The sequence below is a fragment of the Corvus hawaiiensis genome, chromosome 3 (genome assembly GCF_020740725.1).
Source record: "Corvus hawaiiensis isolate bCorHaw1 chromosome 3, bCorHaw1.pri.cur, whole genome shotgun sequence".
Classification (NCBI taxonomy): Eukaryota; Metazoa; Chordata; class Aves; order Passeriformes; family Corvidae; genus Corvus; species Corvus hawaiiensis.
Window position 1 is genome coordinate 41,073,454 of NC_063215.1, and position 127,375 is coordinate 41,200,828.

At 38.8% G+C, this 127,375-nt stretch overlaps 2 protein-coding genes and 1 long non-coding RNA gene across 4 annotated transcripts; 2 read left to right on the top strand and 1 right to left on the bottom strand.

Annotated features, from left to right (window-relative positions):
• Positions 1-20,485: 20,485 nt before the first annotated feature.
• LOC125323690 lies at positions 20,486-24,515 on the bottom strand. The gene is made up of 2 exons (XR_007202611.1): positions 24,206-24,515; positions 20,486-20,904 (listed from the first exon to the last, which is right to left on the bottom strand). It is a non-coding gene; the product is annotated as an uncharacterized LOC125323690 (long non-coding RNA).
• Positions 24,516-30,677: 6,162 nt separating this feature from the next.
• On the top strand, positions 30,678-51,991 carry UFL1 (UFM1 specific ligase 1). The gene is made up of 19 exons (XM_048296829.1): positions 30,678-30,794; positions 31,483-31,628; positions 32,505-32,533; positions 33,286-33,383; positions 34,208-34,322; positions 34,566-34,696; positions 35,338-35,396; positions 38,687-38,833; positions 39,922-40,097; positions 40,438-40,617; positions 40,970-41,090; positions 43,298-43,420; positions 45,133-45,253; positions 46,106-46,269; positions 47,379-47,509; positions 47,650-47,730; positions 48,482-48,567; positions 48,989-49,169; positions 49,869-51,991. Exons 1-19 carry the CDS (start codon positions 30,718-30,720, stop codon positions 50,079-50,081), a joined length of 2,379 nt encoding a protein of 792 aa, XP_048152786.1. The 5' UTR covers positions 30,678-30,717; the 3' UTR covers positions 50,082-51,991.
• On the top strand, positions 50,372-80,292 carry FHL5 (four and a half LIM domains 5). Of its 2 annotated transcripts, XM_048296831.1 has the most exons (8): positions 50,372-50,456; positions 53,526-55,372; positions 68,118-68,184; positions 68,260-68,441; positions 70,603-70,777; positions 72,988-73,157; positions 76,357-76,543; positions 77,751-80,292. In XM_048296831.1, exons 4-8 carry the CDS (start codon positions 68,283-68,285, stop codon positions 77,900-77,902), a joined length of 843 nt encoding a protein of 280 aa, XP_048152788.1. In that variant the 5' UTR covers positions 50,372-50,456; positions 53,526-55,372; positions 68,118-68,184; positions 68,260-68,282; the 3' UTR covers positions 77,903-80,292. The 2 variants fall into 2 exon arrangements, with proteins under 2 accessions (XP_048152788.1, XP_048152787.1); XM_048296830.1 differs by lacking the exon at positions 68,118-68,184.
• The last annotated feature ends 47,083 nt before the right edge of the window (positions 80,293-127,375 follow it).

The following is a 127,375-nucleotide window of genomic DNA, read 5'->3' on the forward strand; positions in this document are numbered from 1 at the left end:
TCAGAGTGTCTTCCTAAGCATGAACATCAGACAACTGAATATTGCTACTGTTTTTCTTGCATCATCTGTTAAGTAATATATAAGAAGATTCTTTTTTTTCTGATGGCCCATTGCCTCTTTATTAAGACTTAGATATAGTCTACAACAGTAGCCAGCATTCTAGGCACATGTCGTCTTCTCAGTCCCCTCTCCAACAGCTTGCTTGGTTTCTTTCTCTAATGCCTTTCCAGAATTTGTAATTATTGCAAAGCTTACTAGAGGGTAAACAAGCAAGCAGCAGCATTGCCAATGTTAAGTAGCTTTAGTTCTCCTTATGGACCAATAATTTAGTAATTCCCTTTACATTATCAGTACATGACTGTTTTTCTGTAGTATCAGCTGAATAGCAGCTAATAGGGAAAAAAAATCATTGAAACTTTCTGGAAATGTCAAAAAGTCATTTGGAAGTGGGAATCTCCAAAAAAAAATTATATTTATGATGCAAGGGTCTACTACAAATCAATTTCTCAGTGTCATTTAGTGGATCTATACTTTCTCTTGCTATTTCTTTACTTGGGACACAGATAACATGGGCTGATTTATAAAATAACTCTAAATTGCAAAAATACTAGAAATACAATGAAAGAACACAATGATTTATAATTACACCATACACTAGTGAGGTTTTATATGTAAGGTAAATAATTGTTTGAAACTCATATGGCTGTTTGAAACCATCAGTACTTTGAACCTTTACTATTCATAGCATTAACTAACAAGTGGAAAGTACTGCAGGGCACTACAAATAAGTGTAAAGCTTCTTTAGTACTTTCTCAGTCCCTGTCTCAAGCTGACAAAACAAAGTGTATCTCAGATACCTGAAGAAAATAAATGGCAATCACAAATGATTAATGGTATAAAACCACAGTAGTACCAGAGGGAAGAGAAAGAAGGTAAAATATGAAGAATTGACCAGGAACAGTGTTGTTTTTTTCAAAGGTAGGATCTAATTTGAGTTCATTAAATGGTACTCACAGTTAGGAGGAACATGGAATTCCCATTGGCAAATGATGTTTCATTGAATGCAACAAGCAATCACATGTGCAAATTGCAGCTTCATCACATCAATACCCTTTCTCAGGTTGATGCTGTTCATTTGGGTGTACAGCTGTGAGATAGCAATACACGTCTCTAAGCTGCTTATTGAACTTTGAAAAGAGTAATCCAGCACATCAGCTCCTCAGCTGGGATAAGACACTGATGGTCCTTCTCTGCAGTTGTTTTCAAACTAGTGGCTGGAAGCCCTGACACGCTTCCATGTCCATAAGTTAAAAATACTAGGCATCTTTTCCATACCTGAGCTTTACACACTTCCCTGACTGAAGATGGGGAGAGCAGAGGGAAGGCAAAAAATACCCTCTTTGCTTTCTATCTGTTCTCTTTAGGTTTGCTCAATGATATTTTTTGTTCTGTAAGTGAAACCACAACAGTGACCTTTCTTCAACAAGGACCAGCAAATTATTAGCACTGGTGACAGAAATAGAGCCTGAAATTTAGGTTTTGGAATAAAATCAAGATTTATTGTTTGTTCTGTTTCCCTTTACTCCATTTTTTATAATAAAATTGTCACATCATGTGTCTTTCCTTGAAAATATTGCGTTTTGCCTCCAGCAACCCACAAATCACAAACACAGATTGCTGAGGATATTTCCATCTTTCTTTCTTTCTTTCCCTCAGAAGTAAACTTTTTGTCTGATATTCTCTCCCCAAGAGAAATGATCATCTAACAAGTGTGGCATGCATTTATTCTGAGTTAATATGATGCTATCATGCACTCTGCCCATGACTGACTTCCTACTTTGTTGACTTTGGGTTTTATGCCTCTTTAGCTGAAAGCTGATGGAAAGCACTAGAACATTTTCATTAGCACAGATTCTAGTGGTGGAAATTACATTGAAATTCTCCTGCCGTTCCTCAGAGATGAGTGGCTAATAGGAAGCACTTTACAAAGAAGTGGAATTCAGGTTGTCAGAACCCGCATCTCTATGCTTGCAAACCTGAAGTCACAAGGAGTATCTTCTTTCTGTGTGAATTGAAAGGGCTTTGTACTTAAACACAGGAGGTAGCACCCTTCAGAGTTGGCTTTACATGTGCTAGTAACCTTCACCAAAGTCTATGCCTTTTCAAGCTCATCAGGGCAGATTAGCAAGGAGCCATAGGCAGTTGGCTCTCTTCTGTACTGTCATACACTACTGGATAGCAGAAACAGGACTCCAGCCAGCTGGTCCTTCATTTTGGCCACTATGTGTGTCCTTATTGTGAGGTACCTCTATACTTGGGCATCCTTTCAGCTTTTTAAAGCTTTCAGCACATGAATAATGATAAAGCTATTCTAGTTACTGACTACTGTAATGTTCTGGGCAGGATTTGCTAAGGAAGAGAAACAACAGGCAAATCTTAATAGAAAAGTGCTACTTCTATCAGCTGTACACAGTGGATGACTGGTTCTATTTTTGATAGAAAGCCAGTGACCTGTTATCAGTATGTTTTACTTTTCATTCTTGTTTGCTGAAATGGAAGAAAGTAACCAAAAGAGTTTAAATTAATGCAAGGACACAGGATAAATTAATAGTTGTGATAATATTAGTGAAATTAATAGGATCTGCAAGACTTGTCACACATTCTGGAAATTCCTTATTTCTTGTCACACCCAACCATTTTCATAGCCCATCACTGGACTCTCCAGCCTGACCGTGTCTCTCTTCTAGGGGGAAGCTCAGAACTGGACACAGTACTATAGATGTAGCCTCACCAGTGCTCAGCAAAGGGAAGGATCACCACCCTTGACCTGCTGGTAATGATCAGCCTACTGCAGCACAGGATGCCATCAGCCTTCTTTCATGCCCATATTGGAAAATGTAAGAAGGAAATAAAATGCTTGTATTTAAAAAAGAATACAAAGTGCTAGGTACTTAAATCTTCTTATAAAAAAATGAAGCATTAAGGAAAAACAGCTCATCAGTGGTCATTACAAGTGAATTAATCTTCTTTATAGCATCCATAAATATTACTAATGCATTAGTGTTTCACACATTGAACTCAGACATGAGAAAACATAAATCAGTAATACATCCACTATTTTCCAGTCACCTTGTAACAAAAAAAAAAGCCTGATGTACCTTGCAAAAACTGTGAGACTCGCCACATCCTAGAGAGTTGAGAGACATATGTAAGGTTATTTGCAGCAGGCAGCAGGTGGTAGGAGGAATTGTTAGTAAATTCAGTTCTCAAAGGACAGATTCTTCAGTGTTTGTAAGCCACCTGCCATCAAAAGCAGACCAGTTTGCTCCTCTGTACATGGTATGAACTGAAGAAGTATTCTCAGGTGTGGCACCACATAGGTGAGAAGGGTACACCTGTACTCTGCTTGAGAGGGACTCATCTTGATCCCCCAGCAATGTCATGCAGCTATCCATTTTTTACTTCATCTGAGGTCTCACACTGTTTCTGCCTGTTACATGCCCTTGATTATTTTCATATTCCCTTCCATATTTCCATAACATGTCCTAATTGAGAATTCCTCTCTCCCTTTTCAGTAGTTTTTTTTGTTGTCTTTGTGCAACTGATGAAGGAGACACATACTGCAATCAAAGATCTGTCTCTTCACTTTGGCTATAAGCACATAGCAAAGGTCTGGAATTTAAAAGAAATGAAACTTAACTAGAAATTCCTGCATGCATTTCATATATACCCATAGTAACAGAGATCACAGCAGACTTTTTCACTTGGTCAGCCACCCTGATGGTGGTTGCTATGGATGTTTTGATGGTTTCTTTGCAATTAAAAGGTTTTGTAGAAACTGATGCTTCTGACAGTACATTGTTTCTCTGAGATGAATTTCACATTTGACTACCTGCTATTCCTGCATTCTACACATACACACATACATAGGCACAAATCAAACAGCAGAAGATGCTTATGTCATTCAGGATGTTCCCAGTGCACAGTTAATGAAAACACTCCATAGGCAGATAATAACAAAAAGTGAATATGGGTAGTCTAGTTCAATGTAATTGCAACCCATCAGCACAATCACTGTCTGCGTGACAACAAGGCATCACACAGCCTTGCAGCAGGTCAGAACATAAACCCTGCCTTTGAAGAGGAGAAGGAAACAAAACAAAACAAAGCAAGGAAATTTTTAATAGCATCTGATATTTTCACATTATTGTGTAGCACAATGGGACATTTTGTGGCTTTTGATTCCAGTGCAGGAATTAAACTGGAGAATGCTAGGTCCAAGTGATATGTTTCAGATTTGAAGCACTTACAGATGAAAGCCAGCTTATATGGCTTTTGGATAAAATTAATAACTCCAAAGGTGCAGAATACAGTCATTAAAAGGTTGGTACACTAACAGATTAAATAAAATTTGACTTTACAGGACAGACAGCTTTTATTACTTCAAATCTCAGTTGATTTTATTCACCTCTTTCTATGTAGCCATTTAAAATTACATAAGCAATTAATATTAATCAGATAAAAAAATTAATTATTCAATCAAACAAATCTTCCACATTTTTCTTCCCCCTAATAAGTTGCTTATATTGTACATGTTTCAGCTGAAGAGCATAAGAATCATTTGGAATTCAAGCTTTGTCTCACTTAAATGTCAGGAAAAAATTAGTTTTTAATAATAAATAAAAACTATTACCATTTACAAATATGCAAAAATCGACAATCAGGCATGCAAGTTATTATGCAAATCAGAATATTTCCTCCCCATTTATATTTTAATCCTACATGAATAACTAGAAACATATTATGGATATTCCGGACACAAAAGACATTTTTAGTACCAGCAATTTCATCATGACTTGTGGTCTTAGACTAAAAATTAAGAAAGAATACGGGGAAAAAAATTGCTTTGAGGTATCATTCAAATTGGGTAGCAAAAATGGTTATTATGTGGGTTAACAAGTGCTAAACAGGAGTGCAAGGTAATGGCCTACTGATTGGCTTTGGACTCCAGTTAGTGCTGGTTCCGGTCAGCTCTTCAGGGTTGACTGAGTAGCTAGAGAGAACAGGACAGTCACTTGGAAACAGTCCTGTTGAATGGAGCTGTAAAAAGCAATGAGTTAGATGATATGACACAAAGAGATCTGGAAAGATTAGAAATCTGTGCCAAAACCAAAAGGAGAAAAATGAGTTTCTTCTTCTGGGGGGGAAAAAAAAAAAATGGGGAAATCCAATTAAAAACAGATACAGAAACACTCAGGCTGGTGGAGAGGTGTAGGTAAGATTAATGATAAAGAAGTCCCAAAGGTGAAATCTAAAAGTGAATGAGACAGGAGTTGGCAATGTGATATGGCTGCAAAACCAACTGTACTGAGGCTACAGAGCTTCCGAAGGGCCTTGAGGGGAAGCCATATGAGGAGCAGCTGAGGTCTGTTCAGCCTGGAGGAGACTGACGGGAGACCTCATTGCACTCTACAACTTTCTCATGAGGGGAAAAAGAGGGGCAGACACTGATCTCTTCCCCGTGGTGACCCAAGTGAATGGCCTGAAGTTCTGTCAGGGGAGGTTTAGGTTGGATGTCAGGAAAAGTTTTTCACCCAGAGGGTGATTGGGCAGTGGAAAAGGCTCCCCAGGAAATGGTCACAGCACCAGCCTGACAGAGTTCAAGAAGTGTTTGGACAATGATCTCACGTACATGGTGTGACTTTTGGGGAGGGTTCTGCGCAAGGCCAGGAGCTGGACTTTGATGATTCTAATGGGTCCTTTCCAGCTCAGAATATTTTGTGATTCTGTGATCTATTTTCTGAAACTTTTTAAGAATTGGAGTGATCATATATGTGACCGGTAATTCTACAAATATGATCTAATTAATATTTCAGACCATGAGAAATGAATAGCACAGTATATATCGCTATATGAACATAATCAGTGCAATGATAGTTTCCCATATTCTTATAGAGATTAAGAATTTACATCAATTTTGATAACTAATAATTTTGTATAACCAGAAGAGACAGAATATAGGTAATTTAAATATATGAAGTTGTATTGATCTTTGGGAAAAGTTGAGGATCAAAATCAAATGTAGAGAAGGCTAAATCCTCTTTTGTCAGTTCACTTAAAATTATAATAGTGATGTGTGTAAAAAGCATTTCATTAATATTCTCCAACAAGCTTAAAGAAGCAAGCTTTCCTGAGTGAAACACCCACTAATCAAAAGCAACCTATATTTTCATCTCTAGACACTGCATGAAATTCACTGTATAAATCTTTGATATCAAGTGAATGAATGTACCATGATGATATGGAACTTTCGTTACAATGTTGAAACATTTTACAACAGGAAACAATATGCAGTTGTAATTTGCTTCCCTGAACAATGACTCAATACACAGCAAGTTTTCTCTGATTTATAGCTATTTTCTGATGAAATCACAACTAATATTGAAAGTATCACAGCAAATATTCTCTTGATGAAAGCTTCAGATTGTCTGTTTCTCAAGTGCTCAATCCATCTTATAAATAATCCTTTAGACAGTAAGGGGCACAGATACATGTGTCTTCTGTTAGATTTTATTTTCAGTGGAGAATCCTTAGCTGAGATGATTTCAAGATGTAACATAAAGAAAAGATACATGGCATTCCCAGTTTCCAATTACAAAAGTGCAGGCTTCTCTTGTATTCCTTCAGTTATCTTTCTCCAGCTAATTGTTAAAATATTTTTCCATATTTTCCTGCACCTGCCCATAAAGAAAAATGAACTCTGTCTCATCATAGCTGAGAAATTGAACAGTGTATAGTACTTGAAAGAACCTACATAATTCAGAAAAAAACACCTGCTTGCTCAAAATAATCACCTCTGCCAGGAAGTTTATACCACCTGGGGGGAATAACCGGCATGAAAATATGCAGGCATCTGAACAAGTTATGCAAGCATAGGCATGGGTGAAATGACAACTGATTAATAAGTCACCTCACAATTGCTGAAATGCTGGCTTCCTTACGACTATGGCAGCAGACTACTGCACTTTCAGACAGGAAGATTCTATTTTGAAGTAATCTGAAGAGATAGGGAAGAGATGAGGAAGAGTGGCAGGAAAAAGTGAAATAGTCTTTATTTTAATTACCAATATTCTTGTAAGAGTTTTGAATAAAAGAAGATAAAACATAAATGAAACAATACCCTCCCTTCAGTAGTCTTAACAGAATTTTATTCCTGCCACTGACTTTATCAAATGGTTAAAAGGAAAATTTCTTCAAATATGCCATCTATCACTGCCAACAGCCATAGTCCAACCCACACTTCTCTTACCAGCTTGAAAGTAGTCAAGCCATTTAAATAAAATATTCTATTCTAGTTCATTATGTAGAAAAAAAAAAATCAAGTACTATCAATAAGGGCCTAACCAGAGAAGACTGAGTTATATGCCATTATTTCTATGCAGTTCAGAAGAGAAAAAAATATTTATGTGGTTATTTACTCCATCAAAAACTCATCCCCTCAAGTCAAATTGAAAATATCATAGATTCAAAGTATAGATACTTAATTTGGTTCTGTAGTGGCAGCCCTACAAGACTGGGCTTTCCTACAGACATGCACATAACTCGATGAGAACTAAATGATAAGTGCTATTAATAGCAACAAAAAACTACTCATAAACAGATGACAAAACTAGCAGGAAGAACTGGGTTTTTATTGTAAGAAAAGTTGTTTTTTATACTTCTGTATCCATATATCAAAGCAGCAAGTAGTGTTAATATTATTCAAAAAGCAGTAGCACTTAACTCAAAGATGGTCCTTATAACCAAGTGCTGCAACACGATGGCCTCAAAACTGACTGATTTAAGCACCTGGCTGGAGCTGTTGAGGGCTCCCAAAACTCTCACGTGAATGACTGTTTTTCTTAGAGGGTACAGCCCATCATGGAATTCAAAGACAGTTTTGCCTGAAGGGCAAACATGCCAAACCTAAACAGAAACCTATGTTTCTCCCTCAAATGTTCCTTTATCAGTTAGTTTTATTAACAACATACAATACTGCCATAGTGCAACAGAAGTAACATTTAAAATGGAAGCAACAGCTTCAAAGAAAGAAATACCAAAAGATGATACAGTAGGATGATCTGTGACAAGGCTGGAGAAAGAAATTATGAATACATATAAAATCCACACTTAGAGACACTGCACACTGGGACAAAGTACAGACACTAGGCTACCTGGGAGGGTAGATTAACAAGTTGGTACACGCTAAAAAAATACAGAACATACAGAGTTTCAGGTTCAAGGGGCTGAAAAAAAAAAGTGATCTGCAAAAAGACCTCTGTACTAAGAAAATTTTCTCTGGACAAGGGTTCTATTTCCTTGCCTATAAACTCCCTCTGTTCTTAGGGTTAAGGTCAGAGCAAAGACAAAAAGAAAAGTCAAAGTTTCATTGACAAGAAAAAGATCCTACATTTCAAAGTAAGAGCTGAGACTGGATGGATGGAACAGTCCTCAAATATTAGCACCCATGAGGTGAGACAGTCTCTCTGTACATAAGAATAAGGAAAGAGAGGAAGGGAAACCCCAGAGATACAGCCTTGGGGCTCTGGAAAAGCTCCAGCAAACCAAGAATGGGCTGATGCACAATTCTCATATGGAAATAGTCGAGTCTGGCAGTGGAAACAGTGGCACAAGGGTCAGAATGTGGTAAGATTTTAACCTGTGAGAAAGCTGACAGCACCACCTGCAATGGGTAGGAGTTAGGTCTAAGAAACAGAGAAAGCATAAAGTTCTGTTTGCAATAGGGCTGCAAAGGCAAAGCTAAAACAAAGGTGATGGAGGGCAGGGAAGGGGTGGTGGAAGAATTAGTAAATTCCCTGAAAATTTTCTCAGCTTGGTCTTGTCTGGGAATGTGGATGTGCCTAGGATTTGGATTATGATTCCCTTGGATTTAGGGGAAAGAGAAAACCTAGACCTCCCATCGGACTGTGGCTGCAAACAGGCTGAAAAAGTGAGGGCAAAGTTGTAAAAATAATTGTCCCCTGAGAACTTGTTCATCTGGGCCAGGACACTGGGTCTCAAACAAAGGGTCAGCTATGGCCAGGACCAGTATTAAGGGTTAGGGTATTGGTTGGGAAAGGGACAAAATCTACAGAAGTGCTTAGACGGAGGCTGCAAAGGGGCTGAAAATAAAACAAGACTGTCAAAAGAATTGTTCCCTCCAGACATGCTCATCCCTGCTGTGGCACTGGGTGTTGAGCTGGGGTTCAGCCAAGGAGAAAGCTCAGCTAAGGAAGAGAGTTAGGGTCAGGAAGAGAGACCTAAAGCTGGAAGTGGGGTGGCATTGCAAAGGGGCTGCCCAGAAAGGTGTAGGTTTCTTTCTGCAGCCTATATCTGTCTTGTGGCAGCCTGTTTGAAGCTCTCCAACTGGATTTCTGTGGTTATTTTTCTTGACTCCTAAGAATCCCAATTGATAAGGTGACTGTTCCAGCCTCAGTTCCTGCTTCTATCAGAGGCTCCAGATTCTTTAGAGGAAAATTCAAGTCTCAGCTGCTCCTTCTCTTGGAAGATTTTTCAGTGTCCTAAACACAGCTATCCAATAGTTTATTGCAATTTTATTCCTAAATATAATCCCAAACATAAAATAAATCTAGGCAGTTTCTTTCTTCATTTTACCCAGAAAAGAATTTACTCCAAGGGGAAATCAAGCCTACAGGGTTTTTTTTTTTTTATCAGACAGCCCTTCTTCTGCACCACTCAAGCTGTAGCTCTAGGCTTTTCCTCTCAATCATTAGGGCTGTAAAAGGAAGTGAGTGGTGCAAAAATAATTGTTTCCTTAGGAATTTTTCATCTTCACTGCATTTTTTTTATGAGGCTCATTTCAGGGTTTGGGTTAGGGTTATTTTTGACTGAAAGTCCACAGCTAAGTTTGGTCCCATCTGGACAGCAGCTGACAAAGAAACCCATGGGCAGACTCTCCTTGGAAGAACACTGAATCTTTGCATGGAACACTGTTTTTGGTTTATGCATCAGTCAAGCATTTATGTTAGTGCCAGAGGAGGTTTAGAGACAAAGTGAAATCTGAAATGAAGTTATAGTGAGGCTGCAATGTATCCTCCATTGTTCAGTAAGAGCTGATACTACAACTGGAGAATTGCATCATATTTATCTAATTGTTTATCGGAATGGAGAGAGTTTCCTCTCCTATGCTCAGGCTAGGCTTAGGGAACTCTGTTAATGTTAGGTTTGTTGAGGAGAAGAATTAGCCCAGAACTTCAGGGAGACTAAGTCAGAAAAGGGCTGACAGAGGGAATTGTGAGTTCCAAAAAAAGTATTCTTTTGGCCAGTTTTCAGTATAGACAAAGTCCATCTGGTCTTTTGTGCCACTCACATGACATGTAGGATTTGGTGTTAGGGCTTTGGTTACTATTGTGAGAAAGAGAAATAATCAAATGACACTGTGAAGATATCTTTTACAGTTAAGTAAAGACTTACACGTAAATTTTTTTTTAGGAATATTGATTCTTTTTGGTTGGAGTATTAGCCCTGTCAAACTACAGTTATTGCCTAAGGCTAGAGCTGCAAGAAAGAAATTTCAGAACTGGCACTGGCAGGGGGGCTGGTAATGGATAGCCAAAAAACCTGAAATTCTCCCATGAGGAAATTTTTGTCATGACTGGGCTGGCATGCTTTTTTTCTGAGGTTCCCCTTGCAGTAGAATTTTGTTGAAAGAGACAGAGGAATTTGTTTGAACATGTAAGACATTTCCATTTTAACTCTCCTTAAATAACCAACAGAGTAATGGTGGATTCATGTCCTTTACAGGGTACCACGAGTAAGGATTCCTTGTGCTAACCACAGACTTGCAGAGTAGGCATATATTCACTTAGGCTAAATGCAAAAATTGTGGTGAGAAAGTTACAAAGTCCTTTGTAAAGGGATGGCCTTTTTTTCCCCCATTTTCCAACATAAAGCAACAAACACCTTAATTTTGTTAGCATTATTTTGACAGTGAAAAACCTACATGTTCCTGTTTTGTATGATACTGTTTTCTTGAGTATGTCGCATTACATGCATGTTCACACACAAGTCTGCTCCAGAGTCCTCTGTCGAGGTCTGTAACAGTTTAAAGGCCTTAGAATCATGAGTAGTGGTTAGAAGGGACTGAATTTGTTTTCAGTGACTTTTGAGGAAATAAAAAAATTATATAGAATTATTCTACATAATTATTTAATTGTATTATTTCACTTACACTCAGCATCACAGTATCTACGTGTTTATGTTTGCTATATGTTAAAGCAAAGCATCAAACCAACAGCTTTATGTAAATCCAATATAAATCTAGCACACATGACATAGCTTATATTTGAGAGAACATAAATATAACTTTTCTGTTGCTTCTGGCTGCATGGATAATTTTCCATAAACAAATTGTGGATGACTGAACAATGCTAGCCTGAACATGCCTGTTTAGGAGATTTTTGTAACAAACCCCTTCTTTTTCAGGAAGATGCTTATGCCTTAGGCTCTCTGCAGTAAGAACCAGAATTTAATTTTCATAACTTGAGGGAGCTCAGATTCTGTTTTTCAGTTTAGTTCACGAAGAGGAAGAGAGACCAGCATCTAAATACGACCATAAATATTGTTGCATCCATATCGGGACCTGATTGAGACCTACCTCACCTTCTTGTCTAGGTATGAGCAAATCAGTGTAAGTGAAACAAGGAGTCTCTCTGAAAAGCTCTGACATAAATAAGAATGGTTATGGCAGCAATGGTTATGGGAATAATCCGAACAGTATTGCAGTGACAGCTCATATTTGGTTTGCTTCTTTAGACTGCTTTCCATGAAGCTGACCCAGTTTATATCTATGTTGTTTTTGCTTTATGAGCAGAGCATTCATTAATCAAGTCAGAATTCAGACCACTGTTTTGCCTTCTGCATCAGGCATTACTCAAAATTCTCTTTCACATTCTGCAGTACAATCTTTAGAATTTCAGGGCCATATTTTGAGTAAAGTATAGGAGCTTGTATACAAAATGAGTGCTGTTTTGTGTGATATTTTCTTGAGTCTCCCCATTTAACCTATTTTCATTACTATTTAAATATATGAATATACAAAAATCTTAACATCCTTATATTCAGTCCTGCATATATCCAAAGGAAAGCATAATATATATGCACTGCACTCCATGTATAAAATAAGTCCCATAGAACTGCACAGTATCACTGGTCATATCACTAATTATTACAATGAAATTATTACAGAATAAGAAAAGAAGACAAAGCAGCACTCAGCTAGATGATACTGAAAAGTTCTTCAGATTGTTTTCTTGTTGTCTAGAGCATAAGACTGAGGCAAATGTAGATATATGGTGATGCCTTAAAGATCTAGGAATAAAACAACACACTTTTGAGACAACATTAGTATAGGAGGTAATGTAAAAGCTGCTCTTTAATGGAGATGCTCTTTAATTCCTCCAGGGGAAGGTATGGAAGAATGTCCACCCCACACAGGGTGAGTAAAGTTTTATAAGTTTAGCAAATTAGTATAATTGACAATAATTCACAATTAGAAGCACAGGTCATGAGGGAATTCCTCCTTCTGCTTAAACCCTTTTATGGAACCCTCCCCTTGGTACTAGCTGTACTTTGTTTATGAGAAAGTGTCTGGGGAGAGTAGGCCATCCTTGCTTCCCAGAGAATTTAGTCTTGGACCCCCAGGGCTTGGAGCCTCTGGAGAATGTATTTTGTCTTTCTGCCTATCAGGGGAGGAAAAGTACAGGAGTTAGCTAGGAACTACACAACAATACAACAATAGTCTACAGAGCTACAAATACATATAAAGAAAATATAAAAGCAAAAATCATTTCAGCATCAGTGGTACCTTCTGTTGTTCTGACTGCACAGGAATTCTGAGGATTCTAGTCTGTAAATGTATGCATACCCAGCCAAGTGCTAATCACAGAAGCAAGAATATCACAATGGAAAGTCTAAACACATGTTAACAGCTGGAAAAAAAGTATCTGCACCATTTTTTTCACGTTCTTGTCTGTTTGCTGTTAATGAGAAGTACAGATACCTTCTGAGACAAATGACATTTTTAAGGATAAATAGGAATTTCAACAGCTGCTATATTTCATCTTTTGTAGGTTATAGAGAGTAACTTTCTATTTACATAGATGTGGATACAGGTGAGGAGGAGTGTTAGCTGAGAGCAAGCAAAGGTTAATTGATTTTGCTTACATATCAAGCTCACCCCCTTCTCAGTGCCCATTCTGGAACACATAGCAAGTTAATTTAATCCTCTGTTTTAATTATGTGTCTGTATGTGTGTTTACACACATAGGTAAGGGCTTGGACAGGTGACCTAGCTACTCATCTTTGGTTCTTTTTTTCCCTGAGTAACAGTAGTGCTGTGCTGTACTGTAACATCAGATCGTTACAAAATAAAACTATTTTGGGACTGTGCTCATTGCACTCAGGGATCCAATTGTTCAGGCCTAAGGCGGTATCTGTACAAATGCTCTAAAGAAATGATTTAATCACTATGAAGTGTCACGGGAAACAGCTGAAAAGAGATTTGCCCAGGTAGTGAGAGTGGTCAAGCTCATACTATATCAGGGCACAGGCTTGTCTATGTACTTGCCCTATGGCAGTGGGGCTATAATTAGAGCTGTAGCTGCTGGATTAAAAGAGATGCTGTTATATTTAAACTCCTGTTACAAGCAAAAGGGAACATAACATATAAATGAAGCTAAGAATGTATTTTTATTCCATTTAAAGTTTTACTAGTCTAACAGTCGGAGTTAGATAATTAATTGTCATGGTCCTCAGCACATCAATAAATTTTAATTGCTTTGACCTCCATTGATGCCCATTGGTCCAGGAGATGCAGTTAAGCTCCTTGCCTGAATTATGCTGTAGTATGTTAGTGCTCAGCTAACTTGGTTTTGCTGGTTGCTTTGTGTATCTCAGATCATCCTTAGACTGCAGTAATATTCACCATCCCTATGCTTCTGTTGGAATGAATGCTGTCCCTCTGCACATTGTTGTTTCCAGCTTGAGTATTATTTTTTGTGGTGAAAAATACTCCAGTAGCTATGCTCCCAGCCTGGGCTTTTATAACCCTGATAAGGAATCATCTGTTACAGCATAAGCAGCTGATGAAGAGCCAAGACACAGAGGCACACCTTACCTTCTATGGCAGCAGCAAAAATGCACATTTTCTACCCAAACATTGTCCTTTGTGTTTCAAACTGTAATGGCTCAGCACCCCATGCTGCTCTCCATCTGTGCTTCAAGCTACAGTAAAGAACTGAACTATCATGGAAGCTCTGATAACATGCTGGTATGAATTCTTTCAACACCTGTACCTTAAGTACATTACTAAGTAATGTAATAAAGAGCAGGAAGAAAAAAAAATAAGTGCTTTAAGGAAGACTATTCTACAATGGTTATCAACTGATATGTTTGATATCAGCAGTTTAGCAAAAACATCTAATATTCACTCACAGATGCTGCCACCTAGAGTCTAGCATTATGACACTGAACACAAGGATTACAGAGTAGCTTTCAGGCAGGAATATTCAATTTGTGTGGAGGTGGAGGTGTTGGTTTCTGGGAGAGTATGTAGCAGGAAAAGGTGAAAGAATGGTCAAGCAAGCAGAAGGCAATCTTGAATTTTGAAAGTAGCTTCCTTCTGAAATCGTCAAAATCAGATCTTACACTGAAAGGTGGAACGATGGAACTTAGCATGGGAAAACAAATTGGAGCTGCTATTCTGTCCATTTATCAGAATACTTAAAAACTAGGTTTATTTCCAGTTCAATTTCCAGGTCTGAAAAATAATGGTCAGCAGAATAAGAGATGTTCTAGTTGAGCAACCTTGCCTTCAATTTTGATGAAAAAGCCTGCCAGTTCTCAAAAAGTCATAAAGAAAGTATATCTAAGCTTCTCTCTCTCTCCATCAGTAAAATATTGCAGAAGACAAAATATCCCCATGAGGCAGCCTAACTGGAAATCCAAGGCAGCCTGGAAAATGAGCTATCCTGCTATGCTTTAGAAATTGCAAATAGCAGCAACCCAGTTTCTCAGCTAACCTGAAGGACCTGGCAGCATTTGCTACAAGATGCCTAATTCCATGCCTGGACTCTCACACTGTGTGTAATTTGTTTATAAATGAGCTACAAACCTGGATCTCAATTTGCTCAACAGGATATGGTTTGATTAAATGTGTCTGGATGCATTTGTAATGGGATTATAGATTTCAATTAGGAGTAAGCAACAATCATTACAAAGCAATACTTTGTCATGCATACTTTAGCAAGCAGAACTGGGACAAGAAATAGGACTATGATGGAAAAGTCTCTTGTGTCTTTCTCCCCTCCACAACATTGTTACTGCTCCTTCACACTCTAATACCGTTTTTTCTCAAGTTCATGTTATGTTTCTTTCCTTTCTTTTTGCTGGCCTGTTATCAAATTGATGGTTTCTAGTTCCACTGAGCTCTGAACATGGTCATATTCCCAGTAACAGGCTGATCTGCAATTCTTCTGCCTGCTAGTGAATGACAGTGAATAGATCTTTACTATATTTGATTGCTGATCCAGAAGGCTTAAGCCAAAGTCTCCATGCTGTTGGTAAGGGTACAGCTTGACTGAACTAAATCAGCACTGCCTTACCTTGTGTCTGTGCTGCATGGTGGTGAGCAGGCTTGAGAAGACAGTGTCTGTTCAGTGAGCCCCACGATCCTCCCAGCTGGAGGCAGCTGAAAGAGAGCCAACACCCAACACCTCCTGCTCAATAGTTGAGTGAGCCTCACTTACACCTGCTTTGTCAGGCTGCATCTGAAAGAGTCCTACTGCAGAGCCATGCACACAAGGATTCTCTCTTCTCCAGGAAGCACTAGAGCTAAGACTGGTTTGGCCCCTTTGTGTAAAATTAAGGGTTTACAACATGGTTTGTGGTCAGTTCTCTTCTAATGAGTGGATTCGTACCTCTGCTGCCTACAGTAGAGACTACTGTCATAGAGACATGTAACTAAGTACAACTTACAACCATGCACCTACATTTTCCTTCCACCAAACATGAAGTGGAAGTGCTGTCTACTCTCCAGACTATGCCCTGGAAGACTAAGTCCTAAAGTCCTGTCCAGGAAAAACTATTACCTGATATGGGCTAAAATCATGCTAGAAAGAGAGTTAACAGTGCTGGACTTCACTTGGATCTGGGCCCTGGACTTGAATAGTCTTGTGTCCTCAAAAAGCAGGAACTCAAGACTGTTTGTTAACTATGGTTTAAGTGCCCATATCCTCCTGTGAAAAAATAAGAACGCTGAATGGCAAAAGTGAAAACAAGACAGAGTAGCTTATTCTCCCTGGCTCTCTCTAAGGGCATTGTTACTGAAATAAAAAATATCACTTACAATAGGCAAGAGAGTAAGGTTCTAATGTGTTTTACAAGCATGCCATCAGGAAATCCATTCAGTCCCATACAATATCATAGAATCACAGAATCATGGACTGGTTTGGGGTGAAAGGGGACCTTGAAGATCATCTAGTTACAACCTCCCTGCCATGGGCAGGGACACCTTCAACTAGACCAGGTTGCTCAGAACCCCATTCAACCCGGCCTTGAACACCTCTGGGGATGGGGCATCCACAACTTCCCTAGGCAACCTGTTCCAGTGCTTCATCACCCTCTCAGTAAAGAATTTTTCCCAATATCTAATCTAAACCTACTCTCTTTCAATTTGAAGCTATTCTGCCTTGTCCTGCCACTACATGCCCTTGTAAATCTTGCCCCATCTTTCCTTTCTGTGTAGAGCTACCTTTTCTCCTTATCTATCATTGTGGTGGTTTGTGATGTCTGCTATTACATAGACATCTAGCCTGTTAATGTTATGATCTGACAATGGATTGCACATGCTCAGATTTTATTCCAACCTACAGAACCAGTCTGCATCAGTTTGCACTGTACTGGAAACCCCGTTTGCATACATTGCTGGTGCACTGGCACAAACAGTGTGGAAATGACTCACAGGCAATGCAATACTTATAATTTTGCCAAATGGGGCAATGTATTGGCAATTTTGTTGCATCTGCCTTACTATTCAGGCCAACTTTCTCTTCTGCGAGGGAAAGCAAACAGTCTTCCAGACCAGATGAATTTAAAAGGAAATATGACAAATTCTGCCCATTCATTCCATTCACACATTTCTATTCACTAGATACTGTTTTATTTATATCCTTTAGCATAGTGAAGATCTGGTGCCTCTTAGTATTAGTGTTCTGGAGAGCTATAACCAACCCATGGAACTGAGGACACTGCTAAAGTCAAACCCCATTTATACAAGAACGGCACAAAAATATGCAGTTGCTTAGCCTGGACTGATCACCTAGTTTCTTGTTAATCCTTTATTTGATGGAATTTAATTCTTTGAAATGTACAGAAAAAAATAAGTAGAATACAAGTTGGAGTTTAGAGTATAGATAGAGAAAGGGAAAACCAACTGAGGAAAGAAGAACGAGATAAAGTGAGAAACACAGGTGGCAATTCCACAGCCTCACAGCAGACTCACATGAGGAACTATCATTAAGTGTGGCAGAAAGGAGCTGACAATATCCTACAGACATATCTGATTACTTCAGCTAATGAGAGAATGGGAAGACAAATTCTGGATGAGTGGCAGTGACCTGAGATTAACTTATCCTGAAAATCAGTCCATAGGGGAAACAAATTTTAAAGTTATAGGTATAAACTGAAAAAAAGCACCCACCTTGATGCCATTTTCCAGGATCACAAAGCACATGATGTTAGAGGTACATTAGACACAACTGTCAAAGGTCATAAGCAAAACAAGTCTTAGTTAAATATAGGGTTATTAGACCAGACAATATCACTGAAGATACTTCCTTCAGAAGGTATTTCCCTTATGTCTGAAATGAAACCTGACCTGCAGATCCTCCATTCTGCCCAACTTCCTAACCCCTGTCTGCTTCCTGCTGGTCACCTATGGAAACCCTCCAGGAGAAGGATGTCAAGAGCTCACAGATCAGGAGCCACACTGAGTATCTAATATGTAGTGTGGCCAATTACTTCAGGGCAAATCAGACAACCAGCAGATTGAAAAAGAATGCCTTAAGTGGTCTGTGTGATTCTTCCATTCAATTTCAGCTAAGCTATCTGACTTAGCACTGCTATACCATCCGGGAAAAATGAGAGGCAGCGGAGCCCATATTCACTTTTCATTCTCTCATGAGCCCCACAAACCCATATTTCCTAAGGTTTTAATTTATATTGGAATACTGCTTATAACAGTCCTTTTCTCCAGAGTTAAAACTAATAAACAGGGAAGTACAAATATGATGGGATTCAGACAGGTATAGGATCAATATGTAAAATCCAAAAGGTAGCTTGCCTGGGAGAATTAAATGCCAGCACTCATGAGCAGTGATAAATTCTTTTCTCAACACAGACAAGAATTAATGCTTTAAATTAGAATACATTTAAGTTTTAGGTGAGGGGTTTAGGAGGACTTTAGGGGCTTAGGTTTTTTGTTTGCTTGTTTAGAGAAAATGGAAAGTATTTCCAAGACTGTATATTGGAAGAAATATTAATTTCCCTTCATCTTACAGGATCAGAGAAAAGAGTTTCAGGTCTGTGTTCTCAGTAACCCTTGTCTGCTTCCACTGAGCAATGCCAGAGCTGCTGTATTCCATGTGGCAGTATAATGAAGTTCATTGGAACCTCAGATGGCTCATATTTATTTCAGCACATAATTTTTAGTGCTGTTCTAGATAACAGTTTCGATCTGTAATTCCCTAGGTGGTTAAAAGCCACCAGTGTTCTCTCTCATATTTTTTACCAGCAGCTGAAATCTACTAAACCAACAGCCACTGTGGGGTGTTTGCTGGATGCACGGCTGGGGTTGTTCAGCAGTCACCCTTTGCAACCTACCCGTGATTCAATGAAGCTAAAAGACATCTGACTTTCAGCTAATAGAGTGAGGCAGAGAGCATTTTTCAAGGGATTGGAAGGCAATCTCAGCAGGACTGCAGGCACACAAATGAAAACATTACTGTGTTTTCTTTGGAAAGACAATGAATACGTTACATAGTGAGGACATTTCATGGGCATACACTCCTCCACCCTACCCACAAAGGAAGGGCTCCACTGCCCAAATGGCTAGAAAAGCAGAGGCAAATACTATTCTGGGCTTCCTGAGCCATAATTATCCCTTCCTTATTAGCCCTCAGTAAGCTGACACCTGTAAGACTGTGCTTAATGTGGACACACCTGTTCACACGTAAACAACATAAAGGACTGTTTTCTTAGCATGTCCTTATTAAAGCATTTTAATTGCTCTTTACCTAACATATCAGCTACTTGCAAACACCATGAGATTTTAGCACATTTATTCTTTCTTTATATTCATATCTGTTTCGATTTTTTATTCAACTGAGAGCTGAAGAACAGGAGAACAATGTTAGTGCCTTCTGGGCTTGCCATAAGGAGAACTGAGATGATCAGTAAAAAATTCCCAGTAAGCACTCTGTCAAGAATTCAAGTATATAAAAAAGGATGACCAACTTTCTGCTGTAGGTCAGCTGAGACTCTTCAACACTCACAGCTTTACTACTGCTGACTGCAGTCCAAACAGGGAACAAAAAGCCCTTGCATGCAAGCATCTCTTGGCTAACGGTAGATTGCATGATCCATAACAATTCAGTCCTGCTGGGAAGTGTTTAGTGTTAAGCTCAGCTACTCAAACTCATCGGCATTTATTTTACAGATTTCTTCTGTGCGAAATCCAAGAATAAAATAGTGGAACTTATTTGTAAATCATCCAAGATGTTATCAGCTCAATGGTTATAAACATTACTTTGATTTCTATGCACTCTGCTTTCCAGTCTTTTAACAGTTACTGCCCCAGCTACCTGCAAGCTGCATTTTTGTCATGAAACCTACACACTCACAGCCCACTGCAGAAAAAACAGAGGTTTATAAAAGCATATTTAATCCATTGGCACACATATTTTCTTTCATTAGGTATTTCACACTTCATACCACAAGTTTTTTTACTATATGGAACTAGAATGACTTAAGAAAGGTCTAGATCCCTGCTTTCATTAGATAAAATTTGTTGCAAGGAGAAGATGAAAGGTTTAAAAAAGTCACAGCTGATTTCGGAGATTGGAAAGCTGCAGCAAATAGATTTGAGTTCATTATATGGCACTTGGATTAAAATATCAGATTCTGACTACACAAATAAGATTCTGTAAATCCATTTCACTTTTTTCTCCATTTTTTAAAACTCCATTCCCACAAGATGATTTTTGCCTCCATATTATGGTGGATTGACCCTGGCTGGATACTGGGTGCCCATTGAGCAACTCTGTCACCCTGCTCTGCAGGTGGACAGGGTAATTTAACAAAAAGTTCATAGGTCAAGATAAGGACAGGGAGAGATCACTCAGAAATTACCATCATGGGCAAAACAGTGTTGACTTGGGGAAATTAGTTTAATTTATTACCAAATAAATCAGAGTAGGATAATGAGAAATAAAGAGAAATAGTAAAACACCTTCCACCTACACACCCCTTTTTCCTGGTCTTTAATCCCAAGTCCTCTTTCTCCTCTCCCCCAGTGGCTAGGTAGGACAGGAAATAGGGGCTGTGGTCAGTCCATCACAGGTTGTCTCTGCTGCTCCTTCCTCCTCCAGGGAGAATTCCTCACACTCTTTCCCTGCTCCAGCATGGGGTCCCTCCCATGAGAGACAGTCCTTTATGAACTGCCATGAAAACTAGCATATTACTCAGACTTTAATTCCATGAGTTTAATTTTTATTCTTGACGAATATCAACCTCCATAGCTTCAACCTTCATAGCTCCTGAGAACATATAAGGAGTGAACCAAAAAAGCTGTAAAACAAGAAGGCAAATAGAGAACTCAAAAAATATTCCTTTAACAAAAAATAAATTTTAAAATTTAGACAGAAAAGTAAAACTCATCATTTCGGAGTTAAGATCAGGTTCTGCTGAGCATTAGGGACAGCCATTGCTCACCCAGTTACCAAGGTAGTTAAGTGCCAAGTCTCTGTGGCTCCAGCTTGCAGCACTCCAGGTTACTGCTCTCCTGAAATGCCAGTTAAAAAGCAAACAGGAGCCAGGCGCAGGCATCTCCCACTCTTGTGCAAGACCTTCCCCCAGCAGGTTCCTTCTTGAAAAACTAAACATGCCCCCCACGAACCTCATGGCCACAGCTCACATAGCTGTGTGTAACACCATTACTGCCACACGCTCGACCTGCCCATGCCAACCTCACAGTAAACTAAAGTAATATCATAAGTAGATATTGGATAGCAATTAAATAGATATTTCTAAATTTTACCTGGGGTGACAGTCTCAGTGAGTGCTGAATAACTAAATGCATCACATATTTTCTTTGTCTAAAATGTAGTTAAGCTGTTCTAAGCAGCTTTGTTATGGATTCTCATGGCTGAGTAATGGGCAAACTTGAACAATTTCCTGTGATACTGTTTTGGAGGCAACACCAAAAGACCACTAGAAACATCTACCATCTGTAAGCTAAATCTGAGTGTTCAGTGTCAGTGCAGTTTTGATGAAAACTCGAGACCTTGTTAGCACATTCACAGCAGTCCACATTCCAATTACAAAAGGGAAGATTAGTATCATCAACTTCAGTCAACTCAAAGTTGACTACTTCAAAATGAGTAACCTTAAGCCCTATATGTACGAAGAGAATGAATGAGGCACCTCCAGAAGGTAATTCATCTCACCCTAAATCTGGTGTTTTAGAAAAGATGAATCACTCCCTGCAGACAATTCATTTCACTGACTCCAAACTCAGTGTTTAAACTTAAACAGCTTCCAAGATTGTAAGTCAGATAGGATAAAGGTTGCATAAAACATCTATTATTTGAACTCTATTATCAGATATCTACATAGGCATTTTCTTTGGGAATATATGTCCAGAAACATCTAGAAAAGCAGGCTTCATAACGACAGGCAGATTCTGAGTGCAAATCTTTCAGAACTTAAAACACAGTCATTACATAGCCTGCAGTTACTAATATCTAAAGACATGATATAGTGTAGCACTATATATGAGCCTTCAGTAAAAAAATCCATGACTTTTCAGAATTCTGCTAATAACTTTTCAAATATCCTGTCTGAAATGAACAAACTGAAATTTCCAAGGAGAGGAGCTGTTGACAAGGCTACAGTAGTTAGCAAAACTAAACAAAGCAGAAACTTAATTCAAAGAGCCCAAATTATTTGTGGATTTATTATTTAAAATGTATCATCGTGCTTGGAATTCTGCATACACAATATTAGACATGGTAATTCTCCCGTTTTCTTATGCAGCAAATGCCAGAAGTATTTATACCGTAAGTATGCGTCATAAGAGAGGGAATAAGCAAAACAAAAAAGCACAGAGGTGTTACAGAAGTAGTGAGGGAGTTGGCTCATGAATACCTCAGACTAAAGTTGTTAACTTCTCATGGTCAATTAACTGGTGTTAGCCTTTCTGCTAAAAGGTTGATCACCCCCAGTCTTTTTTCCTCTGCAGGAACTGGAAATTTCACCTCTGATCACAGCACTTTGGGGCTATCTTAGGAAATGTTTTTCTTCTCTTTCTAAAATGAAGATAATGGCTGGGATTCCACATGAGGTTAAGAAAGCTGGAAAGTAAGTGCAGACATCCAGTGCATATAAAATGCTTTCAGCTATTCAAAACACCTGCATAGGGCTGGTAAACATGACACAATGCTTGAGGAAGACACATGTTTCTACAGGGGTTGTGAGAGAGCAGAAGAAATGTCCTACAAAACATAAATGACACTAGAGATCTACATACATGAGGCTGAATCCTTCCCAAAGGTAGGTGCGCCTACAATCATGCTGCTTCCTTAGGATCTCATTACAACTAATCAAGATCTAACCAGCATAATCCAAGGAGACTAAAAAGCACCATCTTACTGAGTAGATATTGACAGCTTGATTTCATTGCCCATCAGTAGACACCTAGAATTATTTCTGATGTCATCAGGTGTTCAAGACTCATGGCTCCCAAACATGACAGAGGACTTGGGGAAGACCAGTGTCCTTCTGGAGTGGTGGCTAAAGATCGGCAGAGTAGCTCTTTAATATCTCAAACAGCACTCAATATCTGCACAACCACCTCTCGTAGTTGGTCACCTGAAGCTTCCTCTGGGCTCCACTGACTATATTGACTAGATGTTCATTTTAGTTGACTAAGCATATGAACCTAATACCATTTGAGGTGTTTAAAGTCTTCCATACGACTTTCAGAAATGCGAAGGACTCTTTCAGGCCTTTTGTTATACTTATCAGATCCACACAGGTGACAAGCATTAATCTCAGACTGAATCCCAAGCAAGATTTCTTATCTATACTTAAAGTTAACTAGAAGGTTGTTAGAAGAGATTAAAAAAAGAAAAGCAAAAACCAAAAAGCATAAAATGCTCGGGAACTTTCAGTTGAGGGCATTAATCAAGAAGACTATTCTATTACTAGTAAGACCAAAATTATGGGAGCCAGTGTTACGCACAGAGTTTCAAACGCACATCAATGTAACTGCTGGCTCCTCCTTAGACAACAGTCTAAAAACCAAAATCTCTAAAACCCATCCTAAAAACTGAGGAACATTGGTTTGCTACCAATTGGTACAGCTTTGTACCATCACAGCTGTTTAGGTACTCTTCCCAAACTGAGCCTCCATTTTTTTATGTGATATATATGTAACCAACAAAAGGGCAAACTTCTGCCCTAGGAACCTGCAATCTAATAACAAGACAAGACATAGCAGATGGAGACCTGTTGCAATAGAGGAAGCACAGTGAAATCATGACACGTCTTTACGTGTGAAGCGCTCTCTACATACCAGCAATCTGTTAAATTCTGTAAGAAAACAAAACCTCTATGAAAACTTCCTATGTGCCAAACTGATACAAAAGCTTTTTCACTATTTGAAAGTAAATTTTAAAATCCCATCTAAGAAACAGAGTTAAACAGATTATTTTTTTAAATTGTAGATTGTATCTCAATTGTACAAGAAAATCCACTAATCTTGACATCACTTCCCAATCTGTAGTAAAGGGATAAGTAAGATGAATTCATGAACTCTATGATTTTTCTCCCCTTATACTTTTTGGCTTTTAATTCTCCTACTACTCACCAGCAGCCATTTCTCTGTGTCCTTTCATTAGACTGACATTAAAAGATGGTGACCTCTGTATGGAAAAAATGTTGAGACAATGTGCCATGTGGAGACAACAGAAGAGGAAAATGTCTACAAACTAATTTTCTGAGATTTAAAGTTTACATCAGTCTTGAAAAAAAGAAATGCAATAATAAATACATTGTGCAGAATGCCAAAAACTAAGGTATATTTTTTTCCCCTAAATATTTGACTCCTTAGTTTCAGTGGTTATCATCGGAGCACTTAGGAAGACTTTTTTACTCAAACTTAATTTCTGAAGGTGCACAGGAAGATCTTTTTCCCCCCCTCAAACCTAATACTTGCAGATGCACATTTAGCAGAGATTTTAATTTTTTTTCCCTGTGTTGTTTCCAGTAGAAGGATGAATTTGCTTCCCAGCATGCATTGGTATTTCATAAAGATCCATCTAAAAGATACTGGATTTTTTTTATCCTAGCACATCTGTGCTATTTACAGTGTGTGCAACACAAAGGCACCCTCAAACAAAACAACACAGAACTGAATTAATTAATATGTTGAGCTAAAATAGAGTTGTTCTGCTTGAGCATGGCTATTATTTCAGAGGTTTGGTGCTGCTCTAAGTTGAAACAAACAGGAAAAGAAATAAAAAATTCACTCTTTGAAGGTTTTCTCTGAAAATATTTCTACTTCTTCGAGTCTTTTTAATTAGTTTTCTAGAAAGATGTTAAAATTAACTTTTTCAAATAATTTTATTTTTCAGTTCACAAAAGAAGAGCTGAAGTGTAGGATTGTTTATTTCACTTACAAATGTAAATGAATTTTGGTAAGAGCAGTCAGGAAATGGATTAGCAAACAGTATGCAAGAACACAATCAGAAGCATTTGGGCTACTGCAACTTGGCAGGTTAGTGATCCACACCCTGGGTATTTTAGGCAACTGAGTCTCATCTCCCTTGGAAAACTCCAGTTAAAAAACAGTTCAGTTGTTTGCCTTGTAACTCAAATCTTGAAGTAGTTACAGAACTTCATTGTCCTGGGTTTTTAAGAGAAATTTGTCTCTTACTTAATTATAGCTTTTCCCTATATGTCAGTTTTTTACCTTCTGATTAAAAGCTCAATCATATTTCAGACTTCTTAAATGCAAAGATAGATCCTTCTTGTAAAATAGACCCTCCACTCCCTTGTCCTCATAAACTGTACCTACAGATCTTAAAGGGTTTTCTTTCCTTTTAACTTGGACAGTTAGAATTGTACATGATTCTGATAAGCATTGTCGTTCAACATGGCATTAACACTCCCATCTTATCTTACCAGAGATATCTGACCTCAAGCATCCTTGCATCATATTAATCCTTCTCACAAATATTATACATTTTTAGGCCACACTGATTCTGTGGACTAATTCAACTAAAGTGCTATAGTGACACAAACACTAATGCTCATTAAGTCAATCTGGAAATTGGATTAAATCATCTAGACAGACTGATTCCAAAACAGTTTTCCAGATGGAAGAGAGCATGAGGGAAGAACACAGTTACTACTCGTACTTTGAAATGAGGAACACGTGGTCTCCTGTGAAGTGACATGAGTGAAGGCAAAACAGTGATCTGAAGTTTCTATTCTCATTCAGGGCTGAAAGCAGCCCAAGGAAGATGGGAGAGCCAGAGAAACTGCAGTCAAAAGCCTTCTCTCCTGTAAAGTGATGGAAAACACATGGTTCAAAGGGGCAATTTCAGAGGTCACGAGATGACAGACAGGGAGGCTTGAAACCTGGTTCCTTCCTTTCCACTAAAATTCCCCCTCCTGTGTGAAATACTGAATGCTACACTTTTATGAAGTTCTCTCCCATTTTACGGCAATGGAATTCCAGCACCTTTAGTACCTGAACCTACGCTGTGCTCTGAGCTGGCACCTCTGCTGATGTTTCAGAGCCTGTCAAGAATATGCAAAATCTCAGTTCCATGGTTTAGGATGAGATCAGCTCAGCTACAACATAATCCTCATACAAAGAAAGCAGCTTATAAAGGTATTTGAAAATATATCACTGGGGGAAAAAGCACTCTGGGAATAAAAAATGTCTGGTTTTCTTCTTATTTGCATATTTGTCCACATTGCATTTTTAAATTATATTAACAATAAATCTGTACTTCCCTTCTATCTTTAAGGGCTTTTATTTTCATTCTCTGGTCTTAAGTGCTACTTAAGTGTTTGTTTGCCATTGGATTTTGAGAGCTTCTGTTGACAAACCCCTTAAAAGTTTCTCTGTTGCCTTTGGTAGTATAAATGCGTGTTTATTTATGCAGCAACATATATTTTGTATTGTTTGCAATATATCACAAGGGCTTCTAGCACAATGTGAATAAAAATTTTATATACTACTTCAGTGCTCTGTTCCATGATAGTTCAGTATATTAGAGGAAGATATATTTAATGTTTGCAATGTCTCACTATGACATGCTATGCTATTACTGAAAAATTGATCCTCTAGTTAGCATTAATCAAAATATTCAGCTGAATGACAAAACATGGGCATTTACAGTGGCTTTTGTTCTTTTCAATTTTTTCTACAAACATTTAATTTTTAACTGGGCATATGGCTGAAAACTGCAGGAATACATCTCTTCCCTCGAATTATGTTCACAGATCAGGTCAAACAAATGGTTACTCTAAATTTTGCATATTATGTTTAACCATTCCTCAGAAAAGATCAAAGGCAGTTTTGTCAAACACAATGTGGGAATTTGCTCATTTGAACACTTCAGTACATTTAGTCTTCTAATCCAAACAGAGAAAACTACCTTTCCAAACAAGGATATAAATTGAACTCAGTACTTCAAAGCTTAGAAAACTTTGTTAGCACTATACATATATTAGCATAAAGAGCTACTTAAAATAGTAAAAAAAAGGGTACTTATGTGAATATAATTTTATGAGTAGATGTCTGAACCACATTAACAAAGTGTATGAATGAGGCAGCTGCTGATGCATTTAGTACTCATGAGATTTTCCACATACATACATGTGCTGTTTAATACCCTGCATGTCAAGATTCATTTTGCTCAGGGAAGACTTTATTATTGACATGAATATTCACTGCAAAGAAAGACCAAATGAGTACCATATTTCCCCTACCTCCTGTTAGGTAGGTAATCACACTAATTAATTGAAAGTGTGTTGTTTCCTAACCGAACCAATTATGCAGAAAAGGCTGCCTGAGGTTAAGCTAAGTACCCTCCCATTAGCACAGCCACAGTGCAAATGACAGGAAAAGAGTACAGTGAAAAGCAAAACATTATGCTATTTATAACTGTGCACTAAAAAGGGACTGTGACTATGAAAAAAGTCAAAGCTACCCATGGCACAAACAGCCAGAGTGAAAACCCTTCTTCTAATGTAAATCCAACAGCCAGTTACCATTTAAAAAAAGCTTGTGCTTTATCCTGCCAGCTCTCTCTGATAAAGGAAGGGGTCATTAGGCACCTGCTCCTTCATCAGAGTAATCCCGATGAGTCACCACATCAAAATTGTTACTAATATTTTGTATACCAGCACAGTAAAAAACAAATGAGATGAGAGGTAACCTTTTTGACTGCTAAAATCAAAGTAAACACATTAATGAGCAAAACCTGACAGCTAAAGCATTCAAATTTACAAGCTTACCTGTTTAGTAGGAATAGATATCCAGCAAGTTATGAAGAGAATATCATGACATATGCAGAATGAAAGAAACATTTAAAATTTTCTAATTTATACTCCATCTCATTCAGTTTGCAAATTGTTTTCAGACATCCTATTATACAATTATTTATTCATTTCCACCTGCATAATTTCTAATTTTTCATCCAAAAAGTGGTTACACTGCTATTTCCTGTCTTTATCTTAATAAATTCCTTAGATCAAAAACATATAGTCTGCACACAATCCAACCGCCCTGTAAATATCAGGTAAGATTCCATCCCTAGATGAACAAGGTGTGGCACTGCTCTTTCTGAGGGAAAGGAAAATATACTGTGCATATCAGAATTCCCCCAATTCATTTTTTATACCAAGCCAAAAGTTCTGTGATGAACCACACCTCTTAGAAACTTTGTTCTTCTCTGTTTTGCATTATTCATTCTTTCTATGAATTTTCTATATACTCCTAAAAATACTTTATGTAGTCAAAATACTACATTACTATTATATCGTTACATGAATACTAGAATACAAACTTTCACAATGTACTTTATGTCATACAGACAGCATTGATTCATTTTGACAGGATTAATAACCTCATCATTTGCTTTCGTTGTCCCCAATTAAGACAGGGTAATTGATATTCCCAGAGTGAATCAATGCAATACTGTGCATGGCTTTCATAAGAAATTATTTCCTTTGCTTTGTGTCAATGGAGTATAGCCATCAATCCATATTATAATAATTATGTAAAAGTTTATTTAAACTTTTACTATCATTAAAGCTACAAAAACCTTCGCACTTATTTTATACACCTGCAACAATGAAACAAAAACATTTCTGCTACTGTGATAGCTCTGGAATCAGTGAACTCAGAAGAACTGTAGTAAAATAAATGGTATCAACTTCATTTTTCAGCATCACACCTCTTGCATAAAATAGATGCTAATAACATTAGAGGTCAGTTAACAGCAAGAGATTCGTGCAAATATAGTAAAATAAATCAGTTACTCTATTTTTAAAACCAGATTTAACATAATTTATAAGCTGTATAAAGAAAATTTATTTCTGCTGAAAAAATAATCTGAATTGTTACTAGAATAGCAATAAGGTATAGAAAATATTAATGCATCTGTTGTGCATACATCTCCAAAGAAATGAGTTCTTACAAAATGTCTTTGATTGTGGACTCAGAACCTGCAATTTGGAAATATCAAATGCTTATAACTATTGTGTATTAATATGATTCATCTGCTCCTTCTTTGCACACGGGTAGAACATAAGTCTAAGTTTTAAAAAACCCCAAAGCCCAATAACTCAGCTCTACTTACAGATTAGTATTTCCAAAAATCTGGAAACTGTGACTTGAATTCAAGTCATACACACACAAGTGAAGGTCCAAGCCATTATACATCACTTTTAGATCTTAACTACAATGCCCCATTTGACCAGTCCGGTGATTCAGATTTTAGTTGAAAGGGATTCTCTACAGCCTGGTAGAGTACACACATAATTGAAGGACTACAAATCCACTTCGGGTTAGGTAGGAGGAATCCAGTTCTAAGACCCCAGTTCTTTTTCCAGATGTTCCCTCTGGTAGGCTATTTCTATATAATCTTCATTAAAACTGGCCCCAAAACTACTATCACATTTTTTTTTCCCCTCTATTCTTCCACTACACTATTCATTACATAGAAGTATGCCTAAATCAAGGATCTGGCTAAGAATCTCCCTTGCTGTCCTCTTTGGCTGCAGAGGAGTCCTGCTGTAATTAGTTTAGAGCTTGGTTTACATCTGTGTTTTAGGAAGAGCTGCTCTTTGAGGAGCCTGTCTCGCTCCCTACAAAGGCTCCAAGACCAGACCTCAACAGCGCACCTCAGATGCCCAAGCAAAATAAATCCTGCCCCTAATTTCTCATCTCAAAGAGAACGACCAGTAAAACTAAAACTATAAATGCTGTTACAACTTTTGTTCACGCTATTTAAAGTGCACCCAGCACGACACCAATCGTGCCAGAGACATTTTCCTGGGACTTTTGGAAGGCAGAGTCACAGAGTGACAGTCAGGGTCAGTGAAAACACCGGCTGTGCAGGAAGGAGCAAGAAATCTGGCAGGCCAAGGAGAGAGCCTCAGCAGCACGGCCCACCCTCGCGGTGCTGGGCAGCTCGCAGCGCCGTGCTGCTGTCCCGCCTGCGAGGTGCACTGGTGGCTGAGGCTCCCGCTGCTCGCCCCGGGGCGGGAGCACTCCCTGTGCACTGCTCTCTGCCATTGCCACAGACGAGTCAGCTTCAGGTAAGTGCCAAAAAGGCCTTTAAATCTGTGCAGCTCACCACTGGACAACTAAATAAATTCAGCTTGCCCCTCACTGCGTAATAGCGGTCCCATTATATGGCAGCACTATTGGTCTCACACCCTACTCGTACTCTAAATGTCATTTCAGGTTTCGGTAGCGGCAGCTCTTAGCGCGGCTCACGCTCAAAGCACGGCTCACCCCAGGCCCAGCTGCCACAGCCCCGGAGCAGCCGCTCTCGGGCCGGCGCTGCCGCATCCTGGGGCGCGGGGCACCCGCCCCCGCCCAGCCGCGCCTCCGCTGACAGCACAGGAGAGCTGCTCCCGTGCCCGCCCCGCCGGGATCCAGCTGCTGGAGCCAGGCCCGAGTGCGGAAACCGCTTTTTGTTCCTTTTTCCGTAGTTGGCTTTTGTTCCGTTTGTTTGTTTTCAGTGACCGAGCCCGCGCAGCGGCGCCTCCGTGCCGCGGGGCGGCGCTGCGGGCGGAGGCCGGCCCCGCTCTCTGCCCGCCGCCGCCCTCCCGGGGCTGACGTGTCGCGGCGCGATGGCGGCGGCCTGGGAGGAGATCCGGCGGCTGGCGGCCGATTTCCAGCGGGCGCAGTTCGCCGAGGTGGCCCACAGGTGAGCAGGGCGGCGCCGGCCCCGCCACCGAGCCTGCCTGCCGCTCCCCTTCCCCGCGCCGGCCTCCCCCCGCGGCCCCGGCCCGGGCTCCCCGCGGGGCCCAGCCAGGTACGGCCCCTCCGCAGGTCCCTGTGTCAGTGCCGGGAACCCCGCGGGCCCATCTGGGACCCCAGAGCGCGGACAGGCCCACGAAACCGACTGAGTGTGTAGTCACACCTAAGTTCGAGTTGCTCAAATCGTCACGGCACCAGAGCTCGGTTTCTTCCTTTATGTCTGCTTGACCAATTGAGGTAGTTGCCCAGAATTTGCTGTTGTTAAAAATAAATCCGAAATGCGCAAAAGTAAAATAAAAACGCACAGAAGTATCAAAGACACGGATTCTGTAAGTACAGGCGTTCCTAAATTCACCAGCAGGTGCGTTCTTACGACTGACAGGGCTGACAACTGCTCAGGAGGAGAGTAAAAGTTTTGGAGAGATGACTCACCTAAGTGAAGCCATATGGATGATTTGGTGGGTGATAAGCAGGATACAGACTTTAGTTTCTTTGTCTGAAAAAGTATATTCGCAAAGAACCGCAAGTAATCTTCATTGTACTTCCTATGTTTAGCATATTTGAAACATCAATTTAAAGGTAATTTTAGCACGTACTTCCTTAGAATAACTGCTGGCTCCTTCTGCTGTTGATAGATTGTCAGAACGGAACTGTATAGAAATTGTCACAAAGCTGATAGCAGAAAAGCAGCTGGAAGTAGTGCACACGCTTGATGGCAAGGAGTATGTCACTCCAGCACAGATTACTAAGGAGATCCACGATGAGCTTCATGTTTGTGGTGGTAAGTGTGGCATTTTCCTTCTTCCTTTGTATTTGGAAGTTAATTTTAAAGGCTACAGAAAGAAATTGAAAGTTTTCAGTACCCTTAATCTTTCAGAAAAAGCTTGCTTCCATTTGCTTCATCTACACAATAATTCATCTACTGCTATTTTATTTTCACTTCAGATCTGTGTCAAGCTTTTAGGTAAGCATATCAAGATATGTTACTTGGTTTATTTTCACACATGCAGAATTTCTGACATAAAAGTTGTATAAAAATCCTTATTAAAGAAATTTGGCATTTTAATATAGTTAAGTACCTGGCCCAGATGTTTGGGCTTGTCTTGGAATTTCAAGGTCATTTTCCTTTCACACCATTAGTAATAATAATATTTGCAAATTATCGTTGACAGGTGTTTTATTTTACCCATGTAAAGAGCCACCTGTATTGGAAGATGTGACTTAGATATATAAGGAAGCAAGTACTCTTCAGACAGCTTTTTGTTGATGGCTTTAATGAGCAGGCAGTGTATTGTACTTTGAGTTATACTTAAGGATGAGTTTCACAATATCATAAGTTTAGAAAAATTAACTTCTTATTACGTTCATACAGATTAGCCATTTTCTCTCTGTTACCACAGGTATGCCTCAGTTTGTGTTATGCCATTGTTTATCATACCAGTGGGACAGCTTGAACTAAAATAAAATTTGCTGGGTTTTTTGTTAGTAGCATCATGCAAAGGTAGAAAGTTTTAACAATCTCTGGGTACTCATGGACTAGTTTAATTGGTCTACAGAAAAAGTAATTAAATATTGTGTGCACAATGAGCTGTACTATATTCTAAATCTGTTCAAATATGTTTCATGTACTAAAAGTGTATTTTAACTTTTCTTGAAGGTCGAGTTAACATTGTCGACTTACAACAGGTAACTTTAGTAATAAAAACTTTATACTTCTCTATTTTCTTCACCATTTGTATTGTGAGTATGCAGTTCATTAGTTATATTCCAGCTAAGTTATTTTTTTAAAACAGAACAAATTTATGAAGATCTGGTAGTTCATGTCAGGGTACTGCAGATTACTTAATGCATCAATTTATTGCTTTGTTGAAAACTCTCTGCTTAGTGATAATCTAGGACTTCTGAAATCGCCATTGATATATACAGTTTTTGTTTATGAACTCTTTCTTTGTAAACTAAGGAGGGCAGACAGAAAAGAAATATGTTACCCATTTAAATTTAAAGCTGCAGGAGCATGCATAATTAGCTTTGCATGCCTCTTTGGATCTTCCCTCTTCCTTCATTATTCTCTTGTCTCCACTAGTCTTTGTCCTCCAGTAGTATTCCTTTGCAGCTAATTTTCCCTTCAGGCTTGAGCAAAATTACTTGGAAACAGAAAACCTTCATGAAAAGCAGTTTTCTATTTTCTGGTATTTTTTTATCACTTTCTGATTTTTTTTTTATTATATAGATTTCTTTTAACCTTGCCACAGTTGCAAAGAGAGTTTTTTTCCCTAAAGCATTGCTGCTTTATTCCAAAACACAGATAAGTGTGTGTGTATGCAATAGTAGAAAAAAGTAAAAGTATCTTTCCTCAAGGTATAGGAATGTGTAAGTAACATGTCAATGTTTGAGAATGATTTTCAATTTAAAGTTCTGATAAGAGGTGTTTTTTTTAGGTAATAAATGTGGACCTTCTACACATTGAAAACAGAGCTAATGACATAGTCAAATCTGAAAAAGGTATTCAGCTTGTTCTGGGACAGCTTATAAACGAGTGAGTACCTTCAGGAGCAATATGTATAATTCATGCTGTATTTATTTTTTAAAATGCAGACTAAATGTAGTGTCCAACCTTTGTTGCTTCTGAAGTGAAATACTTTTTTCTTGGCTGATTTGGTGGTGATCAGAGCTACTTTAGGCAAGTGAAGCCTATCTCAGCAAAGCATCCAGTGAATCCATGGTGTAAAGGCCTTACTGAACATTTGTGTTCACTGTCCTACATTCAAGGGCCTTCATTTCTTACCCAGTGTCTTTGTGTACAGCAGCCAGATCTCCTTTGCTCTCTGGCTTTGCTGTCTGCCTCAGCCACTGACAAACCTTTTCACCTCTTGTTTTACCTCACAAGCCTAAGATGTTTGAGCTAGTTATCTCATGGTTTTCAGCACACTAACAACCACTGGAGTAATACTCTTATGGGGTTGTCCTTTTGATTGATCAAGCTTCAGGATCTGGTCTTGTCAAAGAACATGAATTTCCTGGCTCTCTTGAAATTCTTAAGACCTGTCTTGCTTGCTCAAGCCATTTTCTAATTTTCATTGGCTTGGTCTTTTCTCTTTCTTAAAATTTTCATACAAGTAGATAAATGGCCCATCTTAGTACTAGCTACCTGGTTCACAGGCTTTTTTAAAAAAAACAACACCCATTTTCACTTACACTGTTCTCCTTTATTCATTTAAAATAACTTTCAGTTTATTTTTGCAAAGATGCAACAGAAAGATGTATATTAAAATAGATCAGTTATTCAGTATGTGATCTTGAGGTTGACTTTGAATGTCACACTTAATGTGGTGTCTTGTCTTTTTCTTGTTTTTACAAAAGGAGTTATCTGGATCAATTAGCAGAAGAAATAAATGATAAACTACAGGAATCTGGGCAGGTGACAATATCGGAACTCTGCAAGGCATACGACCTTCCAGGAGACTTCCTGTTACAGGTGATGAAAGCCACCAACCTGGCAAATGCAGAATTGGTTGTGACCACCTTCTTTCTTTATCTTTACAGCATCCATGGCTGTAAGTCACTGTTTTGTACAAAATCGGTGCTAATGTTATATCTTGGTTTGCAGATGCACAATGAAAACTATACTTCTGTTTTCTGCCAAGTTCTCTGTTGTTAGATACCCATATATGTTATGGAAGAAGGCATGCTTAGAAAAGCTCAATTCGTCTATTTACAGGCATTATCCAGGCGTTTGGGCAGAATTATTCATGGACAACTAGACCAGGAAAACCGTGGGGTGATTTTTACAGAAGCCTTTGTGTCCCGCCATCGAGCACGCATTCGTGGGCTCTTCACTGCAATTACTCGGTAAATTGCAATGGCTGCAACCACACATTAAAATATTTTTGCTATAGGTCTTTATGGGCCAGATTCACTTGTGATGGAAAAAGAAAAGAAAATAAAAACCTATGGATATATTCCCCTAACTGTAGTTCAGTTCCTGGGACCAATACTCAGTTATGTTAGACTCACTTGTTAGAAATGGGGACCCCCTTTTGAAATGAGAACGAGGGACGTATAACAATATACAGTATGCAAAGTACTTTAGTGTTTTGGCTGAAGAAAATGACAATCTGTAGTTCTTTCACTTGTAGAATATCTATCCTCTTGTCATTCCACTGCTCCCTAGTCGGTTACTTCTTGATGAGGTTGCTACATGTGAATATAGACAAGTTTTTCTTATTAAATCAGTAAATTTCTGTGTCACCTTGTAGAAAAACTTAGCAGAGCAGAAGTTTTCTTACAATTAATTATCATAGCTTTGTCTTACAACTTCACAGTAATTCAAAATTAAAACTTCGTAAGCTATTTTAAACATTAGTGTAGCACCTTGAGGCTAAGATGCTACATAATTTTGTTAATCTAGAGTAACCTCTCTTATTTCTGGATTCTCCACATGACTTTCATGTCATTAATTTATATTGTTTTGTTTTTTCTTTTTTTCCAAGGCCTACACCTGTAAGTAGCTTGATCACTCGGTATGGATTTCAAGAGCACTTACTTTACTGTGAGTTTCATTCAGAATATTTCGTGTGTTTGTTAGGAAATCCATTTTTCATTGCTAGAAGTATGCTTTCAGAGAAGGGTTTTGGTATGTAGCCTTAATTCTGAAATACAGAACAGTGTGTTTTTCTTTAGCGTAGAAAGTATTAAACCCTTTGTCTGAAGGGATGTTCTCTCCATCCAAAGCAATGAAAACATTTGTTGACAAGATGCCTCTGGGGGCAGAATGATGCAAGAAGTACAGTACTTATTTATTCATCTCTTTCATTATTTGCCTTTAGCTACTAGCAGTTTTATCAGTGAAGCACACAAAAGGGAACAGATTTTATGTAGCCAAATGGCATTAACTGCTCAGGATTTTATTTACTGACTTTTTCTGTGATAATGGAGGCAAAGCTTTTGTTATACTCTTAGTTAAATGACTTCATATGCTGAGGGATAAAACATATCCTTAAACTCTTTGTTTTTATTTTCCACAGTTCCTTTTCTAAATAGAAATGCATAAAGATTCCCTATTCAGCTGCTGCAATCTTTAAGCACTACTTGTTTGTCGCTTTGTGTGCCCTCTCCTATCTCTCTAAAATGCTGCTTCAAGCATCGTTAGTCTTCTATGCTGGCTGACCAAGTGCTGCTGGTCTTTAAAATCCTTTAGTAGTTTTCTATGTCTACTCATGAACCTTAACGCTTCTCTTGTTTGATTGGGTCTTTTTGCCTTCAGGGCATTGCTCACTTTAGCTCCACTGAGGTATCTCTCTGCTTACTCTCTGGTTCTCTGCCACAAGCTTATTCTAAAAATTAAAATCTTAGTACTTAAATAAAATCATATAAACATTCTGCTTCCACGTAATAAATTTAAAATTCCATTTTTTTTTTTTTTTAATATGCCATCCAGGTATTCATAGATTAAAGGGAAAGTCTGTTCAATTGCATTATAGTAATGTCTCAATACCCAGCAAATTTCAGTATTTGGTGACAGTCTATTTCAGATAAGTCCTTCAAGTACATCATCATGCTTTGATCGTGTACCGTATTAATGTGAATTGAAGTTCAGCTGTTTTCCTAACACCAGTGATCATCACAATATGTATTTCTAGTACTTTCATGGGGGTCTTTAGTGAGTTTGTTCATCTTTTTCTTTAGTTTTTCTTACTGTTTCTCATTACCTCTGCAGTTTCTTAAGTTTCAAAGAGCTTTTTATCTTTTTGTTTACTGCCAGACCACATTTGATATTATTGTGTCCTTTTGCTGAGATGCCATTTCAATTTCAGAAATGATGGAAACTTGAAAAGTGCCTTTTAACGATGTTATGTTTTTGCTTTTTATGTTTGTCACTATTAGCAATGTGTTTAAAAGTGGTCTTTGTCAGTTTTCTGTCTCTTCCAGAAAAAAAATGTAAGTTCAGTGTAATATTTGTATCATTTACAAACAGCTAATTATTTAATCAACACTTGGGTTTAGACAGGATAAACATTATTCTTTGGTTTTGTCTCATAGATGTGCTGCTATTTATCTTAAGCTTGCATAAAGTCATGATAAAAAGTAGTTTTAGAAATGAGAAACTCTTTCACTTAAAACACTCATTACAAAGCATAATGAAATCGCAGATGTTCTTCATTTCTAAGCATTATGTTACTGGTGTGGGACAGGCATAGAGGGACACTTACCGTCTTTGCCAGACTGTGACAGAGACCTAATAGGACACTACAGACTACTTGGTCACCTTTAAAAATAAGTGTGACTTTATGGTCGTTCTACAGAGGTCCTGTTGTTTTAAAACAAAATACTGTCCAGATATAATTGTAGCAGGGTCTGTGAAATCTCTGAGAGTACTCCTTTGCCCTGGAGTTTTAGAACTGACACTTGCTAAATACAGAATTTAATTGATACCTTCATTTTACTTCTTTTCTTTTGACATCTTCATTCCCTAAAGACTTTGGTCCATTAATAGATTTTCAGCCAATTTTGTGGAGCTGTAGTGAAGTCTAATTCTTTTTCCTAAAAACTTTGAATAAAACAAGTTTAAATTTTAACAGAGAACCAATCTATATTTTATGACAATTGCTTAAGAGGAATAGGCACACTGACTCTATTTTCTATGGTAACTAAAATATTAGGAAGTATAAAAATCTAATTTTATTTCCAGAATTGGTCTTATAAGCTCCATTTTATTCAGTGTAACTGAACCATGGCAGAAAATGATTTCTGGCTCTTGTCTTAAATTTCATAAAGATCTATCTTGTTTAAATCAGTTTCTCTTTCTTCTGCATTTTTTCAGTGTAAGTATTGTTCAGCTTTGCTAGTGGCAGTTGTGTTCAATAGCTGCTAGCTTATAGAGGCTCATCTTCACTATGGGCATATCTGACAAAAACTATCATGATTTAATATGCACTGTTTCTTCTGGAATGGGGTTTTCAGGTAAACTTTCCTGCATAAGTGAGCTAAACCTCTGTGTGTTGTACTAAGCACGTTGTAGTGTTGGCTGCTGCTCATATTTAATGAGGAAGAGGACTTGCTATGTGATACCATTTAATGTTTTGTTCCAGAGTAAAATCTGTCTTTTAATGAAATAGAAAAGAACATAAACTGAGTGTAAAAATAGCCATCTGGCAAAGCTCTAGAATTCAGCAGAGTTGGCAGTTGATGTCATTGATTTTTTTAAATACATCTCTTGTATGACAAAAAGGCAGAAGCAGAACATAGGAGGCAAATCAGATATTCCTGTGCAACTTTAATGGATTTTAAAAATCTTACTTAGCACTGAGAAGTGCTTAGTACTTTGGTACTACCAGTTACCAATATGTTCTTTGTCAGCAGTATTTGTACATTCTCAAAGGTTATTATTGACAAATGTGTTATGCAATTTAGATAATGACTTTTCATGTAATTTTAGTGTGTTCAGATCTCTCTTTTTTCCATCTTGGTTGACATGCAAGAGGTGAATTCAAAGAGAAAATTTTTAATAAAATGCTAATATATTCTACTCTTCTGGCTAGAGAAAGATTCTTCTATGTCTGCATTTTTAAATTACAAGCTAAAACTGGCCAGATATATGTTCAATAAAAAACATTTTGATCCTGCCCTTTTGGCTCACTCTTTGGAAACATTGTTTGATTTCCAGAGCTTTCCTGAAGAAATTCTCGTAAATGTTAAAAATAATTGATAGAGCTCGGCACTGTTTCACTAGAAGCACGAATTGGTGGAAGAAAGAAACAAACCAGGGAAAATAATTACTATCTTTTGATTAATGGATATACTGACTTAGGAAATGTCTCTTCATGTATTTTCCTCTTGTAGCTTTGCTAGAAGAACTTGTTAACGCTGGTCGTCTGAAAGGCACCGTGGTTGGTGGGAGACAGGATAAGGCTGTGTTTGTTCCAGACATCTATTCCAGGACACAGAACAACTGGGTGGATTCCTTTTTCAAGCAGAATGGTTACTTAGGTAATTAATCTATATTCTTACAGATAAAATAGCTTTCTAAAACTAGTTTAGGTAATTGGTCTTATCTTAATCTAGTTAGTGCTTAGAGTGAAGCCTCATAAGGATAAGTGGAAATCAATACAGTGGCTGATAGTCCTTTGCTAAAAGACCGTCTTGATCATAATGATGTGTGTTACTGTATCACAATGAGCTGTATCTCAGCGGAGGGAGCCGTACTGCTAAACAGTTGCTACTCCTCGAAAACGGGTTACAAATGCTACTTCTATTACTGCTCTGAAAACATTTATTAGCCTGCTCATTGTAGAGTTTTCAGATCATCGTGGCTGGAGTTTCAGGCTGGATGTCCTGATTACAACCAGACTTTGGCTGCTAATAGTCCAAACGTGCAGTACTCAGGAAGAATTTTTTTCCACAATGGTGTTTGTAGAACTGGAGTGAGTAGCACTAGTGTCCTGATTTGAATCCAAACAATTCTATCTAACTTCAAGCTGATGCTGGATGATGGTGTTTTAAAGCACCACGACCTGTGGGAAAATGTGGATCTGAATAAAGAAAGGAATGTACCCTTATGGTCCCAAGGGGTCAGTCCCTAAGTAGCAGTTGCTCTTGGAGATTGGAAAGGTTTGCCATAACTTACAGTGATAGTATTAAGTGTTCCTGTAATACTGCTTGACTGATGGAGTATGTGTCAGTCGTTGAATGTTTTCCACACTAGAACGGCTAAATAGTTGAAAACAAAGCACTTGGACACTGCATGTATTGTAAATATTGTTTGTGCTATATTAGAATACTTTGGAAAGGTATGACTGCAAATATAAACTTAATGGTATAAGAATCTGAAAAAAAACAGTTTTCTAAATTCAGACCAAAGTCATGTCCATGATTTAATTTTCATACTTCTATTAACAACATTTAGATGTAGCTTGTACTGAGCTAAGTTTTAGGTCAGCATTAGCTTAAGGCTGCATTTACTTGTATAAAAACTATGTGTAACTCTTCATTTCCTGCTTTCAACATAAAGTCATCACATAAGATCTTGTCTGTATATGAAGGAGCTAAATTTTAACAGACATCTAACTATTTTATAGAATTTGATGCATTGTATAGACTTGGCATCCCTGACCCAGCAGGCTACATTAAAAAAAGATACAAGTCCGCACAACTCTTATTTCTGCGAGCAGCTTGTGTTGGTCAAGAAATTGTGGATCAAGTTGAAGCCTCTGTGGAGGAAGCCATCAGCTCTGGAAACTGGATAGATGTAGCAGTAAGCAATCCTTTCAGTTGTTGCTGGATTTATTTATTTTTTCTTATTTTTGTGTCAAATGATACTTTATTGAAACTACACATATGTATAATGTGTTTGGTCTGTAGCTGTTGAGCTTCAGTTTGAAGAAGTTGCCATGCATTTGCCCAGAGGTAACACATATTTCTAGAGCAATGTTGATTTGTGATGCTAGAATATTTAAAACAGTGTGTACTCTTAAATTACTACCTTTATTTGAAAAGTGCAGTGTTTTCTAAATAGTTATCAGGTGTCAAATGGCACATCTGTATTCTGTTTATCCACATACAAGATTATTGTACGTTGATTTTCTTTACCCTAGACTCTTCTGCCCAGCTCATTGTCAGTGGAAGATGTTGGGATTTTGCTTCAGCAAGTGATGAGATCTTTAAACAAAAGCTCTTCAGGTTTAGTCTTCAGTGACACCATTGCAGTCAGTGAGAAATTTCTAAGCACCTGTGCTGACCTCTTTTCTGATCTGATGCAACAGAAAGCTGAAAAGGTACAGTAGGTTTTTTTATTGGTCAAGATGCAGTTCACGTTGAGTGTTGGGGTAAAGCTGATGTGACTTTCTAGTCGCTGTTACCACTTCTGTACATCTCATCTGAAATTCAACTGGAGAAAAAGCAAAACAACAACAGGTTTCTATATTTAATGGGTGTGATTTAATGTACATTCTGGTGCACTCAGAAAGCGCAGTCACACTAACAGTTTTTCTCTTCATGTGTTGCACTTGGAAAACATGTTGATTGATTAGTGCACTTGAAAATGGCAAATGGCTTAAAATGTTTCTGTATGTTTCTTCCATTGCTATGTGTGTCTTGTTGCTATGAAGTGCATGTTCTTCATTTTAGGAAATCAAAAACAACCCTGTTAATTTAATCACTGAAGAAGATTTAAAACAGGCTTCTTGTTTAGAGAACTCATATGCTAATAAAAAAGACAAAAAAGATGAACGAAGAAAGAAAGCAACAGGTAAAACATCAATATATAGCTTAAGCAAAAAACAAACAAACTTGTTTTGTCTTGGACATACTCAATATAAAGTTAGTATATTTTGTAATCTATCAAATGCTTCCAGTCCATTGCTTAAGATATTTAAGAAATAATCCAACCACTTACCTTTATACTGTGGGTGTGGATACATCTCAGCTATGCCCATGAGAACTAATTTCAGACTTAGAAATGCAGAGGTAGTGCCATAAAGGTCTCTTGAGTTAGTTCAACACAAGGTAACTTTTTAGAAGCAAGGAATCCTGTGTCCATTTATTATTTTATACAGTGTGATCACATAAGACTGAATAAAACCAGTATTACCTCAGGGACCTCTGTGCCATGTTTTATTACACAGTATAGATAACACTTTTAGTCTCCAATTTTCAGGGATCCAGGAAAATTAATATATTTCTTATTATTAGTCTTGAGATGTTGAGTCCAAAATAACTTTGTCTAAATTGAGAATGATTTTTTGAGGTTTTTTTTGAAGAATACTTGACATCTTTTCTGGGAAAACCATGCCATAGAATTTTCTGTTGTTTGCACGTGTAACAGTTACTTGGAGATTAAGTCACCCCAAAACAACAGTTTACTTTGAGGTATATCCTGGATTAAATTAATCTCAAACCTTACTCCATTTGTATGGTGACTGTTTGGAATAGATTTCAATTGAAGGAAGAATAAAAATGTGGGGGTTTAACCCTTTGAAATTCTTCTGACTTTTAAAACAGTATTCAGTCTGAAGACTGCATTTTGAGTCCCAAAAACTTTATGTTGCTCTTGTGTTTCTACCACACAGCTGAGAAATCTGTTGAACTCACGTGCAGCGTGTTACTGTGCTACTGAAAGTAAGAGAATTAGAGCACAGATGCATCTGACTTAATTCAGTATACTCATCTGCAAAATAGAACATTCTACTCTTAAAAAAAAAGTATGAGTAGGCCTGAGTTGACATGGAAATTAAATTTATTCTTGCCAGAAGAGATGGCAGATTTTTCTAGGCCATAGCTGAGGTAGAGAAACTTGAACTTCAGTTGAACTGTCAGAATGACTTCGGTTTCCAGCCCTCTGAGGAGTGAGACTCTACTGAGCCTGTACTACGTGTCTAGACAAATTCCTATCCACAGGTAACATGCTAACACCATCAGGAAGCACTACCCTGAAATGTTTTATTATGGACTGTAAATGTACATTACCTAAAAACACCCCAACATAACAGGTTTATGTAACTGTAGTGCAGTCACATTTCAAATGAGCTTGTGAAAAGCCCCAATTTTGCAGTTAGCTTTATAAGTAGTAGCATCTTGTCTTTGTATTTCCTTTTCTTAAACAATAGTAGTTACATAATGTAGTTACTTGAAATCTTGGACCATATTTAAATGGAAAAATGCCTACTTTCTCAAGGCATAGTGCATGTAAGGCACCGTGGTGTTTAAATTTCTTCCAAGTGAAAAAATAACAGAAGATGCTATGAAAAAGGGAACAATGACCAGAACAGCTTGCCTTGTGGAGAGGGACTGTATAGCAAATTGAGGTTCTGTCTGCAGTTGAATACATTGATTGCAGGACTTCTGAACAAAGTAATTTGTTATGTGTGTGTCAGAACTGGAACATCCCGTTGCTCTGTAGTCATCTAGGAAAAGTCAAAAAAGATTGCATGCTCTAGTTAATTGAATGCGTGCTTCCAAGAATATTTTGGATAAATGCTTATAGTGTAGGATTCTTTCTCTGAAAATTAACAAAGTTACATTGTCTAAAATATTTTTGACAAGCTCAGTTATTTAGCATCATTGAATAAAAATGCTAAATGCTTACTAAGATGCTATTTTCAACCAACAGAAAATCCCCCATTACGTTATGAACTCTGATACCTCATCTGTTTTTAGCTGAAGAAAGACGCTGGTCTTCTTTTTTTTTTTTTTTTTTAATTACATGTGCATTTGATATTAGTGGCCATGTTTATTAATGACATTAGCTTAAACAAAGCTTTGCCTCAGTTGCTTTTTTTTCTTAAGAATGAAACTTAAAGCCCTAAGATTCTGGAATATGTTTTCTAGGTTGTATTTAGAATCAGGTTGTGGTTTTCAATCCAGCATTAACAAGTAACACAGATAAATTACCATGGTATTGTAAACTTTTTAAGTGCTACAGCTTTCCTGTGTACTAAGCAAGTAATTCCCCACCAGAGGGCAGTGGAAGCGTGAGAGGAGGAGGCGGTGGGAATGCCAGAGAAATAAAGATTAAGAAAACCAAGAAGAAAGGCAGAAAGGATGCTGACAGCGATGAAGAGTCACAAGGGACTGCCACAGGTTTGTCATTTTATTTTAGGAACTATCTATTCATATCTATTCAACATGGTTTTACTAATTGCTTTTTTTCTACACGTCTGTTCTTCCCCCACTGTTTAGGTAAAATCAGGTAAAATGTCAAACAAGATAGGAATACTGTTTAGTTAAAATTGTGTCAATGGATATGATGTTGCTATTTAAATTAAATGGACATTACATGTTCACTGAAAAGTATAGCTTAGTCTTTAAAAAAGAAATATAAGTCAAGGAAATAATACTATTTTATATTTATTCTTTTATGTCGGAAATGCCTTAGACTTCGGGGTGAATGTTACACTTGATTTTGTAACACCTGCTGCATAGTGTATGATAAATGAATGGTCTAAATTAACAAATCGTCGCAATGAAACAGTTTTTCTTCATAGGGATAAAATATACAGTCAAAACTAATGTTTTGATAGTTTTAATATCACTTCTTATTGGTCCCTATTTTCTCTACCTTCACTATTACAAGGAGCATGAATGGCTTGCTAAGAAGCAAAAGCCAACGTTGTTAGATTTAGAGCAAACAGTAGTTGCGAATGAAGCCATTGTGTTCTTTCGTTCGATGGAGAACCAGAGATGTGTGCTTCCATTTATACATAGTGTCCAGACTTTCAATACTGACTGAAAAATACTTTTAAACATGATATTTGAAGTGTGAAGTACAGTATAGTAATTGTGTTTGATACTGCTCTCAGAGTACTATAATTCACATATAAATGGAATTATTTTTCAGCACTGCTCAGTTACTGAGTAAAACAGTGTTCAATCACTTTTTTTTTCATGTAGGCTTTCTGTTTTACCCTTATTGCTGCTTGTATTGCTGTATTATAATAAATAGCTATAACCACAATCTGAAGGTAAAATCAGATGAAAGCATTCAAATGTAAATAAGATCCTTTTTAAAACCTGATTTGACCTCACTTTTCACTTGTTTATAATAACCTTGTATGTTCATTACTACTGTGGCACAACGAGGAACATCATTGGTGTCCGTACATTCAGTTACTTTATGTGCAGAATAAGCCTGTTTTAAGGTGCATCTGGAACATGTCCTTTTCTGCTTCTCTGTCATCATTCTGATCTCATACTTATATGTAAAAACTGAATTCTACAGCACCCGGGAAAACTTCATGTTTTGTGCAAAACCGAAATACAGATGCACTAAATCATATGCATATAAGTTGATTTTATTACTGGAACACCTTGTCTGGTTTAATTTATCATGTTTCAGATTTTATACTGTAACCTCAAGTTTAGGATACTGTGTTACATGATTGTGTGCCTTACTAAATGGAGTTCAAAAAAATAAAAGCACCAACCTTGTGAAATCGTTCAAGTAGGAACACTATTCAGTTTTAAAATCTATTTGGTCTTAGTGACATTATGTTTCCTGAACTACTGGGCCAAGCAGCCTGAAGAAAACTCTCACCAAAAATGCATATCCTCATACACTACTTAAGTTGTCTATTACAGAAACTACTAAGTGATCAAAAGGGAAATTTTGTCAGTTTTTCATATGTGTAAAATTCAACTGTCATGTGTAATCATCCCTTTTTTTCCACTGTTGATAATGCATTTCTTCTGTGGTGTTCAGACTTTGACATTTTCCAGTGTCTCATGCCACAGAGTAATTGCAACAATACTTAATGGAATGTTTTCTCAGTGAGTGTTGTTCATGGCCGCTACAGGTAGGAGTAAGAAGCTGGAGTTCCCTTTCATGTCACAAGAGGAAATTGAGGATGTTTTAAAGACCCGCATGCAGGATTGCCCTGAAGAGCTTATTACAGAAATTGCTGAACATCTAAGAAGGTAATTTCAGTAATTCAGCTGGAGTTAGAAAATCTGTGATTCACTTCAGTTGAACCTATGCTTCAGTCTTTTTTCTTGATTAGAAAAAAGTGCTTTGTTGATAGAACTGAACCACAATATTCTTTTTCTGTACAGCTCCATGTTACACCTGTCTTACATATTAGAAAGCTGTGCTGGCACAGTAATGTGCTTCTGTTTACTATGGTCCTGAAAGCTTATTTTCAGCTTCATGGGTGTATTTTCACTCCCTTACACTGATCCATGCTGGGGTTTCACCAGTCTCATCTTCTAGACAGTCTTTGGTATATGTTCATGTTTCCTGGTGTCTGTGTCTCCGCTGGTACCCATGAGAACTGGGTAGTAAGTTATGTCAGCAAACTGAGCTATGCAAAGATGAGTAACTTCTTTTAAAAGATGTTCCATACCAGAGAGGATGTGAATATGTATGTTCAGAGCAACAGGAACATAATAAGACTGCAATAGCCAAGCTCGAATAAACTTGGAGTGCAATAGTAACTGCATCTTTAGAAATTTGTTCAGAGACCCCTGAAAGTTTGTGAATAGTATTGCTTCTGAAAATCCTTTGTCTTTCACCTTGTTCCCACTGAGGATGTTATACACGTACTGTAACATTAGTACATCTGCCATTAAGTAAATTTAATTTCCTTGTGGGGTTTTTTTTTCTGATTCCCATTATTTGCTTTTTGTTTATCTTGCCATTCTATAACATTCATGTCCCAGTCATTTACTACATAATGAGGTAGTTTTCTCTATTGTTGATATCTTTGGAAAAACCTTGTTGAGTTTCAGACTTTGCTCAATGTTTTCTCCCTTCTACTTTCCTGTTCTAAGACCTTTGACAAAAACTTACCAGGAAGTTGTGCGTTCTGTTTTTACGTCTTCAACATCTTCCTCTGGAGCTAACAGAAGACAGGCTATGAAGGACTTGCAGGAGGAATTCTCAAATTTGTACAACAACATTCGGTTATTTGAAAAGGGAACAAAGCATTTCACAGGTACAAAATATATACTTTGAAAAATGAATATGCTCCTTCAAGGGTGTTAAATTTATTCCAGAATCTACATTAAAGATTAGACAGGAGCAAGAGTTTAAAAAGGAAAATCTAAAAAGAAAAAACTTGTGATGTGTTTACTATGCCTAACACTGCCCTTACGCTGAAGTCCATTACTTTGCACAGTTATTGAAATACATTCGCATTATTTCATATCCATATTCTGTTATATCTTATGTCAAGATAACTCTGTTCTTGTCTTTCTTTCCCAACTATTTGCATTCCTTCCAATTTTTCACTGTCTAGGTAAAAAAAAAAGAAAAAATTAGTAAGATCACTTTATTCTGTCAGCTGTGCCACTAATGAAAGAATTGAATACCACTTGTTTCTAAGAAACTGCTGTTTAAATCTCATGGGTTTGATACTGAACATAGCTGCTGCTTGAGGAGAGTCTGTGAGAAAGTGGTAGATTAGTTTTGCAGGGGGATACTTTGCAAGGCATGACAGAAAAGTTAGCATTAGGAAAATACTGTAGACATTTCCAAGATTCTCTGCTGTATTCAGCTTTCTTTTAGAATTTTCCCTGTGTAAAACTTCTAGCAGAAGGAAACGCTAGCAAAACAGCCTGATACTCCTGTATTTTGGAATATATGGAATTATTTCCCATTAGCCTTTGTTCTTGGACATGTATTCTGTAGCTTCTTTTTTTTTTTTTAATTCCAGTATTTCAGTATTAAAGTCACATGCCTGTTCTTCTGTTTAACTCCTTGTCCTGGAGAATTTTCCTTTGCATGCTTTTGACTTGATCAATAGCAGTGGTTCAGGAGAATTGACTGTGCAAGGGCTAGTTAGTTTACTGCTTATACAGATACACCCTTGAAATACTAGCAACTCATTAAAATGTTCTTACAGAATGGAAAGCTCACATTTTTCACTGAAGAATGTTCCACAAGAATGTTACAGCAAACAAGGGATGTTAACTTCAAGTATCCAGATAACTTTCTCATACTACTCATGGTTAATGGAGTCTCCAGTTTAGAAAGTGCTATGATAATATCACAGGAATCAGACACCTGTAATAAGTGGCTTTAATCACTTACTTCTTTTAACAGATGATACTCAGACTAACCTTGCCAAGCACTTGTTGAAGACCCTGTGTACAGACATTACAAATCTGGTTTTCAACTTCCTGGCATCTGAGTCAATGATGACAACAGAAAATTACTCTACAATCACAAGTGAGGTACAGATATAACAGTTCCTTTCAAACAGTCTCAAGTAGATCAGTAATGTTTGTGCAATAAGTAATTGCTTCAGTTGAAATATGCCTAATCTAAAAAGATAATTAATATTACAGATTATTTCTATTCTTGTCCCATACAGGGCAGAATCAAGATTTTAGGTAAACTGCCAGAAGATACCAAAGGTCCTTTAACTAAACTGCATACTTCTCTGAATGGCAAGGTAAAGTGAATCCAAGTTCAGATTTTCTGTTCTGCTGATACAATTCTAATAAATAGCTGGCACACATAGTGTAGTACATAACTGCTGCTGCCATGAAGAATGAAGGTAAAAGAATCTTTTGAATTCATGTAAGGCAGTGAGAGAGAGTGTGTTTTCATGTCTGTGAATTTTCAGAGATGAAAAGCTGATCTTGCATTTTGATACTGATAGTCACCTCTGGCTCTTTGCTGCCTGATGGAATCCAGTGTGCCTTTCATGGGCAGGTGAGAAGAGTGCAAACTGAGGGAGAACCTCCAGTGTAAAGTGGTTGATGTTTCTTGTATTTTTTTCCCACAGTTCTTGATTGTTCTCCCATGTATTTCTTAACTAGTAAAATTACGGATATTTTGAAAAAAAACTAAACGTTCAGATTATGGCAGTGTAGACACAAGGAGAGTTATTTATTAATTCTTTTACGCAAAAAGCCATAGTGAGGTGTTTCTTAATAAAATATGTATCTGTAAATAATTCTAGAACATGTATTCATTTTTTAATTTCATTTCCAAGACAAATGAATTGCAATTTGAGTTATTATTTAAGTATATGAACCGTTGTAAGATGAACAAAGGTAATTTCTACTAAATACATGTTACTTTCTCTTTTTTCTATAGTTTATTTCAAGTGTCATCTTTTGTGTGATTAATTGTGAACAGTAGTTAAACTTTTTTATAATCTGCTAACACAGGTTAAATATTTATATTGTTTTTAATAGAGTATAGAAGATTTTCTTTCGTGCCTTGATTCTGCAGTGGATATTTGTGGTATTATGGTGAAAAAAGGAGACAAAAAGAAGGAAAGGTACTTTAATTTTATTTATTCTATGAAATGTAGCTATATTGCTAAATCTGAATGGTTAGTATGGGAGCAGTCACACTGACTGTGTAAGTAAGAGGCAGTCCTCCTTCCGAACTCCTTAACTGAAAAATAATAAGTCAAGCAGTCCTGAATCCATGGGAGAAGGAAGAGAGGAGAATTCACATTTAGCTAATTTTCTTGACTCACTACTGTCTGCAGTATAGTGTATAAATTCTCTAGGGTCTTTCAAAATCTGAACTATGCCAGTGATAGCACTTTTTAATTATTCTTGAATTTCATATAAATAAATGGTCTATTAGAGGAGAAAATTAAAATTAATTGATGTTAGGTAAGTTTTTAGCATCTGTGGTCAACTACTATATCATAGAATCATATTTTTGTTTAATATCTTCTTGTTGCTTAGGCAAGTCCTGTTTCAGCATAGACAAGCTCTGATTGAACAGCTCAAAGTCACAGAAGATCCAGCTCTTGTTCTGCACCTGACATCAGTATTGTTATTTCAGTTTTCAACTCACTGTATGCTTCATGCACCAGGAAGATCAGTACCACAGATCATTAATTTCCTAAGTGGCAAGATCCCAGAGGTATCCTTTTCTAGCTTTTTAAGGGGAAATTACCTTTTTTCTATGACAGAACATGAAAGTTTTGCCTTACACTATTTCTGCTGCATAAACCTGACACTGTTGGGTTTCATATCTAAATATTACTTTATGTACAGAATATACAATTCCTCTGATCTGTATTGTATGTCAAATCTATCATTTCAGGGATCTGTCACCAAAATTTCTTTTAAAAAATTAAAAATGAATCTGTTACTAGTCCTTTGCCTTTATCCATGGAGACAGCCCTGTCTTGGGGGATGTTACAATTCTTACAACTGAACGTTTTTACAATCTCTTTCCTCTGAGCCAGAGCATCGTTTCTTTTTAAACTTTTCTAATGCAGCTTTAAAGAAAGATGTACCTCTTCAAGAGCAAATACTGAAATTCTGTATTTTATACTGCCAGAACTAGTGCAGTTTACTAACTGCATTGTTTTTATGCTTCAGTGGTTAATTGTCCTGTTTTTCAGCATGGATGCACATTCAGTTTTCTGCTGCTTCGACGATCTCTCAGAATTTAGGTTGTCAAATACTTTGTTGGAAATATATTTCTGTATCACTAACTCTCTTTATCCAAGAATGGGAGAATGCTTTTTAAAAAATTAAATCTTTAATTATAGGTCTGTCTACCTTCTCTGTAACATTGACATTCCCTGGTTTTGTTCCCATTTTTTGCTCTCAGGATCAGCATTTGCTGTTAGTCAAATACCACGGATTAGTGGTGAAACAGTTGATGAGCCAGACTAAGAAAACTGAACACGGAGACAGTGACACAAAAGATAACATGGAAGAGGAGGAAGGAGCAGAAAGCATTCGAAAAGAGCTCCAGGAAATCACTACCTCTATCAAAGATCTTGTTCTCAGACCTAGAAAGTTTTCTGGAACAGAGGAATAAACTTATTATTCAGCGCATCCAACTCCATGATAGAGTCAGATTTTATTTTCTTTTATGCTGAAAAAAAGAGACTACAGAAAGTGCTTGACAAACTTTAAAATTTGGCTTGTAGTAATTTGCAAATCACAGCCAGGGAACACAGTTGCTGGGTGATGGTGGCAAATGGAGTTTTGTTACTACTACAGTGTACTTTTAACACACATTAATGTAGATGTGGCAGAACACAGTTGTGGACACTTTGGTTATGAAATCAGTGGTTTTCAATTGGCATCTTCATATGAGGCCTCAAGAAATTACTCTTCAAATAACAGTGTATTTTGTTCCACACACACAGAGGCTGATAGTTCTACTTCCCTGATTTGGATTTGTAGTGAGGTAAGGATTGCGTATAAGTGTCTATAAGCCTGTCTATCTTAATTTCAAATACTGATTTTTAAACATACTCTGATACCTAATAGCATACCAGCAAAGGCCATCTTTACTCTGGTTTTCAGTTTCTGTTCACTGGACTCACACATTTTGAGTACAGGTGGATGTTGATACACTTTAAGGGAAGTGACCCACTACTAATGTGGGTTTCAGAATGTACTGAAAGTTCACGAACATCAGCACACTCATACTACTGATGGATTCTGCTGATGTCTGAAATAGCTGTCCGTTTAAAACTTGTAATTCAGACAGAGGAGGTGACACTTTCGCATTGGCATTTTGGAAGCAGATAAATACTGTTACACTTGCCATATTGTACATGCCAGGTGTTCATTCAGCAGACTTCTTGAGTGCTTAGTCCAGTTCCCATAGCAGGTAGAAGCATTTGTTTACACTCTGTCAGCTCTTGAGAGAACTTACAGTGTTCTTTATCCTGAGTTTCTTGAAAAGAATTTAGTTCATGATCTCTCTACATAAACTTCATAGACAGAAATGTTGCTTCCCTCAAGTTTTTTGCCAGCGTTATTTTTACATGAGCAGTACTATATGTCTTCAGGAAAGTGCAAAAATGTGAAAAATGGAATTTGGCCACTATTAATGGCATAATTCTTGTATGGCAAATATACTACTTACTTATTTTTAAGAGAAGGTAATTTTCAAACTGGAAATATGTACGTTCTATTACTTCAGTAATACCCATTGATTTCACGTGTGTAATTTCAGGGGTTTGCATAACATCAAGGTTGAGTAATAAAAGTTGAAACAGTGTTCTTTTCACGAAAAATGTCATTCACCCCTTCTTGCCAAAATTGATGCTGAAAGAGAGCAAATTCTGTGCAAATTCTGCTCCATTCAAATATTTCTGTTTTGCAACAATTCACATATCCTGTGAGCTTAATCATAAACGTACCCAAGCCTGAAATTGCAACAAGTGAAAGTTGAAGAGGCCAGGTATGGAACCCCAGTAACGGAGTAACAAATGTTAAGGTAATTTTGGTGATGTAGACAATAGAATTTTACACACATTTAAAAGGCAATAATGCCAATGCTGATCTTTTATCAGCCATAAGGCGAAACAATTCGGAGTTGCAAGGCAGAAGCAAAGGTAGTTGTTTCTCTTTCCTTGGCTGGAGGTTATAACAGCTGACAGTAAAAGACAGTGAGGAATAAAAGATGGAAAATATTCAGGTTGTTGAACTTTGTTGAAGAAATAGTTCGTATACAGGGAATAGGGTTGATTTTGTGTTATTTGGCCAGAATAATTAATAAGTTCCTATAATGAATGTAAACAATTTTATATGACATTGAGCTATTTTGTAAATAATATGCCGTATGAAATTCTTTATGCAAATAAGAAATTATTTTAATAACATTAAATGATGAAGTATTTAAAGAGCATTCTGTTGACTTCACCAGTGTTTGGTCATCTTGCAGCTTTCAAACAGCAATTGGTAATACACACTGTTAGACTTAACACACCATTCTGAGTGTCCCTGTATTTTTGTTTGATACAGTTTTATGGTGGTATAATTATGAACTTACTACAGAATTTATCATGTGTTCAGCTTGCTATATTACAGCCTATTTTATAAGAAGGATTAAAAAAACAGATTCCTTGAAGTAGATAGTGGAAGCACTGCAGTTCAGAGATATCTTCTGACTACTAACAGAATTCAAGGAGATGTGGTTGGAAAAACTCTCCCAGGTATTTTTTGTTGATTTGGAAATTCAGTCTTTGGTTTATGATACAGAAGTGTATCTTTCAAAAGAGAAAGAAAAGGAATTTTGCTAATTGACAGGTTTTTTCCTCTCCCTAGGAGGAATGTATGTGGGAGGAAGCGTAATCCTGTCTTACAAATCAGAGGTGCAGTTCACAAATCAAAAATGCCCTTTGGAATATAGGGAAATGAAAGGCACTACAAAGAATACAAATGAACACTTTTACTCTGGTTTCAAGTGTTAATTGTTAGCCTCTCATGGCCTTCACTTACAGTGTCTAAACACCCCCATTCTATTTAGACTCATAAACTGACATGTATAGATGCATGTATGTACCTATACACGAGCACTGACAAATGTTCTTTTCATAACCTTGTTTGCTGCTGCTCTCAGATGGGAATGGGTGCATTAGCCATAGGTAGAGTAATACCTGTCTCAGCAACAGCCTTGCCTTCCCTTCATTTTAAGTGGCAAAAGATGACTTTTGTAGTTGGTTATTTGCAGATCTGCTGGAAATTAGCAAATTGTTGCTCTGTTAGAACTTTGAACTCTTGCTTCACAGCTGCTTAGAAAAATTTGGCACAGGTTTCTAAATAATATCACTGGGTTTTGTTGTCTGCATGAATCCAAGAGCTTGTTCAGATAAAACTGCAGTAGTTCTGTTCTCTCTGTAGGCTCCCGAGTAAGGCTACTCAAGCAGGGGTTTGTTCCTTGAATGTTTTTCCTAGTAAGTAACAGTAGGCCAAGAAAATGGAAAATTCTACAAATCTGGGTAGATTGGGGTTTCTTGTTTAAGAGGAAGTTTAGTACCCTTGGAGATGACAGAAGAGTGACTGTAGTGGGTCAGACTGAAGGTCAGTGTAGCCCAGTATTGTGTCTCCAGCAGAGGCCAAAAGTGGACGCTTAGAGAGGAATATAAGAACAAGGCATGTAGTATTTCTCCTTTGAGTGCTTTCTGAGCCTCCAAATCCATGCTGCCCAAACTTTTTGAACAATTGTACTTTATTATAGATACTCTCCGCTAGCCCAAATAACAGAACATATTCAGTAAATGCCAAATGTATTTTGTCAGGAAAACAAGTTCTTTCTTTAGGAATTGCTAAGGAGTGCCATCTCTTTGAGGTTTTGTTTTTTAAAAAATGAATATTCTAAATTGGAAAGAGTAACTTGAGTAGTTTAAAGAGAACCACCATTTGCTTGATGAATTTCCCAAACCCTCAACATGAAGAGGAAGGTAAGTCAAGACAGGTCATATCGGGGGACAGCTAAAATAAAGCTTCCTGCTTTATGTTTCAGGAAGTTCTGGAAGAAATGCGAGAGCTGCAAGATAAATCATCAAACTGATTGTCTGAAGAAACAACAGAAATTTTGTTGACCTCCTCATTTGTACTTAATTTGTACTTGTTGGGAAAAACCCTGATTCTGTTCTATATGTTTCTCTGGGCCTCTCTTCTGCTGATGCAGAATTATCCCTGTCTACTGCTGAGACAAATTTGAGTCTTTGAAGCATAAGGAAAGTGATGTGCTGTAGGACGTGTCTGAACTTCTCATCCTTCATGGAAAGAACATATTGTATTAGAAGTATTTCTAAGTGTCATTAGCTCTTTCAACAGATCTGCTTGGGAAATACTTCCGTCTTGATCTGATTTATGAACTTGAAAATGTACTTGGTTAAGAACTATGCTATCAGTTTTTTCTTTCTGGAAGTAAAGACAAGAGAAAACTATTCCCCATTCTCATTCTAGACTCAAATTCACACCTAACTCATACTCTCTCTCCTCAATCTGCTAAAATCACAGGCTTGAAATGAAAGGTGCTTGGTATAAATAAAGCTTATAACACAAATAAAAATAGGAGGGAAAAGATCAATCTTGTTTAAGTAATGATTAAGTGTCTGGAGAAGTTTTACAAGACCACAAGCAGAGATAATCAGTTCTTGGCAGTAGTAGTCAGAGGCTCTGTCTTAACTGTGAGACGCTATCTAGACACAGATAACCTCCAGCACATGTCCAGATTTGGCAATTTTACCAAAGTACTCAGATAACGTAATACATATTTAAACCATTCAGACATTTCCTTCTTTCGTCTATCTGTGATACAAAACAGCTCCCCCCCACGTGACGTTATAGACCTAGTGATTCAGATCTATTGGCTCTTGGTTGTGGAAAAATCTGCCTGGAGGTCAGTCGTGGTTCATACCACAAGCAGCCATCCTTTCTCCACTCTGCCTAACTGCAGTCTGCTTTTTTAAATGAACACAAAATCCTTACTTTCAGCTGCATTTGATTAAGGGTCTGCATAGAGTCTTATGCAAAGTGTAAGGACTTCTGAATGTGTTGTGCATACAGGAGCCTGTCTGTGAAAGCTGGCCCCAGTTGGGTCCAAGCAGAAGGTAGAGGTGGCTGTGTTTCAAAGGCCGGAACAGGGAAATACTGAGAGAGAGCCTAGAGGAGTCCATTGCTGCCACTCTGATGATGGTAATCCTGTGAGAACACCTTCCCACCTGCTGGAAGAGCAGCAAATTGTCACAGCCCAGAAACTGCTTAAGAAGCATCAGAACTTCTGAGTTCTGCTGTATCCCTGAACATCTTTCATTAAACTGGAGGAGGTTTTTCCCTGCCCTCCCATTTCCTGTACACAATAATCAGACTTTTAGTAGTTGCAATTCTTCTTTTTCTTTTCTGATCTACAAGCCCATATGAGGTCTTTTGAATTCATTATGCATGAACCAGTATGTATCTGAGGATGAAAAGTGTTCCATCTTACTTTCTTTTTTACGTTGCACTGAACAGTTTTGTTTTTTAACAGAAATGCCTTCTTCCTTTTGAAAACTCTCAGAAATATGTTCCTTTAACAACCTCCTACATTGTATGTATTTGCAATTTGTAAACACAGTATGTCAAAGAATGATTTGATTCAGTGGTGAGGCAGCCAGATATTTGCATGTCATGAGGTCTAAGGGAAACAAACTGACCCTCAGCCTTCCCTGATCCAGGCAGATTCTGATGGGACCCTCAAATAGCTCTGGCAAAGTGTTCTGTTTCTTTTGGACTTCATGACTGCTTGTTTCTGTGAAGACGCATAATTATTTCTTCTTTTATTTTGCTGCACAAGTTACCAAGAGAAGCAGCTTAAAACCAAATGTGAGTATTGAGGCTCTTTTCTGTTATTCCTTTATCTGATAATCTTTAAACGTGTTAGTATAGAAGGTACTTAATTTAATATTTTGAGCAAGTATGCAGGAAGTTTTTCCTCGCACACAAAACTGCTAAATAAATTAGATGCAGAATTCCAAATATATAATACTTTTATAATTTTTTGTTCTTAAAGAGATACCACACTTAATAATTTAAAATATTTTTTTATTCATTCTTTTCATTGAATTGGCTCACCTACTAATTTGCAGAAAGATTTTTTGAGGTTTCCTTTGTAAAGAGATGAGGATGAGTTTTGTTTACTCCAAAGAACCATCCAACAAAATATGCATATGCTGTTTCCCATGACATTTTTATCTCCTAGCAAGCTTTCATAGCTATTTGCTTTTGCAAGAAGAATTTCTAGATAGTACCTTTTCTGTAAAGTCACTTGTTTGTAGCGTAAGTAATTTTAACAGCTAATGTGGATTATTCTTGATTTTGGAAGTAAAACCAGTTTCCAAGCTGATTTTTATGAAAAGTCAAAATATTGCTGTAAACAACAAATATCATCTCCCGATTCTCCCTCCATAAGACACTTTGTGTTATCTTTCAGCTATCATATTTTTAGGATCATAATTTTGTTTAGAATTTACATTTAGAAATCAAGTTTCAGATGCCTTTTTTTAATTTGTGTTAATTTTTTTCTTCTCTTTGTGCAACAACTTGTCATTTATACAGTAACAGAAGAAACTGTCATGTATTTATTATATTAACATTATATCGGATTGCTGATGTAATTTTCCCATGTAATTTTACTGCAGGATCAGGAGTCACTTTGACTCAAAGGTGTTTCTTTGGTAGAAACTTGAGATGATACTAACTAACTTGCAGGGTAAGAGAAAAATGAATTCAAAAGCTGCTTGAAATAGATTCTGATGTATGGTGTCTCCAAGTTATTTGCAAGCAGTCATAATTTATAAAGCACATATTTTTGGGCTGACATGGTAAGACATATGTTCTGTCGGTTCTGTACCAGTAATCCCAGCTTTCTTCATTTATTTTCCCTACTGGAGTTTTATTTCTCGAAAGAGCAGTTAAAAACTTTTAGTATTGCCTAACCATGGACAGACAGAAAGAAATATTTTAACCAGCATGCTTCCAACCATCAAGCCCAAAATCAGAGGGTGAAATTCCAAACCTGTTGGAAGGAGCAGCCCTCCTGCTGACTCAAGCTCTAGGTGCCATCAAGGCTTTTAGATTGCCTGGGGAGTAAATCTGAGCTGAGTTTTTCTGCACACTTCCCTGCCAATTTAGGATAAAATGATGCTCATAAATTAATCATTTCTAGTTCAACTGCTCTATTAAAATCTCTAGAGCCCTAAGTTTGGAAGTTGGTGCAGTGAAATGCTGCTGATGCTCCACTTGGGCTTCTGGGAACGAGGCATGTAGCTCTTATGAGAAAGGAGGCTGTGAGCTCCTTGTTTCATACATTTGTGTTTTCCTGTAAAATGGCAGAGGGATCAAATAAGGACAGTTTTGTGGAAACATGCAAACATGACTCCAAGAAAACAAGTTTATAAAACCCCCTGACATAAAATTCCGTAGCAGAGATAAAGTGAAGGACAAGATTTGCAAAGGGAAGCTATGCTGCCTTAGTTCCTTCATAATGATGGCTAAATTTGATTTCTGCTAGATCACCCTGGAGAGGAATTTATATCTGTTCTTTAGCAAAAAAAATGCCTTGCTCATTAGCCTGAGCAGGTTTAGGTTAATTTCTCTGAGTATTCCCATTCTCTGTTGCCATGTGGTACAATCGTCCTTTATTGTTCCCCTTTCTTAGACTAAGAGATTTCTTTGATTCTACTTCATCCATACTAGTATGCTACTTTTCTTCCCAGCTATGGCTGCCTTTGAATCTGAATTTGTTCAAGGTCCATGTAAAAGGACTGGTTAATTCTTACACAGCACAGTGTGGGTAATGGATCTGAACAGGCTGTCCTAGCTGGTTGCTGGCCTCACACTTAAGAGACTTTATCAGTCAGAAAAATACTAATCTTCCTGTAATGTGTCTTTGTACATAGGTAGCAGAATTGATAGCAAGAATGCCCAAGTGCTAGAGCATGGTGTAGTTGTGGACAGAACATTTTGCTTAAGAATATTCATCATAACTTCAGAGTCATAAAGGACAATTGCAAAGTAAGCAACTGGAACATTTTATTACTTTGGCTAAATTTGGAAGTGCTTTCCACCTCTAGCACTGGGAGTTGACCAGTTGGCAACGTTGGTACAGTGCTTTTAACAAGCCTGGGCCAGTGCTGTGGATACAGCCTGATGAGAAGACCCATCGAATGGACCTTGAGGAAGTCAATTACTTTCCTTTGACAAGTATTGATTTTTTCTGTTGACAAGTATCTCACAAATGTGTTTTAGCATTACTTTATTACTGTTGTTAGAAAAGCATTCTGGAACCTTTGAAAGGAAGGCTGTAAAATACCTCAGAGATTTAGGTTTTCGTTCTATCAGAAGCCCGTAATAGTATTAGGCTTAAACATGCTTATTGAGCTCAGTCTTGCTCAAGAGAGCTCTTCAAGTTTCAAATTCAGCCATATCATGATTCATTTGTGTATTAAAACATGCAAAACTGTGGCATAATTAGATTTCTAAAAGTCTAATTTGCGTGGGGAAAAGTGTTTAGAGTAAAAACTATTTCATGCTGGTCTTCTAATTGTCAATGTTTAGTTTGATACTTCAAAATTGAAGAGCATTGAGAAATATTTCAAATTAAAAGCTCAAAACAGTTTGGGTTTGTTGGATTTTTTAAAATACAGTAGCAGAATTCTTAATTTGTTTAATTACTTGCTTGGACTTTTTACTGAAAACTTTTAATAAATTTTACATAAATTAGCAAGAAAGCCTTGGATTGTATTTGTTCCTTGGTGCAGCTTCTGCTGCTGTGTTCCACTCTCCCCCTCCTTAGACCAACCTTTTTCACCACAGCTGGTCAGAGTTATGGTCTCTGAGCACCATCCTCTACCAAAACCAGTCAGTTCCATTCTAGGTTTGCAAAGATGGTTGTTGCTACAATCTTCACATCATCACTTGAATAAATCCACGTCACCAGACTTTACTGGTATCAGTGGACTCATTGTTCCACAATATCCTTGAGTTAAATTACATGTTCCTAAAATGTTCTTAAATGTTAGAAAGGAATTTCTTCATTCTTACCAAATTTCATCCAGCATTCTAAGATTTAGTGATGGGTTTTATTTGTCTGAATCAAATACTGACTGTCTTGGGTGTTCAGATAAACTTCAGCCTTAATTTTTCATCAATCAGAAAAGGTCAACCCTACACTGGAACCAATTTTCAGATATTGTATATTTATAATCATAGAAATAAATTCATTCTCAAAGTCATAGTGCCAAAAAAAAAAGAAAAGAAAGAGTCTTTTTCGTATCACGGCATTACAAAAATCCCAGAAGGGCAGTTACTGAAGAGTCAGTAACCTCACATCGCAATAAAGAAAGACAGAATACCATGGTCTGCTAATTTTAAATCATGACCACTTTTAGACTATTTTAAATAGAAAGAAAATGTTTAATGTGTGGTGCAGAGACTTTTGGGCTTAAGGGAAATGTTAGGATACCCAGTCACATAATTATTCCACAGATTTCATCTCCCAAGTAGGCAGAACAGGTAATGTAAGAGTCATGAAGACTTCAAATAGGTGGCAAATGTCACTGGCAGGAACCCAGGGCTGAATTTCTGTAAGGACTGGTCAATGTTGCTGCCACAGGATGTGAGGATTCAAGTTAAAACTGAGTCAATGCCATGTTATCCCCTATCTTGTTTGACAGCACATTATCTACTCAACTGCTCAAGACTCAAGAGGTCTTTAATTAACATTTTTTGCCTGCTTAATGGATGATGCACAAAGCCGCATATTTACAGAAAACAGCAAAAAAAGGAAAACCACCAGCATTTTTTTTCTATATTTGTCCTAGTGACACTGTTATTTTTCCTCCCTGGTAAAGGACAAAGAGCCAAAGACCTCCACTCCCTGCTCTTTCTACCAGCCCCACTGCTAAAAGGGTTCTCTTAAAAAGGTTCACTGCCTTCAAAATTCCTTTCATGAGATCTCTTCTAAAACTGTTTTCATACTGTGAGTTCATATATCCTTTGGCTGGGCTAGAACTATATGTGCTGGATAACTATCAACAGTGAATATAGGACATGATATAAAAGAATGTGTATATCTGAATGTTTGGGGTTTTTTTCCTCCAGCCCAAAAGCCAGCAGCCTGTCCTTAATGCACCTATGTAGTTAAACTAATAAGGTTTTCCTGTCCACAATCTGTTTAAAGCACCCAGGGCAGAAAATAAAAGCAAGAAAACCCCTGCTATAATTCCATAGCATTGGTGACATGCATACACGGCCGAATTGTACTGTTTTGTAACTGCAGCCTTGGTGCAGATGCTGGGACTTCATAAGCAAATTGTGCATAGCACTCCCCAATAGGTAAGAGCACACCAACCCTAAAATCCAGAATTAAACCCTAATCCAGAAAATATTAAATCACCTAATTTGACATCCTAGAATTGAGAGCAATTATTCAGCTACATGAATTTGAATACAGATACCAGTGTTCTAAGTGATCTGTTCTAAGAGAAGACATAGCAGGTGGCGAGGTAACACTTAGAGGGAAGCAGAAGGAAGTCAAATAAATCTGTTGAAGAATACCCACAGTATATTTTCATGTTGCTTTTTTGTTGTGAGCTCTCCTAGAAACCTTTCTAAATGCCACCTGTCTCAGTTATAGCATATAACCAGTTAATTACTGTAAAAATGATAGAATACTAAGAGTGAAACTTCTTTCAGATTTTCTTCACCAGATTAGATGCTTCATGGTCTGTCTACCTAGCAGATGCAATACATGAATATGTATTTTAATATGCTTCTGTTGTTATAATTGTATCTCTGTGTTCCAAAAACAGTGCAACTGCAGAGGATCATTAATGCTAAATATCATACCCATACCTACTGTGTTAATTGTAATCAAAAATCCAGAGTCCATCGGTAGAGATCAAGCTGTTTCTAGCTCTGCTCAATGTTTCTGCTGACTTCTTCTCTCCTTGTTGCCCAGAGAACTTGTGGATGTTCCATCCCTGAAAGTGCTTAAGGCCAGGCTGGATGGGGCTCTGAGCAGCCTGGTCTAGTGGGAGGTGTCCCTGTCCATGGCAGGGGGGTTGGAAGTAGATGATCTTTAAGGTCCCATCCAACCCAAACCATTCCAACCCAAACCATACTTGATCCTGCCTCTTGGAATTGCCCACCTTGAAATCTGTTTTCCCTTGGGAAGGATTGGAGACTGACACAGCAGTGGTTACTCCAAATATCTCACACATAAGGCAAAGACATTTGCAGTGCTACATTTGCAGTGGGCAGCATTTCTTAGACTGTACAGCAGTGGCTTTACAAACAATGATTCCTGTTGGTGCAATGAGCAGCCCCAGGCCTGTCTGCAGAGCCACATCATCCCTGTTTTCAGACATGAGCTTGATAAGAAGGTGGCAGTCAAGCCTGATGGAGCACTGCAAGCAGCAAAACTGGCCCACAGAACAGTTGGCCTACAAATCAAAATACCTAGGAACAATGATAATTGAAGTAGGGATCTTACATACAGGTACTACTGACAGTAGCCTTTGCTTTTATTAAGCTGTGATGCCATCTGACTCATCACAACCTCTTAACAAGGCTGAGATAGAAAATTTTAGGTTTGGTTCATTTTGATAAGGTGTCATACTTTTATTAAAAGAGTGCTGTGGTTCGGTTTATATTTTTCCTCAGAAAACTAGGTCAGGTTGGCATAGCACAGCTGGAGAGAAGAGGAAAAGCCACTGCAGCAGATGTTTTATTATCACTTGGGGGGTTTACGTTTGGGTTTGAGGGGAGCAAGTTTGTTTTTTTTTTAAATAGGGTAATGAAAATTCTTTCCAATTTTAGCTTGTTGCTAACAATGCTGATGATGATGATCTTTTTATTTTTGCTCATTTTGTTTCTTAAAGCAGTTCTAATTAGGTCACAGGCTTTAAAATAACCCATCTAGAAAAAGTTGTGCTGTACAGTCACTTGTAGTTTTTTGGGTTTTTTTTAAAAAAGGATTGTAATTCATGTGATGCACTCATTCTCACACAACAGAGTACTCTTCGTCCACCTTGCTGTTCCTGAAATAAAATGTAAGGACAGGGAAATCTCGTCTCTACAGCTGAAGCATCTGCAAAAACAAGAAATTGCGTATTTTTTCATTAAAACCTTACAGTCAGCATCAGCATTCCCTATTGAAGTTCTGTTACTTCCTGTTAGTGGCAAGATGGTTTGTTTCATGACCTGTTAGCACTTCACTCACAGGTATCGCTGCTGTTTTTCCCGGGAAAGCTTTCAGTCCCAAAGGCAGGCTTGTGTCACTTTCAGGGAGGTGTGTCCCTGCCCGGTGGTGTCAGTGAATGGCTGAGATGCTGCTGTTTCCTTGGGGGACTTCTGCCCGGCTGTGCAGGCATTTTGTGCAGATGCTGTTCTAGCAGAGATGGTTCCAAAGCATCCTCTGATGCTGCTCCCTACCAGCATCTGAAGGGGCCGACTGGGAAGCTGAAGAGGGACTCTTCATCATGTACTGTAATGATAGGACAAGGAGTAATGGGTACCAACTGAAAGATGGGAAATTCATGTTAGACATTGGGAAGAAATTCCTAACTGTGAGGGTGGTGAGGTACTGGAATAGGTTGAAGAGAGAAATTATGGATGCCCCATATCTGGAAGTTTTCACAGCCAGATTGGATGGGGCATTGAGCAACCTGGTCTAGTGGGACATGTCCCTGCCCATGGCATTGGAGTCGGAACCAGATGATCTTTAAGGTCCCTTCCAACCCTTAGAATTCTATGACTCTATGATTTGCACAGTAGGGATGAACTCACTGGTGGAAGTGTCAGATCAGGACTTCAGCGCATGTCTTCATTTGTAACTTCCATTTTCTGTTTATTTAAATGCTTTTTGAAGTATCATTCATGATTCCTTAATCATGGATTGTAGATGAGTGTGGAGGCAGGAAAGTGGACTGTACAAAATAGGTGTAAAGAATAATGGAGAAGACTTTGCATTCACTGCTGTGACTGTGATCAGTTCTATACTTTTAAAAATCACACTTTTATATTATCTTTGAAAGTATCTTTCAAATTCTGTGCTCCAAAGTTATGGATAGCAAAGCTCTAGAGCACACCTTCAGCTTCAAGAATGTGAATATTTCAGCTGACAGCAATTGCATTACTCACATGTTTAGACTAAGTGCATGTCCAGCTTTGATGGGGTCTCACAACAAGGCATCTACAGGAGACCTGTGTTGTTGTTATGAGAACGGCCCCACTCCTGTTCTAACGCCCATAAGAGAATACTGAGGTTTTGTGGAGACTTTTACCCTCCCTCTTTTGTCTTTCAGCAGTGATAAACTTTTCTGTGGTCCATCAAAGAATCACCTTGCAACTCCCCTTGCTGAACCTCATGAGCCCCCTCTCACCCCACTTCTCCAGTTCCAGTGAGGTCCCTCTGGATAACAGCACACCCATGTGGTGTATCATCCTCTCCTGCTGGTGTGGTGTCATCTGCCAGTTTGCTGTGGGTGCCACTCTGACCCATCTAACTCACCAGTCAATTTCAGTATTCTTCATCATATGAGCCTTTTGTAACAGATGCAATCCTCAAACCTGTCTTATGGTTCAGTTTGGGAAGTACAACTAAGAATACTGACAGGATTTTACATTAAAAGTTACAAAAATGCACAGCTGAATTATTTCATCACTTCATTTTATTCCATACATTTGACAGTAGTCAGAAAGGAATGAGCTCCATAATGACACCGGAGGAAACTCTGGCTCTACCAGACTATGTGAAAACTTGTAAAAAATGTGGGTAAGAATTATTTAAAAAAAAAAAAAAGGGAAGAATTTAGATGACTACACCATTTGAATTTGCATGGTGTAAACAAAGCAGACAGTAATACCAATTAAGGAAAAAATTACAGAATTCCTGAGATGCTTTCTCCCCTAGTTAAGCCACAACTCTTGTCCTTTTTGCTTGCAGTCATGGGGTGTGTGAACACAGTACAATTCAGTATGAATTACCAGATCAACCTCTAAAATACCTGCTTTGCCATGACACCTCAACAGTATGACTTGTGTACCATGGAGCAGGATAGTCGGATTGTTACAGCTGTGTCCCAGTTGGCATCCATCCTGGCTGCTGAAAGGAGAATTTCATCAGTGAGAGCTCTGCATTCACTCAGGTGCTTCCAGGACCTGATGCTGTGTTGCTGTACTGTGCCACAGAGATTAGACAGCTCAAAGTTAACATCTGTGTCTTCTTTTCTGTAGGTACTTGGTTTGACTTGGTCTGTAATATATACCCCTAGTTCCTATTGCTTCTCTAGCCATTTTTAAAAAAGCAAACAGAACCCTTAATATATGTAAATGCATGAGACAAAAATAGAAATAGGAAAAATGTCTCGGTTTTGAAAGACAGGTGTCTGCTAAGGAAGGCAGAGGCCCCCCTTGAAGTGGCAGATATAACCCCTTTTCCCTCCAAGTTATTATATTTTGAAATCAAGGGCCTTTAGGCAAAGATGTGGGAAATAGGAATAACAGTTCTTTACTATATATATATATATGTATATAACCAGTCAAACAAAACAACAACAACTATGGCAGTAACAGCAATCACAAACCCAGTCCCAGCCTTCTCGGCTGTCAGGCCCTTTCCCCTCGGGTGCAGTTCCGCTCGCAGCCGGCAGGGGCGCTGGCGGCTCCCGGTGAGCAGGGCAGGTGCGATGGTTCCCCCGCGGCTGCAGGGGGCGCTCCGGAGCGAGCTCGGGAAACCCGCGGCTCTGGTGCCCTGGGATCCCGGGAAGGATGGAACAAAGGCTTCACAAACCGCTGGGCAGCTGATCCCGGGCTCTCAGGAACAGCAGGCTGGAATGGCAGGGACGAACGCAAATCCCGGGTGGCAGGCGAGATGTATCCAGATGGGAAAAACCACGGAGGCCCAGGCAGGCAGGGCGAGCAGGGCTACAGCGTAGCGAAAGCTCGAAGCAGCAGCGGGGCAGGACAGCCACAGCTCGGTCTCCAGCAGGGCAGGGAAAAGCGGCTTTTGGGGTCCCGGCGTTGCTTCCAGCAGGAAGAAAGAACGGCCAAAAAGAAAGCAGCAGCAGCTCCTTTCTCTGCAGCTTCTTTCTCCGGACGCTCAGAGCGAACTGTCCCCACACCCAGGTGTAGACAAAGGAGTAGCCAGGCCCGCCCCACTCCCCTTTTTGTCTTTCTTAAGTACAGCTATTTGTCCCCTAGCAACATGCATATGGGAGAAAATTCCTTTAACAGGAAAACCTAAGACTAAACTAAAACCCCAACAGAAAATGAAGTCAGCAAATTCATGCAAATATGCCAAATCACATTAGAAGGTAAAAACATATACTTACTTGAAAATGAACAAGAGGCTAGGGAAGCTTGCAGGGGTGTCCTACTCATAATAGATCAAATTGTTTTTCTTATCCTTCAGTGTTGTTCCAAGGAATTTTTTTCCCACCATTTTTCTTTCTTTATGTCTCTCTGAGAAAGAGCCTTGTTCCAATAACTGTATGTTCTTAAAGAAAAAGATTATGAAGTTCAAAGGCTGGTATGTTTAGATTGGGAAATAGTCCATTAGAATTGCCATGAAGTGAAAGATAGAATATTTTTACCTGTATGCACATATCTGCATCCGTATGTATATATTAATTCCTTTCTGAGTAGTATGAATGTTTCTGGGCTTTTTATTCTTATATTATGTGAGGGAGATTAACATATATTTATAGAAAACATCAAGATAAATAATTTAGATATATTAACCTTGGGGCTGTGCTTTTTAGCTCCAGAGAGAAAACAAGTCCATGAAATTGCTGCATTCTCAAATCTGACCCCAGGGACTCCAGTTACAATATTCTCACATCCTTGGCAACATCTCTCTGCACCTCCTTGGAATATTCTTAACACTACAAATGATACCACGTATCCCTGCCTACTAGGTACATAAAAATCAACAGTATTTAGCTTCCAATTTAAAATGTTCCAATTTAAATAGTAAAATCTTCTTTTCCCAAGGAATGGCAGTCTTTCCCTGTGCCTAGGACTCAAGTTAGCAGCTGGAATGCTCGAGTCAGCGTTTCATTCCATGAGAGTGAATAACACCAGATCTCCAGAGATTTCTTAACTGACCTTCAAAACACGAAGTCTCGCTTCCAGCAAACTTAAAGTAAACATATTTCTCTAGAGATTAGGATCAAAGCACAAGAAAAACATTCTACTTAACTGCGTGGTGCTCGTACCACTACTTATTTATTGGAGCAAGGATAAGTGGTGATGGGAGAGATGAGATTCACCTTTTTTGTTGCATTTTCTAATTGTAAAAGTAGTTCTCAAAGGTTACCCAGACCTTTGCCTAAAGATTTGCAAAAATCTTCATTATTTTGCATACCATTACTGCTTCATTCCCAAACATGGTCCTTAATGATGATTCATGGTCAAACTCTGAAGAATTTCTGAAGAAAACCCTTGGGCAACTTGAGCATTTTACTAGAGGAGCAGCCCAAAGACACCCTCAGGCTTTGACTCTGTTCTTGGGGCCGCTTTTTTAAAGTTCTCAAGCAACAACTCTCATCTGTAGAACAGGATTAATAGCACTTCACTCCCATATCCATATAAGGCTTCAGGAGTATAATTACATTGCAAATTCAGAAGTTCTGAACTATTACAGTAGTGAGTCTTGTTTGTGCACACAACTTGGGCTTCCTGGAACAGACTGACTTCCTAGGGGAAAAAAGCAATAATCAAGAGAACCACATTTTAAAGAAAATTACTTGGTATGCAGAGTTTTTGATAAACTAAAAACTTGATTGACATTCATTAGAACGAAAAATCAGAGATGTTTCTGCTGGTATAGGAAGCTATTTGTTGGTGAGCTTTGTGCAACAAAAAAGCACTGTAAGTAACAAAACTCTACATGCATGTCCTGTTTGGATTTTGCTGTTGCCACTTTTAGGCTGAGATGAAACTCTTTCAGGAAGCAGGAGTACTGATCCAGCAAGGAGGAGATTAGAAAGGTGGTTCACTCAGGGTTATCCTCCGAGGCAGTTCACACCTTTAATTCCCACTGAAAAAAAAGAAAAGAAAATTCCTCTGAAAGCCAGTTTCAAGCCTGTCCTGTGACCTTGAATATAGAGCACAGTTAACCACAAACACTCCTTGATTGTGTCCTTAGACACCAGTTTTTACTTTTTCCCTGATATAGAACAAAATGCGCAAAACTTAACCTTGACTTTGGTCGTGACTGTGATTGTGCAGTAAATGCACTGAGCTCTGCCTGGTTTTTTTATGTCATGTTCTGTAAATGTGCAAGCTGATGGATGTAATTTTCTCATATAAATGGGTTTATTTGTTACACCTTCAAATCTCTGTTAGATCTTAAGGAAATGGAAGTCCAGGCTTAAGCCCTGTTATATTATTTTTCCAAGGGTATCACATAAAACTCATCATGGGTAAGCACTCCCTCGAATCTTGTCGTCTGTATGCTCTTCCTTACTCTCAGGCGCTGCATTGGTTAAGATAACTAATTTGCACTGTTATTCAAAGTGAAAAAATTTCAGCTGCCCAAAGTCACTGACATGTAAATATTTTAGGAGACCTTCCCCGGTTGTTTTCAACTCCTCTGAGTTCAATGAAGAGTGCAATCCAATGAGTCCAGCAGATGTTTTTGGGGTTGCTTCACTGAACTTTCTGGTTTCTGCTTCCTTCATTTCCAAGAATCAAGACCCAATTTTAGCAAAGTGGTGATGATCCAATCAGCAACAAGAAGACTGAAATGAGTCTTCGTCTCCAAAATCCTTAAAACATTCAGTATTGCAGATCTATAAGCAGCTGAGGTTTGGATGCTTGTCCAAGTGTCTTTAGCCTGAAAAACTGAAGGATGGGAAATTCATACAACTGGCTCTCAATAGATTTGTGGTATTTCCTGCACTTGTCTGGCACGGAAATATAAACTATCTCACATTATTTTGGTACTGCCAACATGGAATCCGGCAATAAAGAAATATGTAAGAATAAACAATCTTTTCCAATAACAACAAGGGAAACTTTCTTTGAGTTATGATTTTGACTTATGATTTTGTTTATTTTTCTTTATACTTTACTCTTTTGCTATCCAGGGGTATTTGTGTGACCTTACATTGCCACCAAATACTAGCACCACAGTTGGGATAATGTAAAAACCAGTCATATATCCTGGAGTCCCTTGTCTTCCTTCTGTTTGTTCAGGTAGATGTGGGGGTATTTTGAAAAGAAAGGAAAAAGCAGAAAGACAGGAGTATCAAGAGAAAGCCAGGAACACACCATAAAGTGTCTGCCTCTTCTCTTTGGCCTTTTAACTCTGCAGTTGGTTTAATTTTTGAATTATTGCTTCTATCTCCATTACGTTATTACTGGGTGATCCATGTCTCAGAATCCAGTACATAATGCTCATAATGCCAGCAGTTGTGCATAGAGAATGTGAAGATGGCCTCATTTTCAGGTGTCTGACTTGAAACGGTGTTAGAATAAGCTGAAGCAGCCCTCTTACTCCCCATCATGTAGGTAATACAGTACTCAGTATATGTTGTTAAAGGCCACCCTTTTATTGTAGAACAACCCAGCATTGAGAAATCCAGGGCACTGCAAATGACCAGGAAATGCCTGTCTAACTTTCACAGGTAATGCAGCATTACTTATTATTTGAGCAAGCAAATGGTCATGCACTGAATTACCTGATTTTTCCATCTTTGCAGATCACCTGGAGGGCCCCAGCAGGATGACCAGCAGTCACACAGACTGTCATTTCTGCCTTCAGTCTCTCCGTGGCAGGAAATACGCACTAAGAGAAGAAAATGCTTACTGTGTTCCGTGTTATGACAGCCTGTATGCCAACCCCTGTGAAGAGTGCAAGCAACCCATTGAGTGTAACTCCAAGGTAAAGATACAGCTTGCACTTTTTGTTCTTTGTTAAATTATACACAAATCCAATTTCTTTAATGGCAGATTCCATATCCACCCCTCTGTGTATCCCTGTATTGCTGAAGAGACCTAAGCACGGCTGTTGTACATCCACACATACAGCAGAGTGAAACAGTGCTATTTTCCCGGAATAGGAAAGCTCTGGGACCAAAGATGAGGAAATCTGCACATGCATATACCCCAAGCATACAGCAAGGCTGTGGTGTGTGGACATCAGCTAGGCTCCATCCTTCACCTCCAGTCACTCACTGGCTGTAGAGGCTGCACAATGTTGGAGGGGTGATAGGGTGGCTGGTGTAATTCAGTGTATCAGGTTGGATGACACCTTGGAATTTCTGAGAGATGTTCATCGAAAAATGACACACAGATGTCAAGCTGAGAAGACAACATGTTTATTATTTGCATATTCTCTCTTTTGGAAATGAAGTATTTTTTAATTCCTACTTAATGCCATGCTTACTTTGCTCATCTCAGAGATGGCATATTAGTGGCAGTTTTTCTAACCTTGTCTTTCCTTTCACCTCTCCATTTTTTACAATATTAATTAATAATTCAAATTCCTCTGTGGTCTGACAGAGTTGCTAATACCCCATACTTCAATTTAGAGCACATACACTTGACTTTGAATTTTAAGTTCAGTTGAAACCCATCAAAAAGCATTTGTTTTGCCAAGCTCAGTGTGCAGTGCTCACCTTCTCCCCATGCTCTCTTTGCCTATGTTCCTTAGAAATAAAAGGACAGGAAGTTATTAAAATAAACCTCTTGGAAGGCTTCCCGAGCCCAGCACTTCAAAGCACATTGTCTGAGTACAGGAATCATCCAAGGAAAACGCTGATTTGGATGAAGACACTCCTCAAACTCTCATTAGCATTTTACTTACAGCAACATTGAACATGTACCACCAGTCAGATTCACCAGGAGAACAAATGCTTTGAGTTCACTTCATTTCACTTTTAAAATCAAAAATTAAATAAGTGACAGGTTTACCATTGTTGAAGATTGTAAACAAAAAGCCATGTCTTTGGACTGAGTGGAAGGAAGAAATGGGAGAAAAAAGCAGAGGTGATAAGAAAGGAGTGGACCCAGATAGACACATCTAGAAAAGCGGCACACAGAGATCTACAGCTGATTGTCTCACCTCTGCCAGGGGCTAGAGCTTGGTTTTCTTCCTCTCCTCCTCACCCAATCTTTGCTTCAGGCTGCTGTGGGCTGACAGCCTGGTTCCTGCAAGGTTCAGAATGCCAACCAATGGAAATTAAAATGGTAAGTGCTCAGCAGCTCTCAAAATGAAGCATGGTATTTCTTTCTTTTTTAGCACTTTAAAAGGTGGAGACTTGATAAAGGAGAACAATGCAATTGGATTTGTGCCCTTTTGTGCTTCTTATAAAAGAGACCTGGAAGGCTCTGGTTGATTTTTTTAAGGTGGGACGGTTTTTTGGAGGTGCATTTTTCCCTTGCTTTTTTAACTGTGGAAAAATTAAATCTGCTCTTTGGTCATTTTTGAATTCTTAGCCAGGATCTCATACACATACTGTTAGTTCTTTCATCCCCTAAGCCCGCTGAGTCTTAAACAAACATTATTTCTACCAAGTTTTCGGGGGGATTGATATCAGATGTAAACAAAAGCAATTATTTTTTTAATCTTCCTAATAATCATTTTGTCCTCAATGAGATTTTAATTGCTTGTTTTCTGCAATAACTTAGCATTATGTCATGCCAGCTGGAAGAAGAAGTAGTAACATTGAAAATACATAAGGTTCACTTCAAATTCTATAGAGTAAGGGCTTCCTCTACAGTGGTCTGCGCACATTAAAAACATTGATCCCTTCTTTCCCCTCGAAATACAACTGTAATATATGACATGATTCTTCCAATGAAAACATACCTCTATGTTACATAAGGAAGGCCCACTGTATCTGCCGAAGCACCTCCTAAAGGCCTCTGGAAGAGATCTACACAACAGTGTGACATTGAGTACCTACACCTTTCCTGAGCACACCTCTGGTTGGACCCACCACTGCAATGCTCTCCATTTTTCATTTTAATTCTCGAAGGACCTGAAGGATTAAAACACCATAAAGAAATGTTAACCTTAACATGATCCTTCTTTCTTCAAGGATCTGGCCTACAAAGGCCGCCACTGGCATGAGGGGTGCTTCAGGTGTGCCAAGTGCAATCGCTCACTTGTGGAGAAACCATTTGCTGCCAAGGATGAGGTCTTGCTGTGTACTGAATGCTACTCTGATGAGTATTCATCCAAGTGTTTTCACTGCCAGAAGACCATTATGCCAGGTAAGACAACAGGGATCCTTTGGTGAAAAATGGAACTACATTTTTAATTATGACCAGCTCCTAGAATAACCAAGCTACAAGGTCCTTGACTTTCAGAACATCTTTGAGGTGACTACTCTTTGTTAGTGTGTAGCACTCTCCCAGCAGTAAGGAGAGGGCAGGCACACTTCTGATCTATCATCACTGACAGGTCTTATGAATCCTTATAAAAATATTAAGAGTTCAATGCATGGTAAAGTGTGTTCATGTGACATCCTTGATTCTGTTGCAGTTCTTAGGAAGCATATCCCGCTGTGAGCATAGGTAGACAAACTGAGCTATTGTGAGCAGGAGTGCCAGATTAGACAAGTCATCTGCATGACTTCCACACTGACCAGACCCAGTGCTTGTGTTCTTTATAGTATTGCTTTCACTCAGAAATATTTCTTATTTAAATTTACAAAACATGACAATTTGCCTTCAAATCATTAGCAGCATTTTTACTAAAATGAATAAAAGTCCATTTTACAATATATTCCATGTTTACAATAGGCTTACCTCCTGCCTTTAGCAACCTTTATAATTCTGCGCTTTCCACTAAACTGCTTCTCAGCTGTTCAGGACAATCTCTAGACTTTTCATTGCCACCACATCAGTGAAGCTCATACAGCAGAGTGATTACCCAAAAGCTGCCTCTTCATAGGCATCTGAGAGAAGCCACAGCACCACTTGTGGCAAAAGGAAGCTGCTTGCTTAGGAAAGTAGGTCCCTAACTTTTGGAACAGAGAATATCAGTAAATTCGGCAGTAACATTGGAATTTATTTTTCAGTATATCTTAATGCCAAACAGTAAGGTCCAGGCTGTGCAAAATTATTGTCTTACTATTGATACTAGATTACTCATTTGCATTCAACCTGTAACACTGATTTGTATTTTTACAGTTTGTTTCCTTTTCATTACAAGTGAAATCTGCCTTAGTGGAAAAAAACATTGTAAAAATATAGTTGTGTTCATTTTAAGGATTATAAACTGCTTAAAAGTTGTCAAATAGGCACACCTTACCAGATGTGATCAAGAAAGTACCAGAATACACTCAGGTTTGCATTATTACCTTCTGGTGTATATCCATGCTGCATGTTTTGTGACAGAGTCTAAATCCTTGCAGCAAGTGCCTGAAGGTGTGAGAAACAGTGCACCAGTGGCATGGGAATGCCAGCCAGTCTCTGTATCATTAACTTCCTTCTCATCAGCTTGCTAGCTCTGTGTTGACAAGACCCAGTTCTGAAAGACAGTGAAGCTAGCCTTCTGATCACTGGGAAGAAGCTGCAAACTTTTCGTGTCTAAATACAGCCAGTAGTTTCTCCACTGGCCCCACAGTTCAGGAAACAGGTACAGTGGGATTAATCGGTTGTAGCAGCCACCCTCTTCATGTGGAAAGGATGATAAAGCACCTTGCACCTCTCTGTGCAGTCTGATGCTACCTACAGGTAAGAAGTTATGATGGAGATCCACTGGAAAAATTGTTCTCAGACATATGTGCATATCTTAGACTTTTGCTTCTACATCAAGATAGAACACCTGTACACAGAGACAAAAGCTCTGAAACTCCTCTGACAAACATTTAACTGAGAAACTTTCTGTCCTTGTGCTGTATCAAAAGCATCTAGTTAAACATGATAAAAAGAATTGTTGATCTAGGTCAGAAATGATGAGCTATAAGAGAAAGGCAGTGTAATGTGCTGTATCACAGAAAAAACGTTTAGAAAGTTGCCAATTTAAGCTGATTAAGATAAATAATGCATTTATAAGTGAAGGAGCCTTAGTTTAAGGAAGACAGAACAATAATAAATGTACTAAACCTCCAACAAATGAATCTCTAATTTATAAAAGTGCTGTGTACCTGAACATTATCACTGAGTTGGCTGGCTGGAGAGAAACTGAGCAACTGGAGCATAACCACAAAGAAGAAACCCGAAAAGATTCATATAAGAGCAGACTAAAAATCACAGCTTAGGCAATTCAGCACATCTTTTGCCAGATGGTTATATGGCACTGAATGTGTTCTTGAAATTTCAAGTGCATCCTTAGAAGCTCTATTAAATTGAAGATAAGTGTTTTCTTGGGTAATCTAATACTGAGATAGAAGGTTCAAAACAAGAGCATTCCCAGGATTTAAAACTTACATTACAACGCCATATCTGAGGGGATTGTTCACTTTGGTTTTTTTCAGGTTCACGTAAAATGGAATTTAAGGGAAGTTCCTGGCATGAATCCTGTTTCGTTTGCCAGTACTGTCGACAACCATTGGGAACAAAACCATTAATCACCAAAGACAATGAGAATTACTGTGTGCCCTGTTTTGAGAAGCAATTTGCTCACCATTGCTATGCTTGCAAAAAGGTAATTAAACATACAATGCAAAAATTGCCCTAATGAGACAGTATTGCTCATGAGGGGAAGGCCTGGATCATGTGAAATGTCTGCCAGAGTAAGAGCAGAGTCTTCCTTTTGACATTAGGCGCTGAAAGCAAACTGCAACAGTGTCTGCTGTCCACTCTAGTTAATATTAATCTAAGACTGATTATATCTGAAATACACTTATTTACCAAAACAAGTGCTTTGGGCTTCTTTAGTTATTGATTGTGTTTTTTAGCAAAGGTTAAATGGAAAGTTATCTAAAACCCTTCTTTCCTGAAAATCTCTGATTTTGCCTTGGTAGACACGGCTCTTTTTCCATAATTTTTCAGATACATTCATATGCATAATTAGCCGCCTAAACTGAGCAAATAATCCACAATCTTGGCTAATTTTTTTTTGAAATGTATCAGGCACTTGGTAGATTAATTAACATTCAATTGTGATAACACTAGTCAAGAGTCCCACTGCTTCAATACATGATCGTACCAGAAAGCTTGGTTTGATTTCTTTTTTCCCCCAAGTACAGATAAATCAGTTCTTCCGTCCCTCGATTTCTCATGTTCTAAAATTGCCTCTGGTTGATGAACATGCACAAAGCATCATACTATTCTAGTGTGATACTGTACTCTAGGGAAATGTTTTAAGCTGTTTTTTATGGCAGAATTTTACTTTTTGTTTAATACCTGCATCATTCTGAAAGGAGTTTTTCTTTGTCTCTTCATCAAATAACTTATAATATTCTGTAGTTATTTAATGTTTACCTGTAAACCTCTACCTCTAGCAAAAAGTTTTAATTTAAGGAAAATATGTTGCCTGTTTTGTTCTTCAGTAGTTAAACTTTAGAAAGTACTTTTATATATTCCCATGTCTCTACATCTAGCCTTTTATTTGTATTAAATGAGCACATGGCAATTATAGTAATTATGCTCAATGGTTATTAGAGCCTGTAGTGGTTTGGTTCAAAATATCCATTACTTACTTATTTCCCTTTTGTGAAATAAGAATTAGGAGAAAGCAAAGCAGGCACAAAACTTAAAATAATATAAAGAATTTTATTAACAGACCTAGAAGAAAAGAAGTCAGACTAAACCTTCATAACATTTTATCTCCCCTCACCTTTCTCCCTTCTCCCACTGACAGTGTAAAAAGACAACCCTTGAGATGTTCAGTCAGTTTACCACTTCCATAATAACTTTTTTTCAGTTCACTTAGGGAGAGGAGTCTCTCTTGCTCATGCTATGGAGACATCTCCACAAGAAGTTCTCTCATGGCTTCAATGTCACAGTGAGACAGCCGCCCGGGTTGGTTCTCTGCTCTCATCATGTGAGAGTCCTTTCCCTCGACCTACAGCTTTCCCCACAACTGCTTTCAAGGGTCCAATCTTGAGCTAATGGGGTACCATTTTAAGGATGCGCTCTTCAGAAGCAAAGGTTCTCTTCACCTATCTCTGGGAGCATCTTCATCTCTAGGAATAGAGGCCCTCCTCCTCCCCTGGGAGTAAGAGTCCTCATCACTTTCATCTCTAGAAACAGAGGTCTTCTCCTTCCCTGGGAGCAAGGGTCCTCATCAAATTATAGCTGCTGTCATTTGCTTATTTCAGCACAAGTACTTTTGCTCCCAATTACAGCTACAGTCATTTGCTTATTTCAGCACAGATACTTTGCCGGGCAGCAGGGCAGCGGCCCCAGGCAAGGCAGGGAGGCTGCGGATGGAACAGGGCTGCGCCATGGCCGACCCGGCCGGGTTGAGCAAGGCCTGGCCCAGCCCTGCTGGGCTGCCTGCAGCCCCCCCCAAGTTACCTGTCCAAAATCCGGAAGGCAAGGGGGCTTTCCCAGGCTCTGTTAGTTCTTAAATGTGGATCACAGAGGTGTGTCAAGCTTCTTAAGGGGCTTAAAAAGTTGCCAATATTCAAACTAGCCAGGTGATAGGTTCTGTTAGGTCATAGAGGAAGCTGTAAGCACCTCTTTGCAAGAGAATCACTTCCGTGGCTGATGGAGCCCTCTTTACTAAAAACCCAGACTACACTAAACCATGACAGAGGCATTGATGTTAGCAGCACCTACATGAAATAATCAGGATTTGCTTCTTAAAAATTCTAGGAATGCAGAGTCCCTCTATATTATAGCTAAAACCCTTTTATTTCTGAAACTTGCATCAATTCCCATACATGAGAATTGAGCCCAAAGTGATTAAATTGGCAAACTGAATCTTGAGTTTTGTGCCAGCGATTTTGAGATTTTAATGGAAAAGCAAACATAACTACAAAGTAGTCCAAAACTGGAAAGTTACAGGGATCAGGAATTATTTAAATCTCTTTATTGCTTGACATGACCCCATACTATTCTTTATTTTCCTGAAACTGTATTCCCTGGGGAAATTTGATGATACCACTATTTTTACTTAAGTTTGTCCAACTTTTTCTCCTGCTGTTCTGACAGTATTAGTTCATTCATTCATTCATTCATTCATTCCCTGTCATGCATGTGACTTGATAGTAGAAACACTATCTTACAGCTCATCTTTGTAGAAGTTTCTCTGTACAGTCTCTTACAACTTCTGTGAAACCGGCTCTCTACCACACATAAGAGAGCCATAGAAAAACTGGAAATTTCCCTTTTCAGAAATAACCAATGCAGAGCTGTGAGTGTATTGCTGGCAAGGAGAAGTTGATGACACTGATAAACAGGATTTTTTTTCTTCTTCTGACCATGGAGATCTCCTTTCTGTTTTACTTCTGTTTCTTTACTGCCTTTTTTCCTATTTAAAATACTGTTGCTGTTGAGAGACAGCAAAATACTGGTTGGAGATTAACTTTTATCTCAACATCAGTTCTCTCACTCACTGCTTATCACTGAGAATTTCTCTTCTGAGAGCATGCCTGATTCTAAACATTTATCTACCATATAATACAAAAATTTCATTAAAAGATAACATGTTTATTACAAATTATAAGGTTTTACTGTGATAGAAAATTGAGAATAACAAACCAGCAGCATGTTGGACCCAACTCCAGGTAGTTAAATGGATAATCCAGATGAAAAAAAGTTGATGTGACCACACTCTCTTCTCTTGTGCACATGGGAAGAGAGAAAGCAAGTGGAGGTACTTATGAAGGATTGGACAATCCTTCGTGATTCACACCTTTGTTCTTTTGCTCTGTCCTTGTTTGTCAATACATTAGGTTATAACTTCTGGAGGAGTGATCTACCATGACCAGTCTTGGCACAAAGAGTGCTTTGTGTGTGCTGGGTGTAAAACCCAGCTGTCTGGACAAAGATTCATTTCCAAAGATGAGTATCCATACTGTGTAGACTGTTTCAGCAGATTTTATGCTAAGAAGTGTGCTACTTGCAAGAAACCTATTACAGGTGAGTCTCATCTTCTAGAGAGGGCCAGACAGCAATGAATCATCATTCTTCTCTCAGAGAAGACTTTCACTTTAGAAAAAAACTTTTCAAATACTCCAATCAGAATGAAAGACTTAAGGACTTAACTACCAAAGAGACTCTCTGTGTGTCACTTGTCCTGTATGTTGCTAGAACATACTGATCATACATGCTCCTAACGGATGAGGAGTTGTTTTATGTGCCCGAAGGAGTTCCTCCATTGTTGGATTTAGACCTTTCTGTAGTAAAATTCCTCCTTAAGAATATAAAAAATGGCATTTTTTTGTTCTTCCCATGACAGTAAACACAAGTCCCTCTGTGATATCGTCAGGTTTTTTTTAAATGCATATGTGATCAAACTGAACATAGATTAACTGCCTGCTGGTAAGGCACACCTGTCAAATTAAAAAGCTTGCCAAATGCAACATAGCTCTATTGAATGCATCCTTGTATACTTATATGTGACTTCTAATTAGACATGTATGTCACTGATCTATGATAGTTGAAGTTTTCTGAGAGCATTTGTTGGTGTTCTGCATTTTAATCCTATTATGTGTGGAGTCAACTGTTGAAAAGTACTGCCTGATTCTTACAGGTCCATGCTGCATATATCAGTGGACAAAGAAATTGATGAATACCCAATCACATGCACATGATTTAAAAAAAAAACAAACTACAAACAACAAAAAAACAACACCAAAACTATCCAAATCCCCCCAAACCTCAAGATTTTATTTCAGATTCTTCTGCTAGGAATCCCATGATCTAGTAATTTCCAAAAGAATCCATTTGAAGAAACTTAGGTGGAAATTATTAAATTTCATTCTGTGTTGTATAGAAATTATATGTTTCAACATATTGCAAATAAATTTCATGACAGTTTCTTGGGAAGATCAGTAAACCTGAATGGACATTCTGATAGACCCACTGTGTTCAGATCTCAATGGGATATGCGAGCAAGCGACTTGTGTCTTTGCTTGAAATATTTCTCACTGATTAATTTTAAAGTTATTTTTCAATTCAGCCAACAAAGAATATTTCCGAATCCAAATATGGATTTTTGTTCATTTGTTTGTTTGCTGTATGAATGATGACCTGATCACACACCAAAAAGTCATCTGTTGCATTACTGAACAATGTCCATAAATACTGGATTCAGATCTTCTTTTTTTTTCACACTCTCTTTCAGCTCTCGGAGGTGCCAAATATATCTCATTTGAGGAACGTCAGTGGCATGGGGAATGCTTTAACTGTGCAAAGTGTTTTGTCTCCCTGGTGGGCCAGGAATTCCTCACTCGGCAGGATGACATCCTTTGCTACGAATGTGGCTCTGCTTCATAGTTTCGAGGAAAGCTGTGCAGCTGCTTTATTCTCACTCTGTAACTATGTAGTTCACTGCCCTGCTGTAAGAAAACCATATAAAAGATATTACAATTTTTTAGTCATTCAAGTAACTTTCCTTCAGCAGTTTAACTCTGTCATAGTTCTCAGCTGCTTATAAGCAAAAATTAAACAACTGCCCCATTCTGGTTAATAAAATGATGCAGAAAAGGTTTGTATATATTTTAAGTCTAACTCCAAAATGTTTTCCTTGTAACACACTGCACTCTGCAGTTAGAAGCTTAAAAATTCATCTTTTATCATCTCTGAACCAAGGAGGATTGTGAAAAGTCTGTTTGGCATATGAATAATGATGAGGCATTAGCACTGATTCACCTTGGCATGGAAAGCTGAGCAGAAGCATTTTTCTATTGGATCATAACATTCAAGAACACCTTGTAAATATTATATTCTTCCATACTTCAGGCAAAAAAAAAGATGCTGAAAAAACAGGTAGAAATTGTGAGTAGGAGGTGCTTTCACACTGAGGAGCACGGAGACAGAGAGCCCCATTCCAAGGGCCAATTAAAGGGAAAAAGGTCACTTTCCTCTCCTTACTGGGATTGCTACCCAAAGAAGTCATCCAAAATACTATGGCACAGGTTCTTTCCCAAAACTGGCTAACTGTACTTAATTTTTTAGGTATAGCCGCTGTAGAACATAAATAAACCCATATTTTCAGCTACTGCAAGACGTAAGGATTGCCCAAGATTGAATAGTGCTGATGTACATTTTCCCATAACTAATATGCCTTAAGACTGTTTCCATTGTCTTTGCTATACCTTCAAATACAGGCCTAAAATATATTTTTTAATATTTGATGCAAGAGCCAACTCATACTGGTCCCTTTAACCTTGTACTTTCCTCCATTGAAAACCGCTTTGCCAGCAATTGAAGCCCTGTTAAGGGCCTCACCTGCTTGGTCTTTGATTCACAGATCATCCCTCTGCTTGTAAATTCTTGCTTGTGGACTGTAGGCTGTAAACTCACCAGAACCAATTCCTGATTCATTTCACCATTAGCCACACGGGTTTTTTAACAGTATGTCAAGAATTAGTGATGTTGTCATTGCAATCTAGGCAGCTTCTGCTTGCAGTACAAGCTCTTAGTTTCTAGGTAGCTGGCATTTATATCTGCTTGCTGACCTCCAGCACCTAAATGTCTACTATTAAAGGTCATCTAGAGCTGAGTTACAAACATCTATCTTCTTCCTTCTTCCACACTGTGTCTTACAGTGGCCTGGTTCATGTACTGGGCCATTGTGGATGGAGCAGTGATGTTAGGAATGGCAGGTTCTGCTCTGTTCAACAGAGTTTGAGTCCTCATCTTGCATGTCTTTAAGTCATTCTTTAGACTCTGACCTTGAGTGAAAAGAGTTATTTGGCTGACTTGAGTAGCCTTTATTCATACTGAAGACAGCCATTACTTTAGGCAGGAAAGCAAAAAAAAAAAAAAGAATATGTGTGCATGGCTAAGCCAGGGCAAAAGTGCAGTGGCGTAAAATCAATACGGATAATGACTGACCAATGAGTACATAGAAGTCTGTTGTCCAGTCAATAAAATATTGATCTTTTGCTCTATGTGGTGTTAATTTTTGGTTTTCATTTTCTTCTTTCATGGCAGCTTTTATTGCAGTCTAGAGTTTGATTAGTTTATGTTTTTCATTTTATCCCAGCTGCTTTCTTTTCTATTTACACATCTCCCATGGCTGAGACAGGTTCTTGATAAAGCTTAGATTCCCATAAATAGAAATATATTTCATTGTCTTATACGTATAAATGTATAAATATATATATATATATAAACACACAGACATAGTGGTTCACAGTTATGTATGATGTTTTAAAAATTTGCACTGAGCTATCAGAAATTAGTAAATGTTAATGCTCTTAAAGTTTTTTATTAAAATGATGAATCACCATACTCAAGCTTGCCTGTGGGGTGTATCTTTTGCTTGTTTGTGTGAAATAACATTTCACGCAAGCAAACAAACACATTGCAAGAATGTGGTTTGGGCCCTTTATTCAGTCTCCTCTGAAGAATCTTCCAGCTGAATTACAAATTGACGCAGGAATTACCAGACCGCCTCCTAAGACATGACAGAGTCACAGGTCAAGACACACTGATCATTATATTCCCAGTCTTCCAGCCTTAACATTTATGAAAATGAAATTCTTCTCTGACTCATCAACTAATTATATTTTTAGAAATACCAGCTGAATTATTTATTTCTTCTGCAGTAAATACACTAGAGTCAAACCTGAAACTGTGCATTTTCATTTCAGAATAATTGTAAGAAATATATGTGATTTCTACAAATTGTCTGAATAAAAGTTATATTAGATATCAAATTGCTATTTCCTAGTCTCTGTCACCAGCTACCAATGCCTGAACATAAGTACAGCGACACTCCTGTGGTGGGCTGACCCTGGCTGGACACTAGCTGCCCACAAAAGCACCTCTATCACTCCCCTCTGCAGGACAGGGGACACTTCAAAAGGCTTGTGGGTGTAGATAAGGGGAGAGAGACATCACTCAGCAATTACTGTGACAGGGAAAACAGTCTTGACTTAGGGAAAAATAATTTATTACCAATCAAATCAGAGTGAATAATGAGAAATAAAAAAAAATTTAAAAGCGTGTTTTCCCCACCCGTTCTTCCTTCTTCGGCTAAACTTTACTCCTGAATTCTCTACCTGCTTCCCCCACAGTGGTGTAGGAGGACAGGAAATGGGGGCTGTGGTCAGTTCATCACACACTGTCTCTGTTGTTCCTTCCTCCTCAGCAGGAGGACTCCTCACACTCTTCCCCTGCTCCAGCATGAGGTCCCTCCCACAGGAGGCAGTCCTCCATGAACTTCTCCAATTTGAGTGCCTCCCACAGGCTATAATTTTTCAAAAACTGCTCCTGTGTGGGATCCCTTACATGGAGTGCATACCTTCAGGAAGAAGCTGCTCCAGTGGGTCCCCCCACAGGGCTGCAAATGCTGCCAGCAAACCTGCTCCAGTGTGGGCTCCTCTCTCCACACGTTTACAAGTCCTGCCGGGAGCCTGCTCCAGCACACGCTCTCCACAGCGTCACAGTCTCCCTTGGGCACCATGTCTCTGGCATGAGGTTCTACAGGGGCAGACAGGAGATACCAGCTCCACCATGAACCTCCATGTGTTGCAAGGGGAATCTGCTCTGGCCCTGGAACACCTCCTCCCCCTCCATCTTCATTAACCTTGGTGTCTGCAGAGCTGTTTCTCTCACATGTTCTCACTCCTCTTTGGCTGCTGTTTCCACAGCCATTCTCCTTCCTCCCCCACCCACCCTTCTCAAATCTGTTATCACAGAGGCTCTACCACCATTGCTGGTAGGCTCAGCTCTGGCCAGCAGTGGGTCCATCCTGGAGCCAGCTGGCATTGGCTCTGTCAGACACAGGGGAAGCTTCTGGCAGCTTCTCACAGAAGGCCCTCCTGGAGCCCCTTGCTACCAAATCACAAACCCAAGGGACCTCTACGCAGTTTGGATCCTCTATTCTTTTTATAGATGAAACCAACTTGAATAGGTGCAGAGAAGGGTGGCAGGAGGAGTGTGTCTCTGGGGAGGACTGTAGATCATGAAGGGGATACATGGCTACTGTAAGCAAAGAGACTACATTTGGTCTAAGAACAAAGGCAACTAAACTCCTCAGCACTGGAAACCGGAGATCAGAAGGCGACAGCTGCTGCTGAGCAGTGCTGCTCCAGGAGAGCCTCTTCCCAGAACAGAGGGAAACAGCCATGTGAGCACTTTTAAAGTGATGCCTGATCTGTGCATTAATTGTCATATAGAACATGATTGACTGGTAAAGAAAAACAATGGGAAAATATTAACCTGATGATCAGCTTCAGTCTGTGTTGCTAACATTGGATTTGCTGCAGAATGACCAGGATACGGACTCCAGCACAATTCAATTTTTCTTTAATAAACTTCAGAGGATAGAAAATTTGAGAGAATTATTTTTAAGTAAATTTTTTAATGTCATGTGTTTTTCTTTAACATTGTACTGTTTAATTTTAAAATATATCTAGTTCTTCCCTTTGTATGTAACAGCCCAGGTCTAAGATAATCACATTGATTTTGTTACAATCAAGCTAAATTGCCCTGAGGTCAAGTGATGTCTCTAATGCCCTGGTCACATCTCTGTTGTACTCATAGTTATCCCAGGGGACCAGGAGGGAGGCTGCCCTTTGGGACTAACTAAGAGTGAATAGATGCCCTATTACCTCCCTCAATATTTCAGACTAAGATTTAAGTTCCTCAGCCATTGCCTAATTGTCAGAGAACTCCCAGAGACAAACATGCTTAAAATACAAAGACAAGCCCTGAGGTATCGTTATCTAGTGACCCTTCTCTATCCATATTTCTGAATGTCACATTTTTTACTCTGAGGCAAAGTCATATTCTGAGAGCAAGGTATCAGGCTTTTCCTTGAAAATTACTTTTAAAATCCAGGCAAGTTTTTGGTAGATGTTGTAGCGGCAACACAGAGCAGTAGTAATGTTGGAACCCAGAACCACTTCTGCATCTCACAAGAAAAGGTATGCACTCCAGAATCATGTTTTATGTCTATGAAACCCAGACATTTTTCATTCTCTGTCCTTGTGCCCTAGTTCTCCAGAGAGAGAATCTGGGAGCCTAGACTGGGGAAGAGCTAGGGCACAACCTGGCCATGTCAGTGAAGTGGATGTCACACCACAGTTTTTCCAGCACGTGCAAGTTCAGGTGGTTCTTGTACTCAACCAGTGGACAGGTATGAGGCTTTCTTCATGCTGACCATGGCTCAATGCTACCAGAGGAGCTTTATGAAAGGGATGATAAGGTTTTGCAAGGCATTCTGAACTTGCGGTTTCGAACATTTCCTGGGCCAGGCCTGTCACAAGAAGGGCTGAGAGGGTATATGCATATGTGTACATGTCCACACCTCAGTGAATTGATCAGCCATTTCAGCACCTGCTCCAAGGTTTTATGAATCTCCCTTGATTCCATAGAATGGGTGTACAGCACTGTATTTTGTTTTAGGAAGACAAGTAGAAACTCAGTGATTTTTATACAATGACAGATAGCAATAGGTGAAGGAAAGTAATGTTAAATGACTGCCTAAATGGAAGTGGAGAGACCATTTCTGTAAACAAAAAACGTTGGATGGAATCCAAATGTATATAGCCAGAACAAACTTGTTCACCAATCAAGCAGGAAAGCTGCAATAAATCCTCTACATTCTTGTTAATAATATCTCAAAGAAAACGTGTATATGCATGCATGTTTGTTCACCCTGGAACTGCCAAAGCTTTAATGGACTGAGTCATGGGAAACTTGGCAATTTAAACCAAAGTAAAAAACACCTAGCATGGTTATAGACTACTGTAACCACAAAATTTCAGTTCATCGTATACAAAAGTACCATTATCTTAATCAGAAGTACCAGGTACAAGTAGCTCAATACAAGAGCTAAGTGGTTTGGAGGACAGACATGGTTGCACTCAGGGACATAACACAGGTATGTTACATGCATACATAGCTGCAGTGGAGGATCTAGAGATATCAGCTTTGCCCTGAATCATTAGGCCTCTCTTAGTTTGTTACCAAGAACATTTGTCTGATAGACTCCAGTTAAAACATTTTTGTAGGCTTTCATCCTGTATTTTTCACCCAAATCCTTACTGGGGCTTCTTGAAGATGAGGCCAGACACAAGCACAGTCACACAGACCTGCACAATGCCCATAAGAACCTAGATTTTCTCAGTGAAAACTTATTCCATGTCAGAAGAACCATAGCACAACATGATATCCAAGCTAATAAACCTTATCTCTGTCTTGAACATAATTTAATATCTGGTTTTATTAACTTGAGCCTCTGCTGTACATTTTTTACTGTCTTCTCCAGTAAGATATTCAAGACTGTAGGCACTCAACTGATTCACTGCAGATTTTTCATAGCACCAACTGAATTGTGAGTTATTGAATACAAGAAGCTGCACTACCACCACATCCCTGACAAGCAGGAGCCATTAATTCCTTTCATGCATAGTGTGTGTGAGGCTTTGAGAACAAATCACATTAGAACAACAAAAAACCACTCAGCTCCATTCTGTAGCCTGGGCACAGATACAAAGGTACCAAAACACTCAGATAAGATCACTTATAGAGCAAGCAAAGAAGCATGGCCTCAGATGTTTCAGGAAATTTTAGGCAGAAGATTACCTATCAAAATCAAGAAACAACTGAGCAAGTGTTTGGGGGTTGAGATGTTTCACTCCAGTATCTCAGCGCTCTCTCATGTCACTTATTAGGCTCACACCCAACACCTCACATCCTAACTGTCCTCAAGGGCATTCTCATAATTCCCACTTGTGATGAGGACAACAGACCACTACAAAAGGATCTCAGTCTGGCACAATGACTCAACCTCGGGAATCTCCTGGGTGACTTATTCAATAGAGGATAGGCCCAGCTGGAGGTAACATAAATCCCACCAGCCTTAGATAATTGCTCATATTTAAACCCCAGCACGCAGCTTAGAGTACTTTTATAGCAAAGACATACTTCGGGTAGGTGTATCCACATTGTTCCTGGATGAAACATCTCTGTTTTCACCTTGGATTTTGGAATAGCTTTTGCTAGACTAAGTATCAAATAAATAAATAAAATCTCTTCCATCCAAGCCCATCTTTCCTAGATCACGAAAAATAAAAATACAGTGTAAAGTAATGCAGTTTATCCAGTTCTGCTGAGTAACATTTTTTGTTGTTCTTGTTTCCCAAAGGAATAAAAAAGGGAGTACTTATTTCTTGAGAACAAGCTCTTTACATATAAAAAGGCACATCAAGCTCTTAGTCAAACATTTTCATTGGAAGGAGAGCAATCTGAGTAGAAATTTATGGCTATGAATGCAGATGACTGTAAAAGGCTACTAATATGAAGAATTTCTCACAACAGCCATCTTATTCCCTGTTAGCTTGATTCTTTTTTAATTGCTACAGAATTCTTATTGTAATCTTAACTCTTAACTCCCTGTAAACCCCCTCTGACTGACTGGGGTGCAATGTCTGTTATTGGTTACCAGGATCTTTGATTCAGGGTATCTTTTCATTTGCCCATAAAACTCTGCCAAAGTTAAACACTTTGTGCTGAGCCCTGTGCCAGACTTTCTTAGGTCAGTCCCTGCTTTCTTCACATTTTTCCTTTTCATTCTCAGAACATTTCAGTCAAAATCACTTTACCTTTTACAAAACAAAACAAGGAAAAATGTAGTGTTTGCCCTATACTAAAGAACCCTGAACCTTTTCTTTGAAAAGTTCAGGTGCTTCACTTGATTTTGGCTCAGGAATCTAATTGAGGACATAAAAGAAAAATTTCTTTCACTGAGATGTCTCCTGCCAAAAAATCCAGTTGTCCCAATTAGATCTCTTCTGGATTAAGGAACTGCATTTTCCCATTTTCCACAGGGCAAATATGTGGGCCAGTTACTATGTGTTCAGTGACAGTCACTTGCAAGCATTTTATGTTGGGTACATGTCTCAGTTCCCATCTTGAAGAAATCTAGTTAGACAACTGTGAGAAGTGATCCATCTAAAGCACTGCCACAGCAGGCCTCTGGTGACCAATAGGATGAGGTCAACCTCTAAGCTGAGCTCCCAGTTCTGTCATTAAAATAATCTTCAGCATGCAGCCACACAGGATGCAGTGCTGAGAGTCACAGCGAGCGTGGTCACCAGGAATGTGAAAACTCTCTTCTTTGTCCAATTTGAATTAAGGATTTGAACTTCCTCAAGAAACTGTCCCATCTTGAGCACTGGTTATTTATGCTTTCTGGAATCAAGACAAGCACCACATTTCTTGCTGAAGAAAATTTCATATTGCATAGATTAATTAAACATCCATTGGTCCAAACATGTGAGAAGACCTCTGCCATACATAATCATGTTGCTCAGCTGGGAAATCTGGGGTATCCAATTCCAGCTGCAGCAGATGACAAGTCTCTATGTGACTCTATCTACCAGCCTCAAGAATCAGACATGGATTAGTTGGGATGCAGTTTTCCAGAGGAAAGGTTGCTTCTGCAGACGTTCATACAACAGGGTGAGGGCATTTTTAGCTTCTCTCCTCTCAAGGCTGCACTATGGACATCATGGTATGGATTTAGCTGAGAAATCCTCTCCAAAAAGAACATAGAAGCAGTTTCAGCATGGTGGCACACAGACATGGTTATCCAGTATTATTTTCTGTAATACTCTGAGAAATTAACTTTATTTTCTCAGAACAGTAAACACAGGAAGCAAGAAATTTAGCTCATTCGTAGCTACTATCAATAACACACATAACTATCAATGATTTCAAATACTGGTCCTGATGGGAACTGTCTCTCTCCTGAGCAGCAGCAGAGAAGTGGGTTTGCAGAGATGCTGCTGGACTCCCAGAGGCTGGGACAATGAGGAGACAAGGGGTGGTGTGTCCCTTGTGAGGGGTGGAAGTGTCATGATCTACCTGTGACTAAAGGATCTGAGAGCTCCTTTCAGACCAAGTTCCCATGTGCACTCTGGAGATGGAGAATCATACATTTTATCAGGCAACTGTGAAACCTTTCAAACATATGTACTTTCTACTTCTTGTTCTATGTGGCCGGATGGGAATTTTAAAATTATATAGAATGAAAATTGTCAAGAATAACTCTCAATTGGTCTGTTCCAGGAGGAATTGATGGGTTAAAAAGAATTATTTTTACTCTGTTGAATGATTGGATAGAAGAGACTGTCTTTATTAAAGTCCCTGATGGATATTAAAGGGGATAGAACTAGTAATAGCTGGATTAAAACTTCCCAAATACAAGGATGTGGTGTAAGCAGCAAAAGAAGGGTGTATTAATGAACAAATAATTGCAGCAATAGCTATCAGAATGAGACAGAAAATAAATACATAAATTGTTGCAGCTAGCTACAGGTTTATTTATGAGAATAATGTTTTAGGTACTGAACCAAAAGCATGTGTGCAATTCCTCTAAATATTAAATATTAAACATGCAGAACATGTTCTAAAAGTGACAAGCATAGTAACAGAAAAGTGAAAGGAAGCAAATGAAATATAGGAAAATACTAATAATGCATCAATCAGTATTGACAGCAGAACTTTCTTATTTTAAAATTATGTAGCAATTTAGTCATGGAAAGATGATGTCAAATCTAGAGACTTTCCACATGAATCAGTAATCTCTAGCAAAAAAACCAAACAAACCAAAAAATAAAAAAAACCACAAAGTCTATTGTATTGTCATCACAACAGTCCCCACCTGAGTGAAAAGTTAACAAAGAGCCATGACAATTTTAAATGCATTACTCCTTATAAATAATTTATATATTTTCTGCAACTTAGTATTTCCATCACTTAGGCCACATACAGTAGAGTCTGTGTAAAAGCCTATTACTATAATCCATGCTACCTGAGATTATTTTCACTTGATGAAAACATTTTGTGTTACCACACAGATTTCCTTATCTTGTTAACTGGAGAAACAGGTAAATGTGTGTGCATATTTATTTCTTACTTGTTCCATAGCCTTCATAAACAAAGAAGGAAGTTTTTTTTGTTCAAGTGAATCTATGAAAGGCAAGTTCTTCAATTGTTTTTAGTCCTGTCCAGCACAAATAGGATAAAATTTTAAAGACAGTTGGCTACCCTATCTTATGGCCACACTCACAGTTACAAACTCAGTCCTATGTGATGTGGAAAACATCAGAAAAGTTGGTTTTGCACTCACACAATTTAGAAGAGCTGTTTTCTTCATTCCCATATGGAGGATCTCAGTCAGATAGCAGCAAGCCTGCCTTACCTCACTGCAATAAGAAAGACTTGTCAGGACACAAGCAGCTTGCACAGCTTCTCTGTTGTTACACAGCACACAGAGAAGCGTGAAAGCTAGTAGAACAGCTAAAAAAGGCTACTTCTAATCCACCTTTGCAATCCATCCTCTACTGTGTTCAAATGAGTTTATGATAAATTATTTACCACTGCAGTGACAGATATAGTCTGTCACACAGCATGTGCCAGCTACACGAGATGGCTCAGAGATAAGCACACCCACCCTGACCTGGTCAGATGAAGCTCACACAGCAGTCCCCCACTGTTCTGCACATCAGACTGGCGCTGAACAAGCCTTCCAGAGTGCATTCTCCAGTGAACTCAAAAGCCTGTGCTGTCAGGTCATGAAAGAGAGGTGGCAGTTCTGACAGGTTTAATGAAAAACCAGAGCAAGAGCCTTTTACACTCAGCCCTCTGTAAAATGACCGGAAACTCAACTTTCAGCATGAAGAAGCAGAAATGCAGCTCATTTGCCATTATCCTTTACAAATGCAAAACTTTCTTTAGAAAGCTGTTGAAAGGATGGTCTATCAGAATTGGTTAAATATCACCTGCAGTGCAGTACATTTCTTTCCCACCACAGGAATCTGTCATTCATGTGTCAGTCAGGTCAGCTATGGCACTTCTTACAAAGGGCTCTTCATAGAGCCCACCATTTAAACCCAGACAACTGCAAGAAACTCTCACTAAGTTCATCATTAAGTTCACCACAAAACACACTCCACTTCCTTGGAAACAAGAAGTTTGATGTGACATACTTTTGCCATTTCTACATTTGGTTGAAAGTCACCTCTCGTGAAACGTAGTTGCTTAGTGTTGCTACATGTTCCTTGGCAAAAAGCCTGTCAGAGAAAGTCCATCACACTGAGACCATCTGTAATTAGTCAGTACAATGCCATGACAGGTTTACTGCATGACATTTTGTGAAGGAGAAAAACTACAGTATTTTTCACTTCCGTACCAGTTGTCAATCAAGCCAGTAGTTCATCACAGGTATCAGTAATACTCGGTGAGTAACATTCGCCATCTCTAATGACAAAATCAAAGATAAATCTATCCTGAGTCAGGAGCTCTGGATTTGCCTGGCGGTAAAGTCTCGTTAATACTGACTAGGAGTACATCTCTTCAAGGATGAACCCTCACTGACGGTCTGTCAAGATCTAGTTGTGTGTTCTACTTGTAAAGGAAAAAATACAGTTTGAGACTGTCTTCAAAAGCTACAGATTTGTGGCCATGTGATGAGAACTACTCAAGATCAAGAGAATTTCTACATCAGGTCTGTCAGTATTGGCTAGCTGGTCTGGGATTGTTTTTGAAGATCATCAGGAGCAATCAGTTAAACACCCAGGATAGGAGAGAAAATGATTTATTAAGACCATCATAAGAGAGAAGATGGAGGCTTTTCTGACATTGAGGCATTTATAATTGGAGCTACACTCATAAAATTATTTAACTCTGATTTTCCTTTTTTTCATATCTGAAACATTAGGCTTCTATTTTTAAATTCCAGAAGCACAAATCTTTATTTAATGATATTTGGCAGTTTTTCACTACAGCAGTTCACAGTGCTTTAGAAACATTAACCACATTTTAAAAGTACAGAATAGCAGCTAAATAAAATGATTGATGTATTTATAGTCATGGGCAGTTGGGAAGCAGGGGAAAATGGGCACATAACTGCCATTCTTTATTCTGTGGTGAACAGAAGTCTCACCTTCAAAAAAACCTCAGCAAGCAAGATAAACAAAACCAAAACCTTTAGAAGCACAGTGGCAATAAAGCAACACATAAAAATACAGTTCATTTAACCATGTAGACACATTTTGAGACACTAACTAGAACTGGTATTGCTTAACTTTGCTAATGACCCAAGTAACAGGAGAGAAAGCAGCCCAGGAAACCCTGGACCACATCCAGTTGTAGGGAGTAATTCCCATGCTAGAGGGCTGGATTGCAATTCAGAGAGCCTATAGGAGCTGGGGATGTGGGCCAACAGGAACCTTATGAAATTAAATAATGGGCCTGTAGAGTAGACCAGAACAACCCCACGTACCAGTACAGGCTGGAATCCAAACTGTGGTTTGTAGAAAAAGATCTGGGGGCCTGGTAAATATCAAGCTGAACATGAGCCATCAATATACGCTTGCAGAATAGGAGGCCAAGCACATCTTGGCCTGCATTAGGAAGACTACTGCTAGCATGTCAAAGCATGCGGTGTTTGCCCTCGCTTCAGCCCTGGTGATGCTGCATCCACAGCCCTGTGCCCAGTTTTGGGCTTCCCAGTACAAGAAAGACCACGCTAATCTGGAATGAATGTGTCTCTATCCCATTCTTATTCCTGAAATAGACACTAGAAACTAGGACACTTGAAACAGCATGGAAAAATTCCTTCAATTCCATCCCTCTGCATAAAGAAAAAACTTACTACGTCACATAATGGAATTAATAGTCTAAGGGAGAAAGTATAGAATAAAATGTAGTTTTAACCAATGGTCTCCAGAACCTTCCCTTTATGTCCTCTGCTGTGTCTCAACTCAAGTTTCTAAAGGAAAGCTTTGACAAACCAATGACTGTCACACAACATTCTGCTTACAGACATTATTAGTCTTTTCCTTCAGTAGCGCATTCCAGATACATGTCAGAGGCAGCAGCCTCCCACCGTTGACATCTAATTAGGTCAGTTTGGGGCTGAATCTTTCATGAGAATCCACTGAGAGAAGCAGGAGCAGTACATGGCCCTCAACAAGATGAGAACAAGGCCCAGGTTTAGAGAAATGGCTTCTGTGTGGTCAGCCCTGCTGCATTCAGTTTGCTGCCAGACAGCCTGACTCTGACCCAGATTAATCATTGTACATGTGCATGTGGTCATACACAGCAAGTGTGAATGTGCAGCAGCTGTCTGATGACCCTCTTTGGCACATGATATTAGACCTCACAGGCTGATGCATTACATTCCCATATTTTTTTAAATATATTGCTCCCATAGATGTTGGTGAAGCTTGTCAGGTGCCATTTGGTACAGACATACCTTGAAATTCACAGGGTTAAAATTTCTTGTACATCTGTGACCTCTAAACAAGGCCATGAAAGCTGCTTCTGTGCTGAACATAATCCACAGTCTCTCATCTACAAAATACTTTAATGCACATATATGTACGTATATGCACAGTGCAGAGTTCCTGTGTTTTCAAGAGCCACTGCTGCAAAGCTATATCAGCCAACATCATCTAGCACCCTATTTTCACCCTTTTATGATAAAAATTTCCTTAACAACATTAATAAAGCTGAAGCGATGACATTTGGTGCCCATTAATATGGACATTCCTTTCTTCCATGGTTAAATTTTTCTAGTTAATTCTACTGATGCATAAGGGTTATCCTTGCCATTCATCCACACACTGAAAACCATATGCTGAATGCGACCTTGAGCTTGTGTTCCAAGATCTTTAAAATAACCTTTCAGACAGTGATTCAGCATCTAACTTTCTGGATTTATTTGATCTGTATCTTTGGAGCAAACAGTTAAGCTGCCTGTCTCAGAAAGAAAATAAAGCACTTGAACTCTTGCCTTGGTCCTATTTTAGAGTTCTGTTTGCATGTTTGTTTTAGCATCTTCTGGGAACATTCTGTCTCCTCGAGGGCTATTCTACCAACATAGAAACACAATTTGATTGAGGTTTTTTTCCATTGGCTTTGTCAACTTGATTTTGTCTTAAATATGCAAAAGTCAAGGATATAAATTATGCTTAGCATGATAAACATATATGGCCATAAATAGAAAATCGCAGCAACTATTATATTACCACTATATGTGAATACAGTCTTCAGCTACCAAATAGAATACCAGCTAGAGATTTTTTTAGAAAAACTGAAAGATGTCCAGTTTCTGCCTCACAAATAATTTTCTCCAAACCACCTAAATACCTGTGAGACATAATAACTAAGTGCAAGATCACATTTTTATGGACTTCTCACTTCTGTGTGTTTGAGTGTTAATCATGCCTCATTGAACTTAATGGTATTTTGCCTTCTTAAATTACTGCTACAGGAAAGCAAAGGGAGCAGTTCTTTGCGTTTTGATAATCTGATCGGTAGGCTGAGAGTCAATTTAAAGCAAGTTCAGTGAGCCATAGCATTATAGTCATATCAGAGTACTTTATAGCAGGAAAAACATTTTTCTTTATTGACTGTGTGAGCACAGCAAATGTCTGCCAGAACCAGAATCACTGTTCTGCATACATTAACATATTTGTCACGTTGCAGAATAATATAAAGCCTCACTGTACAGTGAGTCAGTTGTACAAACACATGGGAGAAATCAATTCATTACCAAAGGCTTAAACTTCAGTCAAGAGGCTGCTTGTGACAACCAAAATGGGATGGAAGTACAATAGGATTGACTGAAGAATGGGGCAAGCTACAAAATAAATAATTTTGGTCCACTGTACCATGTTTACATTGGATGTTCTCAGCTGCCATCCTTGGGGTAATCTCAGTTGTAGCCAGTCTGTCAATACGAGATGTTTGCTTTGCAACTCTGCCAGCCTTGGAGGCTGATCTTCTGCACCAGCCCAGAATGTCAATACTGCACTCACATCATTGCACCAGAAATTATGGAGTTTTAACCACTTGTTTTCTCACTGCTGAACAGCACTCACTAATGCTAATTCTGGAGTAATAAAAAAAATTTTTAAAGGAGAAAATAGTTCATAGAATCATAGAATCACAGAATATCCTGAATTGGATGGGACTTACAGGGTTTATCAAAGTCCAGCTCTTGGCCCTGAGCAGGACAAGAATCTCACCATGTGCCTGAGAGCATTGTCCAAATGTTTCTTGAACTCTGTCAGGCTTGGTGCTGTGAGCACTTTCCTGGGGAGCCTGTTCCAGTGCCCAACCACCCTCTGGGTGAAGAAGCTTTTCCTGATACCAACTTAAACCTCCCCTGACAGAACTTCAGGCCATTCCCTTCGATCCTGTCACTGGTCACACTGGAGAAGAGATCAGTGTCTGCCCCTCCTCTTCCTGATATGAGGATTTTGAAAACTGTAGTGAGATCTCCCCTCAGTCTCCTCTTCTCCAGGCTGAACAGACCAAGTGACCTCAGCTGCTCTTCATATGGCTTCTCCTCAATTTAGCCATTTTCTTTCTACTGTGGTGGAGGAACTGGCTGAAGCAAACTCAGCATACAATGTCTTCCTTTGGGTGACAAAGAATACTCACGTGTGAGGTAATGGTAAATTAGAATGGGACAGAAAGCTGTAGTATTTGACAGGTGAAAAATTGCCTTTGAGACAAATCCCAGCTGGCTCTCAGCTGGTGATCCTCTGGCTCACACCACATCACAAACCTGATCAGTACGACATACCAAGAACCAAATGACAGATAGCCATGCAGGGGGTGGCAGTGACCATGTGTACCCACAGAAAAAGCAAGTCAGAGTGGCAGCTGCCACTGTAAGTTTTGGGGAAGAGGAAAGGGAGGTTTGAAACATAAACAGCTTTTTTAAATAGTCATCAAGATCTAAATGTAGTAAAAATATGTAAAGTAGAAGTAGCAAGAAATGAGCACCCCAGAATACAATGCATTTTAGGTCTGTATGAACAAGAACAACAATAGCAACAACACCCCAAACAATAAAAAACGTATTTAGCAAATATATTTGTGTTAAGACATTTTATTTTAAGAATAAATGTCCTAGACATAGGAGAAATTCTGTGGTAAGAAATCTGTTGATAAAATAACATTGCAAGGGATTAAGATCCAGCACATGAGCTTCAATTTGGCTTACCAGCAAATAGGCTTGTCTTCCTTCTTGTTTTACTAGGTAAGATAACCTGAGTGAAAGATGCATGCTTGTTCACTTATTTACTTTCTTGGTGGAAATAAGCCAGTCACACTTCTCGTACCTTTGTAGGTCTGCGGACTGAAGCAGATGACAAAAACAGCTGTTCTCCATTCCTCTCTTGTCATAGTTTTTTCCTGGCTGAGCATCTAATTAAGTTTTGCTTGGATGCAGCTTATGTGGTAATGTGTAAACAAACCCATATATTTACTAAAGCAAAAGAAAATTCCCATTGTCTGGCTGGATCCTACTGCTTAAACCACAGCCTTGAGCCATTGCTATATCCCATGTAAAACTGCAGAGAAATAAACATCTGAGGCCTGGTGGATGGTGGAACTAACACTAAGAAGTACCTATACATAGCCAAGAGAACACAATATACCGGAAAAGTGGGTGAGAAAAATGGATTCTCGTTGAACCTGAGTACTCACTAAAGGGAAGTTGACTACATCATCACCAAAATATGGGTCCTGTGGTTAATCCTGTGTTTGCTAGGAGAGTTAAGTCCAGTGTCTTTCTCATTAAACCAATAGCCCAAATGTCTTGAAAAAAAGCAGAAAAGCTCTAAAGCAGGCCATCGACTGTGCTCTAGCTGAAAGATGTCAGTTTATTGCTAATACAGTGGAAAAGGCCTTTTCTAGACCCAATACAACCATCCCAAAATTTGGTATCTAGAAATCTGGCATTCTCATCAAGAAGAAGAATGAATAAAGAAAAAAACCTGTTGCAATGCAGTAGTATATTTATCTTAATATCTGAGATCTATGTTTTTCCCCTTCAAAGTCTCATGTAATTAGGTCTTTTCCAGCATGCAGAGAAACAATGAAAAAAGTAAACAAAATATCAGATAATTGTTAGAATAAGAAAATAATAATGATTGAAAAACAGTGACTATGGTCTGGAAATTGTAAAGTAAATTTAATACAATCAAGGAGAAAATATGTAAGACAAGAATAACCAAACATCAGGCAAGACTTGCAGAAGCAATTGATGTTCATTTCAAATTAAAATTAATGAAAATAATTTTCAAGCCACTTAATCAAAGAATTGTACCTTTTAACCTACAATGACATTTCTCCTAATTTAATAAAGGATTTTATTATAAACTTACTAATAAAAGATGCAACAAAATGCCATAATAAAAATATATTTCAAATACACCTGAAATAAAAAGAAAAATAATTCTTCATTTTCTTTTCTAAATGAGAACATTTGTTCCTATGAGTAAGTATTTCCAAGTTTCTTAACTGGATTCTAATTCTGGAGTGGGGACAATACTGTTACAACCCATTTCCAAACACAATTTGGGAAAAAAATGAGCCCTTCGTTGTCACCACTTTTTCTAGGGAGAGGTCTAAGTAAAACATAAAATCTTATTTCAGTCAAACAAGATATTCTGTAACTTATTCAGCTCTACTGAACAAATGCACACCCTTCCAGAATATATGGGCTTCCTAAAACATTCAGACAAATTGAAGAGCAATACAGTTCAATTATACTAAATGCAACAGACTACACTGAATACTTTCATCCTAAAGCCTTGACAGCTCTGATTATCCACAGAAGTTCTCTGTCCCTCCTCCTCTGTCTTCCTCCAGCCTCAGCTGAATTGCTCCCAGGTGTTCTTAAGCTTCCTGTATCTTTCCATAACCAACCATCCGTCATTCCTCCTGCATCTTGCAGTGCTCTCCAAGCCATGTAGAACCCGGCTTCCAAAAGGGTGTTAAGAATCTTCAGAATGAGCTGAATCCAACACATGTGAAGCATTCAGTTGCCAAACTGGGTTTCTCTTTTAAATGGGCTGTGCAACCAGAAATCACCTTTTGGAAGTTGGTTTGTAAAGGTACATTGCTTTTCAAGTTCAGTGTTGCGAGTGACTGAGTGCTTAATAACTGTGTCTGATTACAGAGTTCTACTTCCCCACACTTCAGCTTTTCTCAAGAAATTTACTAGGACTCCAGGCAGGTTTGTGTACACACACAAGTAATTTTAAAAGAGGATTAAAATTTTTGGGGAAAGGAGTGAACTGCAGCAGCTCTGACAACAGAGGTTTCAAAATGCCTTTGCCCTCACCGATCATCCTGTAATTTGCCAAGGAACTTAAAAGAATATAAATCTGTGAAGTATGGTCAATGCCATAGAGTCCAAAATTGTAAGACCTCACTCATGAGATTAAAGAGTTAAAAACAACAGGAAGAACTAAAAGATCTTTTTGTTACTACTGTGGCTTTTCTTACTACTCAGCTTTCAGTCCCCAGTAGTTTGATTCCAGTTGGGATGACACTTGTCTACAGCACAGAGAAACTGAATGCGTCTTATTTTTAGTAAAATATCTGATATTCTCATTGAATCAATAAAAAAATTGGTTATTAAGGAAAAAAAATACACCACAATCCAGGTAGGAAAATGGAGAATTGCGGCAGTGCTGTTTGCCATTTCTCTCCTCCCTCCCAGCAGGGCATGGAAACACTGACAGTTTAGTTGACAATGAAAAGACAAAAGGAAAGGACCAACAGTTGCAAAGGGCTTCTCCTTTTTAATTCCTCTGTAAGTCACACTTGTGAGAGCAAAAATGGCCCAAAGACTTGATTTGGTACCAATGTGCAACCTTTTGGTACTTATGTTTTCTGTTGTCCTCTGAGTGTCAAGGCAACTCCCCTTGAGTTGTAGGAGGCTTTGAGCTGGTTTGTCTGGGCTTACAAATGAACAGCCATTATTAGGGTGGCAGCTTCAGCAGTCACCCACAAGCCTCACAACCACCTGTCTTTAGAGTGCCAAGAGCAATCCAATATCCAGGCTGGGTGGCCTCATTAAAAGCATCCTGGGATTCCTCCCCATGTTTGTGTGCTGACTACCTGCGCCAGTGTTAGGTATTGTGTCTAATCCTCAGAACTAATGAGATCTATCTCCAGATCCAAGGCAGACTCATCATTCTCAGTCTTCCTGAACTGACAAATCTCACAGGGACATAGCACGCTGGAATAACTAACAAAGGTGCTAAACATTACTATAGCAACTGGGGAAAAACAGAGGCTCAGAATATAACTCAGCTATACTTTCTACTTCTTTTATCATTCATACTCAGTCTTTACACAACTGCAACGCAGTCCTTTGGCATTATAAACCTCATATTTATTACAAATAAAGTAAATCACTGTTACTCAGCATGATTGCATTTGCTTCCCTGGAGATTCACCTTGCACATTCATTGACAGGCTAGCTCTCTTACTGTGTCAATAGAGAAAATTAAACCTTTCTGGCCTTAGATGAACTGAAGAAGAGTAGGAAGCAGTATGACAGAATGTATAATGAAAACATTCTTTGAATGTAAATCATATAGCTTCTTTTCTTTTAATGAAGTGTTTCAGAGTATTTAACTGTAACCCTCATCACAGTTTAAGAGACATGAGGGAGATCTGAATGCTGAATTTTTCTTGTTTTACAGCTTTAGTATTTCTCTGGTAGGTGTTTGAAGGAGCACAGGATATGGAGTTTTACTTGACTGCATAACAATTTTTATATGTTAAAATTTTTCTTCTTTCATTCTTTTATCCATTTAAATGTACAATGTTCAATGAAGAGAATTTAGTCTGTCAAAGAGTGTGCTAAAGGGTACTCCAATACCAGGATTCCAAAACTGCCTGCGAGCAGGCACCAGACTCTAGATTACCCCTTTATGCGAAAAAGATTATGCCATAAAATAGTGCTATCTCTCTGAAGAGAAACATCTCCCTTTTCTCCATTATTAATGTGTGGGTTTCAGGACTGGATTCCACTCACTGTTCTGGCAATTCCCTCTAGCTTCATAACACTCTGCTGAAGTTTGCCATAAAAAAGCCAGAAAGAAAATTCATTCGCTTTCCAGCAATATGAGCTACATCCTTGTTTTTTTCTGTTGGCCTTTAGATCTCAGTAGAAGATGGTGATGTAAGTTCCACATGTGTACTCTGCAATGACTTCCTCTTCTGTAAAACAAAAACCTTTTAAGGTTGCTGTTATTAACTCTATATATAGATTATGTTTCATGGAGGTGGGTGTATTTATCTCAGATGGCCTTTGATGAAATAATTCCCTTTTTTAATCATGCATTTTATCTGAGTTTTCAGATAGTTCTAATAATTTTTAGACAGCTCAGATTAGGTGCATATTCTAAAGAGATTTTGAAAAATTATCTTTAAAACTAATAATCTTGTAATCTCGTATTTGGAGTAATCAGCATCTGCTCCACTGCACAGAATTTTTTTCACTTTTATTTGAAGTGGTCCTTTTAACATTAATCCTAATAATGTGTTACCCTGCTTAATAGTTCTCATATTGGAGAGATTCGTTGAGTCAAACACAATCAAGGCTTTGATTTGCATAAATTTTGATTCTTTTTAATTAATGGCTGGCAAGATATGACTAATTTATTTAATGAAAACAATGTTATAATTCATATTCATTGGCTAAAGTATAAATCTGGAAAAAGGACATAATGGGTTCAGGAAAATTTTGAAAAAAACCTTAGCAACTGGAAATGGGTCATTAAAACTAATATACCTTGACTATTTGTAAAAAGCTTTTCTCTTTTATATGTGTGGCATATGTCAGGTAAAACTAATTCATATAGCACTAAGGATAACTGTGGTATTACTTAGAAAAACTCTGAGCTTGCCTTTATAATCAAGTAGTTGCTGCATCATCTGCATTTTTAGAGAGTAGATTTACATTTTAAATCATTGAAAACATTCACTGTTTATAAGTAAATACAGTGTAATCAGAGAGAGAGAAAATTTATGAGCAAACATGATAGTAATTGCTGAAGCGATAACAAAAGAAAATGCGACAGGAACAGAGAGACAGAAGAGGCCTGGAAACATCAATCTGTATTGTCTCTTACCTCTCTCCTGCTTCTCACCCAGCTCATCCACATGCTCTGGGAAACAGATATCAGTTAATATGACTCATCTGGAGCAGGGTCCGTGTGGATAGGTCAACCTGCTGCATGCATGCCTTATTAGCCAGGAGGTTGCTGTGAAAGAGGAATACAATGACTGAGCTGTGCCTTCCTCAGAGGAGTCATAAATTTCTCCTTAATCCTGATATTTGTTTCCATTAGACTAGTAGGGAAACAACTTTGAGTACTCTACAGTTTTTCAAAGCTGGTTAAAACTATCCAACATCAAAAATAACAGGGGGAAGAGACCTGGCAAATGGATCAATGTGGAAATTATATAACAGTCATTATTTTATTTTTTTTTAGGAATTCAGGTCTAAAAGTATTCTAAGTTGAAGCATCCATGCTCTGTTTTATTATTATTGGTTTTTTACCCATCCCTAATGCAGAAAAATGAAATGTTGATTAATTTTTAAAGTAAACAGGTTTTTCACTGCTCACAACTCGAGCCCTGACTTGCAGTGAGCGCTGGGTCTGTTACAAGCCCACCCTCAGTGGGTTTGAAACATCTTGGATAGAAATGTGGAGCTGCCTACCTAGGTTGTTCTAATGACAGTATTTACTCAGCCAACATTTCTTTGGTAGTTCAGCACCTCATAAACTGCAAGTTATTTATTTTAATCTCTGTGAAGTACAGAGGCTCCTAGTTTACACATAAGATACTCACTAAAGTTACCTCCACCAAGGGGGATGCCTGAAAAACTATTTAGCACTGTTGAAGTAAAATTTCAGATGCCAGGTTCTTACAGAGATTCTTCATCAGGTCCTTGATCTCTTTGTTCTGCAAAGCTGAGCAATTAAGAGTGTCCATACTGGCGCACTGTTCATTTAAATGTGTTAGGGTACCCCACCTTGTCTCCAGATGCCACTTCAGGAAGACACACACCTCCAAACCTACTGTGCTGTATCTGTCTGCTCCACATTGATGACTTGGTAACCAAGGGCATCTCCACTGGCACTTGGCACCTATGTTTATGTATCTAATTCCCACCATAGATGGCAGAATTCACAAGGACCAGGACTCTCTGCATAGATGAGATTGAAACATCTCTTTAAAAATTAAGCCCAGAATAGGCAGCAGCATTAGAAAAGTACTGAAGGACTCCAAATGTGTGAATTTTTTCAGGGTTTGGGCATGAATTCACCTAGTGTTCACCAGGAAGATACTGCCCACACTGAGAGCTGTAGACATGAAGAATTTTGTAAGACTTTGCTGTCACTGACAGGCTAAGAAAGATCTGTATACTTGAACCAAAACGATTTGATTTGTCATAAAGAATGTCTGGAGGAAAGGAAGAAATTGGACCTCTCTCTCCCATCACCTAAAGCACTGGCCCATTCAACCTTACAGCACATTAGCCTGAAAAACAATATTGTAACAATACCAATCCAACCCGACTTGTTTGATTCTTTATTTTGATTTTATATTTTCTGTCTTGTAAATGATTCTCAGAGAAGTCTAACATGATATTAAAGAGGTTTAAAGAGAACAAAAGGGACACAGACTTTCTGGGAAGTGAAAGGCAAAGCTTGAAAAGAAGATTGGAGGAGGTTAAATAGGAGACATTTGTGCAATTGGGAAGTACCACTCAAGAAAGGTCTTACTTCCTTTAGCTTTAGCACCAGAACTGATGAGTGTTAAATGCACTGGCACTACAGAATGATTGGTAAAAGAATTGAAAAACAAAATAAATGGCAGCCCTTACTTTCCCTAATTAAAACAGTTTAGTTACAGCAATTTACTGTCACAATTAATGCAGCAGCAGCCGAGCAGATGTGATCTATTAAATAGTTCTGCTTTTGCCAAAAGGATTTAATTTAGTACAACTGGATTTTATAAAATCTTCATTGCATCTAAATGTCTGCATCTAAATCTTCACAACTTTATGGCATTTTTCACATTCTCTTTTCCAAATGTTTTATTACCAAAACATATTCTAGGCTTTAAGATATTTGTAAATATGCATTCCTTTATCTATGTCCTCTATTGAGAACACAGATACACTGTAAAGCTTTGTCTAGATCATGGCAGGAATTATTTCAATCTCACCAAGAACAGTAAGAATCAAGAAAGCTGTGGTTAAAATGGCACTGGACCTCCATCTAGTGAGAAGAAGAATAGTGCATGTTCCTATGTAAAAAATATTTTTGTAAGGGGAATTACAAAATTCTGGTGCTTAGCTGCCAGAAGAGGTGTGGATATATTTACATAAAATACAAAGGAAAATGTTATATTTTATGTGAAAAACTTCACCAAGTTAATAATTTCAGTTTAAGTGTCAGTGATTGCTCACAAATCTCAGGGAAGGGAACAGGCATTGACAAAAACCTGCTGTAGTCAGACGAGTGAGAACTGATCTTGTATTGCAATGTCAAGCTCCACTGTCTGTCCAGTTTAAAGACTGAAAAGGTCTCTTCAGCCCCTCTTGTGAGGTGGGGAGGTGTTACCACCCCACTGCACAGATATGGGTGAAACACACCAACCAAGGGCTGGGTTTTAAAGGTTTGAAGATGTAGATTTAGGCACCTACTGAGTTTTTCAGATATGCCCAAGTCTGTATTTTTAAATCAAGGTGTTAAGTGCCTGACTCCTCCTAAGCATCGTGGCAGATGGCTGTCTGCACCTATTGCTGCATAAGTGCCTGTAAAACTTGTCCTGAGGTGCCAGATGGATGCCCTGCTCCTCTTCCCATCTGGAGGGGAACAGAACAGCAGTTAGTATCTGCTCACGATGCACCTGCAATAATGACAGTCCAATATTCCCCAGGGGGTTGTATCAAGAAAATCTTCCAAGCAAGCCTCATGAGCTCACTGTAAAAATTTCTTCATTTGATTCCATAGCCTGGACTTCACTTCACTTTAAAAATTTTGGACATCATCATGAAATCTAAGGCAAGACACAAGCCCCTGTTCAAACCAATGCTCAGTTCTTGTTTTAAAGGTGATACCACTACATGAAAAGGAGCTCTGGATAAAGCCAAAGTAAACCCCAGGTAAGTTCTATAAAGAGAAAACTCCTTTCTCAAAAAAAAAAAAAAAAAAAAGCACATATCATTTGACAATGGTCATGACTTGCAAATTACAGATCACTGAGTTTTTCATATCCAGACTGAACCTCTCTAAATAAAAGATAAAGACACCAGGTGTTCAATTAATTACATCTAGACAGCTACCAAGGCAGCTTAAAATACTCTCTATTGTGTTGAGCTGTTAAATTGCAGGACTTGTATTTGGCACACAAATCTAAGTATCCAGCTTAGCCCATGTGGACGCCTATTGCAAAATCCTGTCTAATAACTGTGTCACTTTTTTTCTGTATTAGAAAATGAGAGTCTGACATATAGATATTTTTTCTATGCATTAAGAAAATCCAGACTGTTTTTAAGAGGACTGGGAAATTCATTTTCCTTTTTCTGTAGAATTACCTCAGAGTACCAAAGGAGTATTGGCATTCTATTGAACCTGTCTTACAACCTTACTACAGAATAAATGTATCTGTCCAAAGATAATATACATCAGCTATTTTAATCCATGTCTTAAACCATGTAAAGAAGATTGGTTTAAACAGTAAAGAAGAACATGTCTGGGGGGATACCCAAGAATGCCAGAGGAGTTGACAGAAGTTCATGCAGATTGGGATGGTTTCCCTGTAGCTGTAATTACAAACATACCATGACAAATTCTAATAAGTTACTATTGCTAATCAGGGAAATCTATCAATCATTTGAGATATGTTCCTCAAACAACACAACATCTGAAAAACAGAAAATGGGGAACTATTGCAGAAATAATTGAGAAGAAAAGAAGGAAAATCTAGTACATTCCTCCCGAACACTGCATGTAGTTTTTGTCACTTCGTCTTGAAGATAACAGGCAAGGGTAGAGGAAACGATGACAGACGTGATGGAAGATAGGAAATAGTTTCCTAAGAGCTTTGGAATAGATTCCTGACAAGGAAATACTGACTAAATTAGAATAATTTGGTTGAAAGGACACAACTGAGAGAGGATACAAATGACTCTACCCAGCACATTGCCAGTAAAGAAGGGAAACACCATTCAGGATCATGAAAGCTTGGCCGCACCTTTGCTCCCTCCTTTTCTTGAGCCATTTTTGTGTTGGAGGAAAGCCTTCCTGTGTCCTTGGGGGTCACAGGTGCCTGGCCAAGGAATCCACTGACTGGGTTCTTTTTATGAGGACCTAACAACAGCCAGTTCCTTTGACAGCAGGCTGAACCTTTAACAGGAGGGACATTGAACAAAACCAAGGTGCCAGGCTGTGTACCAATGGGCAAGGCTGTACTGGGGCTTGGCCAGGCTCACCACATCTCCAAACAATAGCTGGGTTTCCCCCACTGTGCTCTCACCCTAATGCCACCTGGCTTCAGATTTTCCTCATTTTATAAGCCCTGAAAGTGCTTTTCCAGGGCAATGGTATTTGTTCTGACTCACCCTCATCTTCCTGATGTAGAAATAATGTCCAGGTGCAATTCATTAGCTCCTGGTTAGTGTCATTTTCCACTTTGAAGACTGGTATTACAATAAAAAGATGTAAAATCTTAATTTTGGCAGAAAACAAGGTGGCATCTTTCTTTCTGACTCCCCAAGGTTCCCTTGCTTATCTTGGGACCTCAAGAGCTTTTGCAACCCTGCTGAAGTTCAGGAGGAAAACACAAACACTCAGGATAAATAGAGCAGTTTATGCCAGCTTTATTCAATTCCTATAGGTGTTAAAATTTCAAGAATTTATAAAACATTTAAGAGAAGTTTATATAATTTCCTTATGTACAATAAAAATATCTATCTATGTATATTTCATTAAAATTGAATGAACTAAATAGATGAAGAGCTATTTAATGAATATTAAGCTTTGCTGCATGCAAACTGGACATAGGAATGCATAAACAAATGTCAGATGCATCATTAATGACATGGCATTTTTTCTTCCTCTCTCTTAACTCCCTGAATACTATGAAGCCCACATAAGCCTTAGGAAACTTCCCGTATTATTGTCAGCCACAGACTTGACACCTCACTCAGAATAAAAATATCAAAGCAGTGTGCTCGCTTTAGTTGAAAAGATTCTCAGTATTAGCAGGAGATTTTTGGTACCAGATGCCATTTATATTTTCCCTCCTTCCCTATCCTAATTTAAAACATTACTTTCCAAGGCTGCGCACAGGTAATGGGTTGAGAACAGCTTATTAACTGGCATAACACAAAAGAAATCCAAGACTGGAAATGAAACACAAATGTTGCAAGAACACAAAAATTGTATACATGAAACCACTGATTTCCGGAGGATCATTGCACCTTGCTGTCATTCCCTTTTAAGTGCCTTACCACCCCTACTAGCACATAAAAATATTCTTGTATACTTAATAGAAGAAGAAAAACGTGCTAAATTCTAAGGGCTTTACATAAAAAAAATCCATCCAAACTTCCTCTTGAAACTCAAACGCATATGACTGCAAAGAATCACTTCTCCTGGATAAGGTATCTGAAATATGTCCATAAAATAACAAGGTTCTGCAGCCACATGTACAGTTATATTCTGCCTTCCTCTAGATATGTTTGGTATTCAAAGTTACCTCATTGCTTTGTTATCTTGTGAGGAAGTAAGGCAGGATTGTACATACACACAAATAAATGCTCACACAGAAACTTATCATCATTGGTGTATATAAATCCTAGTTATTCTCTGGTGTTCCCCCACTTCTAGTACAGTTCTCATTCTTCATTACCTCTTAAATTGAAAGTAGAGTAAATTGTTATTGCTTGGTTCTGGTTGAATACTTGTTTATTTGTTTACATTTATTATATATGAATGTAGTATACCACTCTGCATTTATCATTAACTTTTTAAATTTAAATTCCCCAAATATTATGCATCTGTGGATTTACTTAAGAGATAAAAATGGAGGGGGGATGTTCTGAATATGCAATTACTTTGCTCCCAGAATATGGAGTAACTTTTTGTCATTTTAATTTCTCATGTTTTTTAATTCCTCACTACATTTCCTTTTGTCCAGTTCAGAAAAGACAGTCTTACATACAGCAGGCTCAGGTGTGGATTCTTCACACCTATTTTTAGGATGTGCTTGCACTAAGATTTATACCATTCTCTGGAGGCGTCTTTCTCTCTACACTGATTAAATTGGCAGGCTGTGTGATTAAGCTTCTAATTTGGGCTTCTCGATGCTGGGTTTAGGCACAGGCTGTTCTCAAGGGTCCTGGCCACATCACCTGCATATCTGGCATCATTAAGAAAAACAATTCCCTTTTTACAAAAAGTCTTCACTGCACAGTCAGACAGCAACAATTTATTAAGTCTTTGGCCATGGGAACAGCAAAATTCAGCAAAGCCTGCCCTTCATGAGAAGCCTTTGGCCACTTCAAATGGATATCTCAAGCCAGCGGCCTGTGATTTCCTAAGTCCCAGATTAGCATCTCAACACACAACTTGAGTTCAGCTGATGAAGACTGCATATGTGAAGAGTGAACATGTACAAAGCCCACCACACAACGCAAGGCTCCCGTTCAGGTATTATGAGTCAAGAGATTGCTACAGTCAGTACTGCCAGGAGCTAGTCTCTGTTCCTGTTCCCTCTTTTTATCCCAGATCTTGACATAAGAGCCATCCATCATTTTTCTCAGTTTTACTCTCCATAACTGAAATATGTCATGTATTTTCATCCTGGATTTCTTAGATGATTGTCAAATATTGCTGAACTTTATAATTCAGATAGGGATGGAGAATTTCAAATATTTTCCTGTTTCAAACATGAAAACAAAAACATTTCTGACCCCTTGATTCTTAACCATCCATTGATAAAATCACCTAATTTTTTAGGTTTGAAGAAACATCTTAGATTATTGAACCTAATATTAACCCAGCACTGCCATATCCACCACTAAACAATGTCCCGAAGTGCCACATCCACAGTCTTTTAAGTATCTCCAGGGGTGGTGACTTAACCATTTCTCTGGGCAGCCTGTTGCAGTGCTTGAAAACCCCCTTTTGTGACGAAATTTTACCTAATATCCAATCTACACCTAGCCTGGAGCAACTTGAGACTGTTTCCTCCTGTCTTTTTGCTTGTTACTTGAAAAATAAGGTCTCTCCTGAGCCTCCTTTTTCCCCTCAGCTGCTCCTCAAAAGACTTTTGTTCCAGACCCTTCACCAGCTTTGTTGTCCTTCTCTGGATACGCTCCAGCACCTCAATGTCTTTCTTGTAGTGAGGGGTCCAAAACTGAACACAGCATTCAAGGTGCCGTCTCCCAGCTCAGTGGGGGCTGGATATCCAGAGAACAACTGGTCTTGCTGTTAAAGACTGAGGCAAAGAAAATATTAAGTACCTCAGTCTCTTCATCATCCTTTGACTCTATATTTCCCCCCACACCCAATAAAGGACGGAGGGTCTCCTTAACCCTCAATGTGTTGCTAATTTATTTCTAGAAACATTTCTTATTGTGTTTTACAGCAGTAACCAGATTAAATTCTAGTTTGGCTTTTCTCCCTGCATAACCTCACATCATCTTTTTAGACCTCCTGAGCTGCTGCCCATCTTCCAAAGGTCATAAAATCTTGTTTTTTCCCTAAGCTCCAGACAAAGCTCTGTTCAGCCAAGCTGGTCTCCCCTGCTGGCTCATCTTTCAGCACATGTGAATGTCCTGCTCCTGTGCTTTTAAGATATCCTTTCTGGAGAATGTCCGGTCTTCCTGAACTCCTTTGCCTCTCAGGACTATCTTCTGACTTCTGACTTCAGATTGAACCTGTCAGCCAGGTTCCTAAGGAGGCTGTGCCTGGCCCACAGAAGTCCAAGCTTGCAGTTCAGCTGGAACCCCTTCTTACTTCTCTGAGAATTGAAAACTATTATTTTGTCATCACTGTGCCCAGCATCACCCACCAGTCCTTCTCTGTTCATGAACAGCAGGGCTAGCAGGGAGCCTTCCCTAGTTGACTCCCTCACCAGTTGTGTTAGGAGATTATCTTCCACACACTCCAGGAATGTCCTAGACTGCTTCCTCTCTGCTGTGCTGTATTTCCAACAGACATTTGGTAAACTGAAGTTCCCCACAAGAACAAGGCTAGGAATTTTGAGACTTCTGCCAGAGGCATATAGAATATTTTGTCTATGTCTACATCCTGTAGTCTCTAACAGACCCCAACCATGGTATCTGCACTTTTGGCCCCCTCCTTGATTCTTAATCATAAGCACACAACCCTATCATCACCATCATGGTGGACTCCCATGAAATCCTTTCCAGGTGGAAGAAACCCTTCTGCCATGGACAGAGACACCTTCCACAAGCTCAGCTTGCTCATAGCCCCATCCAGCCTGGCCTTGAACACTTCCAAGCATGAGGTGTCCACAGCTTCCCTGGGCAACATGTTCCAGTGCCTCAGCACTCTCACAGAAAGGAATTTCTTCACATAACTAATCTAAACTCATCCTCTTTCATTTTAAACCCATTATGCCTTGTCCTATCACTACATGCCCTTGTAAAAAGTCTCTCTCCAGCCTTCCTGTAAGCCCCCTTAAGTACTGGAATGTGCTATAAGGTCTCCCCAGAGCCTTCTCTTCTTCAGGCTGAACAGTTCCAACTCTCTAACCCTGTCTTCATAGGAGAGGTGCTTCAGACCTCTGATCACCTTTGTGGCCCCCCTCTGGACTTGCTCCAGCATTTTCATGTCCTTCTTAAATTAGGGGGAGCAGAGCTGGTCACATCACTCCAGCTGGGGTCTCAGAGTGAAATACAGGGGAGAAATCCTCTCCCTCACCTTGCAGGCCACGCTGCTTTTGCTGCAGTCCAGGATACATTTGGCTCTCTGGGCTGCAAGTGCACATTGTTAGCTCATATCCAACTCCTTATCCACCAGCACCCTCAAGTCCTTCTAGTCAAGGCTGTTCTCAATCCCTTCTCTGCCCAGCCTGTATTTGTGCTTGCCCCAACTCAGGTGCAGGACCTTGCACTTGGCCTTGTTGAACTTCATGAGGTTCCCCTGGGCCTACTTCTCAAGCCTGTCAAGGTCCCTCTGGACAGCCTCCCTTTCCAGTGTGCCAACTGTACCACACAGTTTGGTGTCACCTGCAGCATGCTGAGGGACACTATCCATGTCACCAACAAGGCTGAACAGTGCCGGTTCCAATACTGACCCCTGAGGAACACCACTTGTCACTACTGCCCTCTTGGACATCAAGCTGTTGACAACAAACAACACTTTTACTACCCAGCAATTTCTTATCCCATCAAGTGGTTCACCCATCAAATCCATGTTTCTCCAGTTTAGAGACAAGGACGTCATGCAGGACAGTGCCAAATGCTTTGCACACTTCCAAGGAGATGACATCAATTGCTCTGACGTCACTCATACATGATGTAACCCTGCCACAGCAGGACACCAAATTTGTCTTTAATGAAGCCATATTGGCTGTAACAAATGACCTCCTTATTTTCCATGTGCCTTAGCATATCTTCCAGGAGGATCTGCTCCATGATTGTGCCAGGTACAGAGGTGAGACTGGCCTGTAGTTCCCCAGGTCTTTTTTTTTTTTTCCCCCTTTTCAGAAATGGGGCTTTTGTTTCCCCTTTGCCAGTCACTGGACTGCCACAGCTTCTCAAATATGATGGATACTGTGTTAGCGCCTTCATCTGGTGGTTCCCTCAGGACCTGTTGGCTGCATCTCATCAGTCCCATGGACTTCTGCATCTCCAGGTTCCTTAGATGATCTCAGATCTGATCTTCTCCTACAACAGGCAGTTCTTCCTTCTCACAGTCCCTGGCTTTGCCCTCTGCAACTTAGGTGGTGTGGCTGGAGCACTTTGGTGAAGACTGAGGCAAAAATATTGTTGAGTACCTCAACCTTCTCTATGTCCCGGGTAACCAGTTCTCCTCTTTCCTTACAGAGAGGGCTCAAGTTTCCCCTAGTCTACCTTTTATCACTGACACACCTATAGAAGCTTTTCTGGTTGCCCTTGACAGCCCTGGCCAGAATTAATTCTATTACAGTTTTAGCTTTCCTGACCTGATCCCTGCCTGCTCAGACAATTTCTCTATATTCCTCCCAAGCTGCCTGTCCGTGCTTCCATCCCCTGTGGGCTTCCTTTTAGTATTTGGGTTTGTCTAGAAGCTCCTTGCTCTCCTCTTTGGGATGCATCAATCCTGAGCTTGGAGGAGGTGACCATTGAATACTGACCAGCTTTCTTGGGCCCTTCTTCTTCCAGGGCTTTGTCCCATACTCTACCAAGCAGATCCCTGAAGAGACCAAAGTCTGCTCATATTATAAGTGAAAATGAGGCCACTATATGCTTATACTCTTTTATTTTTAAAAGTATGGATCCAGGAGATAAGATGTCATTTGGAGAGAAAGGCAACATTTTTCTTCCAAGTGGTTCTCTTTAAATGTATCTTTGTTTGGTGTGTGAGATGGGGTTGTGCTTTAACTACTACACAGTAAGAAATGAGCAGAGAAAGTTCATTAAATGAGCAGAGAAAATAAACATCAGTCAGATCAGCTTGATCTATTTCAATTTAGTATTAGAGGTCCACAGAAATGAGGGCCTCAGGAAAGTAAATGTGTGGATTTCTCTGACAGAAAGAACAGTTGCAAACTGTAACAAACGTAATAAGAAAAAAAAATGCGTCACATGGTGAATTTGAATGAATCACACACAACTGTACATAGACAGCGTGTTCATAGCCAGGAAAGGCATTTTTCTTGATATAGCCCCTTGCTGACTCCTTTAAACACTGTTGTTATTTCTGCAACTCAAAGGTACAAAAAACTAGCACAAACTGAATATGACTATATCATTCTCCTCCCCCATCAAAGTTTAAAGCTATCTGTACTTGGATAGTCTTTAGATTTACATTATGTTAGATTACAGCATATTTTGGAAGCTAAAGCCTTAGGATAAAACCAATGGCCATGAAGGCTAAAAAAGCCTTGAAATAATAAACCCATCTCCTGGTGGAACACAGATTCAGCACTGCAACAGTGAGAAAGCAAATCAGATAACCAGTTTGGATTGCCAGAAGATCAGGAGTCCCCAGCAGCTGCGTTTTTAGTTTCTTAATGGACACCAACAGATGGAAAAAACCTGAAGAGAACAGGCTTGTTTTCTCTGCCTGCTGAATTATTTCCTTCTTATGTCTTTTTGTCTATCTATAGCTTACAGCTCTATTTACCCAAAATGACTAGAGCTTTCTGTGAAACAGAAACTTAGGGGAACAACAGAAGGTCAGGTATATTCTTGCTGATACAGCCACCTGTTGTCTTGCCACATAATCCATTTATTTACTACTGACTTGCTCAACCTTCCCCCCCAAGCCCAGTGATGCTGTTGTGGTTTGAAAATGTCAAATGAGATCTCAATTTCTTCTTTTCACTTTTGATGTAGCAAGGTAACAAAATGACAAAAACTCTCTGCCCAATTTTGTGACATTTCTCTAGTGACATTTGTCCTGTTTTACCAAAAATTGTCATGGTCTTACGTCCTGACACCCACTCAACCATACAAGGGAGGTGATGGTGCCATGGGTTTCCAGACATGAGAAATAATTTTGAGTCAAGTGCACAGCCAGAAAGGCATGAGAGGGGAGCAAGGCAGATCATTCATATTGAAGAAGCTTCACAATGGCAAATCAGCTAAGCCCCTGGCTTATTTTCCAAAGCAACTTGGCTCTGCTAGAGACTAATTTTCTCTGCAGGACTTTTGGCAATGTTGTTATAGCCTGCTGAGACACTCTGGACTGCCAAAATCCACACTAGTAAGGATCTCCAGTATACTGTCATTTCTAGGTCAAGCTGGTTCTGAGATAAGATTTTTACAGAATATATCACAAGGCATTTCAAAAAATGAAACACCTACATTTTTTTTATTGGCCCTTCTCTTCAAAATAGGCATTGTCCAATTATGTTGAAACTTTCCCAGAAAAAATGTACCTCTGGCTACAGCTCCACTCTACCTGGCATTTTTAGATGGAAAATACTTTAAAAAAAGAACAACAAGAAAAGGGGCAAGCATTTGGTGATTGTATGAAGGTGAAGCCGCCAGAATCAGACTTATAACAGAAGGTAATTCTCATTTTATCTTTGGGTTTACTGTACAGCATCTGTAATTTCACCTGTTCTCATTCTGCAGGAAGACAAGGAGCAGAAAAACATGTAAAAGACAGGGCTGGAGGTAAGTTGAAGGAGGCCATGGGAACGTGTCTCCAACTTTCAGGAGCACCCGGGGGGAATGCATATAACTACATTGGTGGCCTTTTGTCACAATCAGTCTTCTGCTCTCTGAGAAGCTAGATGAACTGAGGCACATATTTAAAAGGTTTTTCCAATTGCTTTCAAAGTTTAAGTCACTAATCCTTTAGGCAGGTCATCTATCTATCAGACTTCTTCTATGAAGAAGAAATGTTAGTTTTTATTTCCGATCACAAAGGTGTTATTTCAGTGTTTCTAAATGGTTTGGGGAAGATACAGTCTTTAAGCTGCCAGTGTTCTTTTGTTATTGAGATTCTTTGGTTTCTAACAAAACCAGTTAACTTGCCTGGACTGAAAAATCAACTGGGCAAGCACCATTTGTTTGGGGTAAACCTTGTTAATAATACTTGCACTGGGAAGTATTAGGCTGCTTTAGTCAGCATCAGCATTTTATTTCAGAAATTCTGTTACATGACCTGTCAGATTACATTCACTGCTGGAGGTTTTTTAGGAAGAAGCACTCAAATTAGACTTGGAAATATTGCAATGCAATGAGATATGCTAGAGAGAGACCCAGAAAAAAAAAGGACCCCACTGAAAAGAGAATGAGGTCAGATGTGCTGTGTTTTATGGGCTGGTAGCAGCCAGTAACCACCTGCCCAAACAGCACATACATTCTCTAGGTTAGTCAAGGTCTGTTCTGGCTGTCATTTAGATCCTATCCTAAGGGGAGGCTTCAGCATCCAAATAGCTTGAGCTGGCTCCAGCAAGCTTCAGAGTTCCACACATGCTTGGTCTCAGCTCCCTGCTACTTGGGGAGAGCCATTTCTTTTCCAGTACCATACCAACTGCCAAGAAGAAACCTGTCAAGAACACTTTTTTTTCTCAGAAAGTGTCTGGAAAGATGTATGAAGTTACATCTTGGAAACACTGAAGTAGGGCACACCAGGACAGAGTGACAAAGGAGATTTAAGTTGTAAGAAACCAATAGCTCCTATCTCAAGAGCTAGGATTAGATTTTCCATTCTGAGTTTGGAAACTGTATCTTACTCTCCCAGTGAAACCACTTGTGAAGTCTGATAGGAAATCTGCTTATCAATGCTACAAGATCATAGAATGTTAAGGATTGGAAGGGACATTAAAGGTCACCTTGTTCCAACCTCCACTAGAACAGGTTGCTCAAGGTCTTACCCTGGCCTTGAACACCGCCAGGTACGGGACATCCACAACCTCCTCAAGCAACCTGTTCCACCCTCAAAAATTTCTTCCTAATATCTAATCTAAATTTCTCCTCTTTCAGTTTGTACCCATTACTCCTTGTCCTATCCCTACAGTTTTCAGTGAAAAGTCCCTCTCCAGCTTCCCAGTAGGCCCCTTCAGATACTGGAAGGTTGCCATGAGGTCTCCACGCAACCTTCCCTTCGCCAGGCTGAACAGCCCCAACTTGCTCAGCTAGTCTTTTTAGGGAAGGTGCTCCAGTCCTCTTGTCAACTTCATGGCCTCCTCTGGCCTTGCTCCATGTCCTTCTCGTACTGAGGACACCAGAACTGTCCACAGAACTCCAGGTGGGATCTCATGAGAGCAGAGTGGAGGGGGAGAATCACCTCCCTCGAGCTGCTGGCCACACTGCTTTGGGTACAGCCCAGGATTCTGTTGACTTTCTGGGCTGCAAGCTCACAGTGCTGGCTTATGCTGAGGGGTTTTTTTAAAGATCCCTGTAAAATTTTAACTATAGAGGCAATTATTAGTCACTGTAGCCCTTCTGGACACCACCAAATCTCCCACTCCAAACCAGACCGGAAAGACCTGAAACTGATAAAAGATAACAGCAAGAGGTATTTAGGTGCTTGCTTCCACCAGCCTCCTGCAAAGATGGACTTCTGCTGTGGCCCAAACTATACGTCCTGAAAGGACATTTTTGTGGGTATATGTGGGAGTCAGGGAGCAAAGAAGTGAAAAGGCTGGCTCTGCCCCAGGATAACACTGGCAGTGATAACAGTCACTATTGATTCTGGAGGCAAGGACAAGATTCTTGCCTTCACCTTGCCTTTGGGTGATACAGACAATGGGCACTCATGGGATAGTGACCCCATAGGTGCTCGTTCTGTGGTGTTCAGTGTAATGTTCAGGCCATCCAGGAATCTGGGACATTTAGAAAATTCCATCAAATGTCAGGTAAGCATCCAAATGCATGTTCTACCCAGACAGAGAACATGGAGAGCACCTATTGTTACAACAGGAAACCAGGGAAAAAGGACAGAGTAGTATGTGTCATTTGCCACATCACAAGCTGATACCCTGGCTTTATTGGTGTTACTCCATTAGAAGGAAGAGGTCGTGAGTCTGGCAGTGAATCTGCAAAGATGGCACTCTTATTTTTGGCCAAGGGATGTTAGTGCTCATAAGCAAGCTGATCCTGATGCTCCTGCTTGCATAACTGAGGCATCCACTGGAGGAGATTGGTCTGTGGCTCTTGGTCCCCTACAAAAACCCTGAACAACTCTCTCCCTTGCCCTGAGCGGATAGACACTGAGCTCCAGACAACAAAGGCAGGCTGCTCGAAGTTTGAACAGATGTGCCAAGTTAGGCATAGCCTTTTTCCATTGAAGATGGGTGCCAGCCCCTTGAACAGTGAGTCAAAGATGAGAGAATTCTGCAACCCTTGAACCCTTTCCAGTAAAAAGTAGGCCGAGCTGGTAACAAGTGATGCTGGAGAGGTGATGCAGACAAGCTGAGGGAGAAGTGTAGCTGGAGAAACCAATGCTGGGGAGACATGAAAAGTCCATGAAACAGTGAGATGGGATTTACTTCTGCCAAGCTTTGCACTCAGCTGAAGCAAGCTGGAGATAAATGGCAGTGTCTAAAGCAAGTGGAGACCAGAGGAAAAGCCAGGCAACCTGTAGTGCTCCCTTCAAGGAAAAAAGGCTTTTTAAGGTTTATGTCTAATTCCACTGCTAGAATAGCAAAGCATTCAGGCTTCCCAGAAGCAAGAGAAAGGAAATTGAAGAATTCAAGCTGTAGTGTAATGAAATGCGCTTTCCACCCACTTAGATTTAAGACTGTGATTCAGTACTGCATTTATGCAGTTTCTGGAATGGAAGGGCATTGTGATGCATCTAAATCAGATTTCTGAGCCAGTGCTAGCAGATGGACCTCAAGAAAAAACCGCACACAGTCAGATAGCTAAAATAAGGAGATATATTTCACCACCTCTATTTCAGTGATGGTGTCACCCTCTGTCATTTCCAATTGCAACAAAACTAATAACCTCTTTGAAAATAGCAACACAAGGGAGATAAAAATATCAAAAGCAGAGGTTAGTTAATTTAGTAACTTCACCATTTTTTGCACAATTTGCATCATCTATATCATCTGCCTGACACTTTGTCACACAGTGACACACAGCCTTTACTGGCAACCCAGGACAACAACTACTAAAGGTTATTCCATTAATATTACTGTAAAAGATTACATTAATAGACATCTTTAGAAACTGATAGCAGCCATACTTGATAATTAACTCAGTTTTAAGGAAAAACTATAACAGACTGTAAATTTGCATGGTTTTATTTTGTCATTAATTTGCTTTATTAAAATACAACTTTAAAATTAAATAAGACAATGAGGCATTGGAAAATATTTTATGCCTCATCTTCATCTTAACAGAGAAAAGTTTCTTCAACTTTAAAGTTGCACAGCCGTCCTGCAAATTTTACTTAATGTTTCCCTATCAAAGCAGCATTTGTATTTCTTATTCCTGCATTGGGAAGTTCTGAACTCTCACTTGCTATTTAAAAAAACCCAACAAACAAACAATGAAAAATCAACCAACCAACTAAACAAACAAAAACAACACAAACCCCCCACCATATGTCAGGACAACATGACTGCTTCTTATTTGGTTCGGACAATCCAGTGTTCACCGAAAATAATCAGTTTAATCTAAGGGAGATAAATCACTCCAGCATAATGCCAAACACTGCCTGTGGTTTCAAGCAGAGGAATAATTATTGCTTTCCAAGTCTAACCTAGGTGGGGATATTAATAACAAATAAATTTAGACTAGCATGTAAAGCAGAAAAGTTCAGTCATCATGAGGCAAACCAGAATAGCTTTTAAATTAGGAAGACATATGCACCAATTTAACATTTTTTGCTTCTGAGACTTCCAGTTATAGAAATTGTCGTACTCAAATACGTCATTACCATTCCATTCACTTTTTAAGATAAAATGTGGCCAAAAGCATCCATCTGTTCATCTTTAGCACCCACCCAGACAGAATCTATAGTGCCAATTTCTACTCAGTAGTACACTGAGGTAAACCAGTAATAACTACTTTGACAGTAATGTATTCAGGTTTAATATAGAATAAAATTTGTTTCCTGTTTGGCAGCTCTCAGAAAATCTCCTTGGAGCCCTACCTAATATTTCTTCTGAAAAAAATGTCCCTAGAGACCTACCTACTACTTCTGGAAAAAATAATGCTCCTTATCTACAATAGTGTTTAAGTCATTGTTTGGCAGATCACTGTAAACACTGACCACTGTTTAACTGCTGAGCAATCTGCTTTAAGGTATCATATTTTAGAAAAACATCATATAATGCCACAGTCTATTGAATATGTAGAAAAAGACCTCCAAACAACATTCTTTCTCTAATATCAGGTTCTCTAATTAGAAAATAAGGTATCTGTTGGATATTATAGGAAGTTTTGCATGTTTTTCTTCAAACATCCAGTTTCACCCTGCCTGGAGCAAAGCTACAGAGGGTTAAGGTTACAACAATCTTCAAATCAATCAACCCTGTGTCTCAGCTTCATAAGCATATGAAGACTCTGCACACTCCTGCTCAGTGGACACCACAAGTGAAATAAATTTGATAGACCTTAAAGTATGGCTAAAGAATCTGTCATCATTCTCACTCTCCAGCAAAAGCCTGTGATAAGTATGTTTCTTAATAGAAAAATATTAAAGGGTGGAAACAGAATGAGTTGATCCTGTTGCCCATATCAAGGTCTGGGAAAAACCCTATGAAAATTCCATTTTAGGATTTTTCTCGTAATAGTAGTTGGAATTTACAATCAATTTCTGAGAACACTAGTGGTTGCTGAAAGTCCCCCTAATCTTGGTCTTTGATGCCTCTAATCTAAATTATTCATATGGGTTCAAATCTATAATCCTAATTAAAGTTTTGTTTCATTACTGCAACTTTCAAGCTCTCTCAAAGGCAATGGCATTTCTAAATGTTAAAAAATAAAATTATTGTGTTTGTAGAAAATAAGTGGAACTCAAGTTCACTGGTGTACTTTCTACTTGGCTACAGAAGCTATATATGAAATGAATATTAAAAATAAATTGATGTTAAGTTTGGAAGGACCACCTGTTACTTGATAGCTTCAGAAATCTACTTTGAAACCACGGAACATATCCAATCCAATTCATTAAAATTTTATTAAACTCTCTTCAGCCTGAGCATTAGAAGCACATTCACCATTTCCTGATGAAACTATGACCAATGAAAATGTATGCCATGACACAGTGTAACAAGTGAGCTTAAAATGGCAATGTCTGGAATTTAGAAACTTTCCTCACTGCGTTCTTGCAGTGGGGGTATGAATTCAGCTGTGTGACTTTGTTGGCTTTAGTGGGAGTCATGCAGCAATATCTGCCAAATGGGTTTGCCTACACATTCCCATGGCTGATGTTCACTAATAGGATTGTGCCCACAGAAATATCGATTATCCTATTCTATTCTGATTCTCCCATAGAGCAGTGTAACCATAATATAACCTATATTTCTGTCCATTTTCACCTTTACCTTTGCTCAGACAGTAAAGCTACATTGACACATCAGAAACTGCCTCCTCATACACAAGTAGCTTTCCAAAAATTGATCTTTTTCAGCTCCCACAGTTTTCAAATAAATGTACCAGTTCTTGCAAGGGCTAAAACCAGTTAGCCCTTAAGCATCTCTAGCAAGGAAGAAGTTCCTGCCTAGTTACTGACCCCCATTTTGACCTCTAAACAACAGATGAAGAACTATTCACTGCCCTGGACAGACCTTCCAGAATACCCTTCTGATGAGTCTGCAAACGTGTCGATGTCAGCTTGTTAAAGATTAGAAAGAGTTCTTGGAAGCCCATCTTGCTTACCCCACATGCTCACTGGGAATAACACTATCTGCTGTGACATTGGACAGGCTTTCTTCTTCCTATTTAAGACAGCACTAGGTTAAAACAACCTGGCCTGTACACCACAATCCCAGAGTACATTACAGTAACTATTACAGTACTCTTGTGCCACAGTACATCACAAGCTGTGTTGTGGCTATATTTAGGTCCCACATTGTGAGGACAATTCTCTGTAGGTGGAATTGAAAGACTGATTTGCTGAAGGTATGAAAAGTATCATCAGAGAGGGTGGATGAAAGACAAAAATACTGCTGGACACAGCTTGGAGCTAAGAGAGAAATGTTTAGACAAGTTTTCCTCTGTGCCATATCTTATATTAATAATTTAAAAAAATATTTAAAATAACATCATATACCTGTACCATAACAGGGAGTGGTATAAAACAGTCCAACTAAATGTCACTAACAATACAAGTATTAGATACAGAATGTGATGGTAGCAACATCTCTGTGTAATTATTATTACGCTGGAATATTTGCCATAACAAAATATTTGACTTATTTTTTTAGCAAGTGAAAGTCAAAATCTTAAGGTGATGATGCAAAGACACAGTGAGTTAGCTACAGGTAAAATTTATGTATTGAGTTATGTAAGAAACTGAAATGTGACGAGACCTGAAAAAAGGGTGAGGGTGAGTGCCTGCAGGGCTTGTCATAAGCATCACACTGGAGAGTCTGAGAACTCTCACCTAAAAACTTGAAGGGTCATTTGCAAGCTTTAAGTACCATCTTACAGGAGAAAAACAAGGTGCTCATTATTTCTGCTGCTGACACAGAAGCAAGAGACAACCAAGATGAGACAACACTGGCCAGTCAAAATTTGAACTAAAGCGATCTACTGCCTCTCTATACCTCTGACTAGAGGGGACCCTTGTACATATTCAAAAGACAGAGGGAATGCCATATCAGGTACCCCATTTGCCTGCTCACATAGGACTTGATTCAGTAAAACTACTAAATAAGTACCATGGGATAGTCACGGTGTAATTCTGTGCTTCTCTCTTTTTGAAACAAACACAACCATGGTAATAAATAAGTCACAGATGAAAAGAGAAGCAAACTCTCAACTGCATCCTTCCACACTTTAGAGATGCAAAAGTTAACCCCCACATCTTAAGCTTACCCTCCTCAAGAGGCACTGGAAGCAGGTGGGCATTTCTGAATAATGACTCTTCCCCCTAAAATAAGTTTCTTGGATAGAAAGGCTGATTCACCACCTGGAGATACCTAGAGAGCACATGGGAGTAGTTTAGACTAGATGCCTAATTTTTTAGTGCTGAAAGTTAGGAAAAATTAATCCTTAATACAATAACTGATATTTCCCAGAACCCAGAAATTAAAAAAAAAAAAAAATACAAAAGAAGATCCATGAATTTGCCTCACTCTGCTAGACTTACATTGCCTTTCAAAGCTAATAAATAGTCACAGCTTATTCTTGAAAGAATTCAAAGCAAATGCCATTAAAAGACATGGACCGAGTAGGTAAATGCAGTAAAAAAGTAACATTTTACTGTTTCTTTTATTTCTCACATGGCTATTATAGAAAGGAGACACAAAGTGATGTTCAGGAAACCATAATGAGTCCCATTATCACCTTTCAAATACAAACCTGTTAAAGCAATGTGCATTTCACTGTAAGACATAAAAAACCAGCACAAAATCCTGCTGATCCAAGACACTGGCACCAAGAACTTTAAGAAACATCCAGCCTGTCTCCTTTAAAACCCACCCACCTATATTGACTGAAATAAAAAAAAAAGTCCAAGTTCAATTCACTGCCTTGTCAAAGGAACGCTTCAAAGAGGTAGAACTGGATATATACCCCCTGCAGGTTTAACAATGGTGGATGTTTCCCAGCTCCTAACCCCTACTGGAGCTAGAGTGCCTTTTTTAAATAAAATATCTCAGCATACAATATATAGAAACTGGAAGTAATAGGCCCTTATTCTCAAAATGAAGCATCCTCTGTTTTAGTTTCACACTAGAATATTTCACAGAATGTATGTCTTCAATTATTTCTTCAGCTGGAAGAGGTTTCATTTCACGTGCAACTCTTTTCTTGGGACAGGAGTGAACTGGCACCGAGAGACTGCCACAGTGCTTGTGCTATACTAGTCCTGGTGGCAAGGACAGATCAGAGACGTAAAAAGTCATGCATTTGTTATTTTTAATATTCCCTTGAAAGAGAATAATCCCAATTTCTGGCAAACATATTTAAACTAATTCTTCAGATGCAGGGCAATATCAGGGAACAGCAGGGATCTCTGGGTAACAGCACATTCTGACAGGCATATCTAGAAAAAAGTTTATTTTTCCGGAAATTTAAGCACATTAGTGCCTAAGCCATATTTGGATTTCCTCTGCATCTGCCATGAATGGCTGCATTACTAGTATTGAATGACAAGGTCAGAATAGCAACAAAAATACAGATTTTACTATGCACATGCACACACTTGTTTTGAGTCAAGTAAACCAAAGTTTTCTATTGAGCTCTGAGCTCGGCAGGGTATTTTACTGTTTGAGGCACAGCTCATATGGAAGACTACGATTAAATATCCCTGCCTGGAAGTAAGTTAAGTTAAAATACCACTGTCTGGATAAATTTATTGGGAAAAAAAGTCAAATTTTGATTCCTTGAGAATTGTTTGCTAAGAAATTTTTATGAAGTCTGGATAAGAAAAGCAATATATATAAATACATTACAAATACCAGGGTTTGTTGCTCTACAAGAGCCATTATACTTCCATGTCAGAAATATTTACTCAGGTTTATATTTTCAGCATGCTTGCTTTTAGTTCCTCTGTCTAGGGCAGCCCTCAATCAGAAGATTGGCTCTAGTGGCTCAAAGCATAGTGCCTGTACCATATAATGTGATAGTGATTGATATGATATGATGATTAAGACTCTTTATCTTCCACCCCAAAATAACTTGAGTTTGCAAACCAGGTCATTTGAAAACAGTACCATGTTCCTTGGGCAAGACATACATTTTCCATCACCAAGCTTTGTCATTTTCCACTCCAACAGGGAAGAAGGCCAGTACAAAGGACTACAGTAATCTCATTATTTTTACATATTCAAAATGCAGTAAGAAATGTGTAGAAGTAGAGCCTTCTCTTTTCCACTGTGGTTCTATCTATCTTTGAAGACCAATCCCAAATTATAGGATTCATTTTTTGGAGCTTAGTGTGGGTAAGTGCGTAAACATAAATGACAGTGATGACATTGATGACAACAATGTGTAAGTACACATACACACATGATCACAGATCACAGAATAGTCTGATTTGAAAGGGATCCCCAAGGATCATCAAGTCTAACTCTTAAGCGAATGGCTCATACAGGGATTGAGCCCACAACCACGGTTTTGTTAGCACCATGCTCTAAGTACACTCATCCAAAAAAGGATTTTGCTCTGGAGAGTGCCATACCTTTTATACTGGTGTCTGCCTAAGTTCAGAAAAGTAGGACCTACTGCAGAAACTTAACCTGAAATTGTCCACATCAAATTATTCTTGAGAATAATTACTCCAGCAGCTGCAGAACTAAGGAATTCTGATTTGCCAGTTTACAGATTATGTATATTTATGCACCTTCCCCCACATTAACTACATATTTCTCTTTGTTCTTTGTTCATATTTATCTTTGTTCCTTATAGTTTGGGATGTAACAAAATGTACTGAAGCCAGTACAAACAATAACTGCTCTATGTCAATCTAACACCAATTTTAACGTAGTGCTAGTATCAAATTTTAAAAAACCAGTAATTTTCTCAAGGTTCTTATAAAATGTAAGTATCATTCAGGATATACAATTGACCTGTGGCAACATGGCAAAATCTTTACTTCTGTAAGACTGAAAGCTATACTTACTGTAATTAATTTATCAGACTTCCTGCAACTTATTTATTCCAAACCCTTGGTTAAATGATTTACAGCCTACAACATAAAATGAAGATGCAATTAAATAAGAGGACCTATTTCTAATAGCACGTTCATTTTTAAAAGCCATCCAGTCACTTGATACACAGAAAGCAGAGACAGTGGTGATCTTTAAACTTTGAGCTGCAAAGTTTCTACACAAATCTAGGTGGGAGAGATATTATGGGTTCAGATTCCCAGGCATTTTGTCCCTGGTTATTTTTATTTTATATACTCTCACAGAGAAGTCATGGGGAAACAGACTGCACTTTCTTAAATCTCAATCCCTTTAAATTGGGTAAGGTTTAACTTTCAGAATCAGACATCCAGAAAAAAATCCATCATGCAGAAGTTATGTATTTACAAGATATAGAATGCTCTGGAAAAGGTGTGAGACTTTTCAGGTCTGAAAGGAGAATAGACCTGAAGTTGAACATAACCCTTATCTGCAGCTTCAGGTCAGTCCAATCCTATTTTCAATTTATTTATTGGGTATTGAGACAGTGCTTCATGGTGGCATCAACATTCTCATGTGCTAAGGCATCTCCCAGAACAGCCACCCAAACATGAGCTGCAGAGTATTCCTGGGACAATACTAGACTGTGTTGAGATACTCATTAAGCCCAAAATCAGTTATTGCTACAAGGTGTGATGGCTGCAGGGGCTTTCTGTAGAAGGAGAGAGACCTGAATTTAAATCCTTGTGTAATGAACACACGTCTTTTATTAAAGTCCTACGTTCTTGAGGAAAAAGAGTGGGCATGAGATAACTGTATCACCTCTGTAGGCAGGAGTTGCATTAAATGCCTGGACACTGGCAGGGCTTTGGTGTGTCTTAAGCACCTCCATCACAGCCAGATGAGGACACAGCCACTCCTAGACATGTCCGAAGAACCTACTTCACATAGCTTGGAAGTGTAGACACCTGCTGACCCGCAATACCTCCAGGGACAAGGAAGCATCTAACTAGAGATTATGTTTACTTCATTTCTCTAAAATTAGTGTCTCTTGTGCCTCGCTGGTCACTTTGTAAAACTTTGAATAACAACAAATCTTTCTTTTATGATGTCAGAAGATATATTTAGAAAGAAACTGTGAATGTAATTATCAGAGCAGTTAGAAAATATTTGGATTCCTACGCTAACAACTGTTTTTTGTATATTCTGTTCTTACCTTTGGGACTTTGACATTCAAGAGATGTTTTTAACTCAAATATTTAGAATATTTTACTTATTTCCAGATTGTACATATCCTACACGTACCATGATTAGTGAGTTAAGTTGTATGATATTGATGTTTTTATTACTGTAGAATTTATGAATTCTTGAATAAATATTGAAATTGAGCTCAAACAAATTCTATGCTAGAAAACTGCACCACTTCCAGAGTCACCCAAACTGAACACAAAAAAGAAAAGAACAAGACCAAGGAGCTTACTCAAACATTTAAAAGGTTATTGGAAGTAATTGAGGGGTATGGGTGTTTTCCCTCCTTTATCATTTGTACCTTGTATTTAGCAAAGCCAGAGGATAAAGGCAAATTAAGAGGATAGAATGAAATCTCTATCCTCAAAAAGCTGAATATCCAGGTGTGCTTTTTTACTTAAGCAAGGTGCAAATACATATTCCTACTCTGACACAAAGCTGCACAGATGACACCATCTTTTGTGACTCAAGAAAGCACTCCTGTATTTAATTTCCCTCAGCTCTCACAACTGGAATAACCATTCTTCTTTTAATATTGCTAAAATATATTACAGGTTATAGTTTTTTCAGAAGAATTACATATGCTGAAATATATTTGGGACTTTGTTTTTTTTCCCTTGGTCATGCTCTGATGTACCTCCTCTACATTTGAGTAGAGGCTGAACCTTTCTTGACACTCACCAATAGATGGTGATATGGTTTGTGCTGATCTTTTGCTCCGGCAGGAACCTTCCCATTGGTCAAAAAACAGCTTTCAAGGAAGGAGATTCCAAAACAGGCCCTGGACATGGTACTATTTGTGGCCTCTCTGTCTGGGGATAATATTTCATCATTTTTTGCACTGTGTTTTGCTTTACTCTTTATACATACTACAGTTTCAGCCCCCCAGGAGACATTCTGCAGAATCTGTTGCTTAGTAATAGTAACCTTCATGGAAATTAGCTTGAACTTCAAAAGAACAAAACATCTTTCATTAGTCACAGGTTTTCAGTTAATGAATTCCTCTGAGAAAGTTGACTAGAATAGCAAACTTTCCAGAATCAAGTGCCACCAAGGTTGACCTAGGATGAATTGCCCTCTTGAAAGTGCCATTTCTTTGTCCTTTTTAAATTATGTTTGAGATTGTTTCTGTCAATAGTCAGGCTTACCTTGTACAACAGCACTAATACAATTAAGGTTTGTGTAAGTGCAATCAAGATCTCATACAGAATACAGCCAGAAAAAGTTAGTACAGTCATGTAGTCTGGGCTCTTGTGTAACATAAATCACATGAATTATTGTGCTAACAAAAGCACCACTTAAAAAAAATTATCTCGATATAAAATACTTTTTTTTTTTCCTAAAGATCTGCTTTAGTTAAGAAAAACTCCTACTGTGTCAAAAAGATGACGCATTAAGGACCATAAGGGCACCAGAATTGCTGCAGACTCCTCATGAGAGGGTCAGAGGCAGGGACCTACATCTGCTGCCCTGTGAGTGAAGGAAGTCAGCCACCTCTGCGGCCTGCCTCAAGTCATCCAGGTGACAGAAAAGCATCTGCTCAGTAGAAATGCTTGGCAGGACTGACAGCTTGCTGCTGAAGTCCTGGTTTCCATCCCCCACAGCACCTACCTGAAATCCTACATTTCCAGTTGATGTGGAGGAAGGCAGGGATCTAACGATAAAGGACTCATCTCCTTTAAAACACGGCCGCATGGAAAAGGACTTATCTCTCAGCAGGATGGTTCAGCACAGGCTGCTAAAGAGGCAAAGCAAGGTCTGAGTGCCTCTCCCACCACTTACCTGGAGGCACAGCACAGTGCAACAGGCAACAAAACCTTTGTGGGGACAGAATGAGGGGAGCAGGAATGAATGAGATGCTGGTGCCTGGAGACCAGGACACGTAAAGCTTTAGGTCCCACCAACATTTCCAGGATTGCTCCTGCATTTCACATCAGGTAATCCCTAAACAAAAACTGAAATCAAATGGGCAGTTAGGGTTGTCTTCAAGGATTCTGACCTGCCCAAATTAGTAGGCTGAAAAGTCAGGTCCCCTCAGGAGAGTCCCTTAGCTTCCTTCTTACTTAAATTTAGTCTTACAAATCTTGCATTGCTCTCTCTATCTAGTCTAACAAAATAGATATGAGAGCAGCTCAACCTATGCAGTGATGTCTTCTGGATCTCTAAATTTGACATAATGAAATGGAGTAATTACTAAAACTTGAAAAACCTCATGCTAGAAGGCTAGGTAATTTTAGAAGTAACTTCATAAAGTCTTGTCTACATTGAAACATGAGAAATCAAAGACCAAGTAATTAAAGGTACAAGGGCAATGTGTTCTAGTTTAACAGTCCTAACTCTCATTGTAGGTGTTCTCACATAGAAGCAAAATGCTCTAATTCCTTCAGACAAACTGGACCAAACTGAGCCCAATTTAACTTTGCAGGAGAAAATCCTAGTTAGAAGAAAATCATGATTAGAAGTGCGGGGATTTTGCATCTCATCTACAAAGAAGCACTAGAGGAAGTGAATCAAGTTCTACAATGCCCCGTCTTTTTTCCAGTGGAGTTATCACCAGAAATAAAAAAAAGTTGTTTAGGGCTTTTTCATGCTGCTTCTCTCACTCCTTTTGGAAGGTAAGCTTCCAAAGGAGCTCCTAAAAACTTGAAAGCATCTACTTGTCTCCAGTGACTGCAAAGGAGCCTCATGTGATTGGTGGAGCTGTCTATGCTATAGATAGCTGAAGTATCAGAAATGTATCTCATCATATACATCTGCTTCTGCATATGCCCAGAAGCGCTGCAGCACTGATGGCAGTAAGCCATGCCCATCCCAAACTAGAATTTACAAAACAGGCTTTACATTATCTATGCCACAGAGAAGATCCAGTCATAGGCATTTTAAGAGCACAACCAACAGCTTAGGCGGCAAGAAAAAACCCATAAATGAAACAGAAAATCTTGGCAGACCATTCCCTTAACCTAATAATTCAGTAGTGAAAATACTAGGAAGGAGATGTGGTTTCAGTTGTTCTCGTGATCCCAGGGGATTTTAAACACTCTCTCCTCACCTCTTTAACTGGTGAATTATTACGTAATCTGAGTTAGGAACAGAAAGGGCACCCTCCCTCCCCTCTGTAAAAGCTGTTTCACTTTTAAAGACTAATTAAATATTCAGCAGAAGGGAGACACACGTGGGCTGGGGTAGTTACTGCACTGATGGAGAAAGCCTGGCTTCCACTGCTGCTCTCCCGACAGCCAAATTGTGAAACTCTACATCATCTGGTACCAAACAGTGCCTGGAGCACATCCTCCCACTTTCTTCCCACACTCACCCTTTGTATCCAGCCCAAGGAGCGTTAAGTGTGAAAGAGTTCACAGGAGGGGCTGATGGTATTGCTCATCTCCTGTAGATCAGACCAAAGAACACAGGCTGAAAAATAACAGCTTCAATTCTCCTTCAGGAAGGGAAAGAAATCCAAGTCCAGAGAACCACATTCAGAATTACTATTCTCACAGGTAAAGTGTCAATAAAGAAGCAAGAGATGATGGAAGAGATGTCATTTCATGTCTCTTCCTTTGAAAGGAATTACTTTTACAGAAAAAGGCAGCACTGACACCTGAAAGAACAGCAGGGCTCAAACCATAGCACTGAGATTTTCATGGAGGCTTCAGTGGCTCCCTCTTGCTATCCTGGGTGTTCAGGCAATACCATCAGCCACCAAAAGCTCCCCTCTGACACAGAGCCCAAGCCCAGTAAATCAAAGGAAGATAATGTTAAATTTATTACAGCTGTGATTACATCCCCTCGGGAGATCAGATTAACTGACTCTTGGAGGAACTATCATTTATTTCACTAGACCTTCTCTTTCAACAGACAGGGCAGTGTTAGTGGAATTTCTACTCATGATGGTGAAGAGGATTAATTTTATTTCAGGTCAATCACAGAGGTTTGGATTGCAGTAACCAGTTTAAGGCAGAGCACCGATTAAACGAGGAGTATGTCTCCTTATTGCTATGTTCTGTGCCTGCACATTGGCAAAGCTGGACGTGTAGACAGGATAATAATATAAACCAGGAACAAGTTCTACTTCGGTATTTATGAACACTGTGCCACTTATCAGCAGTACTGTTAATGATTTGGTATCAAGCTGCATCCACTGTCACAGGCAGAACAACACAACCCAGAAGTCTGTGCATAAAGACCCATACATCAATTTTAAAAACAAACATTGTCTCTGTAACGGGCACTTAAGAAGTCCCATTACAACTCACATTTTCCTCCACCACAGAGTGCAGTCACTGACTTATGGCTGTTTTACCTGGTACATCTAAGCAGAGTTTTCCATGAATGCCATTTTGTTTTGAGAGCAAGCTGTAGGAAATTTTGTTATACTGGAAGCTCACTGGAAGATCCTGTGGCCAGAACACTCACAGAGACACACAAGTCAGCTCAGGGATTCTTATTCAGTCATGAATTGGCTGTAGACGGATAAAGCTCAGTTGCTGAAAGATGAGGTAGAATAAAAGTTGTAACACTACTGGGGATAAAAGAAGGATCCTGCACTAGCAGTCGAGGAAAACAGAGGTGTTCCTGTAACACCTCTCCTATGATGGCACTAATGTTAAAACCAGAGGTGGTAAAACTTCCTCAGCCTGTCATTAATGGTCCAATCTGAACTCAAGATGGGAAAGAGAGGCACAGGGTGAGAGGCTTGCTGCCTCCACGGCTTGTCCAGGCACCTCCACCTCCTCCTTCCACCATTGTACCTGCTGCACGACATCGGTGCAGAAGGAGCTGCCTCGGGGAGGTGGAGGGGGACCAGGAGAGGATGAGGAATGTGTGGAAATGAGGAAATGAGGAATGAGGAAAAAGTGGCTGATGCAGAGGTATGGACTCTTCACAATGAGGTACTTCAGCAGCTGAGCATGGCCACTTCCAAGCAACCAGAAATACCCATCCCCTCTCAGGCACTCTTTAGGGACATGTCTTTATCACTTAGAGAAAAGACTCCAGCAGCATTTCAGCTAAATCATCATCAAGCTGAAAGTTTTCCCCAAAACAGCCAAGATGCTGACCTTTTTTCACTCTACTAATATGGGGAATAATCCATCATACACAAACATGCAGCACTTGAATCATAAAGGTCACTGTCTTGTGTGGATATGAATCATGCCCTGCACTACCACTGTCTGCTTTATGTATTGCACAGTAAGATGATCTTAATTACTCAGTGCAAGCTAAAAGGTATTACACCCAGTTCAGGTAGTATTT

What these genes read in the sequence shown, in the direction of transcription:
- UFL1 (XM_048296829.1), top strand. Translation starts at nt 30,718, where the DNA reads ATGGCGGCGGCCTGGGAGGAGATCCGGCGGCTGGCGGCCGATTTCCAG. An exon ending in CTGGGACAGCTTATAAACGA is followed by an intron (nt 33,384 to 34,207) that starts GTGAGTACCTTC and finishes TTTTTACAAAAG; the next exon opens with GAGTTATCTGGATCAATTAG. An exon ending in GGGAACAAAGCATTTCACAG is followed by an intron (nt 46,270 to 47,378) that starts GTACAAAATATA and finishes TTCTTTTAACAG; the next exon opens with ATGATACTCAGACTAACCTT.
- FHL5 (XM_048296831.1), top strand. Translation starts at nt 68,283, where the DNA reads ATGACCAGCAGTCACACAGACTGTCATTTCTGCCTTCAGTCTCTCCGT. An exon ending in CCATTGAGTGTAACTCCAAG is followed by an intron (nt 68,442 to 70,602) that starts GTAAAGATACAG and finishes TCTTTCTTCAAG; the next exon opens with GATCTGGCCTACAAAGGCCG. An exon ending in CCAGAAGACCATTATGCCAG is followed by an intron (nt 70,778 to 72,987) that starts GTAAGACAACAG and finishes GGTTTTTTTCAG; the next exon opens with GTTCACGTAAAATGGAATTT.